Source organism: Anoplopoma fimbria, chromosome 3 (assembly GCF_027596085.1).
Source record: "Anoplopoma fimbria isolate UVic2021 breed Golden Eagle Sablefish chromosome 3, Afim_UVic_2022, whole genome shotgun sequence".
In the NCBI taxonomy this organism is placed as follows: domain Eukaryota; kingdom Metazoa; phylum Chordata; class Actinopteri; order Perciformes; family Anoplopomatidae; genus Anoplopoma; species Anoplopoma fimbria.
This window is the reverse complement of record NC_072451.1, coordinates 22453547-22592740: the sequence shown is the minus strand read 5'-3', so window position 1 is coordinate 22592740 and position 139194 is coordinate 22453547. Positions and strand designations below refer to the sequence as shown.

Below are 139194 nucleotides of genomic sequence, written 5' to 3'. Positions count from 1 at the left end.
TGGCTGTATCATAGACTGAGTATTTAATAATTCAAAGTACCCAAAATCATGTTTTCTGGGGCCTGGAGGTCCAACTTCCTCCCCTGAAGGAGATCAAACTCGTTGGATCTATATATATATATATATATTTTTTTTTACATCACCCAGACACAGTTGATCCAATTATGATTGTATTAATTGCACTTATAAAAGCTGATAGTGTAAACACATCACATGAGTGAGCAGGTTGACCTTCACTGTTAACAACAGTTGACCTCTTCACATGGAGCGCCCGGTGCATTGTGGGCCGCGTACTACAGGAAGCTGCCGCACCGGAATCTGAAGAATTCGAGGTGTTCGCCAAGTCTGCTGTTCATCGTCGGCTAGCCTCTCCCTGTCTCCATCTGTGCTAGGCTCTCTGCGGACGGACTGTAAGGTAACGCTCCGTGTTCCTCCAATCCGTCGCCAGGTCGTGTTTGCGCCACGTTAAAGTCACATCCTGCAGGAGCTACTCGGCTAGCGTCGTGAGCGGTTAACCCGGGCTAAGCTCGTCCTGCACGGCTTCAATGAGCCAGCTAGCCAGCGCTGTTAGCTCGGTGAAGAACTAGCTTTCATGCTCGTTTGCAAGAACAATAATTACCCCCAAAACTAGGTTGTTTTAATGGCAGAAGCACATTTCACACTAGCTGACTGTTTTATTTTATTACCGTCAACCAGTTCAGTCCCGTTCCAGTAACGGAAACGTGAAATGAGAGAAAGTAGTTTATGTGCTAAATCTATACAGGCAAAGCTTCTTGAATAAGCTTGGACACATGCATTTGTCTAATCAGCCGGTGCAAATACAACATTTTATAATGAGTCACTGTGATTTAATGTTATTTATATATATAATGGTCGTTTTCATCCGTGCAGTCTGAGGGCAGTGGGTGTGTTTCTGTGCTGAGTGTTTTAATATAACAAACTATACAACAACAACAACAACAACAACAACCAGCAGACAGTTGTTTAACATATGATGCCAGTTGGGATTACTATCATAATCATGGTTTAATCCTTAATCCTCATATCAACGTTTTAGTGGGTTGCAGCTGTAGTGCAGCTTTCTTAGCAGGAAAAGCATTTTTTTTTTTTTTTTTTTTTTTGTGGTGAGACTCAGCACTCTCACAAACCAGACTTCCTGTCTCAGGCCTGTACATATGTGCCTATATGAATTGCCTCCATTTCAGAAAAACGTCCATAGAGGCCAGAAGTGTTGCAAAATGTGAGTAAGTTTCTCAGTATGTGATAAAGCCTGTCTTTTCTCTCAGGTTTAACAAGGAGAAAAACAATGTCTCAGGCCGACAAAATGAAGGTGAGTCTCTGAACAGAAACCAGATATTCCATCTGAAAAGATAAAGTATGCAGTAAAACTTATGTGTTTTTGTTTTGTCATCATCATAAACATAAAGTCTGATGTCTTTTTAAAGCAGTCCAGCACTTTTTAAACTTATTTCAGTGGATCATTTTGTGCTTTCCCACTTTTTCAAATTGTGGTGTTGTTTAAAACACAAATATTACAGGCTAAATGGCTCACTCAGACATATGCTCAGTGTGCTGCTCGACATCCTTATGACTCATTTATGTCGCTTTATACGTGCTAAAAGGCCCAAAGGCAGAGCCACAGCACACTTCCTATCAGGCTTATCAGTCATTACCTTTGCTGAAAGGATGTGGAAGGGAGGGGTGATAAATCTGAGTGGCCAAAAATGAGCCAATGAAACAAGCTAAATTTACATTTTTGTATTTTATTTGACATTTTCACTGTGTGGCATTGCACCAGGGGTGGTTAAAAGCTGTACAGCTGGCCTACTTCTCGTTTGTGTGACTTGTGTAAGAAAGGGCTGTCTTTTGCAAATAGACTGCAGAGGAGTCACCGTAGGCCTCCTAAATATCCTGGCTGGTCGTGAACAGATGTTGCCTCAGTGCTTTTTACTCTAGCACTAATAATTGGCTGTCATGTTGTTCTTATGTTGATAGCCTAACCATGTTTAACTTAAACCTTATTTAGATCTGTGACAAAAATAGTTTTAACTGAAGTAGTATATGTAGTAGAAGTATGTGCGAAGCTAAGTTTTAATGTCACCATTACCAAATATTATTTTGAAAAAGATTCTGACTCTCCTGTTTTTACTCTGCTTTCTTTCTACAGCAGGGCCAATTCACCAACCCTGAGACCCCAGGGTATGTTGGATTTGCTAACCTGCCTAATCAGGTTCATCGCAAATCAGTAAAAAAAGGATTTGAGTTTACATTGATGGTTGTAGGTGAGTGTGTCTTCTCTGTTTTTCAAGCCTCTTTCTTGTTCTGTCCATTTTATTTTCTTGTCATCATGCCATGCTGCTTTTATTTAGTTTGGGAAATGATGGTGTATCTCAGTGACAGCAAGGTTAATGCTAGACAGCTAGAGTAAACATGGACATTTAAGGAACGTGTTTTGCTTTTTTAGCTTTTCTTTAGTTTGTTTTTGTGATTACATTTATGATGGGATCTTGGCCAATATACAGTTGTTGCTGTCATATTTTCTCTTTTTGTAAAGGCCTTTCTACAAAACAGTTTTACAACTCTTTAATCTCCATAGTAAATTTTGTTTGTATAATGAGAGTTAGCAAATAGTTTTGTCCTTGACCTAGTCCTCAGTAATGCATAGGTGTATTTTAGTGTGCATGAATGCTTTTGGTCTGTAGAAAATGGCAGATGTTTCATCAGTGTAGTTGCTCAGCTGGCGTCAGCGTCACTGTAAACTCTTGATGTGAACACTGTGACTGTGTGAACCTCCCTGCTTGTTGGTTATGGGGGAGGGTAGAAGCTCCTGTGAATGCTGCTCATCCTTTTGCTTTAAAATAAACCAGAGAGGAATGTAGCCAGTGGGCCTCGAGGGAGTGATTCACACAGTGGACAAGGCCTGCTGGTCCCTCCACTGCAAGAATACTCATTGAGTGCATATTTAACTTTTTGTGTGACTCAGGTTCTTCAATATATCAGTGATTTACAGTAGCTTTAAATAGCTGCAGATCTAATCCACAAACAGAAACAATATTTATTTATGAAAATTAGTCGTCTTCAGTATGCATCACATTTTATGCTTACCCTAAATAACAGGGACTTTATCCACTAAAACCCCTCTTCCACAAGCACCTGAAGCTGTAGTGTAAATAATGTTCATGTTGATTTAGATTTTCCATATAAGACATTCTGGCAAATTGGTGGTTTAGGGTGTAGTAAGGACTTCCGTAAATCTTTCGTCATGGCTCTGGTGGGAACCACAGTAGCTGCATTCCTGAGTAAACTACACAAGCTTAAGGTTGTTTATGCCTCATCATCTGTAACTCTGCAACCGTGAGACGTAAGGACATTGTTTGTTATTAGGGCTGTCCGTGACCAAGAAATGATTGGTAGAATAACACGACATACGGTTTTGTCAACTAATTGTTTAGTTGATTTAATTGACAGATCTGTTGAACTGGGTTTCTCCACAAATAATCACACAAAAGCACCACTTTAAATGTTGTGTTTACCAGAGATGTGTTCATACGTTTCTTGGAAATAAGTCATCCATCACGAAAAAAAGCATAAAAAAAACCTTCTAAATGACCCGTTGATCGATTAACCAACTAATCGAATAAGAGAGGGAATCCCTGCTCCTTAACTTTTGTTCACCGCTCTGTCTTAAGCAAAAGTTCTTGGGGTTTTTCCCAAACAGAAATTAGGCGTACTGCTAGACTAAAACAATGCTCAGTGGGTCTGCAAAAATCCATGTAAAGCTATTTTAGTCCAGTACAAGGCTTATTAGCCCTTGTCTTGGAATCAGACCAACGGCTGTCATTTAAAACTTTATCACACAAACTGTGAATGTTTAATTGTCCGTCCAACTGTCTTGTTTACAGTAGCCCAACACCTACTGTTGGTTTATGGTGCTAGTTTCAGAAACAACCAATTCAACAGTTTGTTTGATAGTGTTGTATACTTCATCCATAATCAAAAAAACATCAGCAGAGATTTAAAATCAGTTTCAAAGTCTTCAGTTTACAGTTTCTTCACTTCAGTGCAGATTCTTTTTTTAGAAAAGGAGTTGAGCTAAAAGAGGATATGAAGGTTTAGTTCTTGCTGCTAGTATTTGTGAAAGTGAAACTGTCCAGTAGACTTATTGACTTGTAGCACCTGAATGTTGCTCACTGATTGTGAAGTGAACATTTACACTTTCCAAAGCACTAAGGGTGCTTAATCAGACACTTGACACTGTTTTAGGAAAGATTAAATCTAAAGTCAGATGTAGTTTCACGCAGTTCCGGGTGGTGCTTGGCCTGCTGTGCGTCACAACCAGATGTCTTGTTTCCTGCAGCACATTGAGGATCTCCTTTGTTCTATTCATTGAAACTGAACTCTGTACTAGAAGAGGTTTGCACCAACAAGAACCTGACTTTCCTTTAGTCATTATTATTATTATTATCAATTGCTTAATATTTATTCACTGTGCTTGTCATTCTATTGTTGACTGCATGATGATGTTTCATTTTCCTCTGTTGTCAAAAGGTGAATCTGGACTTGGAAAGTCCACCCTGATCAACAGCCTGTTCCTCACTGACCTTTACCCTGAGAGAGTCATCCCTGGAGCAGCAGGTAGAACACACATGCACTTCAGGATTGACTTTGTGAAATCTGTATGTTTAAAGCATAATTGTTGACTGGCTTTGTCCTTGCATGTTGTTAAAGTTCTTCCCCTTTTTCTTTTCTAACAGAAAAAATAGAAAGGACTGTTCAGATCGAGGCGTCAACGGTAGAAATTGAGGAGCGAGGAGTGAAGCTCCGGCTCACTGTGGTAGACACGCCAGGATATGGAGACGCCATCAACAGCCAAGACTGGTATAAAATATTTTTAGGTCGTATGCATAAGATTAAACTACCCAGTGTCAGTTCTTGATCTTGAACAGTGATTAGACACTAACCTTGGACAGTTAAAAATAAATGTATGCTTTGGTCAAATATTTTAGTTCATAAGGAGAATCTGGGCTTTTTATTGAAGTATTTAGTGGGTGTCCTACCAGCATGGATGGATCTTTGTACGATACTGTGATATGTAGTGTTAAATGTGACATATCTTTCTCTGATTCAGTTTCAGCACCATTATCAGCTACATCGATGACCAGTTTGAGCGCTACCTCCATGACGAGAGCGGTCTAAATCGTAGACACATCGTTGACAATAGAGTTCACTGCTGCTTCTATTTTATTTCCCCGCTTGGCCATGGGTGAGTTCTGCAAAATATACTAGCATACTTACCTTTTTTTTTTTCCAGTTCCTAAAAGTTGCACTAACCATATTTTTTTTTATGCATTCTTCACTTTTTGCTTTTAATAAAAAATTGCTTGACATTTCTGTCTCTCTTTGACCCTGGTTCTGTCTATTTCCTGTCCTACCAGGCTGAAACCTCTGGATGTCCAGTTTATGAAGGCCATTCACAATAAGGTCAATGTGGTTCCTGTCATCGCCAAGGCAGACACACTCACCCTCAGAGAGAGGGAGAGGCTCAAGCGCAGGGTGAGGACAACAGAGTCACCCATTGTTCAGGATCTTTTCCGGTTCCTGAAACAATCAGTAGCTATCATGTGCTCATGGTCACTGCTTTACCCTCCTAGCACATTCAATTGCCGTTTGTACCTGAGGTACTATATTGAAACAGGGCTTTAGCTTAAATATTTAAAACCAAAAGGTAGATAAACCACAGTGAGACAGGAAAAGTGTCAAGGCAGACCAGTCAAGTGTCTTTTTGGTACGCAGAAATCTTGTCTTTTTGAATACATGAAGTCCTGATTAAAGTGGAAATAACAGGTTGTCATTAACAGTATGTAAAGGACAGAACGGATAACAAAAGGTAATAGTCCCTGTCTTTTTTGTTAGATTCTGGATGAGATCGATGAACATGGCATCAAGATTTACCACCTTCCTGATGCTGAGTCGGATGAGGATGAGGACTTCAAAGAGCAGACCAGGATCCTCAAGGTGAACTCTCCACTCCCTGACAAACTTTTCTTTACTGAATGAATATCAGCTGGGTTGTTTTTTTGTTTGTTCCTTTAACCACAGGAAGGAGTTTGTCATGGATAAAAGCAGTTAGCTCTATATCCACTAATAGAAATCCACTAGAGTCAAGCAATTACTCTAAGGATTTGTTTTAAGTGTCATAATTTTTTATGTTGGTGATTGAACCATGACAACAGACTTATAAACTACTCCTCTTTTCCAGGCTAGCATCCCATTTGCAGTGGTGGGATCCAACCAGCAGATTGAGGCCAAAGGGAAGAAAGTGAGGGGCCGCCTGTACCCTTGGGGGGTGGTGGAGGTGGAGAATCCTGAACACAACGATTTCCTCAAGCTGCGGATCATGCTGATGTGAGTGGTAGAAGAGGCTTAATTCTGTTGCTGTCCTTTTTCTTTAAATTTAAAAGTGATATTAAGAGTTAAACTGTGAATATTATAATATTGATGATAATCTGTTGTCCCTCAAAAGCTGTTGAAACTGTAGTTCTCAAAATGTCTGAGCAAGAGTATTTATTGGTTAATGACTTTTTAACAACCCCACAGAACCCACATGCAGGATCTACAGGAAGTGACCCAGGACCTTCACTACGAGAACTTCCGCTCGGACCGCCTTAAACGGGGTGGCAGGTTGTCCTCCCATGGTTACATTCTGCCTCTGTCTCCTGCGTACGTACTTGTCTGTCAGCTTGCTTCTCTGCACCTCCCCCACCTCAAACAAAAAAAAACCTTTGATTAGACACAAATAGTTAATACAATAGTGTTTTTAAAAACACAACAAAACCGAAAAAATGCCAGTCAGGCACATACACACAATGGACTCCACAGATGTTACAGTAATGAAACCGAGCCAAAACATCCAGAGCTGTGTAGATGGAAGTTGAGTTACTAGATTCAATTCTGTATAACGGGTCATGTACCAGATATTCTTCTGTGTCTGATTCATGCAGTATAATATTGTTGAACTAGTATCATTCTGTAGAAGCCTTTTGTAGCTCTAACTCATCATCATTTTGCATGTTCACTACATGTAGTGAGGCAGAAGTGAATTTAATGCTGTGGTCCGTAGTGGGTTGTGGTTTTACATGGCTAGTTGGTAGCTAAATGCCACGTGCAGTTTGAGTATCTGTAGAGGTCGTAAACAGGATTACTGTGTGTGTCATGTAACATAGTTCGAACGTATCATCATTTAACCCTCAACGTAGACCAGAAAGATTCTTTTAGACCTTCTTCTAAAGCCAACCCAGGATAAGGCAGTCGTTTCACTGTCATCACATTGCCTCGCCATCTGTCCAATGATGGAGGTGTTGGACTGTTGAGGTACCGTTTTTTTCCATTTGGGGGAGGTAACGCTGTTCCCCTGACTCTCGCACTTGCTACTTCTCTCTGGAATCTTCCTGCTTTCATCTCTTTGTAGATATTTGTTGTAGCTGCCCACTTTTCTCTAATGCAAAGAAAAGCTAACCCACTGATCCCTTCTTCACCTTCTCTATGTTGCTTTCGTCATGTTTGCCTAATGCTACGACTTAAAATGGTTCAACGTGCACTTTCAGGCATGCAGACATACACAAACTTCTCAGCTGACTCATCCACAATGCTTTATAAATCATCACACAAAGTGATTTTACGTTTATAACCTCTGACTTTGCATTCAACTTATTGATACTTTAGTTAATTGGCACACATTCCGCAGAAATTGAATCTGTAGCGTGTATTATCAAAAGTAACTAAAGTTGTGTTGATGCAGAAAGGGACCGGAGCCGGAGGAAATGAACAAGGATATGATCCTGCAGGAGAAGGAGGCTGAGGTAAGATATTTCGGATGCTACATCACTTCAGGCTTATAATAAAGAAAAACATTTTCATGGATAGTCCTTCCTGATTGTCTAGGTCTCGTGAAGGAATAGTTTTACATTTTGCGAAATACACTTATTTGCTCTCTTGCACTGAGATAGATGGAAGCAGGGGGGAGCTATTTCTGTGAGCTTTAGATGAGCTGGTTGGATTTTTTCATTTGTAATTGATTTAAAATTTTGGACAGAGCCAGGCCACACTTACCACCGGCTTGCTGTAGCTTCATATTTAGCATACTCTTAGCAAGATAGTGAATAACTGTATGTAACAAAATTGTTGAACTATCCCTTTAAAGATAATTTACTGTCCCACAAGTCACAATTTACAAACTTAAATCAATTAAACATTTATAAGAATTGTTTGTCTGTGTTTTAATCTTTTAATACCCATGTTAAACATGTTAAATGATTCATGTTCGGCAATGTGGGACCTATTGTTTCTGGTCAATTATTCATAACTGACAGACAGGTATTAATGATCATACATTAAGCAAGATGCCTCTTAATCTCAGCTGTCTAAGTGAATGTGCTTTGTTATAAGTGCAGGTGTTGTTGTTTCCCTGTCATACATGTTGATGTTCTGTATCACACAGTTGAGACGAATGCAGGAGATGATTGCCAAGATGCAGGCCCAGATGCAGAAGCATGGAGACGGAGAGGGAGACGGCCCCCATGTGTGAAGAGTCTATGGTAGGAGCAATGAAACACTCACTTCTCCAAGCTAGCTCACTCTACACTTTATTTCCTTAACAATGGGATGCCTAAGTTCCTGCATTTGTATCTCAAAAACCACAACGTGGAATCTGTAGATGCTGGTCTTCTGTGGGGCCAGGCTTGATTTTGGTTAATTTTTTTCTTTTCTCTTCCACTGTAGGTATTTGAGCCACTGCTCAAGTTTGACTAGAGAGACACGGAGGATAGCAGAGAACGCGTAATCAAGTTATTGACTTGTAGTCCTTGCCACTATTTTTATTCTAATCCTACATGGGATCTGGAAGTTTTTTGTTTTTGTTTTATACGTACAGTACAGTATATTCAAACAGTGTTACATTTATATATTTTCACACGGTTCTATTTCTTTTTATTTTATTTTGTTTCATTTTATTAAACTTTTGCCAGTTACTCAAATGAAGTCACGTGACCCATCTTTTAAAATGGTGGCATATATCTTTGATACAAACTATTACTTTTCCATTTTTATTTTTTTTTTGCTATTTAGAAAACCAAAGTACTGCTGCTTGTAGTTCTCAAACATCTCTCACAGCTTGTGCTAACTTTGCTTTGTGGAGGAGCAGCATTGGGAGAGTCAGCTAAACTGAAAACTAGTAGCAGAAGTAGCTTTTTCCACCATTGTTATGCCATTATCTTGATATTCTTTATGTGAAGAGAAAACATTATTTCATATTCCCTCTGGTTAAAAAATGACCACGCAAGCCTCCCAGTAAATAGGGTCCATTTGCTCAGTGTTAATCATATTACCCACCTCATCTGCATGCAACTCTCAGCCACGTCTGGTCAAATATTCAGGTGAATTTTCCCTCTAGTGCTGTGTTGGGATCAGCTTCTCCCTTTACTGTCAAAGACTTATCCATTAGTGCAGCTCTCAGATTAGTACCTTTAAGTAAAATGACATTCAAGTGTTGTTACGCTCTGCTTGAGTTCGATATGATCTAAATAAACTGTGACCCTTGACCTCTTAGTCTTCCTGCAGACCTGATAAATGAAGGAATTTCAAATGAGGTGCGATGCCTCTGTTTGGTGCTTTCAATCAATGAGAAGTAATTACTCCAGGTTTCCTCTGAAGTCGTGCCAGGGAGCATTAAATGTCTGTTTTATTTTTTGATGCAGTGAGATTTATGAGGTATAAACTTTTACCGGTCCCAACTGCTGAGTACTTTGTGGTTCCCATGACCACAGAGATTAAAGTGACCTAATGAGGTCACTAGCCAACATTTCCCTCACCAGCCAAGATGTGAGTTCTTGACATTCCTCTTTGTGCTGTTTTTATCCAATATTAAAGCACCAAATATTGTTCTTGATGCATATATTGTAATAAGTTTTATTAAACTTTATTAATCTCCTCTGTGATTTGAGTCTTTTTTAATTCTTTTTAATGTACCCTTCACCTTGTCTAGTTACATCAGGCGGAGTTTAAGCCTGATGCTTTTCTTTGTGTGTATTTCATTTCAATGAGATAAATTGCCTCTGACAGACGAAAACCACTATGAAGCTCGTTTGTTATTACAGTACAGAGTCAAAAGAGGTTGGTTACCCAAAACCCCAAGCAACCTTTTATTTTTTTTCAGAAAGGAGAAAATGTAAATGTTGATACATAATAGTTTAACAATTAACAAAGGAAATAGACATTCAAGAATTACATAAATATTATCATGAATTATTTCTATAGGTATATTGATAAATGCTCCAATACTGACCAGCACATTTCACAGTATATGTGCCCCTTCAGACTACAACATGTCTCAACAGATAAAAATGTGTGTATGTGAGCATCAAGCAGAGTAACACCAAACAGACATTTTCCATAGACTTTATTATAGTTTATTTTCTTCTCAATCTAACAGGTATACACAACGCTCTAAATGTCATGGCTTTTTTGTTTTAAATACTCTCCGCTCTTAAAGAAAAACTGTAAAAATATTTAATTATAACTAATTAAAAGATCTCTTGGGGAACAGGACTGGGAAGGGTGCAAAGATACGAGGGGGGTTGGGGGGTCTTCTGTGGTCCTTATCTGAGATGTTTGAAAGGTCCGGGAGACAGAAAAGGGAGCAGGGTTAAGTTACATCCAGCTGGGGTTTCACCGCGAAGACTGAGTGGTGTTACCATTTAAAGAAAACCTGGAAGAACAACATGAAATGGATTAATTGAAATAAATGGATGATAGTGAACATCCCAGCAAACGGTCATGGTTCTGTTGGTTCATCACCTGCACACTCTCTCCATCATGTGTGTGACAAGGCGGTCGGAGATGCCCGGACAGGACTCCTCGGCCAGGTTGAAGGCGTTTTCCAGCTCCTCAATGGCTCCTACGCCCCCGCCACTCGCCCGCCGCTTCTCCTTTAACTGGTGATAGTAAAAGAAATATGTTGTGTAATGGGAGACTTCAACCAAACTAAATGACTGTACAAAACCTAATTACAACTGTAATGTTGAAAGTTAAAAACATAAGCAGATATCAGTCAAGTTTGGTTGGCTCCTGTATGTATCGACTGAGCTACACGCTTCTTTGCTCTTTTCAGTTTTATTCTTATTAATATATTCTCCTTTAAAACAACTTGTATGTAGTATAAGTTCATGTATAATACCTGTATAGTGTGGTATTTTCTGAGAGAAGAATAGAGTTACTCAGGGACTAAATTAAGGGCTAAATTAGTGTTTAAATTGACATTTTTTCAACTTTGTCGTTGGCTCAAAAGTCAAAAAGTAAACGTTACCAAATGAAGATGTGTGTGAAAAATATCCAGTTTTATAGACAGGATTACCTTCGCTAGATTAAGGCCTGCTCTTGTTGTGCTGTTTTTTTTATATTTATAAATGTAACAGTTGGGCCTACCTCTCTGAAGATAGGTGTTACCAAAGCCGACAAGCATTGTGACTTGGGTTGCCTTTTCACCAAATCTCCTGACTGAGAAGAGGAAAAGGACGTTAGGGGGAAAAAAAGATAAAAAGCAATGACTGAGCCTGTGTGCTGTGTGTGTCTTACCTCTGAATCTGTGTGTGTGTAGCCCTTCTGTAACTTGTTCATAGAGCTGGGTCTGACTGTAGGGAAGGTCCACATGGGACTCGAATCCACATCACTATCAGCATCCCTGAAGGATAGAAGGAAAGACAAGAATAAAGGAAAGAGATATTTAAAAATTGTGAGGGGAACCAATATGACCCTACTTTCACAGAATAATTCATTCTGTTTCTATTGAGGACCATTTAAAAACATGTGTAACCGTTCCCTCTTTGTCACAAGCAAGTACAGCTGACAGAATTTTTTTAAATAGGCAACACAATAGTATTATTACTGATACTACTTGGTGGGTACCCAGTTCTTCTAGTAAATCCTACATTAAATCATCCTGAACGTCTCTAATACCTAAGTAATATAATAATGTGGCTGTGAATAGATCCTTTTGAAAATGTAAATTCTTAAGTGTACGAATGTGTGTTGGTAAGACTGACATATCTGAGTCGTCGGAGCTCGATTCCTCCCCGTGTCCCTCCGACTTCCAGCGGCGGTAGCGGTCAATCAGCTCCGTCAGATAGGCCGTCTTCTTGGTGTAGCGTGTGATGAATTTGTGCTTTAGGAGCTCTTTGGCTGTTGGCCTCTGTGCAGACAAATTAGAAAGACACTCAGTGACCGAATCTTAAAGAAGAATCAAAAAGGAATCAATTGTCTAGTTATAACGTGCTAAACGAAGCTTCAGTAAGGAGTCCACTGTCACTTTACTAAGATTTAACATTTTGTTGCATAACACCAGTGTGATTTGCATTGGGTTAGAATATTTGAGAAAACAAAGCAAAAATTATAATTCCTATTTGGGACAAGGCATGCTAATCCCATAATAAATATTTGGTTTGATAAATGATCGAAGTCTGCCGATAACATTTCAGATGTTTTTTAGCCACAAACAAACGTGTGATTCTGCTACAATGCAGATGGATGCAGGCAGGTTTTACTTACAAAACGAGGGTCTTTATTTAGACAAGCCTCCACAAACTCTTTGAAGGGCTTGCTGTAAGGTCCCTCAAGTGTGGGTGGTGTGTTCTTCGGGATGAGGAAAAGGACCCTCATGGGGTGTAAATCTGAGTTGGGAGGTTCCCCTTTAGCCAACTCAATCGCAGTGATTCCCAGAGACCAAATATCAGCCTGAGGGGGAGATTGGAGGGTTAGAAAGATGTGTTAACTTCACATACAGACACTGGAAAATATACTTCAAATACTAAAAAGATGTGAATATAACAATTCTTCCCATGCTGGAACTTCCATCTAGTGTCTACTAATCAGTGCCTCCACCAATAACAAAACATTATCCCCTAATGGGCTCGATGTTCCACCAAAGTGAAACATCTTTTCACCAAAAAGTGAGGGAAAAAAACAGGCAAACAAACCTAGAGAAAGCGTCACTCATAGCAGTAACACAGGGTGTCTCTTCTCCATCCCATAGACTTTGGCCTCACCTTGAAGTCGTACGCGGACTGTTTGATAACCTCTGGAGCCATCCAGAAAGGTGTGCCTACGAATGTGTTCCTCTTAATCTGGGTGTCTGTCAGCTGTCCGGCCACCCCAAAATCCGCCAGTTTCACCTCGCCTTGCTCCGACAAGAGCACATTGGCAGCTAGGAGAAAGAGACAGAAGAAGAAAGGCAGTCAAACTACAAGAACAAGTAATGCTAAAAAAAGAACCCAATCATGTTGCCAAGCATTTATAGAGTTTCGTTTTGAAATAATTATGAGTAATGACGTTTTTTAGCACCTTAATTTAGGCCAAATCCCACGTGATGAGAGAAGAAGAAATTTTGTCAAAATCTAAGCATTTCTGTATTTTGTTCATTACAGATGGATGGACAAAGGGAGAAAGGACACTTTTCAGTCTCTTCCCCAGTTTCACTGTGGACATAAACAGCTTCACAGACAGAATCCATGTAGATAATCAACCCAGTCTTCTTAATTATTAACCTTGCTGTCGTCATTTTTCCTGATTCTCTAATAATTCCCAAAATGTAAGAGCACAACATCAGCTGCAGAGAAGAGAAATGTAGCTCCTCACATACATTTAACACCTTCATTACATTGTAAGATTTCAACCTCACAGATGGTGTTGATACATTTCTGCAGCTTCAGAGCATATTTCAGTGTGTGGACTAATTCTGTCCAGCATCTGGTTTAGACTGGATATACATTTTGTTACCTGGCAGTTCCATCATCAAAGTATTTAAAAGCTTGAAATGAACTCTGTATTGTGAGTATGGTATCTGACTTTGTACCAGGACAACACAGTTAACTGATATGAATTCATATCTAAAAGATGCTAAATGAAAAAGAGCGACTTTAATTACCTTTGATATCTCTGTGGATCTTCCTTTCAGAGTGCAGATACTCCAGCCCCTTCAGTATTTCCCTCAATATAGTAGCAATGTAAGTCTCTTCCAGAGGCCCTGGACGGAGCTAAGAGGAGGAACAAATAAATCACAAAAAGGTGGAAGTTGGGAGAGAGCGCCAGAAACAGGTCAGGTTTGGTTTTGCCGATGTAAAAGTTGCCAATGTGTATCAAAGTTTGTAAGCTGTTTAAAAATATAGGTCTTCTTACGAGATCCAGAGCAGATCCTCCACCTAAATACTCCATGATAATCCACAGCTTGGTCCCCTGAGAGGAAAAAATTATATATTAAAAACATTGGAAGTTTAAGATTTAAAAATACTGCTCTTCCTTTGCCTGTTTGGCACTGTGTCTGTGACTGTAAGCATCTTCACGTAGATAACTTTAAATAATCTGTGTGTGTATCACTTCGTTATTTGCATTATAATCTCACCTTCAGGTATGATCCATAATACTTGGTAACAAAAGGGCTATCACACTGGCTCAGTACTGTGATCTCCTGTTGAATGTCTTCGATCTCGTCCTCTGCCTCCTCCAGGTCTATGATTTTAATCGCCACCACCTCCTTTGTGCGATTGTTGATTCCTTTGTAGACCTCTCCGAAGGAACCCTTCCCAATACGCTCCTGCTTGGTGAAGTACTCCTCGGGGTCCAACCGGGTATTCTGGTCCAGTGACATGATATCATTGAATTATTGAGAACATGCCATGATGACTGTAGAGGATAACTTGTGCGTATAGGAGTGTGTATGTGTGTGTTTGTCTTGCCAGGCACTTGAAAAGCACAAGGGTAAGCAACTTATTTCACATATGAATGCTCTTTTACAAAGGTTAATTAGATGTGACAGGAGGAGTTACATCTATCTGTGTGTCAGTAATGTTCCTGTGCACTGCTGAATTATAAAGATGATGGATGATTTACCCTTCTTATCTGTGTCGTTACTTATCTATTCAGTCACAGCCCATTTAATAACCTGGAATCTAGATCGAACTTTGTGCCAGTATGTAATTCAGAGGGCACGCCAATTAAAAGTATATTAGATTTCTCTCTCCATGACAGCAGGAAACGAGTTATGATTGGACTGAGTGGGAGAGGAGGCACTTGTATTTAAAATGGTTTGGTATGTACAGAATGTGAAGACTGCAAGTCAAAAACAAGTGAGACATTTAAGATTTTTGTGTATACTGTCAAGACATTTAGAGTTTGTAATTACATGTTTTTGTCAGTTAGTAGGTGGCTTTGGCATTGTTACACCTGATGCTGACAATGACAAGTATACGAATACAAATATATGAATTCATATGTGTGCACAGTAGTTCTGATGCTTGCATTGATGGCTTAGATGGCTTAGACCCCTACGCACCTATTCATGGAAAGCCTGACACAGTCATGGGGGTTCGCCTTGCCTTTGGACAAGAAGAAGGGAGGTGACAGTTTGTGAAAAGATGATTTCTGTACCTGGTTTTGCATGTCTCGAAGATGTGCCATTCCCTCTGCAGGTTGGACAGGACAGGGACAGCCAGAGCTCTCCCTTTCCGAGCTTAACAAATGGTCCTTTCGGGGTTTTTTTCCTCCCCTCTTAGCTGTCTAGGAAGCTAGCTAGGTGGCTAGCCAACTGGATAAACACCCAATCTGCTGGCTTTAACGGGGCTGTCACTCCGCGCTCTGTTTTCGGCCTCCAAGTCCACCGGAGGACTGAAGAGCCCGGCGAGACAACAACCTATTAACCGAGAGACTCCATTTATGTCTGCCGTGATGAGTAAGGAGATATAATGCTTCTGTCGTCTATTAATATTTAATTCATTTCAAGGAACGCTTAGCCTGTTGTTCATTTGAAGCTTGAGGAGGACAAAATAATGGCCCAGCCGGAGGGCGCATGCGCATTGGGTTTAAGGAAGAGGGAATTGTGGGAGCTGTATTTCTAAACTCTGTTAGGCTCAAATACCTGAAAACATCCTTCATGGAAATGCTGCCACAGACATTCGTGATTTAAATATATATACAGTAACAGTCAAAAGTTTGGACACACCTTCTCATTCAATGTTTTTTCTTTATTTTTATTTTTTCTACATTGTAGATTAACATTGAAGACATCCAAACTATGAAGGAACACATATGGAATTATGTGGTAAACAAACAAATGCTCAACAAACCAGAAAATGTTTTATATTTTATATTCTTCAAAGTAGTTGAATGAGAAGGTGTGTCCAAACTTTTGACTGGTACTGTATATATATATATAGATTTAGGTTCATATTTTATTATATAGAATGAGAAGGTGTGTCCATATATATATAAATATATTTATTTATATATATATATATATATATATATATATATAAATATATATTTATTTATTTATATATACATACAGTACCAGTCAAAAGTTTGGACACACCTTCTCATTCAATGGTTTTCTTTCTTTCTTTCTTTCTTTCTTTCTTTCTTTCTTTCTATATATATAAATATATATATATATATATATATATATTTTATTCTTCAAAGTATATATATATATATATATATATATATATATTTATTTATTTATTTATATATACATACAGTACCAGTCAAAAGTTTGGACACACCTTCTCATTCAATGGTTTTTCTTTCTTTCTTTCTTTCTTTCTTTCTTTCTTTCTTTCTTTCTTTCTTTCTTTCTTTCTTTCTTTCTTTCTTTTTTACATTGTAGATTAATATTGAAGACATCCAAACTATGAAGGAACACATATGGAATGATGTGGTAAACAAACAAATGCTCAACAAACCAGAATATGTTTTATATTTTAGATTCTTCAAAGTAGTTGAATGAGAAGGTGTGTCCAAACTTTTGACTGGTACTGTATAAAATAAACATATAGATTTAGGTTCATTGCAAAAGTGTCATGTGTCATATAAAATGTGTCAAAGTCTAGTTTTAATGCCCTTTAATTTCTCTCAATACTGTTCCTAACACTCTGTGAATATTTAAGGAACTAATTTGTGTTCAATCAAACCAAACCATAAAAAAACTTTACATAGGTTGTAAACAACCTATAATAACATTGATAAGCACATGTATGTACAATGCACAATGGATAATGCAAATGACTAGTGACCCATATACATTAGCTATATATTAGCTCTTGTGATGCACCAAACCAGTTTTGGATATGGGTATATTTTAATTGTAATCCTTTGCACTAGCCTAATAACTGCCCACTGCAGTGACTTTTGACCTCTGAAAAAAGCTTGACATTACACATATGCATGGACACGTCTGCTTTTTGAATGCACACCTACCAGAATACTGTGCATCATGCTGTTTCAACAAAGCCCAAAAACCTGGTGTACAGAAAAAAATGGATGAACTAATGGAATTGGCACCAACTGTACCTGGTAGAGATACAGTCACCATAATCACCCAAAATGCAAATGTTTGAACTTTAGCACAGGTTCAGATGCAAATATCTTTACTCTGGCACATTGATAATTAACAGGTAGTGAACCATGCGCATAGACATTGTTTGAACCGTGAAAAGGTGCTCCCGGGCGCTTCATTGCAGCCCACTGCTCCTCCGGGATGGGTCAAATGCAGAGAACCGAATTTCCCCATTGTGGGACTAATAAAGGCTTAATTATTATTATTATTAACGCCCCACAAACCATTAAGTGACAGGGAGCATTTGCACCTAAGCAATTTCTGTTACTGTAGGTCTTATTTTTATGTTGCATCTTTTTTTCAAGTTGCTTTTTGGTTAACTTTTTCATCTTTGTCAAAACATCATGTCAGACCTTCAAACACTGATAATTACAACATGCATTTCCCTCTGTGACCATATTTAACTTATTGAGTTATTCATAGAAATAGAAAGTCAGATTTGTGTATAAATGGATTTTACATGACGGAACTGTAATGATTCTCATTTTAAATGTTTTTAAAATGTTTATTGTCAAACTATGTGTTTGATTGTCAAACTATTCTCTCTGCAGGAAAGGAAATGTTGCACTGCCATTAGTCTGGTTATCATGAGTAAACTGAAATACAGCTGGAATAAACAATTATTATTATTCAAATCAAAATAATAGCTTTGTATGATTCTGTATTAATTAGGACAATTACATAAACACTGTAGGAGGGACAATCACTATCGAAACAACTCATTTGTGTGGGACAGTCGTGTACGCTTGTTTTCAGACATGGGACCGCCCGGTGCTGCGGCTCACTTAGGCTGACTGTGTGGATTATAAGCTCCGCCCCGGCCGGGACACGCTGGGTATTTTTTCTCCGTCCGGTGTTCACAAACACACCAGCCTGAAGCGGTGTGTCGGGTTTTACTCGTCGTCCGTTCCGGTTGACGCCGTTAATGACACAGAACGAACCGCGTTTTGACACATGACAGTTTGAACCTCGGTGCTAGAACCTTAACGGTGAGTACGGTCGTCATAGAAACTAAAGCCATGGTGACCAACGGTTGTGCCTGGTCTGTTCGAACAGCCAGTGCGCCGCTTAGCTAACATGTTGTGGTAAAGACAGCAGCTAATGCTAAACATACTAGTATCATTAGCCACATATTAGCCACATATTAGCTACATGTTAGCTACATGTTAGCTACATGCTAGATATGGCGTCTTGTGTGGACTTTCATTCAGTGACATTGGAGCCACAGCAGCTACACCTTATGTAATGTGTAATCATTTAATGCAACAGGACGTTGAATGTTACATTTAGGTAATATATGATGTATTAGATTTGGCTGATACTGGCTCATTTGGGTCCTACGGGACATGCCCTTTCCCTTGACACCTTGACTTCATCGTCTGTTGTGCTACACCCTCTTAATACTATTATGGCCACATGATGTTTATTGTTTCTTCTGCTCTTTTGTTGTTTGCATCTCAATCATTTGTATTGGTGTCTGTCTGGCGCTTTGATCAAATGTACCATACTAGTAAAGTTTGAGATGGCAAACAGATATGAGCTTGGGTGTGATTATTGTACATTTGACACTCCTGTCTCTGTGATTGCACCATCACTGAGGTGTATCTTAAATGCACTGCAGTCTTACCTTAAATGTGCTTTTAAGAGTTGTTCAATTTCCTTCCTTTTGATGTGTCTACAGATTGGATGAGTGGGCCATTCGCCTCCCCCTCTGCAGAGGCGGCTGAGATGAACCGCATCCATTATGAGTTGGAGTACATGGAGGGAATCAGCCAGCGCATGCGAATCCCTGAGACCCTCAAGGTGGCCTCAGAGAACCAGACAGGGTCTCTGTTACTTCAGTATCCCCTCCCCATACACACAACTCTGATGCAGGTGCCAGAGAGAATTATCGTAGCAGGTGAGGACAAGAAAATGAAAGGGTACCCGGTGGAAAATACCCTACACATACACCAAACATGTGCATGGAAATCTTGAATTGAGGTGCACTTAAGGGCAACACTCTGTTTAAAATGTTCAATAGGATGTGACCTTTTACCACCAACCTTTTTTATTTATCTGACACTCTCCTCCTCACTTCCTCCAAAGGTGATCATGGGGACTCTCAATTTTCTCGTCCACGAGACTTGGACCTGATCCAATCTGTCCCTCCCATGGATCTTCTGAGCATGAAGGCCCCCCCACGTATCCTCACTCTATCAGAGCAGCCACTGGACTACCTTGAGACTGAACAAACTGCCACTTCACAGAGCAATCCCGTCCATGTGGTAAGGTTAAATTCAAGATTTTCATTCTGTGTCCTTTATATTTCTCATCACAGTTAATTACATATTTTTAATTTTCTGAACTTGAGACTGATCCTTATAGTGGTGCCCTATTATACTATCATGCAAATTATAGAAAGAAAGCAGCCTGGACATAAAAACACAATGTCATAAAACATGGCACTTAACATCTACAATAATACTTTTGTTGTATCAGTCATTAGTTGCATCAGTAAGTTTGTTAATTAAAATATTATAGATGCAGTAACATCTTGAGTATGTATCAGATTAGGTTGGGAAAGGTAGAAGGCAGTGAAGTTAGAGCGGGAAACTGATGGTTTGAAGGTTATCTGGCAGAAAAAACAATATAATATTTAAGGTGGAAATTTCTTGAAATCATATAATGTGACTGTAAACTAGGCCGCTTTGAAAGGAAGCAAAAAATGTAATGTTAGGTTATATATTTTTTAGATTTTTGTGCTAGCTCTAAGCAGTGTCATTTTTTTTGTTATTCATAGGCCCACTTTCATGCTCGGTCTCGAAGGGAACGCAGTGCCAGTGAGCACGTATCTGGCCGCCACAGTGGTCAGATTGTCAGAGGCGATATAAGGTAAGCACACATCTACAACTGGTATATTTATTTCAACACTGCTTAACCGCTGCTAGATTTTCATTCATAATTTGTAATTTGTTATTCTTGTTTCACTCTTGGTTTGTTTAAAAAAAAATCTTATATCTTTACCGTTTCTCCCCACTTACCTCTCTGCCAGTGTAACCCCTTCCCCTTCTGCCCCCCCAGTCCGGTTGTGTCCCCCCCTTTGTTCTCCTGAGGATGCTAACATCAACCTGTTTACGGCTGTGGGGTTCCTGTCTTATATCCAGTCAACAACACGCCGGGCATACCAGCAGGTCCTCGAAGTGCTGGATGACAACCACCGAAGGTAATTACTACTTTCTTTGTCCCTCTATTTTTCTCAGAAGACCCTCTATTCACAAATGTATTCAGAACAAACAGCGGCTGATGGTTGTGTATTTCTAAGAAAATTCGTGAAATAAGGACATTTTATAGAAAAGAAGTACAATTTTTGTCACAGCATTGTTACCTTTAGGAAAACTTCCCAAGGTGGAGGTCTGTAATGGAGGAGGAAGGTATGGAGCTTAGGACTTTCTGAGGCAAGCAAGCAAAACAGCACAAAAAGTTCTTCATAAATTGCAAAAGGTAGTTAAGAGTTGCACATTAAAATTGTGATGGGATGATGTGTGATTCTCTTTGTCTGATCTAATTTTAAGATATGACTAAACAAGGTGACATTTTTCGGCCATTAATACTGTTACACAGACTCAACTTACATCATCATCAGGTTTTATTAGGGATGGCACATAAATGTGCAGAATTTCTTCCATTGAGTTTCTTCCATTGTCATTTAAAGCTGCAGTACTCATTTTAGCCACTTGAGGGAGCCTGAATATTCGTATTGTTCTGATAATTGTAGTGTACTCAGAATATGAAAGGCTAGGGACATTTTTTTTTTTTACTGATAAGAGGAAATGTGTTTTGGAAAAAGTTTTCTTTCAGGAAAGTTTATGTAGCTATGCAGACATTACCTGAGCTAGACTCATTTTGATTGAGTCTATTTATATATTAATCTCCACAGGACACACTTGGACCTGGCTCTGGATATAAACCCTGACGAGTCTGGCTTAATGGACGCCTCCTCGCTACGACGACAGGTAATATATCTCACACACCTTCATGCCCGCCTATGTCACTAACAGGTGATTCATGTGCTTCTCCACTGTTGTGAGTATTTACCAGCTGCGACAGCATGTGGCTGTTCACCATGTGAGTCTGTCTGTGTATAATCATGGCAAAATGTTTTCCTGGAGACACCTACTGTAGCAGGAGCTAACACAGAGACTCTTTTGAGTCCTTTGCTAGGTGTTTATATGTCTGTGGACACATTTTGTGAGATTCCATTGCCCCCACACTTTACACGTCTAGCCGAAAGTGGTGTTGTGGCTTGTGTGATCCCATCCGTCTCTAGTTTCTCACTTTTAGGTCTACAATTCACAACTGATATGGTACAGTGAAGGCGTGCTGACACAACAACCTTATGTATCCCTTATCAGGCTGCTTACAAAGGATGCTGGTCGAGAGGCAGGCAGCCAGTAATAAGATACATCTGGGAGTTTAGATACTCGGATATAAATAAACAAATACAAATACAAATGCATTACAAATACAAGTAATTATCATCATCTTACAACCATGAGCCAGTACGCAAGTACTCAAATATTTTTTTCTAACAGCATTGTTCAACGAAGACAGAAGGATACCTTCAGGTTCTTCATGATTATTGTTGATATGGTGGATAAGTCTGTTTATCTGACATCGTCTGGCACACCTTAAACTTAAATTGAAAACCGAATAGTGGTAATCCTATGTATATACTTGGGCAAATCTCACCCAGGCCCAGTACAAGTGGTGTTTTCACTTTTTTTTAAATGGAGGGAAAACTGTTTTTGTGGTCATTCAGATTGTGAAGTTGAATCGGCGTCTGCAGCTGCTGGAGGAAGAAAACAAAGAACGGTCCAAGCGAGAAGTGATCCTGTATTCTGCTACAGTGGCATTCTGGCTTATTAACACCTGGATCTGGCTCCGTCGCTAAGATTGTGCAAGACTGAGTCTCCCAAAACACTGGAAGCCAAAGCAATTCCTTGTTTAAAGTGCAACCATTAAAATACAGTATGATACTTCACTACATGTAAAGGCAACCACGGGAAACTACAAGAACTTTGGCAAATGTCCTCCACCACATCATCCTCTTTGTTTCTATTGCAAATTTTATATCTGGATTTCACTTGGAAAATTTCAAACATAGTGCTGTCAAGATAAGACCTGAGGCAGTAAAACATAACCACAGTTTTCAAAACTGAGCATTTACCTTTGTTTGGTAGATCTTTCATCTACAAAATTCACATTGGCTGGTATTCACACCTTTACATCTGACTACAAATGGGATTTGGTCGGGTAAAACACCAATAGAGCTAGAGGTAAAGCTAAAGTTGGCATATCTCACATTCAAAGATTCGTCTGTGTTTTTAATTCCTGTATAAACTGTAAAAACAACTATCAGGACAAAGCACAATTACATTTTTGCTGGATGTTTGCAAAATGTTGGCAACTACTTCGATGTGATGAGCTGAGTTTTGCCATGTTGAAGCAAAAACAAACTACAAGTTACCTTGTTTGGCTAAAACTAGCTTCAACACAGGTTTCTGTCTGAGAAATATAATGTGAACTCTGAATCACTGTCGAAGTTTCAGTCTGAAGTTTCTCCAACTATCAAATACTGCACTGATGTTCTCTCATGTTTAGGGAAAAAAATAAATGTGGTAAAAAGAATATGTATGGGCCAGTTTAAGTAGCAAGTGAGTGCCTCATATTAATCAGCAAGAATAAAAAAAAAAAACACTGATGATTTTTTGTGCAAAAATAACTGATTGCATCTATTTAATGCTTGTTGAATGCACAGCAACTACATATGTGACAGCGATGCCTACCATCATTCATCTTTGAGAGTAAACAAAATGTGTAAATGAGGAAACAAGGACTTACTTAAGCAACAAATGTTTTGGGAACCAAGTTATGCTTCAAACCTGACGTGTTGTCTGTTTTCAAATTGAGTTTCATCAGGTTTTTTCAAAAACAGTGTCAAAGTAAGAAGACTTAATCTAGAGATGCCATAACATTTACCCTGAATGTCCTTTGAGCGCTGCATCACCCAAAACATTTGTATAAAGTACTTGAATAGCCTATTGTTGTAAATGTTGTTGTCTGTTTACCACTTTGGCAGTGACTTGCCTATGGATTCTGTTATAAGCTTGATGAAATGTCAACAGAAATACTAAGTGTGGGTACTTAGGGTATTATCTGTGCCGTGATAATGTTTCCCCATGCTGTATCCACAGTTTAAATTCGTTATTCCAGAGAATTTGAATTTGTTTTCTACTAACCTGACATTTATCGACAAGACTAAAAGCATGTGGTTTTATTCATCATACAGTGTGATGTAAATCTTAGAGCTATTGTCTTTGTGATCATGTTAAATAGATGGCTATGTACATAAATTATTGCTGTCATTATTTTTCAATAATTAAACGAGTGTGTATTTCATGGAAGTCTATTTATCGCATAGACATCAACAAAATGTTGCAGTAACCATTTATTTGTTGTGGGACATATTACTTTAAAGCTGGAGTGTTTGACTTTTCTTGTAATATATGAATACATTCATTGTTTGTTAATAAATGATCTTTTCCTCCAGAAGCCCTGTTTCTGTACAATGCTGACCTCTACTGCTCTATTAGCTGGTGTGCAACAACACTGCGACACCAGGAATATGTTCCTGGGGTTTTAACCGGATATCATTGGAGAGAGATGTCGTTAAAGTAAATCACAAGTACATTTATATTACCAAAGATCCTCCACAAACGAAGATACATTCAGATCAAACTCCTCCTGCTTTTTCTTCTACCGGAAGTCTTCATAACAAAGAGGATCCGTGGAGCTGTCGACACAATGGGGATCACCAAGCTGGCCGATCTGATCCGCTCTGATGCTCCGGATGCTATTTCTCACAAGGACATCAGTGACTACACGGGTACACAGCTGATCCATCTATTTGTTCTACTACCACGATTTATTTATTTTTTTCATATCAAATTGCTAACAGCTAACGTTAGCACACAGTCAGCTGACTACTAGTTAGCTTCATTAGCACAACTTTACAACCATTAGACTACACAATAAAACCTCTAATGGAGTAATACTTCACTGAAACACAGTTACAATAGTAATGCTTCTTCCACCATTGCTAAAGTTTGAAAACTAATCAAAAATGTAGAAACCTGTAATAATATAATAACTGGTAACACTAACTGTTTACTACAATGTTTTACCTTTTTAAAGGAGTCTTATAAAAGGACACAAAGCCCAATGCATTACCTGTCAAGCTCTGATGATATAGTCACTGAGGCTTAAGATAAGGCTCATAATGATTTAATGTAGCTACAAACATTCAAATCTGCATTATTGCCAAAGCATTAATACTGCTGTTCAAAACATTTAATAAAGACAGAAGATCTTTTGAATACTTTTAATTTCTGCCATTTAAATGAAGTACGGTCACATTGTTTGCGTAGTTATGTAAAGGGATGAATGAATATAAATATTTTCCTCTGAAATAAAATGGAGAAAATGTGTAAGAACTGTACTTCAATATGTATTGTCAGTAATATTTGACCTCTGTGTGGACATAATAGGAATGCCATTTATGACAACATAAAAATTGTTTTATTACATGGTGCTGATGATGCTGGTGCTGTGTTACACCCCACAGGAAAAGTAATCGCACTGGACACCTCTGTTGTCGTGAACCAGTTCCGTGCTGCGACACCTTCACTAAGGTGAGCTCCTTCTGACCCATTCTGTCTTTTGGAATCTAGTGAGAAAATAGACATTTTTTTACACATGCTTCCTCTTTCTCCCACCAGCAAATCATATATATTGATTCCCCATTTCCATCCCAGTTCATTGAGTGTGAGAAACACCTTTAAATAGCAAGGCAGTACAATATGATAGCACTGCAGTAACTTAAACTCTCTTCGTCTTTTCGCTTTAAATACTCACACCACTGCTTTGGCTGTTCTTGACTTAATTTGTGCTTTTTGAATTTGCACTTTTTGGTTGTGTTGTATATCACTGCATTCTTTTTTCAAATGTTTCTAATATCTTTATCAACTAATTTCCCAAATTAGCAAAAATATTAGAAAAACCAACACAAACTACATCCATAAAGCTGAATCAAAACCTCTCCAAAACAGTCTTAGCAACAATTAAAAAGAATATGTTTAGCAATGTACTGGGATTTCTATCATTTGGCCAGTGTATTTGTGTATAATCTCCTTTATTTCTTCTCTGCAGCCCACTGACAGGTCTCTTCTTCCGCACGCTCACCTTCCTGGAACATGACATAAAGCCAGTCTTTGTGTTTGATGGGAAGCCTCCAGAGGAAAAGACAGCTGTGGTAAGTGACACCTTTGAGACTGTATCTTTGGACTCAACATGCCACTAAACACATCCTCCTGGTGTGTGTAAGACAGTCACTGCTCAGCGAGAGACTAATCTGGATGCTACCCTCGTGCTCAGAATGGCGGTAGAACTGCTCTCCTTACATGTGTTGTTTGGGGAAAATATCTAAAATGAGGAAGTGAATTCAATATGCCAGTGTGATATGATACAGGAAGCTAACACCTGTAGTGTAATACAGACCCATGCTGATCGAAGCTCCGTTTTTTCCTGCAGCTCCAGAAGCGAGCTGAGACCGCTGGTTGGAGGTCAGCCAACCTCACTGGCGCAGGTACATCAACACAAATCCAAGTTGTTAGTTATAGACTTCATAACATTCTTGAGAGATATACACTGGGAATATTTATTTGAACATCAAGTCCTCTAAAGTGAATATTGACTCTTGTGCTCCATGTAGCATCATCCCAGACCAAAGACTGTCTCCAGCTCCTGAAGCTTCTGGGTGTACCTGTCATCCAGGTAGGACATGCTGAATATATTTCTTCACATTCCTCTCACTGTCTCTGTCCTTGCTTCATTAACTTCATGCATTTTCATTTTTTATCTCCCTCTCTTTCTCCCTGTCTTGTGATTCAGGCTCCAGGGGATGCTGAAGCGCTGTGCGCCCAGCTGGTGAGAGAGGGGACTGTGGACGCTGTGGCGTCAGAGGACATGGACACACTGCCATTTGGAGCCAATATTCTCATTCGCCAGCTAAACGCCAAGAAGGACAGGTAAAAACTGTACAATTAATGTGTTACTTTAAGGATTGTACTGTAGTTGTCTTATGTTTTAATCCATTCCTTTGTCTAATTACCATTTTTGCTTATTTCATTAAATAGATATTTACTTTGTTAAAAGCCTTAGGCCTACATGTTTACTGTGGTTTGTGTATTAAAATAATTGAAAGAACACCAATCCCTTACTCTGTGTTTTTAACAGACTCAGAAGCTCATTCAGTCAGTGACTAAAGATGTCTCAGTGTTCCACTGAATGACTCAGAAAGTCTTTTGTTCTAGCAGTGGTCTTTTTTTTTTATGAACACTTTAAGATGTTTGTAGATGTAACATCTTTTCAGCTGTTGATAATGTTATCAAGCTCCTTGTGGTATTATCTATGAATTTTGTCTATTGTATGTTGTGTGTGTATGAGTTTATTCGGTGGCAAATTAATTTCCCCTTTTGGGTTTAAGATTTTTTTTAAATCTAATCTAATGGATTCATTGTGGCTTTTGAAACAAGGTGGTCTAACGTTATAAATCTCGTTATAAACTGAGTTTATGAATTTAGTAGTCAGACATCATCCTGTCAGCTTTAACTAATGTTAATGTATCAATGCCACTACGAGTGATTTCCTCATGTCACTTTATTTACAAAAATCCAATCTATGTCTTTTAGCTGAGGATGGACTGTGAGTTTTCTAAACTGATCTAATGTTGATCTATGCTCTTCATTGTCTTTTCTTCTTCACAGTGAAGTTGTTGAATATTCTTTAACCAAGCTGTTAGAGAAACTCAAAATGAATCAAGAGGAGGTGAGACTGAAACTTTCAAAGATGTCTTTGAAAGTATATAATAATAATACATATATCATAATTCATAATACCACTACACAGAAATATTACAAACAAGTCCTCCAACTTTCCCTCTTTTGCAATTTTCTCCCACCAGTTTGTTGACCTGTGCATTTTGTTGGGCTGCGACTACTGTGACAAGATAGCCGGTTTGGGTCCAAAGAGAGCTCTGGCATTGATCCAGAAGCACCATACTATTGAGAAAGTTGTTTTGGAGATCAACAGAAAGGTACCACATGGGAAACAGGTTGTCTTTGTTTTTCATTCTGCTTTCATTCTGCATCACACAAAATATCTGATAAAACACTAGTATCTGCTGCCTTCCAGACCTATCCTGTGCCACATTTCTGGAGGTACAAAGAAGCCCGTAAGATATTCTTGGATGCGCCACAAACAGAAGCTCCTGAACTCACCTGGACTGAGCCGGATGAAGAAGCCTTGGTTCGGCTCCTCTGTCACGTCAAATATGTTAAGTACGTACTTTTTGCTTAAGCCCAGCTTTTATTTCAAATGCTTCTTTGTCTCTTTTAAAGGCAGTTGTGACAAATATGTGTTGATTTGTTTTTAGGGAGGACAGAGTCCGTCATCGAATGGAGAAGTTCCGTCAGACGCGGGAAAGTAAGCGGGAGGAGAGGGAAAGGGAGAGGGCAGAAGGGCATAACAGGCAGACTTGCATAAAGGACTTCTTTAGAGTTACAAGGAAGAGGGAACAGGTGAGCTCAACATAACAATCACCTACAAACATATATCATTTAATTAGGGTATTTTAAAGCTCAGCAAATTTAATTCAGAACTTGATAAATTGAAGGAAAACTATTATGATTAAATGAACTTAAAACTATTCAAACTATCTTTGCCATGTTTGGATCAATCATGATTTCTTCTCTATCCAAGAAGTCTGTTATGACCTGAAAAAATAATCACTAGTCATTTTCAGTAGTTCAAAATGTGGTTTGTTAATGAGACTGAATAGCTGTCTTTCTTCCTCTAGCCCATGGAAGCTGCAGACCCTTTAATCAACAACAGGAAGAGACCAAAGTCAAAATAAGGCCGCCAACATCTCCCCCTTGCTGTCTGCACCATTCCACCATCCAAGTTTGAAGATTCTTTTCAACACTTTCTAAGATGTTTGCCTTTCCAGACATCTCAAACAATTAACAGACATTCCTGTGATCCAGATCTTGAATTTCTGAGGTTTCTTTTTAACATCATGCTTTATTTCTGTGCTGATGAGACGTTGAAACGTTGTGCATCCTCAACATCCATGTCAGTGACTATATTCCTTATATTTTGATTTTATCTTCCGTCACACAAATAATTGTTAATTTCAACAGTTTCAAAGGCTGCAGCTTTACATGTTGAATCATGGTTTTGTATTTGAAGAAAAGTCTGCTTTTCCAAGTGCTTTCTAGTCACCTCGTAATTTAGAAGAAGCGAAAACAGGCGTCTTGCAAGACTCTGACCTAAAGTCTTTGTCTCTGCATGGGGATCTGATCTTAGCGGCAGTGTCTGCAACAATGCAGTTTACTGAGCAGTTCTTCAGTGTATCCAGCATTTTCCTGCAAAGCTACCAAGACAAGCTGAGCAGGCGGTGGACGGCTATGAAAGAGAACAGTGTGATCACTGTTATTAAGTCCTTCCCCCACGCCAAAACTGGAGACAGGGGATGTCTCATCACTAGATATTCAATGAGCACCTGTTGTGGAAAGGGTGCCAAGGCAGGGACCAAAGACTTGAATTTTAAAACATGTACGTAAGTTAAAAAGAGATAGCGAGATGTTTAAAAACCATGTGAAGAAAAGTTTGTGTTTTGAAAATACTTACAGTACACTGTATGTTTCTCATTTTGTTTTTAAATGTAATGCTGTTGGCCATTTTTAATTTAAAATACTGTTGAAGTTGATTTGTTTGTTTGGTGTTTTTATGAAAAGTGTGAATGGGTGGTGTGTTGTTTTTATAGCACATAACATTTTTCAATATATTTCTTCTGACTTATTTCCTAACAACAAGTGTTACTTTTAATCAAAAATGACGAGGCATCATTCCTAACCAACAGATGGCGCTTGTGCCTGTAAAGCCGGTTTATTTCACACTTGTTTTTCGTGTAGAAGAAGTTTTTGTCAGTCGCCCAGCAGTCTCCCCGGCCAGAAGGTGTCTGGCCGCCGCCGCCGCACCCCGACTAGTCCGCCCTGAAGACACCCTCACTGTCCCGGGTCCCTCGACCAGACGTCCTCCTCCCCCCCCCCCAGGTGATACCAGAACCGCTATTCTTCGGCCATGGCGACGAACGCGAAGCGAAAGCAGGAGGAGACTCATCTCAAGATGCTCCGGGAGATGACGAGCCTGCCCGCGAATAGGAAATGCTTCGACTGCGACCAGCGCGGCCCGACCTATGTCAACATGACAGTGGGCTCCTTCGTCTGCACCACCTGCTCCGGGATCTTGTGAGTTTCTCTTCAGCCTAAATGATCATCTTTACTGATAACAGTGGTCACCACAGGCTGGGGACAGGACGTGGCGGCCGGTCGTGGGTTTGTCCGGGTCCACAGCTGCCTGGTCGGTTCCGTTAGCTTGTTAGCTAGCGTCGGAGCCGGGACAGGTAACCACGGCTCTGGGTCGGGTCGCGTAAACTACGGCTCTGGGTCGGGTTACTCCAGTGTGGTTACACATTAGGTTCCTTTAGTCAGGCAGTGAGGGATGGTTTCAGTGACGTGTTGTCACACCTCTAGATAAGCCTCACACATCCACAGGACCACCAGCAGCAGGGTGTGTCCCTCAACGTGGGAGGCTGAGAGAAGGAGTAGAGCAGTGGGTCGTTGTTGGCTGCTGACTGGTGAAAACTGCTTTGTGTTGACATCATAACCGAGATTTAGGCAATGAACCCCATTAACTTAACCCCATTGCCTTTTTAGTTACTGCAAAGGCAAACACGTCTGCTTATTTTGCTCTTACTGTGTTGGGTTTTTGCTTTAAGATAAAGTGTTGCAGTGCATTGTGCAGTATTTACCCTTTAATTGTGAGCTAGTTGTGTATTATGAAATAGTTGGCTAACTATGTAGAAATGACACTGATAAGACGATGCAGTGCGTGCTATTCTTTCCAGTTGAAAGAGTCTTTGTCCATATCCATTATTAAACTGTACAATAAAAGGAGAGTATCATGCCACTAAGGAAAAGTGAAATTGGTTAAATGACTATAACTTTTCAATGCATGGACAGTGCTGGTATCAGTTTTTAAAATTCAATACTTTTAGAAATACTTGACCAAATTGGACCTTTTTATGTTTTATTTTGCTTAATGAAATTGCAGTGGATTGATTGGAACAATCATTTGTACTATCCTTAGTTAGTCACAAACAGTGACTAACTAAGGATAGTACAAATGTAAACATAACATAATGACTTACACAAGTGTTCACTCTGTTGAAATCAGCTTCAGTTGAGGCACCTTTGGCAACAGTTTCAGCCTTGAGTCTATGTTGATGGGCCTGTATCAGCTTTGCACCTTTGGACACTGCAGTTTTCCTCCGTTCTTCTTCGCCAAACTTAATGCTCTGTCAAGTTGCCGTTAATAGCAATTTTAAAATCCTGCCATAAATTCTGGTTTGGATGGAGATCCAGACGCTGACTATGCCACACCGGCACATTAACATATTTGGTTTTCAGCCATTCCTGTTATAGATTGCTTCAGGTTTTCCTCCAGTCTGTGTCTTTTAATATCAGACTGAATTTTATCCTCAACCCCAACAAACCTTATAGGGCCTTCCAGCAGCATCCCCAGAGCATGATGCCGCCATCAGAGGCCTTCATGGTGCTGATGGTTGGATGTGTATTGGTGTCATCAGACCATAGAACCCACATCACATATGGCAAACACTAACCAAGGTGTGTAGTTATTGTTTCAACAGAGGTTTTATCTGCCAATCTGCCATAAAACTGGTGAAGCAACAGTTGTTGACTCCCGCGTGTCTCCCACCTTTGGAATAAAGCTCATCTGGACCCTCACATGTTGAGAACTGCACAGCGCAAGGCAAATTTAGAGCCATTTATTAAATATATTTTATGATTTACTTTACTAAACTGTAAAATCTTGTGACGGACTTGTTTAATGTCCTTTGTCTTCATGGTTTAGTTTTTGTGAGAAAACCGACCACGTAGCCGTTGTACCTTCCAGCTCCTTCAAATGTATTTAACATTATGTCTCTCTTTACACCTTGATTGACATGATTTTAATTAGGCTCATTATGTGATCTCCTAAAACAGGTTGTAATTTAATTCACTGTGATGCAATGTTTTTTAACAATGAAACTTGAATAAGTGTATTTGGGTTTATAGCTTTACTGAAACTAACACTAGAACTATGTATAGATGTGATTTGATCACTAATAACAATGAGCACAGTATCGGGCATTTGCAATTAGTTCTTGATCATTTCTAGTTCAATTTACAGTCAAGAATTAATGTGTGCCTTTTATGTTGATGTTGGGGAATTCATATTTACATGATATGGTCTTTAAAAATGTTTATCTAGCAGTAAATACCTACCTCTGATATTTAGTTGGTTTTCGTTTTAGAAATGTCTGTCAAATGTTTATTATAGCAGTCATTTTTCTAAGTACCAAACATACAGGACTCATACAAGAAAACAATACATCTGTGGTTAGGGTTGTTGTTTGCTCATCTCATGTCACATGAACAGCATCGGGGTTGCATCCTGCTCCTCTTGTTCTTAAGCTAACATATACCTCCTCCACCCACAGGCGAGGACTGAACCCCCGCACAGAGTGAAGTCAATCTCTATGACCACATTCACACATCAGGAAATTGAGTTTCTACAGAAACACAGTAATGAGGTATAATGCACAGTGCACACTTTATAACAAAGGAATCCGCACCATATTTCACATTGTTAAGTTATATATTTAAAGTCATTCTGGCTTTGATTCACAAGCATCTTGGCATTTTTCTGAACCCTGCATAGTCAACTTTATTGGCATTCCTCTCTCCCCACTTTTTTCCTCCCCTTTCTCGTCATCCCCTCCCCCTTCCCTTTACTTTCTCTCACCTCTCTCCCGGCTCTGCCACCACCCCCACCCCAATCCTCTCCTTACCTCCCTCTCTCCTCATTCCTCTGCCCCCCCTGTAGGTCTGTAAACACATCTGGTTGGGCCTCTATGACGACAGGACATTAGTTGTTCCAGATTTCCGAGAACCACAGAAAGTTAAAGAGTTCCTTCAAGAAAAATATGAAAAGAAAAGATGGTAAAATCAACTTATTGATTTTTTTTTTTGTTTGTTTGACATTTTTCGTTTTGAGTATAATCTGTTAAAGAATCACAAACCAATATTCATGACCAAGTTATTTCAGTTCTTCATCCTTTCTCCATTGTATAAATGGCTATGTGGTTAAATTGAGTAATACTTTATACCTATGTGCATACAGCCTTAATAAATGTAGCTGGGAGCTAGTAGTAAATGCTAGAGCGACTGCTAAAAAGTCAATGTCATGAGTTCTGCAGGTCGTTCAGTATAACTGGCAGTATTAGCTGTGATGCAAACAAAAAGAGTATTGGGAGTAAAGTGCTTCCTCTGTCAGAAAACATTTAGTTTAACCGTATGTTTCAGTTTGATAGCATGCTATTCATTGTCTAGGACCTTCTATTTCTAAATGTCACTTTCCTCTTTTACTGCAGTGTTGGTGGTACACAACACATTTTCTTTATGAAGGAAGGTCCCATTTGATTTATATATTTACCTTTTTTCCCCCAATCAGTTCAATCAAATGATTACCTACCTATTTGTTGTACTCATATAGTGCCCAGTTATAAAAGCTGTTTCTGTGATTTTGTTTGTTTTTAAATATCTCTACATCCGTGGTGGTGTTATTTCATGGATGCCTAGGTATGTCCCTCCAGACCAGGCAAGAGCAGTAGCAAGTGTCCAGGCCTCGGTGTCTGGCTCCTCAGCCAGCAGCACTGGTAGCACCCCAGAAGTCCAACCCCTCAAGACCCTGCAGCTCAACAAGACCCCACTGCGCCAGGTAACAGAGATGTACCCTGAGGCTATATTTGTCCATTAGATATACATCTATTATGTTTTATGGGATTTTTGTTGGAGAAAAGTTTTAACTCTCAATCTTTATTTCGGACACTGCCCAGTCACCGGGGATAGGTCGTTCTCAGGCTCATAGCGCTGCTCTGGAGAAGAAGTTTGACTTGCTCTCAGACCTGGGAGGAGACATCTTTGCTGCTCCATCCACTCAAACTTCCAGCTCCACCAACTTTGCCAACTTTGCACATTTTCCAAGCCAGTCAGGTAAGATAGTGTTCTCTCAAAAGTCCTATAAAGTCCAACATTTTATTCAGAAACTCAATACAGATTAATACAGATATTTATCACTGTTTAGTCTTTGGTTTGTCATCATCCCATGCATTGCCCTGCCATTGTTTTTTATTTCCACATTCATTGTATGTGTTCATTTTTCCTTGTGTATGGCTGCAGCACCTCAGGGTAATTCAGATACCAACTTTGCCAACTTTGAGGCATTTGGAAACACTGCCATTCCACCCCACCTGAGCACGTCCCCCCCTCACAGTCCTTTTCATCAGGTACCCCCCCTCCCCTCCATTATCTTTCCTCCACCGTAACCACACACACTCACCCTCATCTCAGTATATATTGTTTGATTTGTTAATTACTGTGTCCACTGGTCAAGCCTTTTCTGTATTCAACAGTCGGCTATTGATGCTTAGAACATGTGCTGGTCATCACTACTGTTGAAACTTGAAGGAAGCACATTTCTCTAGGATAAGTTTTTTGTTTTTTTAAACAAATTCTCAGTTCTTATACATGCTAAGTTGTTAGTGATGTTGGGCACACACTAGTACATCTTTTCAATTGCTCACGCTTTTCCCTGAATCATTTAGTTAATTATTTGTCTCAGTGTGTGTGTTTGTGTAGGAGCGTGCATGTGACACTTGAATCTTTGAGTCTTTTTAATTTTCTCCAAATGTTGTTGAAAGGGGGAGGTGTGCCAATCCCATCAATGTCTAGTGCCGTCCCTGCCCAGTCCAACCATAGAGAGGATCGCTATGCTGCTCTGGCTGAGTTGGACATCGAGCTCAGCTCCTCTGTTACCACAGGCAGCAATGTGCCAGGGTGAGAGACGGGCAGACAAACAAACACACAAACACACACAGTAATATTGTACTAGCACGGCTGATACATTTCCAATGGAAACCGTTAATTTCCTACAACGTGCACCTTGAAAGCCTGGAAAATTCAGTTTGAATAAATCCATGATTTTTAATTAATTCACCGTGTAGCTGTGTTGTTGAATAATGTACCTCACATGGTGAACGGATGTAGTTGATCACGTGTACACCAGGAGAATGCGTCTGTAGTTACTCTTGCAAAATGTTTACAATATCAGTGAATCAGTTTTAAAGGTTAATTTCTGCCTGTCATGGGTGATGCAAGTGTTAAACGGACGTAAAAACATTTATTCTTCTATTTCTTGACAGGAACTTATTTGGACCAGTGCTAGGTTCATCGCCAGCCCAGAATCCACCTGTGTTACCCAGCATGCAGCCTGGCTTTGGAGGTGGTTATAGTTGTTACTACTACAGTGGTGCATACAGAATGAAAATGTATTTTCAGAGATTTGTACATTTTTATACATAGCTTGAAGACTCATTTAGTAAATTCCTCCTGCATTTCATCTAGCCGTCCCATCCACAAATCCCTTTGTTGCTGCAGCTGTTGCCCCGGAGATGGCCACCAACCCTTTCCAGGCAAATGGCAGAGCTCCAGCTGCAGGTGTGTGTGCATTTAAAGTTGAGTGTATTTAATTAGGCACATTTTTAATTTAGACATTTATGTTACTGTGATGTAACCCAGTTACATTGCCAAGTAGCCTTGTGGTTTGCCAAAGAATCTAGAATTTACTCCCCCTTGTGTGTGTGTGTGTGTGTGTGTGTGTGTGTGTGTGTGTGTGTGTGTGTGTGTGTGTGTGTGTGTGTGTGTGTGTGTGTGTGTGTGTGTGTGTGTGTGTGTGTGGTGGGTGTGTGTGTGTGTGTGTGCATTTGTGTACACACATACTGCGTGTGTCTCATAGCCTCGTTTGGCACTGGCTCTATGAGCATGCCCGCCGGCTTTGGGAATGCGTCTTCCTACTGCCTCCCGACCAGTTTCAGCGGAAACTTCCAGCAGCAATTCCCTGGCCAGCCTCCCATCCCTTACTCTCAACCTGGGGCCTACCACCCTCAGTCCAATGGTTAGTGGCCTCCCACATGCCTTTGTTCTCTTGTCTTGCCTGTGCAGTACCTGTCAGTGATGTAGACCACATGCAGCATCATGAATTTTATGTTATTTCAATCTACATGATGGTCCATCTGCATTGGAAATTGTGTTGCTGTTGCCAATTCAAAGTAGGACTTGTCAGTGGCAGCTACTGCACAGTGATAAAAAGGTTGCATTTAGGGTACAAAGCTTTAGGGTTCTACTCTGTACAGAGCTGTGGACAAGAACCGCAATCAACAAATCTGACAAAAGGCTCTATTTACACCTGAATGCAATCTGATACGCTAGGCTTAGCTCTCTTTTTTTTCCTCTTACAGTTTTAGTCCCTTAGAGCTTTTAAAAATGAACTCTCATAATTAAGTTATCTTTACTGCCTGCCCTTTATAGCCTGTTTATACAACGGTTGCAATAAAATATTATCATTACACATTGCTTAACTGCTGGAGAGAGCACACTCAACCTGTAAATCCCTTTCTGTGAATCACCCTTAGGCCCTGCATTCCCAGTCTACGGTCAGAACAAGCCGTCCATGACGCCCTTTGGGCAGCCCATGGGTGGCCCTGGCATGTCCAATAACCCATTCATGGTGAGCATGCATTGCCTTTTGTTTCCCCTGCTTTTCGGGTTAAAGAAGGAAATAAAGGATGTACTGTGTGGGGCTTTATCAGTCTAAGAAAACAACTGTACTGATGATTTCACTGAAAACATTGCTATTTATAAAATTTATTTTGAAATGATAATTTTATTTACAATGTTTTCAGTTTGTGTGTTGAATCTCATCCCCTCTCTTATTTCAGGCTGGAGCCCCAGCCGGGTCATTCCCTTCAGGGGGTTCAACCAACCCTTTCCTGTAGCACAACTCCCAGTCTTTGTCACCAGAGGGCAGCATGCAGCACATATTCAACGCATACATTCTGTCATGCAGTTAGTGGCAGTGCATTGTTTTTTAAGAAAAACTTACATTTTTGTTTTTTTCACACAAAAAAGTTTACAACACTATGAAGGAGAACAAAGGACTATGTTGAAGACTAAGGGACTGTTATGGGGAAAATGTACTGTTTGGACTATATACAATACATTTTATGCTTTTATGTTATTTGTTTATGACTGTAGGCTCTGTGCATATCATTATTTGTAATCACAATTAAGTACATGTTATGTATAACAAAGACTGAGTGAACAAAGGTGAGTATACACACACCTTGTGGAAAAAAACCAACTACAAACTATCCAAGTAGGTACGGGCGTAGACTTTGAGAATATTCTCTGGTTGCAATCAAATCCATGATCTCTGGTTAGAACAACCATGATGATGCAGGTATTTCATTTTCAAAAGGGATTTATTTTGGTTATTTTAGCATAATTGTGCTTTTGCTGGAACTAATGTGCAAAAATGTCCTTTATTAACCTACAAGTTGCCTATAACCCAAAACAACCCAACCCGTGTATGGTTAAATTAGAGTAATATCCCAAGCAGTATGTTGGGATACAGCATTGATCCTGGACTATTAGACATCCTTTTATTATTATTATTATTATTATTGCCAATATCTGTGAAATTGTGGAAAAAAGGGTTGGGGCTTTTTTTATTTGAAACTAGGGCTAGCTCCTTGAATATGTAGCCAGCATAGATTTCTGATTTGTTTAGCCCACCACCTAAAGAGACAAGCATGTCTACCAGAGCACAAATGGAGGAAAGAGGCAGGAAGCGCAGGATTTAGGATGAGTATTTCTATGTCCTGTTACCCCTCCTAATCTATAAATATTGTTAAATATACTTTAAGTGACCTCTATTCTGCTTTTATATTTACACTATGTTTTAAGGAATATGGTAAAGACAAAAGGAAAGACTGTTAGGAAAGCTTTAGGGTTGAAGGTGTGACCTAAATTGGTTTGCGTCAAAATAAGTGAAGTACTTATTCTCATGGTTGTGGGGGACTTGTCCTCTTGACATGTTATGAAAGTTTTACCAGATCCTGCCTAGACAAATAAATGTACAACATTTTAAACAAAGGATTTATGCAGGTTAACCACCGCTTCACCTGACTTGATCTTAACTAAGGTGTTGGAAGTATCAGAATTCAAGCTTATAAAATAGATATCTGCACACTTAGATCTATGCAGAGTACACTTTAAAGAGTATAAAGGGTCTCTTCAAACTAAAAATGTATCCAATGTTAATTATGTTGTATTCACTACACTCCCTTGACATCTGTCTTCCTATTTGCTTTTTTATTAACAAGCTTATGGATTGAAAAAAAATGAAATTCGGATCTTCTTTCAGTTTGCTTTAAATTAAGGCAAGGAAAAAGAACAGATTCATTTAGGGATTGTTACATTACAGGAGCAGCCTGGTACTGAACCAGTGTCTTATTTGTGCCACCAATGACTAACAATGAATTTGACAATGTGTTTCTTGTCTTTACAAGAATAGGTAAGTAAATGTGTACATATATAAATATATGTATAAATAAATTAAAAGATTTTTAACTACAATCTTGACTTTGTGTTTCAATGCCCTTTTTGATAATTCAACCAGAGAGGATATTAAATGCACTTTGTTGCCAGTTTATTAGAAGATAAGATAAGATAAGATAAGATAAGATAATCCTTTATTAGTCCTGCAGCGGGGAAAGTTGCAGACTTACAACAGCAGAGAGTAAAGTGCACACAAGAGACATAATAGAAGAAGACAAGCTAAAAAATGAAAAATAAAATAATTATAAATTATTAAAAAAATATTATTATTATAAATAAGCAATAAAAAAAACAGTAGAAAAAACAACTAAACTGATAAGTGTTACAAATATTGTGTCCATTTAACGTCTGTCACTGACGTCATAAACCTGTCGTAAAGGTGCGGTTTTACTGCAACGTCTGCTCCGAACGCAGGAGCGCCGTTGCCATGACAACAACGACACACTTTTGACATGGCGTCCTTTCTAACAGACCCGTTGTTTGAATCGTCCGCACGGGGTCCTCCACCCAATAAGAACTTTTATCATTTCGCTGTCACCAAGTCAAATGTAAGTGTTGATCCTGTCATTCGTTACTGTGGGTAGAAACTAAAAGTGTTTATGTCTAATGAGCAGGTCATTGATGTGAATACACGTCGTCCCTGCCCTTGTGACGTCACTTGGTCCTCTGAACGCTCTTCCAGGTGATCTGGAGATGGTGGAAGATATCTCCTCGAGCTGTGGACAGGTACTCCAAGCCCGGGGAGCTGAAGGAGCCTCACCAGGACTTCTTGGATGACACTACGCTGCAGAGTAAGGACTTCATATTCAGAACACATCACAAGAGTTGTAGCACTGTATTTATTACTCCTTACCTGGAGGGTAACAGGTGTAAGTGAAGGCTGAATTCCATTTAGCTGCTTCAGTTTCAGGGTCCTGGTAATGTGCACGCTGATGGCTCTCTGTCAAACTTTCATGGTTTGGAAAAGGGAATATCAGTGAGTTTTGCTTCTAATTTATCACATGTGGTATGCGAGTCACGAACAGTTGAGTAAACCTTATTACAATGCAGATATTTTGACTTTTCATATTAATATGATATGAAAATGTTGTGTTTGTGTGGCTCCTCATGAATATATGGCAAGTGTAATTAAAACAGAAACCACTCACTGTTATTGAGTCCACTCTAAAATATTAGCTGGCTCCTACATACTGGCTTTGTGCCAGTAATATTCACAGGTTTTAGTCTGTTTTTATCAGTTGCTTACATACTTTGGCTTTTACAAGCCCTGGTCACATATAGCATATTTTTTAGCATGCTCTGTCAACAGTAGACCTGTACAGAAATGAATTACATAGTGCTTCAGATATTTATCACTTTATATTCAGATTGTGTCTTGTGAATATTGTATGTTAGGACAAATGGAATGCATGAATATGGATGACAGGTAAATTAATGAGCTTCTTCCCAGGTGAGGTCAGTATGGTTTTCGGTCAACGGATCTTGCAGTTCACCAAGGCTTTGTGCCAAGGCCATTATGATTACCTGGAGCACCTGTCTGACACCTTGCTTCTGCGGATAATATATAATCTAGAACTAGAGGATGTGGGTCAGCTTGGACGAACGTCGCACAGGTTCAGAAAGGTGAGTTCCAGGGAGATGCTTAAAAAAAAAAGTATCCTGAGATAAGAAACATTAACTCTGTTATTTAAGATTGTATTATTGTTCTGATAAATTGTAAATTATATCAATGCAATAAAAATCAACTATTATGTTAACTGTTGTATTACTTATACTAATCCCTTCTGCTCCTCAGCTATGTGGGTCGGAGGAGTTTTGGGAGCAGGCAGTGCAGCGGCGCTGCAACACAGTGTCGGCTGAGGTTGCATCACTAGCGCTTGATGTGGGTTGGCGCAGCATCTTCTTCACCAGTAAGCTACAGCTGCAGAAGTTGATCAGCCGCAGGAGGCTAAAGGCTGAGAAACATCAAGAAGGACAGGTCTCTGACCCAGATACAAAGGCAGAGGAATCTCCTGATGAAAGCTCAGGGACGGACCAGACATCCGGTTCTGAGGAGGAAACTCACCTTGGCATTATACCAGATCTTTGCCTTGGCACTGATCCTGGTACTCTCTTTGACACCAGCTCCTGCTGTGATAATGGTCCTAACCCTGAATCAGAAGCTGGCTCTGATTCTAATGTGCCTGTGCCGTGCCAACAGTTTGAGGACATAAAGATCTGTGTGGTGGATACGCAGTAGTAGAGGAGACTGCCGTGCAGAGCCAGACAAGAGCATGAGTTCATTATTTTGTCAAATGTTGCGGGAGCCCTGTGTTTCAGGCTTTCTGTTAGATTGATAAGCCATTTATACTCATACCTCATCCTAAAAGAGTTGGGTATTGATTTTTTGAAAAATATGATCTTTTTTTGGTCAAATGTAAAAAAACAGTATGTTTGATATGGTTATTGAGCTGTCAGTCCTTTACATGATATTTGTGGACTTTTTCATTAGTATATCCATTGTGCCATGACCTTTGTGACTTGGAATGATTGTTAATAGTTAACAATAATTAATTGTTTGTTGTATATACAAGTTGTTGTATACAATATTGTACGATGTAATATTTAATATACAATATGCAATTCTGCTGGCTGCAGCTTGTCATTAATGAGCTAGTTCTCAGGAAAACCTCAGTAACTGCCACTTTACGATTAGACTCAACTTTACTTGAGAGGACATAAACATTCTCATTTATTTATGTTATAATGCGCTTAAATTGGGTGACTAAATACCGGATCATTGTATATAGCAGACTTCTCAAATAACATGATCCTGATTCAAAGCTATTCAGGAACAGTTTTTTATTGATAAGGAGTCAAATCCTTACTTGTTCCTCATTTCTTAGCAACTATTCAAGATTGTGTTTTGGTTATTAGTAAGTTTGAAATTTAACTTTTTTATACTATCTATTTTTAAAAAGGTCAAATGATCAGTAACAGTTACATCATGATCTGGATTCTGAGAGGACACAGATACTGTGTGAGTTTGATAGGATTAAAAGTAAAGCGCACACAAAAAAAAACACAGTCCACTAGGGGGCACAAGCTGCCAGTGCTAATGGTCCATCCTGTGCTCAGATCATATTGACATCATCACTGTCTGCCACCTGTGCTACTGGCCTTCACTGTATCTACTTAAAGGGACATTTCACCAATACTTCTGATTCTATGCACTCTGCTGGTGACTGCTTTCAGCTCAGCATTGTGTCCAGAGTGCATGTCTGGAGATTATTAAAGTACTTTGTTTACCTCTGAAAAATATTTCCAGCTAGGGTGCAGTTCACTGCCCTTTTTAAAAATAGCTTGGCTATTCCGCCTAGAAGCCATCTTCCATTGTATCTTGCCACATCCAAGCTTTCAGGGAGGCCAATCGTTAAAATCAAACCCTCTAGCTGTTCCCTCTGAATTCACTGGGTCGAGCCATCCTCAGCACCTGAACTGCTTTGCTCTAATTTGGGCAAACAACAGTCAGTCAGTCTCCCTCTCTATGAGAAGCAGTCCTATTGGGAAGACCTTTTCATCTGTCAATAACTGCTGCCTCCCCCCTGTACAACTCCAGAGGCCTCTTCAAAATTCAAATTGTAATAAGCCCCTAGGCCCAGGCCAGCCCTTTATATGGCTCAGTTGTGAGATTTAACATGGGCATAAGCTCCACTCTCAGGCAATATTTATGCAGCATAATCATTTATATATTTATTGGCTTCAGTTTTATTTTTATATATATATATATTTCATTTCATATTCATATCATATATCACCCACCGTAAATCTCAGTGCTGTCCTTGGAATACTCTCTGCTACTTGCCTCTTTTTATGGAGAGCTTGAGAAAAGCCATAATAGGATGGAGCCGACCACGTAAAGACCACGTAGTAAACCATGTGGGAGATGGGATGAGTATGCTCTGCCCATCTTAACCTTTACTTCCTCCTCAGGCGGGGCTAATCCTCACAAGGTGAAAGGAACAGGCTGCTCAAAGAGAAAACATTTAAAGCAGAATAGAGAAGAGGAGACATAGAAATTCTTCTTATGTATGTATATGTACTCTTTTACTCTCCCTTGCCACCACTGTATCACTTAATCCCATAGTGTGTGTTATACAGTTTGTTTAGGCGGGTGCCAAACACATTTCCTGAAGGTTTTCACTAATTTGTGACGGGCCCTCAATGTCAGTTACACGGCTCAGCAGGGATCCCACAGAGTCACGTGGGAGCTCTCGTCTTACCACTCTCTTCTCTCCCTGACCTGGTAAAAGATGAAACCTTTGACCTATTTTCATCCACTCAGAAGGCTTAAGTGATTTACTGACACTATGATCTATTTAAAACATGATTTGCATTTGATATTCATGGCTGGTCACTTTAACTGTCAAGGTGCCTCTTTCTCCATAAAATTTGGCATCTTGAATAATAGTTTGGTGAAATATTAGTAAATAAGATGTAAATTGAAAATCAACATTTCACTGAGGAAACTGTGATCTGTTTTCATTGATTGCTGTGATTTACAAATACATTGACCCACTTCCACACCGATTGTTCTGTGCGGATGTATTTCTGGCCTTGAGTCAAAAGGTCTGGTGCTCTCTGACGCCAAGCAAAGCCCTTGATCTTTTGCAGCGCACTGACAGCTTGAGACCATTTGAGAAAGGATTAGCTAATAGTATCCAAGGTATATCGCCAAGTTCAAACCAAGTGCCAATTCATCATATTGCATGTGTAAAAATTAAGACCACTTGACCACAAGTGGGTTTTTTTTACGAAGTGTTTCATCCGTAAAATGCAAATATTTTCTTTTCTTTTATATATATATATTTATACTTTTTTTGTATACTATATAAAAATATACATATATGCTGTTTAGTAGCAGAATTATATCAAGATTGATGTAGAAAGCTGGCTTTCCTCTACTATGTGTATCACTGGTATCAGGTGTATGACAGGTCCTTGGTTTGACCTCAGTTCTGTCTCATGATTGATGTCATACTCCTCAGGCTTTTTATGAACCAACTAGATAGAAGCTCTGGTGTCACATTTATGGGATCCTCTGAGTCATTGTGTTAACTATTGATTTTAGCAACCAGTGCTGTTACCTGGCATTTAAAATACGTGTGCAAAAAGAATAGGTCTTACTGTATCCGTGTCTTTTGGTTAATTTGTGCTGTTGTTCATTTGCTGAACAAGTCAGAATATTTGTACATGATGCAGGAGACAACAGCTATTGTTGTTTTATACTCACTAAGCACTGCATCAGTTATTTGATCAATTGTGTTATTTGATCAATGCCAGTAACTGCACCCGGCTGAGCTAATTTCATTTAGTTATTTTCGTTATTATGATGCACTTTTCACATGTTATACACTTTCAACATAAAACTTGTACTTCAAATGTAAGCTACAACTGAAATAACATAAAAACGAATGTAAAAGGAACAGGTAGAAGAAAACATCTTATATTACCTGCCCCCTTCTCTAAGCAAATAATAAAAATGGTCTACCACATATGGGTTGCCGATGCTTTTAAAAACCTTTTGTGTATGTGTGTGCATGCACACATCAAAACACACACACATACACAAGAAATGACAAAAGACTCAACACAAATGTTACTAGTCAAGATCAAATCATTCAATTATTTGCTCTATATAGATTATCTGAACAAGATTTAAAATGACTCCCCAGATAATTCAACTCCACACACCTAAATAGACACCTGATTTAATGTAATATGTGCATCCTGAATTTTAAAATCTATCCATGCACATTATCTATTAAAAAAATAAATCAAGACATAAATGCATTATTGCAATATCAGAAACTTATAGCAGAGAACCCCACCCGCCACATATACGTTTAATTTGCTCTAATCCACATGTCTATTAAACAACGACTCATTGTGAAATGACTCAGTTCAATGATGTGTAAAATGGTATTTTGGAATACATTATAACTATGACCTTACAAATTACAACATCTTGCAAATATCTAAGAACATGTACTCTTTTAGTAGGCCCATCCTCAACCATCTATATGCATTTAAATAAGTATTTACTCACAGTTCACTCTATAGTGATGGCCTTTACATTGCATGTATTTTTTGTTTAACAGTACAAAGTAGATATCCTAAAGTGGTGGCCACTGATGATTGAGGTTAAATGATGAGAATGAAACAGTAGACAGATTAGGAGTAAGCTCTCTGAAGTACCTGCCCTGTTGAGACTGGGAGGTGGAATGAGAAGAAGATAAGGAGGCCATATCGTAGGCCCACGGTTTACCATAGTGACTTCAGTGAAAGAATAAAATCAATATTCTGCTCAATATTTAAAAAACAATCATATTATGTATTCGTATGCTGCAATATCTTATGTAAATGCCCAACCAAGCAGTACTATGTTCCTTCCAACGTTCTTTGGTAGAGCCTTTGACAGTTGTTTAAGTTGTCTTGCTCTTTCCACAACATTTTCTGCTTCTTTTTGAGTCTTTTGCTTTGTCTCACCATCACATATACAGTCAAAGAACATATCGGACCACTGTTAGAGACTACTGAACACCGTGAACAAATATAGAGGGCTACAAAGCCTCTTAGGACATAGCCCGCTTACGATTCCCTTTCCGTGCACAGCCTCCTTGAATAGTCCACACAAAGATCCTTAAGCCAAAATCCCTCCCTGGTATTTAATTCTAAATGAGTAATTACTGGGTGTGTCAGTGTGTCTTAGGTTTGCAGGTAGGCTGGGGGAAGAAGCTCATTTGCAAGCTGGCTCTGGAGCTTATTGCACTCTCACACAGACGCACACATTCTGAAAGACGCTGAGGGTATCCGTGGGGAGCCACTGAAGAGCCCAGTCACTTAGGGGGGGACAGACCACATACAGCCGCCAAGATGTGTGACATGGGGGGACTGGATAACCTGGTGGCAAACACTGCCTACCTAAAAGCCCAGGGTGGTGATGACAAGGAGATGAAAAAGCGACGCCGCAGCTTGGCTCTCCCCAAGCCTGATCAGTGTGCTGCAGTACGAGCTACCCTTGAGAAGGACTTTACGATGCTCTGTGAAAGGCAGCCTATTGGCAAAAAGTTTTTCCGTGAGTTCCTGACAAATAACGCTGAGTTTAAGCTTGCTGCTGATTTCCTTGATGAGCTCTATGACTGGGATCTGGCTGAAGGTGCAACAAAAGAGAAGGCACGGAAAAACCTCATGAGCAAGTATTGCAAGGCTGACTCTAAGACCTTCCTGTCCTTTCTTACTGGGGAGCCTCTTGAAAAGTGCAAGACTGTGACAGATGCCACCTTTGAAGAGGTGATGAAAAGCAGTGTCCAGGATGGTGTAAGAGAATTTCTGAAAAACAAACCCTTCACAGATTATCAGGCCAGCCCATACTTTGATAAATTCCTCCAGTGGAAAGAGTATGAGAAACAGACCATCACTGACAAATACTTCTATGAGTTCAGGACTCTTGGCAAAGGAGGCTTTGGAGAGGTAAGCATGCAAATGCATCTACATATAATTTCATAAAGTCTGTTGGAATATGTGTGTAGGCAAATAATTTATCTTTTAACGCTGATTTTAGAGATGGTGTTATCAGTTTCGAAAATATCTATTTCCAACATATTTTGTTTAATATATGTAAAAAAGTGAGATAAATTACAAAAAGAGATAATATGTATTCAACATATTTTGGAATTGTAATGATGTTGCCACAGTAGAGTATTATGGTGCAGCGTCAGTGATTTTTCAATCTTAGGAAGATGTTGATAGAACTGGCATCATTCAAATACTGATCATTGGAAGCTTTTATTGTTTAATTGAGATCAATATCTCTTTCTCATTTCAGATATGAAGATGACAGTAGAACATATAAAAAATAACAACTAAGAATATGAAATCATTCAGCTGAAAATTGTTTCACGTTTGTCTGTTTCAAGACAAACTGCTATGTAAATATATGATCCAGCAGTGATTAAATTGTAGGGATAGAGAACAGCAGTATGACTTATTTCATAATAATAATTAAAAAGATTAGAGGTTGATAAGAAATGTCTTTAGAAAATCAGAGGCACATAGTTATCTCATCATGATGGCACATACAGAGGATCCATAATCGACTCCTGAGGAACCCCTTTTCTGAGTCAAGCTCTTAGCAGCAAGCCTGACCATACATCCCAAAATAAGATAAATAATAATAAATAAATAATAAATACTATTCTAAAAATGTAGAAAGCAGTTTTGATGTCAAAAATTATTAGTTATATTTTTAACTTATATTGTTTGACAAACGACAGTGAAGTTGCTACTATAACCAAGTGTGAAAGTTTTGCTGTGACTTTAAAATACTGTTTCTTATAAATCAGTACATACAGTTAATACAAGTTAATCAGACACTTTACTTGACGTCAAAGAGTTTTGATTCTGGATATACATTTTTTAACTGCTAATTTGACTTTCTTAGCATTACAATGCAGTGGATAAACCTGATCCTCTGCCTACAGCGAGTGAATGATACCAGAATGAAATGTTTAAATTAATAAATGTATTTAAGTCAGTGACATAGGTAGAAATTAGGGCGCCAAGACACAGCTGGCAAGGGTCAAGCATGGTTGACTTCTTGAATCAATTTCCATGACTTTATTCATACCAGTGATCTTAGTATTACGAGGCAGTATTTCTGATAATATCATTGTCTTGATTACCATTTCCCCAAAGGGGGCTTTCGTTCCTATTACACTTTCAACATGAGGACAAGCAACAGTCTGATTTGAGTCTTTTGATCAATGAGTGCTACCAGTCGATTAGATACCAGTAGACCATGATTAGTGTCTGAGGAGAATGGTTATTTAAAAAGTCCTAATTTTTAACAAATAATCTTTCTCCAGGTGTGCGCCGTTCAGGTGAAGAACACAGGCCAGATGTATGCCTGCAAGAAGCTGTGTAAAAAGCGACTGAAGAAAAAGGGCGGTGAAAAGATGGCCCTTTTGGAGAAGAAGATCTTGGAGAAGGTTAACAGCCTGTTTCTGGTCAACTTGGGCTACGCTTATGACACCAAGACCCATCTGTGCCTTGTCATGACCCTGATGAATGGAGGAGACCTCAGGTACCACATTTACAATATCGGCTACGATGGCAAGGGTGCGGACAAAGGCATTGAGATGACGCGCATCATCCACTACACGGCGCAGATCACCACGGGCATTATGCACCTGCACGAAATGAATATTGTGTACCGTGACATGAAGCCGGAGAACGTGTTGCTGGATAGCCAAGGCCAGTGCCGACTTTCAGATTTGGGTCTGGCCATAGAGCTTGTTCCTGAGAAGAATGTCACTCAGATGGTGAGTAGATTTACACTCAACAGTGATATTCTGGTTGAAAAGGCCATATTTAGTTAGGAAAGAAAATCACTAAGTACACCAAGTTGCACTCTCAAAGCTATTAGGATGCTGTTAACATGATAGGGCCTAGCTTGATGATGTCAGCAGTTAAAAGATTTTACATGATGGTGAAAGATGTCAACCCTAAAGGGCCATTTCATCTATTATTCAAAGTCTCTGAAGTTGCATACACCAAAGACAAGGGTTCTCCCCCGATTATGTACCTGATCTTTAAATCAACAAAAGTTTAGTTAAGTCATCTTCTACATGGTTGACGTTTATGACCACACATAGGCTACTTACACACAAACCGCAACAGAAAAATCATACAAAGGAACAGAGAGCACTGGATGATGGTTGATCTGCATCTCGACCCTGTTTGTGTTCGCTTATCTGATGATGAGGTTGGAGCTTAAAACTGAACTCTGGCTTGGACAGGCTGTCCATCTCGGTGGGGTTTTTACTTTAAATCCGGACAGGGATTAAAGATTGCTTAAAGATCTGTGCAATGAGTCTTTGAATCCATTATGTAACTCAATTGATCCTTTAGCAGATTATAGCCTTGCCATTTATAGGCCACCATTTTGTGTAGGGGCTATGTGGGAACCTTGGAGGTCCAGTGCTTGTTAAAGTAGCAGTAAATGTGAGAAGGTTTCCCCCTGCAACTTATTTATGTGGATAGTTGCCTCAGGTGTGCTGCATTTTCTTCCCATGATACTTTACGAAGCCTGTAGCCTATAAGTACTCTTCTTGCCTCGAGGAAGAGTAACATAGATATCATGTCATCAATGAGTTTAGTTTGATGTCACGAGTTGTCAGTGGCAGAACATCATTATGGCCTGTTGGGTTAGTTACTGAACTTTGAAAATGAGTCAGGTGCTAACAAAAATTGTATTTCGGGGAATGACTAGCACACCACAAGCTTATAAATTACTGATAGAAGAATCCAAGAATGACCCGCTGAACACATTCTTTATTAAATATCTTTTCTTCCATTGTTGTCTCATAAAACATACAGTACTTTACACCTCACCTGCACTAACGCGTGGATGACCTGAAAAAAAGATGAAAATATACCAACAGGGTTTCGACGGGACTTACTTGTGGTAGCAAAGAGTAAGCTCTCGGCTCCATGAAAGTCCAGTAAGCTCATTATCCAATACTCTGATGCTCCTCAACCAGCCAAAGTGACTGGGCTAACCTCAGGCAAGGCTGGCTTTGGTCCCCTAATCTTCTTAGTGGGCATTACACAAGTCTGTCCCTGATGAGATTGACAGATCCAGGTAAAAACCTATGCTGAATAATGTATATATTTAGACATGTTGGTTTGCAAACAAGTTTTAACTGGGCTGAAAAACTTGTCCTGATCCTAGGATCCCATGATTAATCCAACTAAGGTTGATTAATCCAACTAAGGTTGGATTAATCATGGTGCTAATTATGTAACCTTAATGATCACACAAATAATTTTGCGTGCAGGTCCATACATTTCAGATGAACAGAACTAATTACAAAAATCCACCAGGAAAAGTTGAAAATGATGCAGGAGTTTAATAGATTTGCATGTTAGGTAACATGTAAGTAAGTATTAGGATGTAAAAGTTTTGCATGCAAACCTGCTTAAGACTGGTCAATAAAGTTCTGGTATTATGCCTTCACTAACTAGTCAGATGGGTCAAGTCTTGTGACACTTTATTAAGTAAGGGACGGATCTTGAAATACCATGTATGTTTAGTGATCACAATCTGTCAAATAGAAGTTGTAAGAGCTTGAATATGCTGCAGTGTCCGATGCCGACAGTCCTCATAATACCAATACAACACTTAGCCTGTAACCTATGGATCTCCTAAAAATGATTTATGCAACAGGGTTTCCTCAGGACTTACTAGCAGTAGTAATGAATGAGCTTTAGGCTCTATGCCAGTTTGTGGTGTCATTGCATTCATTATACATTAGAGGCACGGCTATGTGTTGTTTGGCTCTTACGTATTTTTGCTGGTGGCTATAGCATCCACAAATGGCCAGTCTTTATATAAGAGGCTGGACAATTTGAACAACAACTGGTCAGTGTGCAGACACACATGACTCTTGACAGGTAGTAGGCTTAGCATTAGGATTAAGGCTTCAGGTGAGGTCATAGAGGGAGGGAAGGTTAGGAAGAGAGGGAGAGGTGAAAGTGACACCAAGGGAGACAGAAAGAGAAGACTAGAGTAAAGCTTTAGTAACCCAGTCAATTGACCTGTGTTACACTTGTCAATGGTGATGTATAAAGGCCATGTCTCCCAGTTTTAAAGTTCATCTTTACCAATCTGTACTTTCAAGGGACCGCTCTCTCTGTTCTCTGTGTCCTTTCAGGAACAGGGTTATGAACTATTTGCCATTCACATCACTATACTATCATCATTGCTTAATTATATAAGAGTCGACATCTCATATACAACACAATATGCTTTCTAACAAGTAAAATGTATTAAAACAATTAACAGAAGAACCTCATAATGAATGTCCCAACCCCCTCCTCCAGGCTGGTACTGGAGCATACATGGCCCCTGAGCTCCTGACCAAAACCCCGTACAGGACATCAGTGGACTGGTGGGCTCTGGGCTGCAGTATCTACGAGATGGTGGCTGGCTACACACCTTTCAAAGGCCCTGAGAGCAAGAAGGAGAAGGTGGAGAAGGAGGAGGTGCAGCGCCGCATTCAAAACGAGGAACCAAAGTGGGAGCACAAGTGCTTTGATGCTCCCACCAAGGACGTCATCCAGCAGTTCCTCAAGAAGAAAATCGAGGAGCGCCTGGGCATGAAGTAAGTGGTTCTTCTGCTCTTTAAATCTATAAGTAAGCCATGTGCTGTTTGTGTGTTTGTGTGTGGCTGTACAAAGTGGCTTAGGGAATCTGCATTTCCGCAACATAGTGTGTCAATTTCTGTGTCAATTGTATATTCTTCAAAATCACGTCAAAATATGAAATCAGTTCCCCACAATTTTTTTTAATTCGGAAGATATTAATTGGCATTCTGGTGCAATCAAGAAAATTGAGATTGTAATAACAAGCTTGCTAAGAATGAGCTGGTTGAGTAAAGCTGAGAAAACTTTAACTGTCACCAAAAGGTTGCATGAACCTGTGCAGCCACTTTTTTTTCGTGTTTCATTAAGACTTACATTGCCGTTTCGAAATTATAATTTTGCCCCCTCTTTAGGAACAACATGGAGGATCCCAGGAAACATGAGTGGTTCAAGTCAATCAACTTCCCCCGTCTGGAGGCCGGGCTGGTGGATCCTCCATGGGTCCCCAAGCCCAACGTTGTCTACGCCAAGGACACTGACGACATCGCAGAGTTCTCAGAGATCAAGGGCATTGAATTTGATGCCAATGACAATAAATTCTTCAAGGAGTTTAGCACAGGTGCTGTGCCTATCCAGTGGCAGCAAGAGATGATTGAGACTGGACTGTTTGAGGAGCTCAATGATCCCAACAGGAAAGAGGGCGGAGGAGATCCCGATGACGATAAAAAGTCTGGCACGTGTATATTGCTGTGAGATGTCACACGTTTGATATAATTTACCAGTAATAACACTCAATAAAATAGTTTGTTTTCTCAGTAAGATGCACACCAATATTGATGTAAAAGATGCAGTATGAGCGTCTTTGTTGAGAAAGATGTAGCGTTCGTCTCTTTTAAGGATGCTCAAGGAGATGCACTGCTTTCGCGGCACGGTTCGGTAAAATATGGAGGATGTGATGATGTATTTTGAACATCATTTCTCTGGTTCACAGCTTCTCATGCAAATATCTAATGATGTAGACTTGCAACTATGTTGACTGCTAGTAGTCATTTTTACAACCTTTTCACTAAGGAGAGTAGTGTTAGATTAGCAAGTTAAAGGCCTTTGTGCCATAAATACTATTGTTAGAGTCTGAATCCAAACTGTATGAGAAATAACATTTTTTTAATAGTGTTTGCAGTAGAATTACCCTCTGAAGTAATGCTGTTGCATTAAATCCTAAGCTTTAAACGAATTGGAACAAACGTGTAAAAATATTTAAGTATCTTCTAGTGGATAATGTAAAATTGACAGCATTTTGTAGCACTCCCCCACCCTCCTATGCGCTTTATTAATGCCACCATGCAGTCACACTGTTTCTTCAGTGAAACATGCTTTTTAAGCACGTGTCAGTTTTAGTGTTAAAAATTATATTTTGTGATCTAAACCTCTTAATTAAGGATAATTACTGCATTTACATCCAGTTGGTTACTTTCTGACCAACATTTCAGTTTTATAAAAACTATAAAAAGTAATTGTATGTATTGTATATAAAAATAAATAAATCTATTTATCTATGCACAGAGAGAAAGGCAAATATCTAAGGCATCTAGAATTAAGGATGTATTTGAAAGAGCATGATACTGAACACCTCTTCACTGAGTCCCTCTACTGTTGGTGCTATGAGGCTCCACTGAGTGAGACTGTTTAGCCCTGGGATGCCGAGCGAAAGATGAGCTCAGAAACAGCAGTTAATTGCTGCATATGAAGGAGGAAAATTTAGAGGAGACAATAAGTTCCTGTACCAGGAATGTGCAGGTTGTCATGTCCACGGCCCTGAAACACTGTGATACTTTTGGGCGCTTTTCTTAGTTTAAAATGAGTGTGAATCACTCAAACTAGACGGATCCTGGAAAAGAGTCCACTCTTGTGGTCATTAAGATGAGTATATATGAGACTTGGGTTAGTTCAAAAGAAATTGTAATTATTGTTTACTTGTCTCAGGGTAATTATTTGCTTTAAATTTTTAAATTTCCAGATTTTGAGAGTTGAGTTTTTACAGTTATGTTAATAAGATAAATATATATATATATATATATGATCCATGTACTTGTAAATATAACTTGAGAGGAATTGCTGCTAGAGTATTGTCAGATGTAAAGCAATCTCAAATCATTGAATAAATTAAAATATATGACTTTTACAATGCGTCTCCTCCGTTATTATAAATATCTATGTTTGTCTGAATTTGTTGTAGACTTTAGGCTTAGCAGTGTCAGAGAATGCCCACGATTGTGACATGTTACTCATGTACTATGTACTCATGTTACTCTCTGTGCTTTATATAACAACAGAGAAAGTCCTGCTAAGGGCTCTAGAGTAAAACCCAAAAATATCAACTGCATTAATCCCCTTCAGGATGCTGACTACAGCAAGGCTGTGCTGCAGGACGCTGCAAATGGGCAAGTTCAACTCTTAGCTGATAAGGCGATAACCAGCGTTATCCTTGCGCCTTCTTTGCTTAAATCAGCTTCTAATCCCCGAAGCATCTCAATGTTACTACCAAATGACGGGTCTGAGCAGAAAGTAGAGCTACCCTGAGGAGCTGAGAAACATTATCGCACCACATTTTGACATTTTATTTAAAAAAAATAAAAAACAATTCTAAAAATCAGCCAATTGCTTGTGAGTGCTGAAAAGTGAGACAATTACTATTTATTTTTATTCGAGCAAATCTTTGCAAGAATAAAAATAGTGGAAAACAACTACAAATACATAAACAGATATACTACGAGAGATCTTTCTAGGTCATATTTTTAAGTTCCTAGTAGTTCCAACATTCCAACATTTATTTTTTATAAATTCTATACATTTTCTATAAATATGAATTCATTTCCTCGGCCATAAGTCCAAGAAATAGACAGATACAAATATCTGTTTGGTATTTTCTTTTTCAATACTTGTTTACAGTGTTCCAACTCAAGGACAGACACTAAGGTGGATTTGTGCTGCAGTTTAACCCTGAGATTGTATATCACATGTAGCAGGCCTTTGGGTAAAGAGATGCTGTTGACAGTGAAGGACAGAGCTGCTGCTGCTGCTGCCTCTTGGTGCTGTGGGAGCTGATGGATGGAGGTGCTGTGTAATGACAACAGACAGGTGTGAAACTGACCTGATCTGTTCAGACTTCTACAGCCATTGCAGTCGCTGTGGGAATAGATACAGGTACAACCATTCACTTGATGGTTACATCGCTGTGGGAATGAGATACAGGGCCCCCAACACAACCATTCACAAGGACCAATTATGATGGTTACATGCACCATGACACATCTAGGAACCATGTGTGATTATATGTTAGGCTGTCACTTTATACATGGTCTATCATAATTGATGAAAAGGAAAACGACACATCTAGGAACCAAAGGCTCACTTACCTGGTCTAGATGAAAAGGAAAACGAATCTACCCACTAAGCTCATTTCCCAGTGACTGTCACCTGACCTAGTGGAAACCAGTGACACGTTTAATCATGTGGATCAGTCGCCACTTATTTGTGGAGTCAGAAAAAGCGCAAAATGCAGAAAGGGGAGTGGTTAAATGCCTCACTAACCTCCTCTGTGTCTCTGCTGCTGCCCAGCACCATGTTGGAGCCACGCTTTCACTAACATCTTGCTCTGCCTGTGTTCTCTCTTGCTCCCTCTTGTGGCTACAGATACTAGTGCATTGAAATAGCAGCAATAAAGTATTTGCTATTTCCAGATATTAGAGTAATGATTACCTGAGCAGTAAAGGAAGCTCTACCTCCAAGTGTGTTGTAATCCGAGTTTCTCTGTGATTTATTTACACAGCTTGGCCACATTGTTGCCTGGTCCAAAGATTGGGCGTTTACTGGGGATGATACAGGAGCTCGGTTAAAACTCCTATTGACACGCATATGCATTGTGAGTAGATTATAAAAATGTTGTGAATCGACAGGATCAGGTGCATCGGTTAAAATCAGGTATGCTTAGACATGCTTAGAGTAAAAACATTACCTATTACATATGTATTTGATATAAGTACATGATTTAAGAGATAAGATAATCCTTTATTATTCCCGCAGCGGGGAAATTTGCAAATATAGTGAACTAACAGGATAATTAAGTTGATATAAGTCATTTCATTTGAACTACATTAAATAGATACGAAGTACAAACAGTGTCCTTCATTCATGTTGTCCAGGAAGGGAGGAGGAAGAGGGAAAATGGAAGAGACCAAGCAACAGATTGTGCGTCAGTGTATTGGTCTTCACATTCACAGAGCTGTATTGTATGTTAATACTATATCTAATTACACAAGGCCATTTTATGATCTCGGTAAAATAACTGGTATTAGGGGAAACTGATTAATGCTGGCATGCTGTTGGACTTTAAAAGCAGTGTTTGGCAGAGGCATATTTTGATTTGTGGCAGTGGCCGTTTTTTTATTCAGGTTCTTTTGACTGTTGGGCTGGTTTTGTCACACAGACCTGGCTACCCTGTCGTGCCAGCTGCGTATGCCCATAAGTGCGTATTACAGCATGTGCGTGTGCTTCACTAGCTAGCGCATGGCCACCTCTTGGTGCTACATGCAGCGTCACAACCGACCAAGTCACAGCAGCAGCTCCCAGCCTCTGGTCCCCCTCAGGTCAATTATGAAAGCTCTGTCACTGTTGCTGTTGTTTGAGAGTAATTTGGAGGCAATAGATATGTTACATACAAGGAACATTCAGTACATTTTAAGGATTAAAACAATGTCTAGATAGGGCCACATGTCATATTCCAGATGTCCATGAGTTGTTAGAAGTTAAAGAGAAGAGTTTTGATTTATTTTTTACTGCCCCATTAATCATCTCATGATCTCCACACAGATGCATCTTGAGACCCTTTTTTAGGGGGCATTTCTGTATTCTTTACTCAAGCAAAGGAGCTTTATATTGATTCCACCAATGACAAAAGCTACAAATAAAAAAATCACAAGGATTTTTCTTTTTTTCTTCAAAATCACTTTTATTCCACAATTTATTTCATCAGGTCTTAAGGCACCCTGAAGAGATGTTACAAGTTGGTCTTTCAAATGAGGGTTCCTTTTAAGACTGTGTAAACATAGCTTTGAATAAGATAATTTCCTGTAAATCTTTGCTTAAATTATTTCTTTACAGTGCACAGACATTGTGTTTTGTGACAAAAATACAGTGTGAATTAAGTAAATATGGTAGGTAGTGAATATATACATTGAAGAGTAATAGATTGGCAGACAATCAGATCAACAGGCTGAAGAAGAGAGAAAACTAACAAACAATCTTTGAGACCCAGATAGATATACAGATCACGTAAAGATATACAGTACATAGTTACAGTGACGTTTTTATTTTTGTAACGCTTTCCCAGCTCCTTTTCACCTTAAAAGCATTTTTTTTACACTGTACCTTCTTGTGTGCGTGTGTGTGTTGCCTCAGCCACCATCACTACGCAGCACCCCGCGAGGTGGAGCGGGACAACTTGTCTAGTCTTGGAGGGCTCACCCACATGTTGGCTATTGCAGTGAAGAGGTGAGTAAACAGGAAGACGGGAGGACAGACAGACGGACATGCAGACAGACGGCACAAGACTGGGTTGTGGCTACGTAGACCACAACACGAATATCTATCAATAATTCCCTAAATATGATAAGGATCACAATGTATTTATATGTAGAAAGGGATTTTGTAATTGGCATTTCATATACAGGGATACAGTGGCTATACTTGATTATCAAGGTACGTTCCTATGAAGTCTTTGTGATGTGATGTGATGGAAATGTTCTACTTTCTCAATTATACTATACAGCAAGATAAAAATCCTCTCAACACCAGCGAAAATACAGTCGTTCACACAGTTTGGAGAGATGAAAACAACACTCACTTCCTGACAGCAGAAAGATCTATAAAACATAAAAAAAAAAGTTGCATCAGCAATTTCACAACAGCTCCAAATGGCTTGGTTGCAATGGCTAAAAGTTATCTAATCACATCAACACTTAAAAATAATAATAATAATAATAAACTGAGTGAAGAATGAACAGTGCAACTGGTGAATGAAAGAATGGATGGGGTCAGGAGCAGAGCCTGTGTCTTTGATCTTTGAGGAGATCGTGAAGGAAAGAAGGGTCAAAAATGTCAGCAAAGCAACAATCAATATCTGTATCTAACTGGCTCTCCTATCTACATCTACCTTTGGGCCACCTCCCAAAATGCTGTCTTTGTGACATATTTGACACTCCCTTCCTTTCGTAAAATTTTAAACATAAATCCTTAGCAAACGTGGCAGCATCTGCGTCTGGTTTCCTTTTACCGGCTGTCTTCTCTTTTACTCGACCACCTTAATCCTGAAGGTAACACGACCCAGGAACTTATCCCTTTCGTCGTTGTTGCGGAGGTCAGAGCCCTCCACCCTGCACTCCACCGCCAGCTCCTTGTTGTAGTCGTCCTTGGTGAGCAGCAGCTTCACAGCCACCAGGGGCTGAACGTAGCTCTCCTGCATCAGGAAAGAGACGGCCGTCTGTCAATAACACATCGAGGTGAGGATGTTAGCGGACTTGATCTGACTGGGGATAAGTACTTACATGGGCTTTCTTGCCGTAGTAGGGGAAGTACATCTTATCAATGCGCCCCTCACTGGGGAAATACTGCATTTGAATTGGGCTTTCTCTCTGCACAGAAGAACATGTGTTAGTCAATGCAAAGTATGCATTAAATTAAATGCAGGACATTATGGTAAATGAATAGCAAATGAGACATTTTTCCAAGATCACGAGACAGGACTTGAAAAAAAGGAAAAGCAATGGCCCTCTGTTAGTGAGGAGATTTAAATGAAGTAGAAAACGTGTAGTGCTCTGCGTTAATCTGCAGAAGGACATATGTGGCTGAAAATTGCGCCTATTAGATTAAGATGACAGGGAAATGGCACTAGGATGGGTTTAGAGGCACCTGCGTAATGACTTGTTACATAATAAAAATGTGTTAACACCCCTACTGGCCTTATCCTGATAATTTACATATTATCTTACCCTAAAGCCGTCAGTGACAGCATGCAGAAAGAAATCGGACACAAAACAACAAAAAGAAGGAAAAAATGAAAGATCAACAGAAAGAAAATATTGACACCGTTATGGTCATCAGGGATTCTTTAAATGAACGAAGTGAATTAAAAGAATACACATACAAACAACTACAACATGTAGAGTATAGTGTGGAAAACGTGTTTACTTTTACTGTGCAGTTGATGTAGGGATCCCCACGAGGCTTCAGGCCAATTATCTGTGAGGTGAGGGAAACAGGAGAGGTTGAGACTGTTGAAAGGCTGCCAAATGTCAAATTAGAAATGAATCAAATAAATCATTTTGGGAACTGTCAGCAGGCAAGTAAACAAATGGAGATTAGAAGCTGTGGGAAGGAATTAAAGGTTAAAAGACAGAGATGAAAAGACAACATTTTTAATTTCTAAAGAAAAATAACATTTCAGTGATTTTCAGGTCACTGTAAATGAGTTACCCTGTTCATTTTCAGCAGCACACAGGGTTTTCCCTCAGAATATCCAAAGCTGGTGTCAGAGAGGCCGGAGCAGAGACTCAGGAAGCCCCTCTTGAAGCGGCAAGCTTTCTTTGTCATGTCCTCTGTGTCGTCCTGCATAAAATACTCTCCTCGGGTGCAATCTTCATTACTCTCCTGCTGTGAATCGTTATAATCTGAGAGAGAGAGAGAGAGATGAACAGAGATATATTCAAGTTAATGGAATGAATGATTAGAAAAAGATCCGGGAGAAATGGAGTGGAATTTCCTTTATTTCATCCAGCTTTCAATCTGTTTTAATATTAATTTCTTAGTGTATCAATGGGAAGTGCACTTACTTTGCAGAAAGGAATCCAGGTGCTTGACATAATCTGCATACTTTAGGGGGTCAGATCTGTTGAACGACATATCCAGAGCATTTGGACGAATCACCAACCCTGCAACCGGGACATAAAGTAAACAAACATGGAGTAAAGTAGTAAATTATCCCCGGCAGGAGAAACAAATGCACAGCCTTTATCGGGGTTTGTCTCGAGTTACAGCTGGACTGAAAGCATTCTCTGATCCAAACAAGCTCCACTGCTGATATCACACAGGAAGAGACTTCAAAATAGAACAATACAAAAAGCAGCTGCAATGAAGCCCATTATTGTGACAGCATCTCATTGGTGCAGGTATGAATAATGAATGCCCCCAAAAAGCAATGCTGCCAGTTACAGTAGCTAAAAGCCCCGGTCCTCATTTGTGCTTTTTCCTGTTTGGTGAGAGAACACATACCTGGAAACGGAACACGGTCCTGGTACTTGGGCACATAGTCATCCAGAGTGAGCAGCAGCACCCACATGGTCAGGGCGAACATGCCAGCCAGGAAACAGTAGAAAACCAGGTAGAACAACAGGATGAGGGCTGGAGAAAGGTAGAGGAACAGAAATAGAAAAGAAAGGAGACATAAAGACAGAGGGGTCATGTATAATTAACTACAAGCTTGATGATCTCGGGCAACATTCTGATTTCCTTCATCTATGGGCTGAAGAAATTGTCATTTGAGTGTTCAATCCCTTTGAGAGAAACCATTTTGGATCAAGGGGGAAATGCTACTTGCTGCTAACAAATCTGAGGCCATTTTTTCACTGGAGACCCCTCATTTTCAAATTACTCAAGATGCTGCAGTGCTGAAAGCATCTGAAGCCTCATTTATGCAGAATGCGGGGCGCAGAAAAGAAGCCACAGTTATGGAAACATCTGACTCAAAATGGTTCACCACCATCCAGCTTGCACAGCACGGATGCCCTCTAAGTTGACCAAAAAAAAAAGGGGGAAAAAAATGGATGGAGCCCTCAGCTTCCTGTTGTACATCCCCCCTTTCTCTCATTCCTCTCCAACAGTATCCCACAATGCACCTGCCTAGTGCTTGAAAAGGAGAGAAAGAGAAGAGAGGGAATCCCATTTGACCTTGACAGGCATGCTAATGTGGGCGGCCATGCAACTGCAATGGAGCATCCCACTGCACAGCAGCACAGGGGCCCAGGCAGCCTGACAGCCCGCACTAGCCTATAGGAGCTGGCTGCTGGAGGGAGGGTGGCATGTTACTCCCTCACTCACTCACTGGAAATAACTGGGGAATCATTACATAAAATATATCAGCGATGGATAGGGCTCATGAATGCTGTGGCACACTCTGCAGATATGATTAGGTAATGGGGGAGCGGGGGGTTTGCCCAACTGGGGTCTGCACTGTGAATACAATTTCTCTGTTAATGCTATTAATGCAGATGATAAAATATTTAAACCCCTCCCCCCAACAACAAAAATCCTCTGCTGTTATGATTGAATTGATCATCACCTGGGTTGATCATTTGTGAGAGACTGGTGAACCCCTATGATAGCATCACTGGTGAGCCTCTTGTTACAGGCTTCTCCTTTACACCTTCATGTAGGCCTATGATAATCCAACACCTATGAGGCAGTCATTTTTAATTAATCCATACACATATATATATATATATATATATATATATATATATATATATATATAGTAGGCTATGTAATCAGGAGACACGCATCTTTAATGCTTTGAAGTGGGAAGAAGGAAACACCATATAAGGTTAAAGCCACTAATTGGCTGCTGTGTGACGGGGATCTTACCCCAGCTGCTGGCCGTGCGACCCAGCACCTCCCCGGTCCTCGGGTTGTAGAAGGAGTCCTTCCAGCTGGACGCGTTCTCCTTGTTGGGGGCCGGTTTATCCTCAGTGCTCGCCATGGTGATACTTCGTTATGGTCCAAAAATGAGCGGTAACCTTTTCCTTAAAACAAAAAATGCAGAAAAAAGAAGGGGAGAGGGCGATGCAATGAGGAGAAGAAGCCGGCGAGGCGGCGGAGAGAGGAGTGGGCGGGAGAGAGAGAGAGAGAGAGAGAGAGAGAGAGAGAGATACTCTGCTGGAAGAAGAAAAAAAAAGGAGAAGGGGAAGGAAAGGAAAGAGAAAAATCTGTGACGTCTACACAAGCCCCGCCGTGGCAGTGCGACCAGATGGATGTACATTGGCTGATGACGGAGAGACGCACACATTATAAATAGAGCTCACTCACACTATCTTTCTTAGATTATGGTGGCTTCATGCGTTTGGGAAAATACATATTTATTTGCATAAAGTGACAGGCTTTTGGGGATCCTTCAGTAAGAAGGTCGCCTTCTATGGTTATACAATAATGTGACATGTCATACTGATTTATCACAGTTCTTCTGAGCACCAGTGGTACACGTTGAGTCACCAAACCCAGAGACAGTCCTGTAGGCTGCAAGAGTGTTTCCACAGCAAAGGATGCACTGAATCAGTTTAGAAAGCTCTGGTTTAGTGCACACACACACACACACACACACACACACACACACACACACACACACACACACACACTTATATGTGCATTTGTGTGTGTTTAGAATACTATATATATATATATATATATATATATATATATATATATATATATGCCTGTGATCAGCATACTTGAAGCCCATGAGGATGCCATTTGTGACTGACTGGTTGAGCATAGATATTTGGAGCATTTGCCAACCCTTGTTGCTATGGCAATTTAGCACTACTGAAATGTGTGTGTGCGCCTGCAAGAGCGAATGAGTGAAAGAGAGAAAGAGAGGGAGAGAGAGAGAGAGAGTAGAGATTGCATGTCTGTAAACAGAGAGATGTGTCACAGTTAACAGAACATTTTATTCTAGGGAGTAAGGCAACGATGCTATCTTATTACATCATTGTTTTGTATGCATGTTTATTAAATAAGCTTCAACTGCACAAAAAATACATTTGATCATACGTATATGCTAGTCTCTGCTTTGCCAGTCCATACACATGGTGCAGGTTTGCGCCAATGACTGGAATGAAGTGAACCTAGAGAGAAGGAGTTAGGGGCTTAGGCAGCAGGCGGAAGGAGACTGAGACACTGACAGAAAAAAAGTAAGAAGAAAGCTTAACTTCCAACCCGGGTCCCCGTGCGAACAATCCCAGTGTCTCACAGAGACTGAGGAAAGAGAAGAGGGAGTTATATAATGACCCTTGATGCAGGGTTCAGCTCGTATGGGGGAGGGGGACAGGCGAAGTGGTCGCATTGCATCCAGTTCCTGCTGTCAGATTGAATTTGTTGCAAGGCAGAGTCCACTACAACTCATACAATGCGGTACCAAGCTCATAACCAGCGCACACACACACGCACACATACACACACACTTAACTGATTAGTGTGAGAGCCAGCAGCACTGATTCATGGGCTGGTCCTGTCTGTCTAACTCACTCTATCACATTTTTCTCTGCGAAGACTTCCCACTGCGAGCCAAACCCACGGGCAAGAAACTGCCCATGTTTGAGTGAGAAAAGCTGAGATTGACACGAGACTAGAGGAAGTGTTTGGAATGCAGGAAGGGGGTGGGGGGGTTCGATGCAGAAAGGCTATACAGTATGGATCTGTGTGATGTACACAAAACCTCTGCTCTTCCTCCTAGGGGACAAGCACACAATCCTCCCATTGTTTAGGAAAACCCCCTTTTCTGTGCACTCAATTAGCGCCCCCTTCACCATACCAGCACCATGAGCAGGAAAACACACCCCATTTGTTCTCAGTCACTCCATCCGCAAGCTACCATAGCAACCCTCACAGTGAGGTTGGTCACATCAATGGGAAGCCTTCCCTGCACTCATCCGACAGCCTGTGTTTCTGATGATTCCCCGGGGACAAGACAACAGCATTTCCCCAGAGTCCGTGTGGAGGTAAAACCCCAGCTGTGCCTCTGTTCACTCACCATGTCGGTGACCTTTTGTATCTAAGAGGCACTCAAATCACCACAACAGCTGCTGATCATTTATGTTTTTTAATACTAACTCTTCAACATTGTACAAAGTACTTGATATTTTTCATGCATTTTTTTGTAACAAAATGTATGATCACACAAAGGTATCATTTGTTATGTCCCAGCAGATCGGGGACGACGTCTGCCATTCAACAACTGAAGTACAAGTGTTAGAAATGGAATGTCAATTCAATCTGAAGTGTTAATTTTTGCATTATGCATAGTGTCATGTTGCATAAAAAAACCTTTAAAAAACGAAGAAATAAAGATATAACAGTTTTGGGAAAGGCAAAAACATTTAACAATACCTAGCAAGTAGAATAGATCTAGAATAAGATTCAGAGTTTACATTTTCTTAGTAATTTGTTAGCATTTTATTGTAATATGATTAGAATTTGTTACTTTGTCATCACAGTTCATCAGGTCATGTAAAAGACATGAGTCAAAACATTATCATATGACATAAACATGGCTGTAGACCATGGAACAATTCAATTAACACAAACTTATCACTGAAACAAGGACTACAAATCATCGATTTACAAGAAATACATGTTTTTATGTGTGCTTATTCTGTTTTATGTCAGTGCAGTACATAATTATATCCCTGATCAACTTAACAACAGATCATGCGCCATAGCAAAATTTGAAATGTGCGTGTAAGGGGACACAAACTATACGGCAGCTATTACAGCAAAGCTAAATCTTCAAATCCCCACATGGCTTAACAAATCCCTCTGACAATCAATTAAACAAACACACGTTTCCCATTTATTTCCAATAGAGATGTGAGACAAGCCGCAAGAAGCGTTTCTGACAACAAGGTTGTAAAATACTAAAATTCAGTAGGATTCCCTTACCCAGAACAAAGCAGCTACTATTGGTTTAAGTTCCAGTTACATTTAAACAATATCATCACATTTAATAATTGTACTTCATTTGAGGACATGTGTTGTGTAACCTGCAGCTAGAATCTTTTATTATAAAAATGAAGCTGCTCTAGATTTCCAAAAGGCAACATGTGTGACTGGAAAGGATTAACATTTCTTTGCAATAACAAAGAGAAAATACTGTTAAAACAAGAAGAAACAACTATGTTAGACAAATACTTACCTTTTTTAAAAACTTGAAAATCTGCTTCCTATTTAGAGCCGTTTAACTTTTTTTTCGTCACAGTGGATCAGTTAAGGAAATCAATGATTTCAACCATTAATATCATATTGCATATGGTTGCTATGGCGGTTCATAAATGAAACAGCTGCGAAGCCATTTACTAGCGCCCCCATGTGGGAACATGTACAAATATGATCCCAGCTGGATGAAGTACTGTTTTAAGAAGAGGCACCAGTGGCTCGAGATGTGGAATGAATGAAGGATGAGGTTGGCATATAAAAATCAAGTAAAGGTATTCTGTATGTGGACAACAATTTAAGACTGTGAAGGTTGCTGAAGGCGCACAACAAGTACGCATCACCAAATCATTTAGGTATCATTTCTATGTATCATTTAAGATTTACTCTTAAGTAAGCTTAGAGAGACAGCTCATATTTGTTCTTTCTTAAAACAGTGAATTTGTATAAAAAGGACTAAACACTCATGTCTCTGTTGGACCTAGGATCTCCCTGTGTGGGCATCCGGTGTCACGGCTTGTACCAATTCATGGAGCGCCGTAGAGCTCTCTCCCAGCTCTGGAGGACAGGGGTGTATTCCCGACTTGGGCTGCAAGCACTGCCCTTGCGTGCTGCTTGGGGCAAAAACGTATTTCCGTTGCTCTGCAGTTTCTTTAGCTCTTCCCTGGTCCTCCAGAAGCCTGCAGTGACAGTGGAGAATAGAAGAAGACTTATGTAAACAACATTAACACAAACCCTTTACAATGACCCACATATCACACAAGAAGTCCTATACATTCAGACTGTGGCACTGTGAGTGATGATAATCAGTCAATGCCCACAAACACAGTGCTCATCAATTTCTGAAAGTGGTGCAGATTTTTGTTTACATATCAATCAACACTTTTGGCCACTGATCCACTAAGAACTAATGTTTGTCACATGATTCACATTATTATTCAGTCATCAGCACCACCTGCTTCTGGCCTGTTATAAAACAACAAGAACAAATTCATCCACTGTGTTTTTGATTTAGCACTGACTAATGTATAACAATCTAATTACATAATGTGAATAATTAAATGGAAAACAGGTTACATAACAAAGAGCATAATTTCAGTTGGCTTATTCTGTCAGTGCCAGGAATAAAAATAGGGCTTTTGATCATAACTTTTCAATGCAACTCAATGTCATGACCAAGCGTTGTGATATTTTTAGAGGAATACAAAGAACCATATTGAAAGTAAGGAGTAACATTGAAGTGTCTAACTGCTTAACAGAGCTGCTTCTCTTAGTCTTTGTGCTGAGCAGCCTCTCTAAGACACACAACTTCACACTGCTGGCAGTAATAACCTTAAAAAACTGCCGAAATTAAAATGTTTAGAATTTGAAAAACATACAGGGTATAATGTGCGTTTCATGGGCAAGTTATTGTCTGCGTACCTATTCCAAGTCCAGCGACAAAAGCAGCCCCTAAACACGACATTTCGAAGTGTTGGGGTCTGGCTATCTTTCTGCCAAACAGGTCTGCAGTCAGCTGCATGACAAAGTTGTTGGAGGAAACACCGCCATCCACCCTGAGACAGAAAGAAAGAAAGATGAGTGCACTCAATTACACTGCAATTCACTTAACTGTAACAGTATCAGAGAAATATCCACCCGTAATGCATTGCCAATAAAAGCTGAACTGCATAAGTAGAGGCTGGGTACACAAGAGTCCACTCTGTTATGTCCAATTTGCTGGCTGAAATATTACATATTGCACTGTAAGATGGAATATCAAAGTGTTGTGAGGCTGACTACGGGAGCTCAATGCCTATGTTGAATCTTTCTGCAACCAGCTAACATCAGAAACATCAAATGAGGAAAACTGCACCTGATCTTTGTGATGGGAATGCGAGTTTCTCTCAGCATTGTCTCATATAGCTGCTTGTTCCTGCAAAGAACAAGAGGGGTACAACGAGACAATATCAGTTGGCATGAAGGAGAAAAGGTTGAAACAGCAACACTCTCTCTTCAAAATGACTCACCTGAAGGCGACAGACTCCAGAATGGCTCGGACCAGATGACTTTTAGTGGTAGAAGGTTTTAGGCCCATGAGGGAGGCACAAGCTTTGGGATCATTCAGAGGAGCCTATGGATAAATAAAGTATATACACAACCAGTCAAATGTCCATAAGTGAAAACCAGACCTGGTAAAATAATGTATCAAAGGGCCTGTAAGTGAAACTCAACAGCTTTTGGTCAGCAAGAGAGCAGCTATACTATTCTACATGGATACTATATGTAGGTTGTGATAATACAATCATTAGAAAACAGTAGATATTGTATTCACATGCATGTAAACTCCAAAACATTCATAGCACACACTTACAAAGCCCAGTTCACAATGGAGGCCAGAGAAAAAAAGAGACACATAACCATGTTACACAGACAGAAAATAAAAAAGTAAATCCATGCCTGTATTGGTTATATGTGCTAAATTATAAAAGAAAACAGATTTTTCTTTGACACAGATGGACTGACATGGTACACATTTACCTGCAGGCCACTGAAGGAAGGAACAAAACACACTCCGTCTGAGTTGCTGACACTGTAAGCCATGTCGCTGGTCTCCTGGACGTCAGAGAAGAGCTCTGAAATAACACACAGGTTTCACACACGGCCTCCTAATCTGTCCGTCGCTAATTTATTCAGTTTAAAAAATGTCTTTAACATAGTCAGCTTTCACTGGTCCCAGCATTGTAATTTTGATATAACCTTATGAAGCCCCTTCCTGCCAGCCACAGTTTCTTGTAAATAATCCATCCATTCCATTTTCCGTAACCTGCTTATCCAGTTAAGGGTCGCAGGGGTGCTGGAGCCGATCTCAGCTGTCAACGGGCGAAGGCAGGGTACACCCTGGACAGGTCGCCAGTCTATCGCAGGGCTGACATATAGAGACAAACAACCATTCACACTCACATCCACACCTACGGGCAATTTAGAGTCTTCAATGCACCTAAGCTGCATGTCTTTGGACTGTGGGAGGAAGCCGGAGAACCCGGAGAGAACCCACGCTGACATGGGGAGAACATGCAAACTCCACACAGAAGGTTGTCCAGCCCGGGAATTGAACCCGTGCTAACCACTACACCACCGTGCAGCTTTGTAAATAATATGAAAAATAAATAATCATCAGCGCTATTCCGTACTACTCTTTGCTCACCGAGCTCCTGCGCCCATTTGATTGCAGTGCCAGTGTCCGCTGCATTGCCCTCTGCCAGATACACCACCTCTAAGCCAACCTTCCAACCGACCACAGGATACAGACCTAGAGAGAAGAAACACTGGCTTGTAATGTGCCTCTATGGACAAATCTGCATAGAATAATCTTATCATGTGGGTATTTTGCTTTACCTGCTACGGACGTATGCGGTTTGCTCCCAGTGTTGATGCTCATGAAGGTGCCTGTTCCCATTGTGATCTTGACATCACCAACATCAAAGCAGCACTCTCCAAACATAGCTGCCTGCTGGTCTGCCATCTATGGCAAAGGGACAGAGGGAGTCAGTTTTATGTTGTAAAAAAAACCCTAAACACATTTAGTCTTATTTGAGCAACACCTGAAATGTCAAAAACAAAGACGGAGTGTAATAAAGGGCAATCCAAGTTTGACAAGAGGAAGACCCTGATCAATAACTTATTATTCAAAGCAGGGAATATCTCCACTAAGAATTCTACTAACTGTTATGTTATCTTCTAGTCAAACATGCTTTGCTGATGACTAACTAAATAACTTGGCTCGGTGACATCAACTTGGACACGATGGCATAAATAGAATCAAAAGGTTGCAACCAATATGATTAGTCATAATCACACAGATAACAGAGTGTGTGATGCCACAGACCTTGACAACTCACCACTGACATGATGGGAATGGACACTCCGAAGATGGACGGGTCTGTGGAACCAAAGTTATGGCTGGTGCATCATGAGGGAGAGACCAGAGACAATGCATCATGTCACAATCATTCAAAATGATTACAAATAACATATCACACCAAGAAATGCTGATAATACGCATGAGTGATTTTCTTTTTTTTAACATTACATTACATTACAGTCATTTAGCAGACGCTTTTATCCAAAGCGACTTACAGGAAGTGTATTCAACATAGGTATTCAAGAGAACTACTAGTCACCAGAAGTCATAAGTGCATCTCCTTTCTTAAACAAGCATCTTAAAGCATAAACCAGAGCAAAAGTATAGTGCAGAGGCAAATTACTACGAAAACAATAATTGCAACAGACTAATACGAATACAATAAGTGCTACAAACTACTACGAATAGGATAAGTGCAGTAAACGAATACGAATTCAATAAGTGCAGCGAACTGATACGAATACAGTGAGTGCAACAACTACAGTAAGTGCTACGAGGAAGGCTCAGGGTAGTACTTCATGAAGAGGTGAGTTTTCAGCCTGCGCCTAAAGATGGGCAGCGACTCTGCTGTCCTGACGTCAGTGGGGAGTTCATTCCACCACTGAGGGGCCAGGACAGAAAAAAGCTGTGACCGGGTGGATCGGCCGCAGGGACCTCTGAGCGACGGGGCAACCAGTCGCCCCGAGGCAGCAGAGCGAAGTGGTCGGGCGGGGGTGTAGGGCTTGACCAAGGCCTGGAGATAGGAAGGAGCTGTTCCTTTCACTGCCCTGTAGGCTAGCACCAGAGTCTGTAACTGGATGCGAGCTCTTACAGGGAGCCAGTGTAGAGAACGGAGAAGGACAAGACCAGCTGGGTTTACATTCTAATTTTTTTTGCTTGTGACCACTTAAACACAAAGCAATATGAATTGTTGTGAGCAGTTCAACTGAAGAATGATTTAAATGAGGTAAAAGTTTAAAGTATTTCCGAGAAAAAGACAAGAAAACAGGCCAAAAACAAACATTATCTTTTGTAGCAAAAGTTTTTTTCTTATTTCCTACCGTAGTAAATATCTTGCAAGTAAATATCTTACCGTTGCGAGTTATAGTAAATATCTCGCAACCAGGGCCGCTGACAGGTTTGGCTGGGCCCGGGACAAAATTCTCTCAATGGGCCCCCCCCAAAAAAAAAACACACACATCTCACTGGTAGCCTCTATCTCACTGGTAGCCTGTTCTTCCTCTCTCTCATCCTGTTTGGTAGCCTGTTCTTCTTCTCTCTCATCCTGTTTGGTAGCCTGTTCTTCTTCTCTCTCATCCTCTCTAGCCTCTCCTATAAAGGTGAACATATTTCGATAAAAAGGGCTATATCTAAATTAACAGGGGTCAAAATGAACCATTTAAAAAAGAACAAATTGAAAACCCCTTAATTTGACGATTTAACACAGAAAAGAATAGACTGATCAACTTGGCTAACTCTATCCCAAAGACTACAAAAGTTTAAAAATCTAAGGTTTTTTTTTTTGTTCCCAAAATTGTCAAACGCCGAAACACAACCACAGAATTCCCTTGTGCAGCTCCCAAACACATGACGTCGGGATGACAAGCCCATTTATTACGGATAAACCAAAAGGATTATTTACAACTTTAATTGGATAGGCTATGGATATGGACTGAGTGAAGTTATGGCTTTCAGAATCATACCACAATAAAACTCACGCTATTGTATTCACTTAGAGCTCATTAACTGCACATTTCATCGACCATTTTTCACTTGACCAAGGGGAATCATGTCAAGGGTACTTTTATTTATCGCCAGACCCGCGTTTATGTCCGCTGAACTTCCAGAGAATGTTTGGGGAACAAGGCGGAGCCCATTCATCTGGCGAGTTTCAAGTTAACGGCAATCAGAAACTAAGTTACAGGCTACCCCAAAACGTCACGTTTATAACCCATTCGTTACATCCAACTCTATCTAAATGGCAATTTCACATGTTGCCATGCCACTGGCTTATTTTAAACCATGAGCCGCGTTACACTGGCTGTAATTCAGCTGACTGGGAATGATTCTCAAATCAATTCAGCCTGATTGGAGTGCGCAGCGCGTGCCTGCCTGAAACATTTGATTTGGACATGGGCCTATTTGCGGGGTAATGTGCATATTCTAAGATTCAATTAGATATAGGCGTATGAAACACAGTGTAATAAAGCCGTTGTGGTTATCAAATTATTCAATGCCCCCTGTCTGTCTGATATTGATCTCCGTGTGACTTGCTCATGTGGTGCTGCGCTAATATGTTTGACACGCCGCCTGTGCCTGTGTTACTTGACGACGGGGCTGGAAAAAGTTGGCCGTGTCTTACCTGGCTGTGCTGCACAGCTGCCTTTACTGGTACCTGCAGCATCACCTGAGTCTTTTCTGAAATATTTATAAAGAGATCCCCTCAGGCTTTCGGCTTCTTCCTCTCTTTTTCGCCTTTCTTTTTTTTTCAGGGCTCCTGACTTGTGCATGTTGAATCAACTCGCGCACTGACCACTAATGGAATGATGTCGTCTTTTTTCTTCTCCAAAGACCAAACCATTTTGGCATAGGGGTGATAGGGGGTTATTGGCCGTTTTTTCAAGGGCAATGAAGGCAAACAATCTAGGAGTCATTAATTGAATGCAAATAAAGCACTTTTCTTCTCTAAATCAACACATTTTGAAGTATACATACAATAATTAATCCCAACTTCATGGGGGTCCAGTTATGGGCCCCCCCCATTCCAGGGCCAGTCCAGGGCCCGGGACAACGTACCCGTTTGTCCCCCCCTGTCGGCGGGCCTGCTCGCAACCCTTAACGGATTCACTTGTGTGAATCCCGACCCCCAGATTTGGAACCACTGATTTAAATGCAGGTTGGTAATGTGCTTGGAAACATTTTGTTATATTTGTTGAAACTACATTACATTACATTACATTACATTACATTACATTACAGTCATTTAGCAGACGCTTTTATCCAAAGCGACTTACAGGAAGTGTATTCAACATAGGTATTCAAGAGAACTACTAGTCACCAGAAGTCATAAGTGCATCTCATTACATTCTGACAGCAATCGATGAATCAAATGCTCTGACAAAAAATAAGAAAATAATCCATTATCTGTGGCTGTAGCAGGACTGTAATAGGCTTATCCAATCATTCCAGTCAGTCCAACTGTAATGATGGACAGGAAACCTGCCTGTCTACCAACTTGCCTGCCTTCCTGTGCGTATTCTGCCCGTGCACTCACTGCACATCCCAGGAGTCTTCCACAAGCTGTTAGCTTGACAGCTACTCTACCAACAATAGCCATGTTTGTTGTTTAGGTTCATTATGAATTATCAGTGTTAAAAATGATAACTTTGGGGGGAGTGGCTTTGGAGGGAGGCCTGACAGGATTTCATTGGAAGAGTTTGCAACATTGGGCTGTTTTTTTTGGTTGGATGGTTTTTATATTAGCATACTCTTGATAGTTTCTTAATATTACCAAGCCTAACAATAATAATAACTGCAATCAAATGTTTGCATTAATATTAAAATACTTTTACTGGCTAAGGCATGATTCAAGTGGAGGAAATGGTATACTCACTCTGTATTTTCTACTTTGGGGAGAATAGAGGGAGGCAGAGACACAAGAAAGCTGAGAAAGCTACTCCAGCACATCTGTGAAAAAAGTCACATGATAAAAACAGCCTCACACCAAAAAAAAAGGACATTAAAGGTAAATAAATATGACATACAGACCTGATAAGTATCAAAAAGCCCCGTTGAACTTGCATTCGAGTAGTCTGTGGCATGGACCTGACCTAAAACAGATTCAGTGACACAAATGAATATTTTACAAAATCCCTTTCCAAAATGTTAAAAAGGAACCTTGTATGAACCTCCCGGTCATTTTTCATTGGCTCCTCTCCCACAGGGGTTAGCTAAAACATTTCAGCCAAATCAGTGATGCAACAGGATTGGAAACACAAAGAACATTCTGTTGAGGTCTTAAAATCCTGTTAGACAATGTGAAATTCCAATGGACAAATTATATATTACTGTACTGATCTCAAATTACATTATGCTCATAGGGAGACTGCGTTCACACGAGCTTCACATTAAAAATAATACACCCACCTTTCGTGAGTTTAAACAGGAGCCAGGTGTCTATTGTTCCAAAGCAGCAGTTGCCTTCAGCTACAGCTTGACGAACCTGTAAGAAGAAAGAAACATGATGCGGCTGTAATCAGAAGTAAACTAGTAAGGATTGTGTTGATAATATGATACAGCGTCTCCTTGTTTGCTGTACCTACATGCTTTGTTTTTTTGATAATTAACCCTTGAACACCCACAGCCAGGGAGGCCTGCTCTAGGTGTGAGTTTCTGTCTTTTAACTGGTTTAAACACACACACACACACACACACACACACACACACACACACACACACACACACACACACACACACACACACACACACACACACACCTGGTTGTAGTGCGTAATTGCCCAGACGAGCCGGAAGGTGACATGTTGAGTGGAGAAGACAATAAGACTTGCTGCAAGCGACCGCTTCTGCCTGGTCAGAAAGTAGAGTACCTTCATCGCGCCATGAACTGCCTGTAGTTGTCATAAAAACAATCAAAGCCATATTGAATGAAGGGACTTCATATTTAGCAATGATCCAATGGTTTCTCGTTGTCAAACTTTTTTTTTTTTTTTTTTTTTTTTACAAAGGTTGCATTAAAATAATTCAGAAGTTTTAGTAAATCATCTCTTGTCTCTTAAATTCCAAACGTATTCACTAAAAGTACAAGACAGAGATGCAGAAGCAGTAAAAAGACTCACTTTCATCGTGCAGGAACTGTTCCAGGACTTCACCAGGTCTGCAGCCCTCTGATCCTGCCAACTGATGAAGTTATGGAAAGGAACCCCAGTTTTCCTGTCAAAGTGGAAGAGAGTTAGTAAAATGAACCAGATGAGCCTTTGTGGAAGCTAAATATATGAAGGGAGGTTAAAATGTGTGCTACACAAGTTCTACAAGTCTGTAAGACAATGTTTTTAGGTCATATTACCTGTCCCATGTTGTGAAAGTGCCTCTTTGTGTGGAGATGCCAATTGCGTCTATCTGACGCATTTGTACTCCTGCATCTATATCATGAGCCATGTGCACACACATTAAAATGGATATGGTGAGAAACAGGACGAGATTCTGAAATAGGACTTAACACATTGGGTTTATTATTTGCTTTTTAAGGACAGAGAGTGTCAAGTGTAAATCAATGTTTTACAGAGGTTATTAAACCGAGGATACTGCTGGTTTTAATAACTTTCTTAGAGCCAAACAGAGTTCAACAGACTTTCAAATCAATAAGTCAAAAACAAATCAATTCCATTTTATTTATATAAAAAAATACTTGTATGTTGCCCCTTTTTTAGGATGTTAAACTAATTATTATTAGGTACTGTACGTCAGCCGAGATTTTAACTTGGTTTTTGGCAATTTTTTAAAGGGTGCAGTTGTTAACATGTCCAATCACTCACATCCCTAAAACTCCTTGGTATTGTTGAAGCAACAGGGAATAGTGCAACTGTACCTTGCACAGCTCCTTTGATCACACTGATAAACCCTTCCCATATTGCATCTGGGTCCATCTCCACATATCCTACTTCTGGATACAAGGGAAAAACCTGGATAAAGTATTATCAGAAACAAGAAACATAAATATCAGCCTCAAAATAATCTAGTTTTTGTGAATGTTGCATAAAGAGATAGATGAAAGTGGGTGATGTACTTGAGAAAAGTAAAGCCAAATGGACAGCGAGAGGGTGAAGAATACCTTGGTGGTGCACGATCCTCGGACATTTGCCTCCTTGTCGTAGACGTGACATCTGATTGTTGTTGTCCCAACGTCCACTGACAAAATGAAGCTTTCCTTCTTGAAATCGTACCTCTTACTTCCCATTGTAGAAACGTATGTCCTACTATTCCTCAAATCAGTCCCACAACCTCCATGGTCAGCTCCTATTGGTATTGTTTACAGCCTGAATGGATGGTCTGACCCCATACCTTATCTGCATCGGGTGAGATGTCGTGCTGAAACTGCAACGTGATCTTTGGACTGCAGATCCTTCATACAGTTCCAGTTCTACCTGTTTGGGTCAGGTTCTTCATTTACATGTGAACAACAATTATAGAGAAGCTAGGTTGACAATGGAAATCTTAGATCTCAGGCTCCCTTCAACAATTCTCATTGAATTGTTATAAAGGAATGGTAACATAATACAGCCCGTACCTTACAGTGTAATTACCCTTTACTTACTGTGAAAGTCCCCTTTACTTACAGTGCACTATTGTTATATGAATCACTACATACAAACTCTTACTAGTTCCTACAGATACTTAAATGTAGTTACAGTGGAACAAGGGAGTAATAATTGGGAATTTAAGAGGTGAGAACAAATAAAATATACTGTTAGTATTTTTAAAGTACTGAAAACCTATGGGTATTTTAGAGGAAAGAAGAAATAAACCCATACCCAAGAGATTTGTCATGCCTATGTCTTCTACTTCAAGTTCGGAAGGCACACATGGTCATCCAAGGACGAGAGACTATAAGACAGTATTGCAAATACAAAGTAACAACAAGGTTGATGCTGTTCTCTTCTTCTTAACAATTACTTACACTGTAAGATTGGGGAAGCGTATCCTTTATGATGTGGCCTTGTAATAACAATACTGTATGACGTATTTCGTCATTGGATCAAGTTTAGCTGTTTATTATTACTCGTAGAGCTCGCTTAACTGGTTGTTGACCAACTCTAGAGTCGTGTTAAGCTAACCGGCTACTTGGCTAACTAACCCTCTGATTAATTGGGCTTTTTTCTCTCTTAACATTATGTCCCCTACAACGCAAATATTTACCATCAATGTGCTCATAGCAGTAAAGTCCATGCACTGAACTGTCGCTCTGCTCAGGGGAGATTCCGAAAGTTGCTTTTTGGAGAATCGCGTAAAACTGATATTCCTGTCGGCACCCGTAGTAGAGACCCACGCATGCGCACTGAGATAAAACTCGTCTCACGCAGATGTTTTCAGCTCAACACACGTGTATTTAGCGGCTACCACGCTTGCGTATTTCGGTGTGGTAAAACAAACTATGGCGAAGACAAACGTAAGCATTACACTACTTCACTTTATACTAACCGGGCTCCAACGTGTATTGAGCTAATTTTCTCCACGCTAAACATCGTGTTATCGCACTATTAAGCTAACAAAACTATTAAGCTAACACGTTTTTAAGTGGGTACATAGCCACAGTCACGATATTACATTTAACTCTAAAGTTAGGCTGTACCGTTTGGTCGACCAATTGTGACGTTAGTTTACATAAGCCTTTACAAGTTTTCAAATAGTTACCGATGGATAATAAAATATGTTTACTGGTTTAAGCCAGACGAGTGTGAGGAATTGAATATGTAAAGGTTTAGACTTTTTGGAAGACATCCCTTTGGGCTCTCGAAAATGGTTATTGTCACATTACATTACTTTAAGGCATAGTGTTAATGTAATCTTAAAAACTAATTGACAAATGAATCAGTATTGGAAGTTTTTGGTTGCAGGCTTTAGCACGAGAACACACAGGCTCACTGTTTGATTATTGTGTTTGTGTCTTTTTCAGGCTACAAGAAGTAGTAAAAGACAGAGCAGCTCTTCAGGTGAGCTCATAGTTGGAACAAAGGAGGATGCTCCTAAAGAGGAGCAAGATGAACAAGGTACTGTATAAGGCAAATGCATTACACCAGATGTCTGATTAAAATTCTGAGCTGTGCCAGTAACAAAGCTGCGTCTTTAGACCATCAGATGGACACTGTCATTGAAGTAAAAGGACGTGCAGTCACTGCGTCTGTATCCTTGGACAAGAAGAACAAGGAAGGAGAAGTTGATGATCAGGAAAAGGGAACCAATGCAAGTGATCAGATGATGGACAGTGGTAAGGATGTTTACAACAATCATAAGTTAGTATTGCATAATTCCTTTTTTTTCACCAAAAAGGAATATTAGTCCTCCACTGAAAAATATTAATAATTACTTTTGCAGGCGTAATGTTGGTCTTTATGATTTTAATCTTAAAGATCTTACTCACTCTTCAGGTCAAAAAGAAACGCTCGCCCTCTTTAGGCTTCAATTGAGGCTGCAAAATTGGGTTTCCCTGTCTTTAAATCAAATCATGACTGTTTTTGCCAGAAAAAGAAACTCAGATCATCTCTTCAGCTGATGCAGTCGACTCCAAAGAGAACACTACCATAGAGAGTGCAGAGATGAAGGAGGAGATGCCGGAATCTGGAGGTAATGCAAAAACAACACCACACAAATGTGTCCGAGTGAGACTCAGAGTGTTGTCAGTAATGTAGCTTCCTCTTCAGAATCTCAGATGGACATTGTCGCTGGAAGTACAGCCACAGTAGCTGTAACATGGGAGAAGAATGAGGAGGGAGAGAGCGAGGGTGTTAAAAAGGAAACCAATGGAGGTGAACAGATGAAAGAGACACCAGGTAAGGATGGTTCAAAGAGTTAGTGGTCAATGGTAAAACAGCAGCTTCAAGTAAAAGTTCTTACAGTCTTTGTTCTCTTCTTTTCACTTTACTCACAAAAAATAAAACGTATTTAAAATCTGAAACTCTGAACATGTATTAAATCTGCAGTATGTGTTGTTTCTATCAATGTTTTACCAACATATACTCAGGAAATGTATCTTTCATTTTAGGGCTGGGTGATAAATCTAATTTTATTTTCAATTACAATTTTGGCTTCAAACAATTATGAAAACCAGATAATCAAGATAAAGGGTGAGGTGTCTCACATTTTTTATTGTAATATGTGAGGCACTATTTATTTTATTTTTATGAAACTAAATTCAGGAAGAATTCGTATGATATCTTGAAGTTGTAAAAAAATATATATATATTGTACAACAGAGTCTTAATAACTGATGTGGAGTACCAAAAAAGTGTGGAGAGACTTGAAATTGGGAACACTGTTTGCCATTTGAACTCACTTTAGTTAGTTGTGATATTGTTTTCACATTTGTTTTATTTTGTTGCAGTAAAAGGGAAACGCAAGGCAAGCTCTTCTGTTGAGGCCTCCCCGTCAAAGAAAACTAAGCTCCTCAACGATGGTATGAACTCAGAATAAGACACACTGCTAAATACTTGATCCTGTAAGATGCCTTATACTCTTGTCCTCACACATTTCTGTCTTATTTCGTTGTAGGATACTGTCTTTATGTTGGCAACCTGAACAACTCCAAAACATTTGATGAAGTGAAAGATTCATTAGCAAATTACTTCACGACACAAAGTCTCCTGGTTCAAGACATCAGATTAGACCGGTCCAAGTGAGTATGCTGTTTAACTTTTTTTACTGTCTGTTCCATTTGGGCTGGAAACCCTCTAGTAGGTGAAATAGATATTGTTTGTCTCATCTTCATATATTGCAGCTACTTTAAATACGTAATACATTCTTACGTAATGTTTTGCTTTTGTAGAAAACATGCATTTGTAGATTTGGCCTCAGAGATGGACCTGACCAAAGGTTTGACGTTAAACGGAGAAATGATGCATGATAAGCCAATGAAGATCGCCAAAGCAAAGGTCAAAAGTCAGGAGAAGGTGCAGACTCCAGCAAAGGACAAAAAAGGTAACTCCACTAAATATAATTGTTTTGTCACACATCTAATTTACATTTCACTTTCTTTTTTTCATTAAATGCCAAAATAATGGATATATGACGTAATGATCTGGGAATGTAAAACAATGAATATAAATTAATGTAAAACATTATATTATTGTCCAAGGAAGGTGATGGTGATTAAATGTCTAACTTGAGTATTGTGCTGTGTTTAGCGGCCAAAGACGACAGATGTTTGTTTCTGAAGAACGTCCCGTACGACGCAACGAAAAAAGACATCCTGAAAATCTTCCAAAATGCCGTCAACGTTAGGTTTCCTGACGGGACTGAAGGCCCAACGAAAGGGTGAGAGAATAAAAAAAACTTTGATATGGTCCACTTCCTCACTATACAATGGTGTGCAAAAAGATTAAATTAATTTAAAAGTATTATATTTAGTAATGCAATAGTTATGATAATCTTAAATAAAAACAATGCATTTATTGGATATTTGTAATCCATACTGAATGAAATGTCCTTATTTTTCAACAGCGTTGCCTTTGTCGAGTTTAAAAATAAAGCTACTGCTCAGAAAGTATGGCAACAAAAACAAGGAGTCGAGATTCAGGGCCGGCTTTTGATTGTGGACTGTGTCGGAAAAACAAATGTGTCTAAAGTCATCAAAGCTAAGGACGACAAAGAAGACACAAAAGGTAAATCACTGAACATTTAGAAATGTACTGTCCATAGAGGACCTGATACTGTAGCTATTAAATTGTTCTCTTAAAAAATCTCTACATCAATTATTTAAATCTGGATTTAGCAATTAACCTGTGCTTACAAAATATCTCTCTTCTGTCTCACAGCTGGAGTTCCTCCAAATAACACCTTATTTGTGAGCCATTTGCCATACAATATTAATGAAAAAAACCTTGAGAAAGTCTTTCAGACAGCTGTTGGTATCAGTGTACCTAAATCTGAAGGCAAATCAAAGGGGTAAGAACATAAACACTGGTCTTTCTTTTTATCCAATGATGAGTATTTAAATATTCTAAAGAAACATCTGTAATCCTCTGCAGGTTTGCGTTTGTCACGTTTGCAGCTGTGGAAGATGCTGAAAAGGCTTTGCAGTCATCCCAAAACATGAAAATCTCCAAAAAGGCTATCAGAGCACAATTCTGCAAAATGCAAGAAAAATCTGAGTTGGAAAATGGTATGTTGGGTTGTTCACATCATAATGTTCATGTAGGTCCAATATTCAATGGCAAAACATACCTTTCAAGTGTTTTTAGCGTCTTTTTTTTAATTCATGAGTTTTAAAAACGTGCGTTTCTCTTTAGTCCAACCAAAAACACTGGTAGTGATGGGCCTCGCCGAGAAGACGACTGCAGAGACTCTTAAAAGCGCCTTTGAAGGGGCTTTAAGTGCCAGAGTCACTGTAGATAAAGAGACAGGAGTTTCAAAAAGGTGGGTAGCCTAAAGTCATCTTTTTTTTTTTTTTTTTTTGGTCATGATTGTAATATTTGTTTAATGCCTTACACCGACTTGTTTTATGTTACATGTTTCTCAGGTTTGGCTTTGTGGACTTTGAGAGTGAAGACAAATGCAAAGCTGTCAAAGTGGCCATGGAGGACTGTGAGATAGATGGCAGCAAAGTGACTGTGGCTTATGCAAAAGCCAACAGTGTAGAAGCTCCTCTGACACCTGGTGGACAGCCTGCAGGTCAGGGGGCGGGCAAAAAAAGGAAACGCAAAAAGAGAAAAGGTAACTTGATTTTAACAGGTGAATCAAAGTCGAAGTGTTGTATTTTCACCAATTTCAGTGCCAGTTTCCTTTTTTATTTTTATATTAACAATAAATTAAAGGTCTACTAGTAATGTGAACATGTTTGCTTTTATTGGTGAATACACAGTTATCAACCTTTCATTTAGACGGAGGGTTTTAGCATCTATCAGCTCCTTTTTGTTTTTGGGGCATTTAACTTGGCTGTTTTAGTTTAATCTCTACGCTCTCATCCTCAACTCTGCTCTGATCTCAAGATCAGCAGGAAACTGTTCTGATAAAACATTTTTCCTTCTGCCCAGAATTAATTAACATGGAATACAGACACCGTTAACAAATAGCTAACATTGTGGAGTATTTAAAGTGTTTACAGTCTGTTGCGCTGCCCATATGTGGCCTAAACTATATGTAAATTCAGCCTTAATAAATGCACCCCCACCTTTTTTTTTTTTTTTTTTTTTTTGGCATCCTTACAGAGGTTGTGTCTTGGTATTTCTTTATTTTACATTTGTGTAGGTTCCATAAATGACACGGGTCGATTACTCGAAGCCTTGAGTTTACTGTCTTTATATTGGTTCTTGACTGGTTTGGTTTGCTGGTTTTTGATTAAAAGTAAAACTTAATATTTGTATTCATTCCAGGTAAGAAACCTGGAGCTGGAACACCCCAGGATGCTGTTAAAGAAGTGGAAAATAAAGCCTGACTTGCTTGGCAAAAGTTATCGTATAGATATTTGTCTCTTTTAAATGTTCAACAACCTGAAAGCATGCATGAACTTCATGCATGACTCTTTGAGTTCAATTAAATGTGAAACGTGGTGAAAATGTGCACGGTTTTGTTAGTCCTACCTGATGGAAGGACATGCGACATCTTGTTATTTAAGCTGTAATATTTTGTACCTTAAAACCTTTTTAATGTCATAACTATTTTGAAAACATGAAAGATCCCTGAATTGTTATCACATTATTTAGTTTTGTCATGTAAAAAGTTGATAAAGATAAAATCCTAATGTGAAGACAAATACATTTTGAAACCAAACCTCCGTTGTCTCTTGAGTTTTGTTTTAACATCTGTGAAGAAGACCCAGAAGGTTTCCCCAAGGGACTTACTGATATCTTACAGTCACCAACTCTTTCTTCACTGCCACTGACCTGAATCAACATCTAAACATGCCATATTCTCCAACCACATTTCTAAATGCTGCATTTATTGCGTGAAAACGAGACCCGGAGATGTGCTCAGCACTCTCCACTGCTCCTTGCACACGTCTCTTGTTTTCTCCGATTTGTTGCAAGTCGCAGAAATCCACCCAAACACGGTGTCCTGCAGTGACCTCACATCCTGTTTTCCCCGACTTCCTTCTGAATGGACCGGTTTGGGACTGTCCGATCTCGGCGCAGCGTGGATCCGTGTTGTGTAGACGCGTGTCTTCACAAACGGTAGATCCACAGTGTTGCACGACTGCAGAGGACAACCTTCTGATGCAACGTCACATGCGTTTATAGAGAAGAGTCCTAGGTAAGTTAATGCAATGGTGCTTATTTACACGATGTTTGTATTGGCCTCTGTCTCATGAGAAGATTAAGATAAAGTGTCAAAGCTCAACAGCAGTTTGCGGAACAGTTATTTGACTGTGTAACAAGTGGTTGAGACTGCGACTGAAAATGGCTCCTCATTCATTATCTGCTGCTGATACAGTGTGGAAATGTTTGTTTTCCACTCTGATAGGAAACGTCTGACTTGAGGTTTCATATACAACGTGTTGCTACCAGAGAAACTGCACAAGTTTCTATAAAAAAATATCCACCTTATTTGACTTAATGTGTTACAACTTTTATTGTGCTTGCTTAAAAGATTTGACACTGCAAAGTGTCATATAGGTGTGAAATCTCTACAAATCTAATTTAAGTACTGTAAACATAAACCATTGATGGCAGAACTTCTTGCTCTCTGAAGACTGTAGGTGTGCTAAAGTTGAGTCCATGCAGATATGTTTGCACATCTGGAATTTCTTATGTAAACTTACAGTTATGGCAAGTTGCAATAGGGATCTGAAATCTGGACTCTGCTTTTGCTGCTCTAAAACTGCAACATGGTTGTTTTGAGGCCAGCCCCGTGTAGCTTTGGCTCTATGTTTGGGGTCTTTGTCCGGCTAGAAAATAAATCTTATCCAAAGTCCTTGTTGGCCTGCAGACAGCATCTGGGTTTCAAACAGGATTTCTGATTATATTTGCTTGTTTATTTTACTGTTTTACCTCCGGTCTTCCATGACCTACAACAGAAAAAGAATCATCACTGCATGATGCTGCCATAACCAGCCTTGATATTGGAGAAGGTGCTCATGATTTAAGATATAGAAAAAGTTCAGCTCCTTACAGTTTTTGATTTTTTTTATAGCCGATGTAGTGTGTGTCTTACGTTTGTACCTAATCTGGATCAATTTGTTTGCTTTTAAAACATATTAAAATAAGATGTTTTCTGGGGATTAAGAGGCAAAAATCTTAATCCAAAGGATTAATATTACAAGAAATGTTTGCTTCACAACAACCTCATAAATGAATGTGTTTATTGACAGGTCAGGTCCAATAGGCTGTGAGTCACTATTATTGAACACAAAAGTGTGTGCATGGTACAAAGGTTTCAGAGAATTACAGCCTTTCCTGCACTTGGTAATTAAAAATATGCAACAACAAGTTGACAGGTTAGTGTGCTGTGAGGCTCAGTTTAAAATCCTACAGATGGGACATGTTAATGGACTAGCCAAAACAAGGCTGTACTTCAATCTCTATCCAGCTAATGCTCGATAAACAATTAAAAAAACACAATAAAGGTAGCTTTTAGGCTTTGAACACAGTGTCTGTTTATGTTTAGTAAGGATGTTACTTGAAAGAGATATGTGTCTCTCCTTTAGTTAACTTATTATTTACCAAGTATATAATGGAAATGATGTTTCCATTATATACTAGTGATTCATTCACTACATATATACTATATGTAGTGAATGAATCACTGACTTCATTTCCTTGTTTGGGCTTTTTTGTTTGTTTCAGAAGTCATAAAACTGAATCTATTTATGCCCTTGGCTGAGATTGATCTTGCAACATGTTTGCTGACCAGACAGAGTCAAAGACTTCTATGATAAGAAAGCTTCAGCGAGTAAAACTGTTGGAAATAAAGTAAATAAAGTGATCGCTCTTTTTTTCCTTTGCAGTTGTTGCACTTCTGACACCATGAAGACGAGAGAGGTGAACATTATAAACCAGGGTCTGGAAGATGAGATGGTAAATATCACTTCTCATTTTTACATTGCTTTCCCTGTCAACATTGTCTTTTCTATTGAATCATCAAATAACAACGTTTTTATATTTTAAAAGAAAATTTGGTGTGTGATTTTAAGTTAGTTTGGGAAATAGAGGGTGTCAATCAAATGATAACAATTAGAGATTTGTAGCATTTTGCCTTTTTAAAGGATATAAGTCATTTGTAAATGTATCAGTAAAGATTGAAATGAAGTAGGATTAAATTGATTTGAATTGACGGCCACTGAAATCAAGTAATTTGGAGATCTTGGTAACTTCACAAGTCAAAATAGAGGGGAAAACAGCGAGCTTCACTCTCCCAGGTTGACAAAATCCACCAATCAGGTGCTCTTAAACTCCCTTTTTTTTGTAGTGGGTATTATAGCTTCAGTTAATGCAAGGCCTAGCTGGCTGGTTCCAGTATTTATGCTAAGCAAGCTAACAAGTCGTGGCTTAAGCCATATAATTAGCATACAGACATGAGAGTATCAGTGTGTTTCCTTGATAACATGTTCCTTCATTACAATGAACAATGACACTTGATCTTATTAGTTCAAACCCACATGTGACGTCCTGTTACTGTTACTATTCACCAAATCACCAATAGTCCCCAACAAATAAATGAGTATTTGCTCATGTATGACTAACGTCTGCTGATAACTACATTGCCCAGCTGTTAAAGGAAATAGTCAAGCTTTTTTAAAATAAACAACAACCAAAAAACCTTATGTGAGTGACCTTAAAACAATATTGGCCTTTTTCATATAAGATATTATGCCATGTCACAGTAGGAAAAGCACAGATGCAAATAATGAAATGAATGATGGCTGAATTCCACTAGATGCTTCCTGTCAATGTGCATGCTGGCTCACTGTCAGACTGTCAGTGCTTACTGGGACTCTAGAGTAGAACAGATCGTTGATAATATTTTGTATTATTATTAACATTTGCTTGCTTTTCCTACTCTAACAAGTCAAAATGTCTGCTATTAAAAAGGTCTGTTGAGAAAAATGGCCAATAACATTAGCTGTTTTTCCATTCACATATTTTTGTGCACATTTTGAAGTACTGCATCAGAAAAGCTCTATTGAATTGTCAATATCAAAAAAAAGTTTACGCTTGCTTGAACTTTTTTTTTCTTTATCGGAAAAGTCTTGATGCGCTAGGTTTGCAACCTCTACTTCTCCAACTGTTCCCTGGCAGATTACAGTCATGCATAGTCTATAGCGCCAACTACTGTAGCCCAGCTTATAGCTCCAAACCAGTTGATGGAAATGTGCCTAATTCGCATTTCTTATTTTGCAACATTGAAAAAGTTTCCTTAAAATTCTCTTGACAATTAAATGGAAACATGGCCACTGTTGGTTTTTGGACTTGTCATGGGTTTTTTGTTGTCATTAAGAAAAACACAGAAACGAACCATAATTATTTTAAGATTGTATTTAATTGTCCCACTTCACAAGCCACAGAGCTGTGTAATCGTCCCACTCTGATAACATGAGTGTTTGGCCGTGCAGGAGGTGTGGGGCTACCAGCCCTGTCTGTGGAAGAGGATCCTGGTGGGTGTGGGTGCTGTGTTCTCCGGGGGTCTCCTGCTGCTGCTGCTCTACTGGCTGCCCGAGTGGGGCGTTAAGGGCACCTGCACACACACTTCGCTGAGGGACGCACACACACTGCTGCTCAGAACCACGGTAGAAAAATGGCAGAACTTTTTTGTAAATAAGGCTATGGCTGTGTTCCCCTGCAAACAAGAACATGTATTTACTTATTTGCTTTATATGTGGGTGAATCCACTTCTTCCTTCAAAGAATTGTGCGTACGCTCTCGTGCTGCTGCTCATAAATCATTCTGACACGTGTTACATTCTTTGACACACACTGAATTACACCACACATTATAAATTCAGCGTGAATTTTTTTTTATTCTTTATATTGCTAAACAGGATGAGTTCAAGCAGTGGTTTCGAGCCAAAATACATGTGATGTCAGCTCTGGGAAAGAAACCCTTTGACAGCCTGGATCTGCAGTCCACGGACCAACTGCCGAACGGAGACGCAGACCACGGCATCAGCGCCGTGTGTGAGGAGCATCATGGGAAATTTAGACAACCTTTTCAGGTGCCTCAGTGGAAAATGTTTTTTGCTTTTCATCATTTTTTGCTCATCTGATGCTAATTCCATATTTATATTCAGTGATCTGAGTAACTGATTGATTATAAAGACGTACATTTAAGTTTTTGTGTCCTGATCACTAATTGGCTGGTTTTGAAGTATGTTTGTAAAGCTATTACACAGTTAATATATGACCATCCCTTTCTCCCTCTTAGATCCACTACTTCACCCACCACAGCACTAAATACTACTGGAGTGATGTGATACAGAACTTTGAATTGTACAAGTAAGAGTCCAGATGAAAAGAGAAAAGTGCTTGTATTTCAAAATAGTTTGAAAATCCTTGCTAAATAAACCAAATGTCTGGTATTGAATAGTTGGTACAGATTGCATAATTTGTGTGTTGTCTGTTGCTCTGCCCAGTAGAAATGAATGTGTGTGACTTTTCTAGAGGCTTGGAGGATGTGAAGGTGAGCTGTGCAAGCATCCACTCTGACCACAGCCCTGGACTTTCTAAAACACTGCAGGACTACAGGTACACACAGATTTGATCTTTTCTTACAGATTGTTCTCTCATCTCATATATTTATTTAAATATTTCATTTTTCTTATTAACTATAGAACAAGCATTCGAATATAAACTTCCCCGAAGGCATGTGACCATGTTAAAGTTACAAACTGCTTCAAATTCCTTTTTTTCTATTAGGAGGTTGTTTTTCGGGGAGAATGAGATTGCTGTAAGAGTGCCGTCTCTATTCAAGCTTCTCATAAAGGAAGTGAGTTCAGAGCTCTTTAATATCACATCTGGCAACTCTTTTAGTATACTAACACCATCAATGCTAATCTTTTACGTGTTTCTTTCTCTTCCTCCTTCAGGTCTTGAATCCCTTCTACATCTTCCAGCTCTTCAGTGTCATTCTGTGGAGTGCCGAGGACTACTACTATTATGCTACAGCGATAGTTTTTATGTCTGTGATTTCAATAGCTACCTCACTGTACACTATTAAAAAGGTGAGTCATACAGCAAAACTGTTTTTGTAGGAAATCCACATAATAATCTTTTCCAGAGAAGTCTGTATTCAGCATCCTGTGGTTCTCCAGTAGTCTTCCATGATACTGTGTGTCTCTTATTCCAGCAATATGTCATGCTGCATGACATGGTGGCAACACACAGTGTGGTCCGTGTTTCAGTGCGCAGAGGAAGTAAAGGCATGTTACACTTTCTGGCTATTATTTTATGTAGTATTGTATTAAAGTCCTATTATTAGTCTGTAATACATTAATAACATTATTGAGATCTATTAGCATCCCTATGATTTGCTGCAGCGAGAGTGTGTCTCATTTCCACTGCTCACGGTCTTAACGTTGTTCCTAGATATTGAACAGGCCATGTCGACAGATCTTGTGCCCGGTGATGTCATCATTATGCCAGCAAATGGGATGATCATGCCCTGCGACGCTGTGCTCATACATGGGACCTGCATTGTAAACGAGAGCATGTTGACAGGTCGTATATCCTTATACTCATACTATCACACACACGCACACACACACAAAAATCTTAATACAAAGTTTACTTGTTAGCTTTTCCTGGAGCGTTTCACTGCATCTCAAGGTCTTCATCAGCAGACTCAGTTCAACGTCTTGGGAAAAGCTAGCAAATGGACTTTGAGTTAAGATTTTTATTTTTGTCAAACTGCTGTTTCCAAGGTTCATCTTAACTGTCTTATTTTTGTTAAGTTTTATCATTTAGACACACAAGACAGAAATGGCCTTCATTTTTAATGTCTTGACAAAATTGATTTAGCACTAATCTTGAAATATTATGTTGCTCAGCTTGTACTATTGGTACTACTGGTACAGCCAGCTAATGTGTTTTAGTACTTTCACTAATGCTACTAACGGTGTTTTAGTCAAGACCACCTTAAACCCAGACCTAAGTCACAATTTGGAATATTCAAACTAGAGGCACTTTCACCTCTTTATTGCCATATATACTGTGTGTATGTATGTATGTATGTATGTATGTATGTATGTATGTATGTATGTATGTATGTATGTATGTATGTATGTATGTATGTATGTATGTGAGAAATATCTTGTTGAAATAATCAAAAGGCATTGCAGAGGGTGAATTATGTAATGTGTGGGAATATACCTTTGTTGTCAATGAGCAATCACAGTTATGATGCTAAAAAAAATATCAACCAATGCAAAGGTAATTTAGCGACATCCCCACATTTGTGGTCTACAAATAAAATGTAGAGTTATAGAGACAAAACAAAGTAAAGAGGAGGTAGATTCCGTGATGAGACTGAAAAAGACCTTCAGAATGTGGCCTTGAGACCTACTCGAGAATTACTGTCCCAAATAATAATCCAAAAATGGTAACTTTGTTATAAAATCTCTAGTGGTCTATCTCTCTGTGCCTGCCAAATGTAAGCCACCCACACACAGAATAAATAGCACATTAGTTCTTTCAATTTAACCCAAACTATGAAAACTTTGGTTCATTAATTATTTGAATTGCGCACAAATTTACAGCTTTTGTGTCTGTTTTAAGGGGTTTTATTAAATTTTAATCCTCCGTCCATCTTCAGGAGAGAGCGTGCCAGTTACCAAGACAAGTCTGGCCAGTTCAGGTGAGGAGGCGGCCAGGAGCTTCAATATGGAGGAGCATAAGAGACACACCCTGTTCTGTGGTACCCACGTCATCCAGACGCGCTTCTACGCTGGAGAGCTGGTGGAGGCTGTTGTAGTCAGAACAGGTGAGACGGAGGAAAAAACTGATTGGCTCGCAACCTTAATTATGGAAATAGCCTTGATAATTGAGCTTCTTCTGTAGCGTACAGACTGATCGCCCTCAGGGTTGAGCATATTCAGCCTCTGCAAGTGATTACTAGAAGATTAAAATAATCAAATGTCTTTATTTGTGTTGCCACAGGCTTCAGTACAGAGAAAGGCCAACTTGTGCGCTCCATCCTGCACCCTAAACCCACAGACTTCAAGCTGTACCGCGACGCTTACCTTTTCTTGTTGTGTCTGGTGGGGGTGGCAGCCATCGGCTTCATCTACACCATCATCCTCAGTATCATGAACAAGGTAACCTGTTCTTCTAGGACATGAGAGGAGAAGCTCACATGCAAATGTTTCATTTAGGACGCTGTATCTCAAAGAGAGTTTAGGATTCTATCATCCTATAGAAATTCTTCTTTGTCAGTCATTGATGGCTCCTCATCGTTCTCATCAAGGTTCCAGCTAAAACCATCATCATTGAATCTCTGGACATCATCACCATCACCGTGCCCCCCGCTTTACCGGCAGCCATGACAGCCGGTATCGTCTATGCGCAGCGTCGTCTGAAGCGCGTGGGCATCTTTTGCATCAGTCCACAGAGGATCAACATGTGTGGTCAGCTGAACCTGGTTTGCTTTGACAAGGTAGACTTAACCTTCCAACCTTACATAGACTGAATAAAGTCCTGATTTAGAATGCATGAAAATTAGTAATGAGGCATCCAAACCCACTTCCAGTTCAAGTACAAGTACAGGGAGAATGACTTCATGGTTTTACGACCGTTAAAATCACAAATTAAGATGAGTCATGATGTCTTGAGGCAGTGCTGTAGTTGCACATTGATTCCATTTGGCCACTACACCAAGCATAATGCTTCTTAAATGATGTGATGGGATGGTATTGATTTACTTGGACAGCATCTTAATCTATACTGTGACCTTGAAATATCTATAAATAAACTTCCTATAGCTTGAAACATTCCTTTCATTATATCACATTGAGTGAGCATGGAGATACATTTGATACTGTTGGTGCAAAAATAACAATCAAAGTAGAGCTGTGTGATGATTCATTCTGCAACATTCATTCTGGCAAACAATTAATCGTTTGTTACTTTTTAAGTGAAATGTGAATATTTGTCTTTTGGTTTTGCACTGTTGGTAACATTAAACAAGCAAATTGTCAGCTTGGTCTTTTTCAGCAAACAGATTAATTCATATACTGAAAATAATAATTAGTTGCTGCCTTAAATCAAAGGTGGGTTTGTGATAATGCAGATGGACCAAAACACTTCCACAGCTGTAATTACATGCTGCCTGAAAGTGTCTTTTAACTAAATATTTTGTACTTTTTAGATAGAACCGCAGCAGTCCGTCCTAAACCAGAAGCCAAGTGTTACAGTCAGACAGTTTATTTTAAGAAGCTCCCAGTTGTTTTAATTCTTATGTTACATTTTTGTATATATTATACATTAAGAAAAGAGATTAAGAAAATGTATTTAATTATTTGACTTTATGATTTAAACATAAGGCAAAATAAATGTCTTTACCTCTGAGAATTGAGGCTTAATAGCATTGATTTCCTACTCTGAGGCGTTAATACAGTTTGTGTTTGTGCATTAAATGTCTGTATGTTTTCCTTCAGACTGGTACTCTGACAGAAGATGGTTTGGACCTGTGGGGTGTTCAGACAGCTGAAGATGGCGGGTAAAAGAGAGTCTCTTGTATTCGTTGTCTTTTTGCAAAAACATCTGTATTATTATAGTTTTTCTAAGAGTAACCACAAAACAGAGGATAATCACAAATCCAGAGGCATTCATTCATAATAATAAATCCAGCTGGATGAATTTTGACTTTAGTATTCTGACACATCATTTGTATGAAAAAGCACTCAAGCTGGTTGGGCACTGTGAGACAATATAAACGTATCAACAGATTTAAACCGTCGTAACATCCCTGTTTTACTCAGTTCATCGTGGGGTATTTTGCTAATCAATTAGCATAACTGTTTAATGGCCGTATTGGTTTTCTATATCATTTTTTGTGTGAATGTGATGATTTGTCAGATATTTAACTTGCTAAATTCAAAGGAAAATTTATACTTCTGTATGCCTGTTTTATCTATGAAGTGTTCCACAGTTGAGGCCTAATACAAATACAAAACTTTTTTTTTAATACAGTATTATCCTTCTCTCCTCCCTTCATATTACAGCTTTTCTCCCCCAGAGGCTGATGCAGCTAAAGAAAGTCTGGTTAACACTGAATTTGTGGCCTGCATGGCTAGCTGCCACTCACTGACCAAGATCGAGGGCGAGCTCTCCGGAGACCCTTTAGACCTCAAGATGTTCAGCGCTACAGGCTGGGTGAGCAAATCTTTTCAATGTTTACACCCAACTTGCTTCGTCACTGGCACCACAACTAGCTTGGACACCGGTGTGTCCATGAATTATGCAGCACCATGCTCATCGCGTTGGCAGAGAAAGCTTTTCTTAGCTAAAGTGATTACAGTCTGGTACCATGGATACTTCAGCATGAACAGCAGAAAATGCCTCTTTCAAAAGGAAACAGGGACTGAGGTTAGACCAAGTGTAAAGGAGTCTACGAGCTCAACATGTTATTAAGATATCATATGATCTCATCTTTGTTTATTTCTGTTAGATACTAGAGGAGCCAACAGAGGAAGAGACTGCACTCCACAATCCCATAATGCCCACAGTGGTGCGACCTCCAAAGCACTCCCTCCCTGAAGCCAACCAGAACAATCCACTGACTCACAACATGGTACAATAACCATCCATGTCATTATTTTGTGATCAGTGTATTTTTCTATGGCTGAAAAGATAGTTATAGTCGTCTGAACTTAAATTACAATACTATTAAATCTGTCTTTTTTTCCCCAGGAACTGTCTGAAATATCAGTAAGTTGTCCTTTTTTCATTAAAACTTCATAACTCTTACAGCAAATAGGTTGACATTTTGGAAAATACCCTTTTTTACTTTCTTGCCGAAAGTAAGATGAAAAGATTGATACTAATGTTTTTATATTAAATATGAAGCTACTGCCAGCGGCTAGTTAGCTTAGCTTAACTTCTAGACTGGAAACAGGGACTCACTAATTAACACCTTATGTCATGTTCAGTCAATCTGTAAGTGTAAAAACTGTAAATTGTGGTTTTATGGGGGGATTACATGCACACCTTTCTCGGTTAGGAGCATTGATTTGCTGTTGTTGCCTGGCAACCTCACAGTGATGACATGACTCCAGGTGTTAGTGGACAGATGTTTTGATGGTTCTGCAGAGCCAAGCTAGCTTATTCTCCTTGTTTGAAGCCTTTATGCTAAGCTAAGCAAAGAATCACTTTTTTTCTATATTTAATGTACAGACTTGAGAGGACGGTCTTCTTATCTAACCCTCGGCCATTTGCTTTATGCTGAAGGTGAAATAAAAAACTGATTTGAAGTTGTTTTTGCACAGAGCATGTATACAACGTGTCTTTTCCTCCTCAGTCCTGTGAGATCGGTATTGTGCGTCAGTTCCCGTTCTCCTCGACCCTACAGAGGATGAGTGTGGTGGTCAGAAGGCTCGGAGAAAAACACATGAACGCTTACTTGAAAGGAGCTCCGGAGGTTGTGGCCAGCCTCTGCAAACAGCACACAGGTTTGACACTCCCCCTGTATGTTAAATGTTTGGGTGGATATTTCCTTCCTTTATTTGGCATCGGTATGAAGATACACAAAGTAACTGACAATAAATAATAAAAAGTATTTCAGTGTCTGGATTCGACCCTTATATCTCTTCCACATACGGCACTCGTCTAACTAAAACCAGACTGACGTGGCTCTGTCCCTCTCTTCAGTCCCACAGAGCTTCACAGAGACTCTGGAGACCTACACCAGGCAGGGTTTCAGGGTTATTGCCCTGGCACATCGACAGCTGGAGTCCAAACTCTCCTGGCACAAAGTCCAGAGCCTCAGCAGGTACACATCCCTCCACAGATAACACTGTGCATGTAGCTACTGGCAGAGACCCGAAAACACTTATCCCCACTAATAACTGGACAAACATAGATCAAGTGACATAATGTCCAAATATTTAAAATATGAGGAAATGTCAGAATTAAACTGCAAGCTGTTTGCTGGACTCACAATTTTGCAAGCACAACAACCTGCGGGGAGGAATCCTTCGTTGAAGAATCAATAAAAACCCACCAACCTTAACCATATAATAATGCAATGCAGCTACATATGGCACAGTTTATGTTAAAGGGCGTAACTGTATAATATTAATGAGCTGATTGCTAGATAAGAAGCCCTTGTGACCATTTCAATGAAAGCAACACATTCATTTCTGATTGTGGATGTTTTAAATCATTCTGCTAAATGTAGGAAATATTAAACTTAAATAGAAAGACAAGAAAGGTAAGCAGAAAGGCAGGATTTATTGACTTGAAACATGAATTTTGTCATTATTAGTGAATAATTATTGTTAATGATATTTGTTGCTTTTAGGGACCTGATAGAAACCAACATGGAGTTCCTTGGTTTGATCATCATGCAGAACAAAATAAAAGAGGAGACTGCTGGGGTTTTACGTGAATTACGGCAAGCTAACATCCGCACTTTGATGGTCACAGGTAAATCAGTTTAGAGACTTTATTCACACTTGTTATAATGTTATGTCATCATTGCATCAGAAGCTGATATGTAAAGGACATCATTTTGAATTTCAACATCAGTACGTTCTCTTATTTCCCCCTTTTTTTCTCTCTTTTATCCTCTGTTAGGTGACAACATGTTGACAGCAATATCTGTGGCTCTAGATTGTGGTATGATCCGTGCACATGAGAAGGTCATTATTGCAGATGCTGCGCCTCCTAAGGATTTCCACCCTGCTAGTATCACATGGCATTACACTGAAAACCCAGCTCAGACAAATAAGGACAATCAGGTGAGAAGAAAAAGCCTCAGAGCCACTGAGTGATGAATAAATAAGTATATATCAAAACACAAAAAACAATACTGTAGGTAGCCTATTCATTGTAGAGAATATTTGTACTACCTATCTTTGTTAGAATATGGTAGTCAAAACTGCTCCAAAAGAAATTTGAGCTGATCATGATAGGCTTTTGTTTTTATTCCCCCTGACCCGTCGACAGCCGTTGCTGCGTTATCTGTACGCCTGCTCTATTCTTGTGAATAGAGCAGTTCTCTTGAAGGGAAATAGCTCTTATTTGGCACAAATGTCAACTTGCACTCAAAGATGAACTAATTCGATTTTGGTAGTCAAAGGTCACTATAGGCTAACAAAGCGCAATAATTCATATGCTTATTATTTGAACTGGGCCTCAAGTTCAAATGTTGTCAAATGTCTGAACAAGCTGAATTAAAGGAATACACACTGCAGACACAAATGCTTTGTGTCCTTCATTATTACAGAGCCTGTTACATGCATTTACACTCTTATCAATAGCCCAGCAACTGCATGTATATCAGTCAGATAAGAGCACAGAAAGGATGACTTCCACAAGTCATGCAAGAAAATACAGTTTGGTAGTTTTCTGGTGTTCTATTGATAATAACTCACCGTTTCTCCCTCAGACGGTGGAGATAAAACTGGAGGATGGGGTGTATGACAATAGAGTTACTCAGCAGGAACAAAGCTATCACTTTGCTGTGACTGGCAGAGCCTTTGCTGTCATCACTGAGCACTTCCCTCAACTCGTCCAAAAGGTACAGGTTCATCTTCAGACACATACACACGTTCAGATATTTTGTATTAGGTTAACATCAGGGGCAGTTTTCGTTTATGTCTTACAACACTTGTATCATGACGGAAAACCGAAGTCCAATTCCTTCTATGCCTAAGCATACTTGGCAATATATATATTTAATCAGTCTGATTCTGATGTGGTTTGGACTGTGCTGTAATTCTATGTCTCTCCACACGGCGGCGCTGCAAGCTCGTGCTGAGAGCCACTGTGTTTGCTCGTATGGCTCCAGACCAGAAGACGCAGCTGGTGGAAGTCATGCAGAGCATTGAGTGAGTCTCTCATTTGTTTGTGGCTTCATTTGTAATCTGTTGATGAGCTTTTAATCTGTTGATGGTCATGTGATTATAAAGATTCATCTCCAAGTCAAATGTATAACTTTCCCCCACTGTTCTGCTTCCAGCTACACTGTTGGGATGTGTGGCGATGGTGCAAATGACTGTGGAGTAAGTATGGATTATTTTTATTTCATATGCACAAATCACAACATATCAATATACTTTATCCCTTCTCTTATAAGACTCATGACAGCTTTGTAAACATGCTTACATGCCAGTGTCTTTTTGGCTGTCAGTATCTGCAGAAAAATTTACGTAACACTTGAGACTTTGTAAAAAACAAGTGAGTGTGAGTGGTGGAAGGGCTCATTTACCAAAAAATCCATACCTACATATATCCATACCTAATATAATGTAATGTTTCTTATTTAAGCCTTGTATTTCAAAGTTACTAGTATGATACAAGTAAGTTGTTTCTAAAATGTAAAATATTTCCACCTGAAATGTAGTAAAAGTCTAAAAAATGTAAATACACAACTAAAGGTGTGTCACATAGAAACTTCCACCTCTTCTTATTGGTAATATTTTAATGAAAATTGATACCAATTAAGATAACTCTCTGTCTCAGGCTTTGAAGAGAGCTCACAGTGGGATCTCTCTGTCTGAGCTGGAGGCCTCTGTTGCTTCACCCTTCACCTCCACCACCCCAAACATCTCCTGTGTCCCCAACCTTATCAGGTAGCAACTCAATCCTGATGGAAAATCATCCAGAATATGACATTTCAGGAATACACTTGAAAATGAACAAAATGTTTGACACATGTTTTAAAACATCGTTACATCAGTTCTGTCAGTCACCACCAGTGATGTAATGATAAATAAACAGGGTTCACAGTTACACTCATACACTCACAATTCATTGGTTTGATAGTGGCGAAATTCTTTGTTATTCTGATGGAATAAAATGAACATTCTCAGTTTTACTTAAACATTTTGATGCCAACTGTGAGAACTGGCCTTTTAAACCTTTTCTATTAATTCTGTTTATCTCTAAATGTCTTGCCTTCATAAGGGAGGGCCGAGCTGCCCTCATAACATCATTCTGCGTGTTCAAGTTCATGGCTCTCTACAGCATCATCCAGTACCTCAGTGTCACCTTGCTCTACTCGGTAAACACATTGTATTGATTTACCATGAACAAAATGTGTAACATTTTTAAGAACAAAATAACTTTTTTGTTACAATATTTTTTCCATCATTGAGAATGATATGTTTTATGTTTCCAGCTGCATAACTCATGGTGTTTATTCATGTTCTTGGTGTTTTGAACTTGAAGAGGCAAAAGCAACATGTTTTTTTACAAGTTATTGAAGGTCCTGCATTTTTTAGCGTGCATGGTTAGTGCCATTGAGTTACAAACACTTGTACGGTTTCCACATGATATACAGAAGGTTCATTATGGGCAGGATAATGGAAAGGGAAGGCTGTCAGGAAAATACATTGACTTTGATGTAAATGAGATTTACATTACAGCTTTAAAGTCAGTAAGTTTGAATCGTTGTAGATCCATTCTTGTGACTGTTTATCTCCTGATATTGTAGATTCTCAGTAACTTGGGAGACTTCCAGTTCCTCTTCATTGACATCGCCATCATTCTCATCATTGCCTTCACAAGTGAGCAGCATGAAAAAAAATGCTTTTAATCAATGTTTGAAGGAGTTAAACAAAAAGCAATCAAATATTTTAACTTAACAGTATTATCACTCAGTAACTTCTGTTTTCAGTGAGTCTGAACCCGGCATGGAAGGAGCTGGTGTGGCACCGCCCGCCGTCCAGTCTGATCTCCGGCCGGCTGCTCTGCTCAGTTCTGACCCAGATCCTCACCTGCATGGTCTTCCAGGTCCTGGCTTTCCTCTTAGTACGACAGCAGAGCTGGTATGAGACATGGACCCCTCAGTCAGAGTGAGTAACATGCGTGAAAAAGTAGCTGATGAATCACTAAATCCCTTGTTGGTAAATATATGTAAATGCTACTATATTCAGTCTTTTGTCTCGGCCTTCTGTCCAGCTTTTAAATAAATGGTTACATATTATCCTCACTGCACATTTCAAACTGGTTCCAATCTATTTTGGCTGCAACAAAAACGTCCCCAAAAAATACAAAAATATATTCAAAATAATGAGGTGAAACCAACTGACAATTCAGTCTGATTGTCAGTCTTTGTTGACTTAGTTGTTAATCGTCTGTCTGGTTGGTTAACTTGGCTAATGAAAATAATTTGGTAAAGGCAAGCAAAAAAATAATACATTGGTTGTATATCCAATTTGGTTTTTACTATTCTGACTTGTCTACTGCCTTGTTTTTTATTATATAGTAGAAATTATGGTTATATACAGCAACAGATTGTATGTGAGGTAAGCTAGTCAGTGGACAAACAAGAAAAACATGAGTACAGAAAGCAGAAAAAGTCTGACATCTTTTTCTTATTTCTTCCTCATTTATGAATGCAGAACTTTCCAGAGCTCTGCATTAACTATCTGCTTCTCTCCTCCTTTAGCGCCTGTAATGTTTCCCGCTCCAGTCTCTCTCTCAGCCGAAATGTAACGAGCCCCCACGACCACAAAAACATCAAGAACTACGAGAACACCACCCTCTTCTACGTCTCCTGCTTCCAGTATTTAGCAGTAGCCATCATTTTCTCTAAAGGAAAGCCCTTCAGACAGCCGAGCTACAAGAACTGTAAGACTTATTTTGTTCTGTCATAGCGATGATTGATTGTCAGAGTGATGTGTATGGAAAGAGAATATAATCAGCAAAGAAGGTTTAGTATTTTATCCAATGCTGAAAAAGCATCACAATTAGAATAGAAGAGGTGTGATTAGAATTTATAAAGATTATAAGGATATTGTGCTTTCAATAGAAAGCTGATTGAAAAGTGAATGTAATTCATATAGACCTTACCTTTTAAATTAAATTTTCCAAATTATAATTAATTTGATAAATGTATCCATTCCTGTTTTAAAACCCATTTATTGGTCACTCCAATATGGGTATGACAAACAAATGTTTTACAATCCCTACTGGATTGAATCACTTATGTGTGATGTACTTGCAAGTTGAAAATAACCATTTAAGCTTGCATCACTGAATTTTTTTGATCAGGGCCGTTCATGCTGTCCTGCATTGGTCTGTATACTTTTGTCCTCTTCATCATGCTCTATCCTGTTCCTGCCATCGACAGCTTCCTGGAGGTAAACTTTTTCTAAATTTTTTGTTTTGTTTTTGTTGCACTGCCTGCTCTAAAAGATACAATTTATGTCCCGGATGTAGATTTGAACAGAAGAAAAGTAGAAAAAGTTTTGAAAGTGTGATGGTGTAACAGTGGCTGCTGTGGAGTTGCATGACGTTGATGGTGTGTGTGGTTTTGCATTCAGTGCTCTCTTCCTGCTGCTCTGCCTCCACTCAGATCGTGTGTGTTCCCCATGACTGGCGCGTTACACTGGTCATCATTATCGTAGTGAATGCGGCTGTGTCTTTCATGCTGGAGGTATGCTTTAGAGATACACACCACGCAAGCTCTCTGTGACTGATCTCCTCTTTTAATTACAATACTGTGACTTGCATGCATTGATTTTTTTCCCTGCCTAATGACTGAAATCAATGAATCATGTTTTTTTTGTTTTTTAAAGTTTCCTTTGAGTTATTTCTCTGTGCGTTTCTCTGTGGCTGTAACCCAATCTTTATGACCAGCATCTTCTCAAGTTCCCACTGAAATCTCCCATAGATTTTGATCCTTGACATCATCTGGCGGAGGCTAGTTTTCAGATGCAATCAGGGCGTAAATCGCCCCACAGAGCCCCTCTCTGCTGACACACCTCAGGTTGGGAAGCTTTTGACCTCACTATTGTTTTGTCTGGTTTCACTTTATTGAAAGATTTCTCAACATTAACTTTTAACTCTCTAATTCTCTTGCTTAATTTTTTCCTCTGATGACCTGTTATATGCTGTTACATGGTGTTTAAATAATCAAAAACTAAATCTAATAAAACTGAATATTAAATGTTATTCGATCGCTCATCTTTTGGTCTACTACATTTCATTTGGTATTTGTGGCAAGAATAAATTTCGGCGGACCTCATGAATCAATAAGTGGTCTTCTCAGGAATGTTTAACACCTTGTTTCCTCAGTAGTGCATAAACTAGTTATTGCAAGAAAATGATTAATATAGCAAAGCTCTTGATAATAATGCAATAAGCAGTGTTACACTTAAAATTGTTAACCAATCCCAATATTACCTGCACGTAAAAGAAAGTTCTGTGAATCATCTTGCAATGTAAATAAAATCTAAACACATTTGGTGCTTTGGTTACAAAACTGCTTGAGGAGACTCACTCATGCATTCAGGAGAGATAATGTAAAGACATGCATATTGCTGACTCGCTGCCTAGTTTCTCATACCATATTTGTTCCCAGGAGGCCAATGATCGCTGGGCCTCGTCGTTCCTCTCCTGGTTGTTCTGTCGGAGAAACAAGCCCCCGAGGGTGCGCTACATGAACCTGGCCCTGGAGCTGCAGGACGACGCAGACTGGCCTCCCAGACCCTCCACTGTCACCTACGCCAGCGATCTACAATCCCACATCACTGCCCCCCTCTGACAACAACGAGACTAACAAGCAAACTACTGCACAGACTAAACCTAAAACTTTAGCTTGAGTTGAGTTCAGAGATGTGACAAATGCTCAGATGATGTGTGAGACGTGGAACCGGCTGGATGCCAGCGACCTATCCAGGAGCCTCATAAAGGTGAGGCCTCCTATTGCAACGAATGACCGACACTGTGAGCTGCTCATACATAAAGTTCTCTTTTGTTTTGATTAACCTCGTGAGAATAGACAAACACTATGCACCCATCCAACTGCTGAAACTGGAGCCAGAGGCTTTTGTTAAAGGAATAGTCCAACACTCAAATATGGACTGCTTTTTCGCTCTCTTGTTAAGAAGACTGATAAGAGAGTGATCTCAATTCTCAGCCAGAAAACTAACTCAAATGTACCAGTGACATACAAAATGCAACAACAACACTTAACATTGAGGATGATGTATAAGTGTCCTACAAGTCTCTTAATTGTTACCAGCCGTAATGGCAACACAAGGTATTTTTTTCGCCTTGTGTGTGTGTCATCATGGCAAAATGATTTCCTGGAGACACCGGGGCTGCGGTTGAGAAGTCCTTTTTGCTTAGGAAGGTTTCTAATTGTGTGAAATGACTCGGAAGTATAAAATTGGCCGCCATGATAAGAGCTGTTCAAACTCTCTAAATGCTAAGGAAAGTTGCTTCAATGCTTCCTTTCTCAGCTCCTTTAGTATAGGATACACTGGACCATCCTTTACCAACGGATAGAAGATAATGCCACCCTACAATTCTTTGTGGCGGCAACATTTAAAGTGACGCACCATTTGAAAACAAACGATATGCCTAGCTTGCACAGGTTTAACAATTATTTTTGATACAGTCCTACACTAATGGGATTATTGTTGATGAATATGAATGGACAGTGACAACTATTTGTTTTCTTTTTATATGTATTTATATACTTTAACAAATAAGTAACAAAATAATACAAGAACTGAAAATAAAATAAACAGTAAATATAGCAAACTGTCAATAATCTAATTTGTAAATTTAAAAAACAAGCTAGGCCTATAATAAATTATTAAACTGTTAAAAATCAAAATATAGCTCTACGGTTGAATCTACATTATTGCACAATGGACATATTGATATGTAACAGTTTCATTGATATTGCACAAGTGAATTGTCAGTTTCTACTGGAAACAGTGTTGATTGAGTGAAGCAGCCTGTCACAGAACGAGCCCTTCATATAGCCTGCATGCTATGTGAAGCGCTTTCTGTCGTCTGTCTTCGTTGTTGCTTCACCATTGCAGACCCACGTCAGTGTCATCCGCCGTTGCATCAGCATTATGTAGTTTAGTAAAAGGAGAGTCGCATTCTTTAAGCGTTATTCAATTCAGTTTATTTTGTATAGCCCAGAATCACAAATTACAAATTTGCCTCAGTGTCATCCGTCCTTTGCATCAGCATTATGTAGTTTAGTAAAAGGAGAGTCGCATTCTTTAAGCGTTATGATTGTCTTTTCCTAAATCCTTACGAAATCTCCTTCAGATCTGTCCTTGACCCCATGACGTTTTCCATCGAGGTCAAGGAATAATGGTTAGGAATAGACTTTAGGAGTTAACTCTTTGACTTTTCGACCGTAGCCCTACTGCACAGAGGCGGTTTGGAGAACTTTTCCAGTTGAATATATTTCTGTCTGTGGACAGATTTTGTCAACATGATGCCGTCACAACCGTTCAACAAGCAGTAATGAAACTTTACAGGTGTGTAGTTGAGATCAAAATGAAGGTCGAGTTCAAAGATGGGTAGGTGGGTAAGAAGTGTGGAAGGGCCCCCCACTTTACGCCCCTGGCCTGATTTGGCGTTGTTGCTGCTGTGATCCCAGCACAACATGGTCTCTAGTTTTAAACATTTTGTGACCCAATACAATATTTGAAATATCTGAACCATGTGAGGTTCATTTTTTGTCCACATATCAGAAACATCATACAGATCCAGTATTCAGCTTCTGTTTTGCTCGTCAGGTCCATTTAAGGCCTAAAAGCACTGGATGAGTCTTTCTGCTTCACTGAAAATAAAAACATACAGTCTTCCAATATCATTAGCTGCTGCTAAAATCTAAAAGTTGTATAACAGTGTTAAGTCATGGATTTAAAGAAACGTGAGACAATTATGCCTTTTCGCAATTTTATGAACATAACTGGTACTGTTGTATTCCTAAGACAATAAACATTCCACTGCTGCATTTCTGTCTTAGAGTGGTTTTGGTTGAAATTCTTCCTGTGGAAGAGAGAAGCAGAAATTTCTGTGTCCCTTTTTTAAAATTGTATTGCCTCTGACACCGTGTGTGTGTGTGTGTGTGTGTGTGTGTGTGTGTGTGTGTGTGTGTGTGTGTGTGTGTGTGTGTGTGTGTGTGTGTGTGTGTGTGTGTGTGTGTGTGTGTGTGTGTGTGTGTGTGGTCGTGTGAAAGAGAGATCAAGAGAGTGTGTTAGTTAATAAGAGAATCAAAACCATTTCTGTGTCCGTTGATTGAATTATAAAATCTTTATGCTCTTTTCTTCAAAATACGACTTTCCTTGTTTCAAGGAGAAATAATTACAGCCACTAACATCAGTAAGGTACTGTATATGACTAATAATGTTTTGATTAACTAAAGCAATATAATTAATGAAAATGAATGAATGAGACACTTGCTGCTGTGACAATTTTTTAACAGTTCATTTTAACGTTTGATTTTTATATATTTTTCTGTAACTGTTTACAGCTGTTGTATACATATTTTTCTAATGAAATAAATGTGAAGAAATATGAGAATTAGTCACCTAAATTTCCTCTTTATTACGGTAAGAAATTACATTAAATAAGGGAATATGTTTTAGAAAATTGTAATACAGTCTTTGTACTTATTTTCTTATTTCAACAAAATGTTTCTCTGTCTGGCAACAAATATCCCTGTGTTTGCTCTGCAGAACTCCCATTACATTTCCCAATAAATCTGTATATTAAGCCACTCTTGCGTGCTTCGTGGGGGGCTGACCTTGGTCACACTTTTTCAGCCAAGACTTACTGATCAATTATGGGCTTTCCCAGCCTCCTCGCTGCCTGGCATATGGGTGCTTAAAGGCGCGAGAGTGGAGGAGAAAGAGGGGTATCATTTCATGTGGAGATCAGGGCCTATAGGCAGTGAATGGGTGGATTTAAGGGGGACGGTGAATAAGGGACGGGGGTCCTCGCTTGTACCAAAAAGAAAAGAATCTCCCACAGATCAGGGAAGAGCCTTTTTGGGAATATTCATGATGAGGATGAGGAGGCATCATGAATTCATGTGTGTCTCCCTGACTTGCTCGGATCATCTTTTCAGTAAACACTGGTGTGCGCAGAGCCGGGATGTCTTGCTTTCGATCCCTGTTTGCGATGTAGTTTGGTGGAAAGTGTTGCCTCTCCACAAAGCAATATGGGTTTTTGTGTACTCTGAGCTGTATTCCTTTTGTATCGGTAGAGCAACAGATGGAGAGTGGTGGAGACACATAAAGAAGCTAAAACACACAGCCTTTCTTCCTCACAGCCAGCTACTTGCTCTAAAAGATTTTCTCAAGCTTGCGCTCAGACATGTTCTGTTTCAAACATTTTGGACTTCATCTCCTTTCTCTTTCACCCATACATTTTTTTGTCTGAGTTGTGTACTTTGGGCCTATGCCTAGTCTTTGTTTCTCTCACTAACAAGAGTCCCCGCCAATTGATCTGGACTGCTTGGAATAAATTGAAGAGTAACAGCCACTGTTACACACTTTTGTGCAGCAAAAGTTATAACTTCAGGTGCTTTCTCAATGTGTCTGTTGACAAACACATTCTTTCACTTATTCTTCCTAAAGTGTAGGAGCAGATGTTAACCTGCTGCAGCTTCTCCGAAGTAGTTGGACACTCATAAGGTCCCCGTCTTGATTTATAGTCGAGACACAAGGCCAACCTGATGCTCACTTACGGTTGGCCTCATTTTTACAGATGACACAAAGGCAACCACGTTTGGTAAAAGGTCTGTGACCTACCAGACGGTCACAAAGGCCTTCTCCTCCCTCCTGTCCCGTAAGCATGGGCTCCTTCTCCGGCCCTTCATGGCGTCCCTGTCCCCCTTCCTTTATCAGTCCTTCCAGGCCTGAATGGGCTCTGTGGTTGGTCAATAAATTCAGTGATTCAGGGGGTGGACAGATGCAGCCGTGTTAACGTTTGTTCACAGGCTTGTTGGAGGGACGGGCCCCACCCTGCAGCTCTTTGTCCCCTGTGGTCCCTCAACAGGTTAGAAGTCAATGGAGGGCCTTGTGTGGAGGTGGCAGGGGCATGGATGGAGCCGCCTCTCACATGGCGTTCACACAGGGGGAGGACCGGCCCGGATCACTGTGACACTTGTTAGCGTGGGGCCACACAGCATTGCTGGGTTGCCTCGCTCGCTCTCCCTCGAGGGCCCGTGCGGTATTCAGCACTTTAAACAAACTAATGGTTGAGGCTGCTGGGTTGCGTGAGTGTAAGACGAGCTACACTGGAGTGACCACACTGAAAAGAAGTGCACAAGTGTATCTTACAATCTCAGTTTACAGATCACACTCGCAATAGAAATGAGGTCAGGCCTTCATTTGGCCCACAATCTGTAGTTTAAATTTAAACTAGAATAGCATTTATGCACTTTTGTGGCCCCTGAACGTCTCACACGGTTGCTGAGTTATAGTCTGTTTCTCAGACTCGGCTGGGCCAAATCATGGGAACAGCCACACTGGGAGAAAAGAGACACAGAGAGCCATAGACGGAACAACACACAAACAGAGGAGGGCTTTAGGCGACAGAGAGCCGCGGACAGAAAAAGGCGCACGGAGACTGAAGAGGGACTTAGAGCCATGACTGAAGCCTAACTGTCATGAGAAGATGAGAGTTGCCATGGCCACCCAGGAGCCACCCAGCAAGCATGTGAGCAGGGGAGGCTCGGGGGCCTGGGCCCGGGTTCGGTGGATCACATGCACTAACCAGGGATTATGTGCATAAGTGATGAGCACTAAGCCGGCAGGTGAAGAAGGGAGGCCCTGGGACAAGGAGCGCTCCATCCCTCAGGACAGCTCCCCCTGCAAAGAGCAGCGGACTTTTTCCCAAGTGAGGCTGATCTCCCGTGTGAAGGGGACTCAGCCAGAGGTCCTCGAGTGCTGAAAGGGCATCCCCCAGGCTGCTTTCACAGTGTAAGTGGCCAAAACGCTGGTCTTGTGAGTCATCTTGAGTGGCAAGAATGGGCCATCTTCACATTCATAAATCCTAATGCAAACACACTCATGGATATGGACTAAGCTTGGATCAGGATAAGCACCCCATGGCAGTGCAGCAGCAGGGCTCCCGTTGAAGCTTTTAGGCTCGGTGCTGGTATAAAACAACCAATTCTACGGTCTTTTATCCATCAGAAAGAAAAAAAAATGATCTAATTTAAGTAGTAACTAAGTTAACTTAACAGTAAATTTATGGACAAGAGCTTCACTTTAAGCCGGGATCAACAGGTTGTTTTGACGCAAGGAATCAATGCTCATAATATCCATGGCCTTACAGGAATGTGTTTGAACCTTGATGGCACAAAGAAATCACATTCCCATGGTCCACAGAGAAAAAAATACACAGTTAACCAACCTCCCCCCAACACCTTTTCAAGGCGATAGTATCCCTGAACATATTAACATGTAAATACACTTAGATACTTTGACAATGCACTGAAATGCATATAATCTACATGCTAACTAGTCTTTTAAAGACTTCTCCACCGCTGAATGTGGTTTGGGAACACTTTCATGTCTGGGTTTTAAAAATTAAATGTGAGGCCTCTCTTAGAATCTCAAAAAGCGTTTTTCAATTTGATGAGGGATAAGGCGATGACTGGTTTCCCTTTTCAAAGGGGGAGACCCAGAGTTCAATAAGACTTCAGTCTCATTGCCTTTGCCTCCAAGTTGAACATCTAAATGCTGGCATCTTTTAAAGAAAGAACCCACCACGTTAGGTGACAGATGGCAGGTTGTTATGCTGAAATACCAGTTGCTATGGTCCCCTTTTCCTCCGCAGCTTCCCTTGCCATAGCTAGGCATCCTCTCTGCTGGTGTACTGACTTGGAATAAGCTGACTTGAAACTACTCAGGTTGTTGTTGACAAACATGAGCCTAGATGAGTCTCCTAATCTCCCGCTCCTTTATCCGCTCTTTATTGCCGTATAAACAGGGCTGAATGCGCTAAAAAAAACTAAACCTCTGTTTTCAGCCTTCTCTTATCTCACGCAGGGTTTAATCTAACGCCCTCTACCCTTTTTACATCTCTGCCTTCGCTAAATACGACCATATTTTCGATTCAGCACGTCGCCATGACAACCAGTTATTTCCCATCCTTGAGCCCCCCCTTCGGCTCCTCTTCTCCATTGAAACTGCTACCTCCCCCTTCCCCTTCTTTTTTTTTTTGTCCAAATAAAACAAAGCTCGGAGTGAATGCGCTCTGAGGTAGGTAAATGTATTCAGTGACATCAGCCAGGACGAGTCTATTCTGCCGGATTCCTGTACCACTTGTTTCCAGCCTTGTCTGGGGGCCGGACACTCTGTTGGCCCCATTGTCCCACGTGTATTCCACACAGGCCCGCAATTAATGGAGGCCTTGTCTAAGGCTTCTGGAGCAGAAACTGCTGTTGGGGAGGGGGACAAAAGGCAGGCAGAGCCGGGGGGCTGGGAGTTGCTATGGGAGGGCCCCCCTTCCCTCTTTAAGGGGGAATTCAAAGGGAGAAGAAGGGACGGAGAGCGAGCGGAGCGCTGGATGAGATGTTTAAGTGATCCCCTCTGTCTGTGCCCTCCCCTCCTGGCCCGAGATGTTTTCATGCCAGCAGTTGAAAGGGAAACCTTCGCATTATTTGATGATGAGGATGGTCATTTCACTGCCCACATGGCGGTGGTGGCGTGGTGGAGGAGAAAGCATGCAGGGGCCACAGCTTTTAGACCAGGTGAAGATCAACAGAAGGGTGGCAACTATGTAGAGACTGACTAGAGGTGGAACATATTTTATCTACCCTTTTTATTTACATTTTTTTCAAATTTTACCTTGCAATCTGTGAAGTTGGTCTCCACTACATCAGAAGTAATTCCCAGGTATAAAAGCTCATTTTATCATTAACAGAATATTGGGGCATGAAGAAATCTGCTCAAGCTCTGTTTGCAGATAATTCAGCTATCCTGTTACCTAATAGGGATAAAAAAAATATATATAATATTAGTTAAATAGAATAAGGATTTGGCTATCGGAGAATAGGCTTCTTTTTTGTGTGTCTATCTTGTTTTTATCAAAGTTTAAGGAAAGACTCTGACCTGGATATTTAAATAAAAACCAAAAAGGATTTATGTCTTCCTGCTCCTGTTTCCCTCAACTTGTGGTTATCAGTCACATGCTAGACCTTGATAGCTTCATCACCCTTCCTTTGCTCCCCGGAGCCTCCCACTCCAGGGTTCCCACACTGATACACATCAGGGCTACGCTATAAACTTCATGTCCACACCACCATCCGCACAATAAAGGGGTTGTTTGTGGCAGAGCAGCAGGCTCACTGAAAAACAGGACTGATAGGATGTAATTTATTGTTGTGTGGCCTCTTCTCCAGAAACCCTGTCATCTGCTGGGAGCAGAACCTCGGGCTATTTCAAAGGAGCATCTTGTTAAAACATCCAGTTAGAAGATTAACTTTATGAGAGCAGTTGGCCAGAGATAAAAACAGCATAACTTTTCTCACTACATGTTACCTCCTCTTTTCCTACTAAAAGCTTCACTTTGCACATTCAATAAGCTATTTAGTTTTGTGTCTTGTGAGTTTAACCTCAATAACAACAAGTAAAACACTGTCTTTATGTTCTATTATCAACGAGAGAAACAGTTCTTGTATCCCGAATGAGTTATTTAAGCAAAGAAAACAACACTTATTAACACTTATCCTTTTACTAATTTTATCTTTTGATTTATAACAGATAAAACCCATTTCAACTGGAAGTTTAACTTGATTTAATTTAACTTCATTTGATATTGACTCAGGTCAAGAAGCCAGTGGGGCTTGAAGTTGTCACTCTCACACAGAGAAGAAACTGTGGATGCAAACACTGACCTGGCTTTTGGGGTCATTTCACCTCTGAGGATTTAGGCGCTTTAAGGAGAGAGTTTAAACTCTATCAGGGAGGATAGAGGCATCCGATGATAAACCTGGAGAGACAGAGATGTCTGTCAATAAACATATCTGTGAAACATGCAGCACATGTTCTGTTTTTATATTCAAATCTCACACTACTACAGGTAACAATTATTTTATAGTAAATGTATTTATTCTTTTAAAAGCAATCAATGAGTTTAAAATCAAAATGAAACATTTTAAAATCAGCAAGTAGGAAGATAAAAGATAAGACTTGCTTCATAACATCTTTCTATAAATTCAGGGTAAAGCAACTGCATGCAGTATTTGTTTTTTTAAATTCCACAATCTTACAAATGTACAGAGAGCAGCCAAATTGAAGTTTTTTTTCCCTTCTCTCTCAACAAATTCAGTGTTTTTGAATGTGGTTTTTTTAATATAAATTTGAATGATGATGAAAAAAAGAAGAATCATTTTCTATATATGTATTTATTAGCCATTAAATAATAATAATAATAATTAAATGGGTTTATTAGTGAAATTAGTCTGGCAAAAGAGAAAGAATCAACATGAAAATTTAAAGTAAGTGTTTTATGTGCAAAAATACTGGTTATGAAAAGAAACTGTTATGATTTTGAAAAAAGAAAAGCTGCTCATGAGTGTATGTGGGGCAAATCTGGAGGCTGTTTTTGTAAAGTAACTAGTGTTGAAAAAAGAACGTTTAAAGTATAAAATCAGAGTTGAAATGGTGCCACAAAAAACAACTTCACAAAACAAATGCGGTCCCCTAAAAGATTTTGGATGTAAACACTTCTGATTTTCTTTTAATACATAACTAACTTAATTCTTGTTATTATCAGTCTTCAGATGGTTTGAAGTATCTGTTTATGTTTTCTGCCCTCGACCTGTGATAACAGACGAGGTGTCAGAGTTCACGGCAGGGAGAGGACGGTTAAGTGTCAGAGATTTTCTACTTCACCAGTCATCAGGCCTGCAGTGTGTCAGAGGATGAGGTCTTCACCTCAAAGTCTAAAGCACTCAATGACCCCTGAAAAGTGTGTCTGTGTGTGAATGTGTTAAAAGAGAGATACACACAGGAAAAAAATAAAATGAAATCCCGAAGTCCCGTTGCAAAAGCTGCAGTTTAATGCAATTGTTTATGAATCACCATATCCATCAAAGTTTTTTGGGACATGTGGTCGGCATATTATTTAAAAATTCAGTCAACTCTCATGAACTTTAATAAGTAAAAGTGACAGAAAATACCCATGGAACAGCTTCTGTCTTTGTTTATTTTGAAAATAAATATGCCAACTGATAAAGAATTTGTTGAGTGTAGTTTTGAGTAAAAAAGTAAAAAAATGTTTCAATATTTAACTGTTAGTACTAATAGGTAACCAATGATTTACTTTATAAATACTGATCTTGTCCATCACAGGGTATACTAGCCTACAGTGACCTGTGTGTTGAATTAGTCTGAAGGCCAAAACATCAAAGCAAGGCATTCTGAAATAATATGAAGCTAAAACCAGTACGTTCTATCTATATTTGACAAAATCAAATGTAAAAATGTATGCTTTAACAAACGTATAATTAGAACAGATTAAACCACCAAATCGACTAATGTATTTAACATTGATTACAGTTTAATGTGTTATCGCAGCTGCTAAGAAACGTTTATCTTTATTTATATCCAAGCAAAAAAAAAGTTGTGCAAACAAACATATTTGTTTCAGCTAAGGCGTTATGAACAGATTAAATAATTCATTAATAATTATTAATTCAGACGCTCATTTGTGCCCACTGCCATCAGACTGTATAACAACAGCGGAGACCACAGTCTGTCAACATGCTGACCAGCCCCCCCCCCCCGTGGATATACATGTACATTTTTATTCCTGTTCTATCTTTATTTTGTTGTATAGTATGTGTATTTATTGTCTGTGTCTGTGTAGTTGTATAGTATGTGTATTTATTGTCTGTGTAGTTGTATAGTATGTGTATTTATTGTCTGTGTAGTTGTATAGTATGTGTATTTATTGTCTGTGTAGTTGTATAGTATGTGTATTTATTGTCTGTGTAGCTGTATAGTATGTGTATTTATTGTCTGTGTAGTTGTATAGTATGTGTATTTATTGTCTGTAGTTGTATAGTATGTGTATTTATTGTCTGTGTAGTTGTATAGTATGTGTATTTATTGTCTGTGTAGTTGTATAGTATGTGTATTTATTGTCTGTGTAGTTGTATAGTATGTGTATTTATTGTCTGTGTAGTTGTATAGTATGTGTATTTATTGTCTGTGTAGTTGTATAGTATGTGTATTTATTGTCTGTGTAGTTGTATAGTATGTGTATTTATTGTCTGTGTAGTTGTATAGTATGTGTATTTATTGTCTGTGTAGTTGTATAGTATGTGTATTTATTGTCTGTGTCTGTGTAGTTGTATAGTATGTATTTATTGTCTGTGTCTGTGTAGTTGTATAGTATGTGTATTTATTGTCTGTGTAGTTGTATAGTATGTGTATTTATTGTCTGTGTAGTTGTATAGTATGTGTATTTATTGTCTGTGTAGTTGTATAGTATGTGTATTTATTGTCTGTGTAGTTGTATAGTATGTGTATTTATTGTCTGTGTAGTTGTATAGTATGTGTATTTATTGTCTGTGTAGTTGTATAGTATGTGTATTTATTGTCTGTGTCTGTGTAGTTGTATAGTATGTGTATTTATTGTCTGTGTCTGTGTAGTTGTATAGTATGTGTATTTATTGTCTGTGTAGTTGTATAGTATGTGTATTTATTGTCAGTGTAGTTGTATAGTATGTGTATTTATTGTCTGTGTAGTTGTATAGTATGTGTATTTATTGTCTGTGTAGTTGTATAGTATGTGTATTTATTGTCTGTGTAGTTGTATAGTTTGTGTATTTATTGTCTGTGTCTGTGTAGTTGTATAGTATGTGTATTTATTGTCTGTGTAGTTGTATAGTATGTGTATTTATTGTCTGTGTAGTTGTATAGTATGTGTATTTATTGTCTGTGTAGTTGTATAGTATGTGTATTTATTGTCTGTGTAGTTGTATAGTATGTGTATTTATTGTCTGTGTAGTTGTATAGTATGTGTATTTATTGTCTGTGTAGTTGTATAGTATGTATGTATTTATTGTCTGTGTAGTTGTATAGTATGTGTATTTATTGTCTGTGTAGTTGTATAGTATGTGTATTTATTGTCTGTGTAGTTGTATAGTATGTGTATTTATTGTCTGTGTAGTTGTATAATATGTGTATTTATTGTCTGTGTAGTTGTATAGTATGTGTATTTATTGTCTGTGTAGTTGTATAGTATGTGTATTTATTGTCTGTGTAGTTGTATAGTATGTGTATTTATTGTCTGTGTAGTTGTATAGTATGTGTATTTATTGTCTGTGTAGTTGTATAGTATGTGTATTTATTGTCTGTGTAGTTGTATAGTATGTGTATTTATTGTCTGTGTAGTTGTATAGTATGTGTATTTATTGTCTGTGTAGTTGTATAGTATGTGTATTTATTGTCTGTGTAGTTGTATAGTATGTGTATTTATTGTCTGTGTCTGTGTAGTTGAGCTGCTGCAACACTTGAATTTCCCCCATGGGGATCAATAAAGGAATATAATAATAATAATAATAAATCCATATTTGTAACATTGACATGGAGTAAACGCACCTGACTGGCAGCAGGAGAAGCGCTTTGGGCCTCTCAGCATCCTGACAGGGAGCCAATGGGAGCCCCTTGTCGCTCATTGGACAGAATGATGAAACCTGGGGGGAACTCTCACACGAGCCGCTCGCGTGCAGGCTCACGGGCTCTATAAATAAACCCCAGGCGATGGGAACAGGAGTGGACTGTGTGGAAACAGAAGTCACTTGTGACATTTGTCATCAGTGAGCTGGTGTGTGGTGTCAGAGGAGAGAGAGGGACGCACTGCACGGGACTGAGCTTCTTTTTTTTTTTTAATTATTGCTGCACATCATTTGTGTTTTATGATCAAATATTTGTTTTGGACAAGTTTTTATTTGTAAACCTGAAGATGCCAGCCGGTACTTTAGAGAGGACGTCTCCCACCGCCGCAAGTGAGGACTGCAAACCCGAAAAACCCCGGAGTGTCACAGAGAACAGAAAGGTAGGAAAACAGCTAAATATACGTCTGTTTCACATCTATTGTTTTATTTTCGAACTGTCATATGAACTGTTTTTTTTTCCTTTTATTTCAAGTCCTCCAAACCAATCATGGAGAAGCGGAGACGTGCTCGCATCAATGAGAGTCTGGGCCAGCTGAAGACTCTCATCCTGGTCGCACTCAAGAAAGATGTAAGGATCTCAACACTAAAAAAAATATTTATTCCAAATTTAAAAATTGATTGAAATAAGGAACAAAATTAAGCATTTAATGGTCTCTTTCGTCCGTTTAGAGCTCCAGACACTCCAAACTGGAGAAAGCGGATATCCTTGAGATGACTGTGAAGCACCTCAGGAACTTGCAGCGACTTCAGATGACCGGTATGATTGACCATGTTGATGTGCTCGCAGTAATTCTTGGATGTCTAAGTTTAGATGGTAAACACATTGCCAGGGTCTCCAAGATGTATTGCTCACACACAGCAGGTGTGCTTGCCCTTGAGACCTGATTTCACAAAGCCCCAACTGAATGAAGACAATTTTTTGAGCCAATTTGCCAATTATTTCATGATATTCATTTTATTCCAGTATCTATCTATCTAATTTGTAATAATTTGTATTTTCCAGCTGCTGTGAACACAGACCCATCCGTCCTGGGTAAATACAGAGCCGGGTTCAGCGAGTGTGTGGGAGAGGTCACCCGTTTCCTCTCCACATGCGAAGGGGTGAACACAGACGTGAGGACTCGTCTTCTCAGCCACCTGGCATCCTGCGTGACCCAAATCAACGCTGTGAACTTCTACACACCTCACCCAGGTGCCTTGGGACTCGGACAGACAGGTGCACAGATTCAAGCTGCCTCTGCTCCACAGATGCCTTGCAAAAGTGGCTCATCAATGCACGCTTCCCCCGAAGCGATGAAGGTGTTCGGGGGCTTCCAGGTGGTGCCAACAGCGGATGGACAGTTTGCTTTTCTTGTTCCCAGCGCATCTCTCGTGCCTCTTGGGGCACAAAACAGCCATCACATGTCACCTGTTGCGCCTCGGGTCACCTTAGACTCTGTGTGGAGACCATGGTAGGAAATCAGCTCAACTGATTTCTTTTGGGGAAAAGGACTATCACACGCTAAAACATATTTTTGTACATTTTGTAAATGTTTTTGAAAACCTACTTGAGAGGGATGTTTACACACATTTGTGTTTTTTATAAGGACATTAGGAAATATTCATGTCCTCTTGCTTGTTGTTATTTTCCCTGTTTTTGATATGACACCTTTGCCTTAAGCAATTCAGGAAATCCCTTGAAAAGCTCTGGAAAAGCACTGTATTTTTTGAGATTAATAAAATATTTCTATGATTCAATACTTGCTGCTATGGCTTCTTTGTCATCTATCCTTCCTAAAAAAAACATCAGGTTGTCAAGCTGATGTGAATTAATTTAGAGGCAGGTGAGCCTGTGCTACTTTAAAAAAAAAATATATATATATAGGTTACACTTTACCTTTATCTCAAAGTTGTAGAAATCGTTTAATTAATCCTTCAATTAACATCCTGTGTACAGCAACCGTTTAATTATAGTGCCCCCCCCTCATGGGTGCCTGGTCAACACCTTACCATCCCCTTTGAAGTGAAAGTGAAACCTGCTTTCTGGTTGAAACTAAACACCTCTCTAATGAGGTGAGGAAACTGATAGGTGGTGACAAGAGGTGCTCTTTTAGCGCTGGGAGGAGGCTGCTCAGGGTCTGATGCATGCAGGTCTATCTGAGCTCCTGCCAGATTGCAAATCATGCTGAAATAGATTAGGGAATGATCGTAAAGCTAGAGACGGGGCTAAATGAAGACAAGACTAAATCAATTCCTGGGAATACTCAAGGATTAAATGAATGTTGTTACTTTTTGAGGCATCTCCCCTGCATTATCTGCCACTAGAAGAGTGATAATTGTTATTTATAGAACGATTCAACTATTGATAAAGCTGACAGGGAATCTGATTTAAGGGTATAAGTGTGTGCGTGCACACTAGCTTATCAGCAGCAGCCCTGCAGAGCCGGTCCAATCATTGTCCATTTAGTGGACAGTTGAAGAGCTGACAGTCCCAGCGTGTGTCCTGAGCGTGGTGCTCACACAGCGGAGCACAAGCAGAGCGTGACCAGAGGTCACAGGTGCCCCTCATTCACACTCCAAAGACAACGCAGCTCCAACAGCATGTTGCCCTAAATCTGAAAACAGACCATGCAGCACGTCACCAGAAGACAGGGCCTCCCTTTGACAGCATCAAAAGGTGGCATCTCCAGAGGCAAACACACACAATCCATGACCATTGGGTTGTTCCTGATTTAAAATTCAGGGAATTTAAGGGTCTAACACAAGTAAATGCAATATTGTGAAACAGGTGCACAATATTCTGCACTCATGAGTAAATATTATAAATATGTGCCAAGGAGCAAATATTAAAAATAGAAATCTGCATATCAACATTAGGAGCCATGTAAATGTGAATCAAATCATCAATCGGGCACTCTAACAGTTGTTAAAACTCCTCACTTTGTGCAAATGATACAGTCAATTAAGTTTACATCTCTGTTTTGGCACAGCTGTGAGAAGACTGGCAGTAAGGAGGACTTAAAGACAAAAATAAGAGCTCCCCCTCCTATCAGAGTGTCCTTTGAGAAGACCCTGAACACAAAAACAAAGACGGGCCCCTCAGTGGCTCAATGGCTCCTCTCTTTGTGAGCCTCTCCATCTTCATAAAGGGCCTTCCCCTTGTTTATCCAGGAAGAGGTTTAATGGCAGTCGGGGGGGGGGGGACCATGCTGTCACTTTCACCGTGCTAAAGAAGGCTTATTGTTGCTCGCTCTCAAAGGCACTGGTCTTAAAGGATTTTTGAGAACTCCTCAGGACCAGGCTGTTCAGATAAGAGGAGCAGTGAAGTGCTGACACGTCGAACCTTTCCATACCTATATATGATGAAGAACCTGGAGTGGTTTTGATGGTGGAGCTTCAATAGATGACATTCGCTCTTGAAGATATGTGCGCTGTTTACCGGTGGTGGTCACCTCCTTCCATCTTTTCTCTAATTGATTCTTATCCCCTCTCCCTGCCCCTCCCTTATCAAAACCCCAGTTTGATGCAGTATTTTCCCAAACGTTGTAACACAAAGAATAGTTCACATGAAGCAGGGTTTGCTGTCTGCTCCATGATTGATGGCCTCCCCTCACAAACAAAGTGACAACAGTGACAGGTTCCCTGCCTGTAGAGATGGTCACCCCCTGACACTCACCGGAAACCCTCACTGCCACCGCCTCTGTGGGTGAATTGGGGGTAGTATTGTTCTTAGGGTTGTTATGGTGTTTGATGGGGGTGGAAGTAGTCAGCAGTGATTCACATCAAGGCTAACGAATAGATTATGCAGTCGATATCAATAGTGAATGAACAATGCTCTTTGTCCCTTCACTCCAATTCATCCCTTTTGATTTAGCTGGTTGTTTTTGAAAAACTCAACAACATACTGGTGGAAGTGTAGCTTCCGGGGGGAATTTAGTATCAGTGTTACACAATAAGTGGAAAATTTATCACTTTGGACCTACACAGAGTGATGATGGTGTGGCTATAAAAAACAAGTAACTATGGGTCTACATCACAAGTCATCACATCTTCAAAAGAGATGTTGTGTTGAATGTTTGGGTGTGGGGGTCTTGTTTTCTTTAGACTGGGATCATTGTGAATAGGTTATTGATGTTTGGTAGTATCATCATCTTCATAGTATAGATTTGATCCGTGATAGATTAGGTAGCGTCATCTAGTGGATAATAGGGTTAGGGTTATATTAGGTAATATTGCTGGTGGTGATGTAGAAGGGGGCTTCTGAGGTGTGGTATTCCAACTATGCTGACACAGTGGTAAAATAGTTATTAGCTTCAGGTCTATTGAATAATCACAACGGTTTAGAGTAGACATACATGATTTTGATAACTTAATTGGAATTTTTTGAAATAGTAATATGTCATCTGCGTAAAGGCGGATTTTATTTGTTGTGATGCCGGTGATTCTGTTATTTCTACGTATTGTCTTGGCTAATGGTTTAATAATTGGGTTGAATAGTGTTGGTGAGAATGGACATGTTTTATGTATTATTTGAGGAATGTCTGCCTTTGATAAATCCTGTCTGATCTGGATGAATAAGAGATAATATGATTGATTTGATTTGAGTGTTGATACGTTGCTAATGATTCTGTAATCTGAGTTAATTAATGATAGGGGCGACAGCTTGCGTAAAGGGTTTGGTCGTTTTTTGGCTTAAGTTGCACTGAAAACAGTGCTGTATTTATACGTTATGGGATGGGTTTTGATCATTTTATCTCGTCTACCATTTTAGAGAATAAAGGTAAAAGTGTTGGCCTGAAGTGAATATAGAATTTAGCTGGAAACCATCGATCCAGAGGCTTTATGGTTTGACTTTATTTTTGAGTGTGTTTTCATATTCTATTGATGTTAGTACAGTGTCCAAGATGTCAGACTGATGTCCCTTGAGTGTGATGAAATAAATAATAATGAATAAATATATATATATATATATATATATATATACTCACCTATTTCTTCTTCATTTTTACATAATTTATAGTTGTATGTTTTGTAGATATTATTTATGGTTTGTGGGTCCTTGCTGATGTTCCCTGATGAGTCTTTAATTATTGATATGATTGATTTTTCTTTATTGCATTTGAGATGGTTTGCATGGTCTGCCAGATCTATTTTTATGTTCAAAGCCCTTTGAACATGAACTGGTTTTTTTGTTATTCATTTTGTCAAGTTGAAATTTGCTTTCTTGATTCTCTTTCTTAATTTTTTCAATGGGGTTGGCTGAATAGGCATTGTGTAATTTTTTGTTTTCCTGTATTTGTCTTTCTTTTTCTAATGTGAGGAGTAATGGATGGTTTTACCTCTACATTCTGCTTTTGACATTTTCCAAAGTAGTGTAGCTGAGGTATTTGGTGAGTCATTTGAATCATGGTATGTCTACTCTTTCTGATGTGATTTTGTATTAAAGTCACTTCCGTGTATGAAAGTTGATATCGAAAAGAAGTTATCGAATAATGTAAATTCATCTGTGTTTGGACCATTTATAGCCAATGGTTATACAGTTAGATTGGGCAAGAAATGCTCAGTTTTAGGATTGGGGTTAGTTACTTTATAGAGGGTTTATAAGTTGTAACTAATAGTTTTATAAATGTATAATAAATCATTTATCTATGCCTTATAGATCAGAACAAAGAAATTGGCAGATAACTTTTACTTTTAGGTTGCTAGTTTATAAGAATCTCTTTGGCTGGTGTTTATTGTGCTCTTATAAAATAACTTCAACCCCTTTACAACTTACCTTTGGAAAAAAGCTGCAGCATGTGGGCCAAAATTCATTGTTTCAGATGGTGGTTCTAAAGAGCATTGGATAGGATGCCCAGTTTTGACACTTAACTTTAGAATTTAAACAAGCCAAGGCTGTTTTCTTTAAACATGGTACCAGGACATGACAAGCTTTGGACCCGATGGTACTGTATTCATGGTATGTTAAATTAATGATGTTTAACAGGGGCTTTTGCTAAACCATAATTTGTGAAGAGCACTCAAGCGTCATTTCAGTATTTTGTTCCATGTGAAACAATAGCCTCTTCAGAGATTACTTCTGCTGCTGGCAGTTAGAGTGCGGGGGGTATTTTTTCAATTGTTTTGCGGCAACAAACTGCTAGGTTTGGCAGCGACCCTTCAATACGGGCTGCATGCATGCATAATAAAACATCTCTATCCAGGGAGCTGGAAACAAAACAAGTATAGGCGTATAAGAGCAGGGTCCGCAGGGCCATAGTTCCTGATTCATCGTCCATAATTGTAATGAGATGATAAGGAGCTTATAACCTCTTGTTGTCCTCCAATAAGGATGGACAAGACAAAAGCCAGCGTATCATGCAAAAGATTACCATTCTGGTAACACCTCTGCGTCCACTTAACACCCACATCAGGTCAGCTGTTCTTAATTTGGTCAGCAACACCAATTTGGCCTCCACCCAGGGGCCTGGGTGCACTGAGGGGTAAATATTGACCCTTGTTTGTAGGCAAGGCTCACATTTTGAGTGTGGAAAATGGTCTATTTGTATCCTTGAGATGTTTAGGTCATCGTGTCATGGAGGATGTGTATCACAATCTCATAGGCTGAGAGAGAGAATCTAATAGACACCTGCCCTCATAATAGCGACTGGTGATGGTTATCATTTCACGGATGACTGAGCTCATATAAGAGAAGCTGAAACCTCTCCAAAACAATGAGCATCGTAATCTAAGTAGAGATAAATGTTCCATTAATGTCTATTCTCTTGAGACATAGGCACTGTGTTTTTAATACAGCATTATATTAACGATAATATTGATGATACTTCTGAAATTAGTTTACATTTTCAGATCAAAAACTCTCCTCTTGAATTCTTGCCCCTAGCACTGAGTTTGCGATGACCTCTACTCTATGTCCCGTGGACTCTGCCCAGCCCTTGCCACCTCCCTCCCCACAGGCCGGTCTAAACTCTGTGGGAACCACCCCCCCCCTCCCCAGTGCTTTGTGGGGTTTTTTGGGACATTGTGCGTCTCACCAGATAATGTCTCCTCCCCTCTGTTTCTTTCCTCTCCCATCTGAAAAGGTGCTATGTGCAGCGTGGTGTCCGGCACTAACTGCCCACTAAGCAGTACAGAGAGATGGGATCAATCCATGGGGGTTCAGTGCTGCTTTTCATCGTGACTCAGGACGGCACTCAGACCCTGCTGCTGTGGGTTTGCCAGGCAATGAGAGTAATTGGCAGTGATGGATGCTGACAGGTGTTCTGGTTTTGAAGATAACTCTATTAACCTTAAAATCTATGCTGTACCTAACAGTGGTTTAATCTTCACAATTATGTTTTACGACCAGTCGTTGCTCAAACCCACTGACCTTAAGTTTAAATTTTACTGGCAATGCCAAATAAAATAAAAAAAGCGAAATATATCAACCACAATTTTGGCTAAATAAGTATAAAATATGTAAACTGTGCAGCCAAAAACATGGCACTTTGGTTTTGAATATATATTGAATATTATGTAATTTAAGATACAGAATATCCTGAATGCAATATTATTATAAATTCCAGAAAAGTTTTTCTCAAAGCTTAAACCTGCATTAGTTTGTTTTTGACCGGTAAGGTGTTAGCACAACAAGTTGTAAACACAACATTGACATATAATCACCTTGTAAAGTTGATATGGCTTACGTGTAAGCTACTCATATATAGCCAATCAGGGACCAACGTTGGAATTCATGTGGAATCAATGTTTTGGTTGACCTGATAAATGTAAGTACAAGAGTCAGTCTCCCACCAACATTTAAGAAAAAATTCTGGCTGAAGCAGCTAAATGCTACACTTTGTTGACTAGCTAGTTGCTGACCTTGTCTGACTGCCGTTTGGTGCTGGGCAGGTGGGGTACAGTGAGTTTGTCAGAGCTTTTTAAACCATTTTTTTTATTGGATGCAGCTGCCAGCTATGCCTTAAAACAAAATTGACAATGTCAATGATGAGAGTGAACCAAAAGAGTAAAGTTGTGGATCATTAAAGCCAAACAAAGAGTAAGCAAAGCCAAAATGCTAAGGAGAGCTGAGGGAAACTGTTTTGTGAGCTGATAATTCTTTGTGTAATTACCATCAATATTTTGTTGAGGAGAATGTGGTTTGTTTAGACTGTCACACTATTCTTTTCTTTTTTAAGATGTTCTATATTATCTAAATAAACCCCGGCACCCTCACTAAATAAAGATATGCATTTAAATGTTAAATGTTCTGTTTAAACCATAGTTTTGCTCAAGTGTGGATTATCTCCAATTTCATGCCTTCACTCCAAACTTTGGAAGTAAGACAGCCACCTCTTTTTGTCATGTGAATTGTGATGTCATTCACCTCGGACCGGGGACCCAATCGACCCCCTGGCCTTTGACCCTTATTAACCCCGGGTTAAAGTGCTGTATTCAAGGTGTAGCCATCTGTGTGCCTTGCTGTGTCGAGGCTTCCCTCCTCCCTCGCTCTTTATCATCCCTCCCAGTGTTCAGGAGCAGTGGAGTGGTCAGAGGGTCTCGATCAACTTTTGAAACTCCAAGATGACAGGATCGTTTACGTCTTCAATCCTGTAAAAAAAAAAACAAGTACAATTTTCAGTATCTTGTACAATTCCATTTTATACTACATAAGATATTGTACATTTTACCGCACTACACATGTAAGACTACTATGATTACGTACAAAAAGTATGTTGAACTCATTTGATGTAATGCTATAAGTTAAACTATCCAACAACGGTATATACAATAGTTAAAATAAGTTCACCTTGATCAACAAAATTAAAATGCTGCTTACACATTATTGCATCAGTAATTATAATCCAATCACGTAATATATAATTATATGTATACTAATCACACCAAAGACAAGAGCTATTCCACTTCTACTTTTAAGTTAATCTTGCTGATGGTACTTCCGCCCTTTTCCTCAAATAACATTTTGACTTGAATTCAAGTATTTTTACATTGCTGAAAGAAAACCTTTAGTTAAAGGAGATATCATGATTTTTTTCCAGGTTCTTATTTCTATTCAGGGCTTCTACCAGAACAAATTTACATGCTTTATGTTAAAAAAACACATAATATTTGTCTTACTGTCGGCCTTAATATACCTGTATTCACCCTCCGTCTGAAAACGTTCAGTTTTAGCACCTGTCTCCTTGATTGGTAACAGTTTTGGGTCTTCTGCATCTGCATTGTTGCTGTCTTCACAGTGTCTCTGCAGTCAGAGACTTACTGTGTGGGTCAACCATCGATCCATAAAAAGAAGTAAATACAGAGCTGGAGGCAAAGCAAAAAGAGTTTGAGAAAAATAATCGCAGTAAAAAAACAAGATAAAATGACCTGGATCTTCCGTCAATCTTCAATATCCATGGAGCCAATTGAGCAAGCACATTAACATTGCCTTCAATCTCCCCTCCAAGCCCTCGGTCCAGCCTTGTTATCAGGATCATTCACATGAACAGAGGAAGGTAAATAACTCAGTGCATTTGCAACTTTTAGGATAAATATGGCCTACCCAAGTGTTTCTACTGGAAAGTTGATTCACCTAAAAAATGAATTTGCCCCTGATTTACAGAACATTTCTTTCTCAATGAAAGTCTTTGGGTAAAAGTATTTCTGAGGCCCCATGACTTCACGTGATGGACCTCGAAATGTTATTCCACCATTTGGCCACTATGTAAAAGTTGCTTTAAAGCCCACTGCTCTTCCTTGTTTAAAGGCAGAGTTCCTGAATATGGGCTGTGTGCATTTCTCCGTGGATTTAACGTCCTGATACATTCTTTATATAGCACATAGACCTGCTTTATGATGAAAGAAGACATGGAAATCTCACTTTCTACAACATGGGATCTTTAGGTGAAGGATCTGAATACTTCCTCCGACATTGCCTTGAGGACAGACTATGTTTCCTGCCTTTTGTGTGTTTTAAATGTTTTTCAAATCAAACAAATCATTTTATGAAGCAAATAATCCATTTTATTGACCTTTTACATTGGCAGCTCTTCCAAAACATTCCTAAATATTTGGGACTGATTATTGTTCAGTTTGGCAATGCCAGTGTGCATATACAGAGATCAGGAAGCATATAATGAGATTCAACATGTTAGCAGATGGTTGTTCAAAGTTCCTTTTAGCAGGGATCTTTAAAAGCGTGGGTTGAACTTTGAACTTTACAAGAAAAGGGTTCATCCACCCCTCTTATCATTCAGCAGCTTGCATATCAGGTGGTGAGTCAGAGGTTTATTTACAGTATTGACAGTGACAGTCAGAACATATAGTGGGACTCTTTGTATGAAGAATGAATGGCAATGTATTTGCACAGAGAACAAAGTCTGAATAAGTAGAAAAACTATGGAAAAGGGATCTCGATTATTGTGTCATTGCTACATTGAGGCTCATTTTTCAAAATATGCTCCATAATGCTGCCGTCATCCTTCTGAAACTGTACCTTCACTGTCAATGGAGAGCATTTATCCACTTTACAATTGATAATTACAGTGTCACCGGCAGCTCGAAGGCTACAGCTCCTGAGATCAGGCATGTCATCTTTAGACACCGGACACACCAGCTGGTCCTTGTCGATGGAGACGACCGCCCGTCTTCTCAAAAAGCCGGGGCTCGCGCAGAGCATCCTGTCAAGCATCTCTATATCTCTGCCGTTTGTCAGCACCCAGTCGTGTAGATACGAAATGTGGCAGTCACATTTCCAGGGGTTCCCGTGCAGTCTCACTGTGTACTGGATGACAAAAGGGTCTAAAAAGCCCAGTGGGAGAGTTTCCAGCTTGTTGTCAGACAAGTAGATCTGCTGAATGAGAAGCTGGTCCTGAAACAGTTTACCGTCCACCCTGCTCAGGTTGTTCTTGTGAAGATGGATTGACTTGATGCTAAAAAGATCATGAAAGATCATTTCAGGCAGCAGGGAGAGATGGTTTTCAGACAGATCAAGATTCTCAAGGGCTGTAACATTTCTAAAAATGTCCTCAGGAAGGTCGGAGAGCTGGTTAGAGGACAAGATAAGGTCGGTAAGAGACGTCAAACTGCTTAGAGAGGACAGCTCAGTCAATCTGTTGCCCTTTAGATTCAGCTCCTTCAAATGTGTTGTCTCGAATCCAAACACTTTATCGCTGAAAATTGTAAGAAGATTTCCGCGGAGGTTCAGCACCTTCAGTTTGGTTAACATGGAGAAGATGCCATCAGGGAGTTCTGATACGTTATTACCCTCAAAGTGCAGCTCTATCAGCTGAGAAATATTGTGGAACATGTCAGATGTGAGATTGCTGATGAGGTTGTTGTTCATTCTCAGGATCTCCAGTCTTGCCAGACCAGAAAAGGTTTCCCTATTTACATCTTTAAGCATATTTTGGGACAAATCCAGGAAGCGCAGACTATGCAGGTTCAGGAGAAGGAATGTAGGCAGATCTGATATCATGTTGCCCTTCATCTGCAGCGTTTCGAGCTGTTTAACCGAATCAAACATGCCAGGAAGCACCGTCTTGAACCTGTTGAAGTTAAGCAACAGTTTAGTTAAGTTTCCCTGCTTCGAGAAAGTCCCCAAATATAAATGCTCCAGCCAGGGGTTCCCACTGATTTCCAGCTCCTGCAGCTCAGTCAGATGCTCAAAAGCCTGAGAGTGAATACTTCTTAGTGCATTATTCATGAAAATAAGCTTGGTGAGTTGGGGGCTCTCCTCTAAAGTGTGCTGGAACAGGTACGATACGGCTGATTTAATCACGATAAAGTCCTTGACCTCCCTGGACATGTTCTTGGGTAAAGATCCCATCCGTTCATCAGAACACAGTACTAGGACTGAAGTGAAACACTGGCAGTTGTATGGACAAGAGGTTTGTGGCTGTGTGTTGCCTATGTGACAGAGAAGCAGCACCAGGAACAGAATCGGGCCCAATTCTTTGTCCATTTTTCACTGTCAAAACATGGAGAAAGTTTCTATGAATTAACAGGAGACCAAAGTTGATGTTGCTTCGATATGAGAGCAGAATAAAGGTTAAACAGCTTTTTGTTCAAATAAGAGAAGAACAAGTATTTTTCTATTAAAACAATTGAAATCCAGCGTACCTTTGTGTTGTAGGGATCCCGTAGCATTGAAACAAATTTTACCGTCAATCCACAAGCCAGCTGACACAAAGTACAAACCACAAGTTTGAATTAGGCAAGACAAAAACCTTTGGTCAGTGGCCAGCTCCTGCCATGGTTTCATTTGCTCACAAAAAAAGGGGACAATCCTTTTGTCAGGCAAATCAACTCACAGAGCAGAAAATAGTTAACTTTTATTTGATTCTTTAATATTAATATACAACATAATGCAGTCTTCTTAGTGAGTCTTCTGACTTTTTTTATTAGTATTAGATTCAGCAGAAGTCTGTCAGAGATGTGTCACTATTTACCAAAACAAAGCTAATAGATACGAGGGGCATGTGCTGTCACGAGAAAAGTTATTCTTTCCAGGAATTCTTTTTGTCCATCAGAAAATAACTGCAACTACAACCAGTGCGACTCCTGCTTATAGATCTATTTACTGAACCTGGAAGTCTTTGAAGACCTAAATACATTAACAACACAGTACCAGAGAGGCATTAGTTGGAGTGCTTGACCATTTAAATTTATCCATGAAACATGTTTTTAAATGGCTTTTGAAAGCACATCCTCAGCTGTAGTGTAAATACAAAATGTGAATTGTGCTGTTTTAGTGTGTTTGAGTCCTGTGAGGTTTTCAGTCGTTGCAGGAGACCATCACCTCCACTAGGTGTCATCGTGCATCTCCTAACTTTGAAGTCACAGTTGATGACATTCCTGGATCCTCCCTCTCCTCTGGGATGTTCCCTGAGGATGCACAGGTATTCAACACTGTTTAGGGTCAGATCCACCACACCAAGCGTACGGAAAATACGTCAGGAAAAATTTGGAGCTTTTTATCTTTTTCCACTTTCATCAATCCAACAATGGCAAATTCAGGTATACAGCTTCTTGGGTTCACGTTGGCCTTCCTGGGCTTCATTGGTTCGATAGCATCCACAGTAATGGTGGAATGGAAAGCCTCGTCTTATGCAGGAGACAACATCATCACAGCTCAGTCGATGTTTGAAGGGCTTTGGAAGACCTGTGCATCACAGAGCACCGGTCAAGTTCAGTGTAAAGTGTACGATTCACTTCTACAACTACCAGGTAATGTTGTTTTACAGATCATATTTGCATTACACTGTACCACTGATCATATCATATAATAATGGAATTGGAATTATATATTTATAAAATGTCTCTATTTTAAAAGTTTAAGATTTGTGGGCCTGTATGCTGTAAAAGAGGAATGTGTTTGTGTCTCTGGTCATTGAAACGTTTCTAGAAATCTCCATGTTAGGTGGCTTGCATGCTGAGACATGTCAGTCAAATACCAGCAGCAGGCTGATACAAAAAAAAGCTTTTTCTTCTTTTAAATCAATTAAAAAGGGATACAAGTTATGGATTGTGTTGGATTTCAAATGTAAATGTAGCCTTTGTAAATGGATTTTTTTATTTCTGTATGATAAAAGCTTTAATTGTGCTTTATCAGATAGGAATGCTTTTTGTACACCTCAGTTGGATGTCATCTGCACTCCCCCCTGTTTTGAGCCCGTTAAAAACAAGAAGAACAAAGAGATCTTACAAACAGATTTCTTAAGCTTAGGATTTGTTTAAGCTTTTATTGAAGATAAAAGTAATCACTGATGAAAATGAATATTTATTTGAAGTAAGAATAGGGATGACCCAGGAGGAAATTAATACAATATAAGAAAGCTGGGAAATTGTTTGAACCCTGCTCAAATCTAGTGATGCTATGCCGTGTCTTTGTTTCCAGGGATTGTACAGGGAACACGAGGACTGATGCTTAGCTCCATCATGCTGAGCTTTATTTCTATCTTGGTGGAACTGGTGGGCATGAGGTGCACCACCTGTATGGCAGATCAACCGGAGCAGAAGGACAAAGTGGCTCTAGTTGGAGGAGTTATCTTCATTATCGCTGGTCAGACATGCACACACACTGCTTTAGCATCATCTGGCTTGTAGGAATAATTTTTGCCTAAAAGATGTTGCACCACACAACTGTGTGTTTTGGTTTGACCACTGTATTGCAAAAAATCTTTAACATGATTTGGCTTGTAGTGAATTTATGGGTACATAGAAATGTTGATACATGACAGATGACAAAGTCTTGCATGTTTTAACCTGCGACACTATAAAACGTTCTTCCGTTCATGGTTTTCAGGTCTGCTTGCTCTAGTGGGAACGTCTTGGTATGGCCATAGAATAGCCGCAGAGTTCTACGACCCATTCACTCCGACTAATTCCAGGTGAGGCTGTCCTTCTCTGCCCCTTCAGTCAGAAATTCACCCTAATTATTGGGTATCACTGTGTCTGTGTGTAATGACACAGAGGATGGACACTTGCCAACTTAACTGTCTTTTATTATACTGTTGTTCTCCTGCCAGTCCAAGTTAATCAGATAGTATCATACACTTGGGTTAATAGTTTGATATTTTCATTGTGTTTTTTTTTTTGCTTAAGTAAAAGTACTCATACACCTCTGTAAAAATTGATACAAGTGAAAGTCCTTCCCTCAAGATGTTTCTTAAGTAAAAGTACAAAAGCAATATCAGTAAAATGTACCTTAATTATCAAAAGCTGATTCACTTGCTGGGCAGTAACTATTTTTTATACTATTTGATACTTTAACTTAGCACGTCATATTTGGAAAATGGATCATATATCTTGTTTGTAAGATCTTATCTGCAAACTAACTGGTAATTATGTATCACATAAATGTAGTTAAGTAAAAAGTACAATATTTGCCATAGAAAAAAAGGAGTACAAGCATATAAAGCAGAATATAATTGGATTACCCAAATAAAGTAAGCTACAAGTACTTCAGAATTGTAACCTAGTTAAGTAAAGAACTTGACTATATATACATGGATAATTTCGAAAATACTTTGCAAATATGAAGCTACAACCAGCGATCCGGTTAGCTTAGCATTAAGACTGAAAAAAGGGGGAAACAGCTGGCCTAGAGTCGTTATAGTGAGGATGTCTTAAAACCATCAGAGAACCCAAGTAAAACCACAACATATCCTATTTACACTTTTTAGAAAGAACCAGGCTAGCTTTTCCCCCTGTTTCCAGTCTTTGTGCTAAGCTAGGCTAACTTGCTGCTGGCTGTAGCTTCATATTTAACATACAGACATGAGAGTGATATTAATCTTCTCAACTAACTCCCAGCAATAAAAACAAATAAGCAGATCAGCCAAAATTAAATTTTACTGCTGTAAATCAGATCCAGCCCAATTGAATATAATATATTCAGCTTGGATTCAGACTTGATGACTTGTAATGCCTGTCTTTTCCAAATTCAAGCATAAGTATCAGTGTGATTTGTTAATAATTCACAGATATGAATTCGGGAGTGCCCTGTTTGTTGGATGGGGAGCTGCCTGTCTCATCATCATAGGAGGGAGCTTCCTGTGCTGCAACTGCTCCAGCAAGGGCTCAGGGAAATCTCCCCGCTACCCAGCATCCAGCTCTGCAGGCCAGCCGGGCAGGGACTACGTCTAGGACAATCACTCCATCCAGCCTCCACGGAAGAACACGGCTTTGCAGGGAATTTTCTTATTTCATTCAGATTTCTATTTCTGTGTCTTAATGTTTTGCAATGTGTATATTTGCAGGTGTTATTTTTTGGTGTATGTTTATATTTGTTGGGATATACACCAAATACTTGGCATCCCTAAAGTACTGAAGGGAACTCACACAAATTAACAATAGCAATTAATATTTAAGAACAGCTTTAACCCATTCAATAGAAATCTGCTTAGTGTGTGACAGTTGTATTTTTGTTAATTGGTTTGTTTGGAATCTTGCCACTATTCTGTCAAATCATGTAAAATAAAATCTTCTTTGGTTTCGTAATAGTGAATGTTTTTTTTTAAAGCATTCAGGTTTCCACAAGTCAACCACAAGCCCACTCAGCCTGCTACATCTTTAAAACAGGTTTACAGATATTTTAAGGGAATTATGATTTCAAAAGTGTGTGTGTGTGTGTGTGTGTGTGTGTGTGTGTGTGTGTGTGTGTGTGTGTGTGTGTGTGTGTGTGTGTGTGTGTGTGTGTGTGTGTGTGTGTGTGTAAAGTAATAGCATATTATAGTATAGTACGTTGAAAGAAGTAATGAAAAGTCAGATTATAGTATGTCAAAAAAGTCAGAAAAAAGTCCTATTGTGAAAAAAGAAAAGAAATCATAGTATACTATGTCAAAAAAATTCATGGTGAAGTGTGTCAAAAAATGAAAAAGTCATAGTATAGTATGATGAAATAAATCATGAAAAGACATCGTTTAATATGTCGAGAAAGTCAAAGTATAGTGTGTCCAAAAAATAAAAAGTCATAGTAATATATGTTGAAAAAGGTAAAAAATTAAGTCAAACTATAATAATTTCAAATAAGTAAAAAAAACAAACATACTATAATATGTCAAAAAAAGTCATAGTATACTATGTCGAAAAAGGTAATGGTGAAATGTGTCAAAAAATGAAAAGTCATAGAATAGTGTGTTGAAAAGTAAAAAAAAGTCATACTATGGTATGATGAAATAAATCATAAAAATACATTGTTTAGTATGTCAATAAAAGTCATAGTATAGTATTATAAAAAGTCATCAAAAGGTCATGGTATAGTATTTTTTTTTTTTTATTATAGTATTGTATGTAAAAAAAGTAAACAAAAGTCATAGTATAGTATGTTGAAAATAATTAGAAAAAGACATTGTTTAGTATGTCGAGAAAAGTAATAGTAAAGAATGTTGAAAAAGGCCAAACATATTTGATAGTATAGCATGGCAAAAAAAGTTTTAAAAAAAAGTCATAGTATAGAATGTCACAAAAATTAATAGCATAATGTGTCAAAAAATGAAAAATCAATGAAAAGTATGTTGAAAAAGTAAAAAAAAGTCGAGGTGTATATTACCAAAATAGAAAAAAAAGACATAGCATCGTATGTTGAAAAAAGTCATAATATAGTATGCTGAAAAAGTAATCAGAGTCATAGTAAAGTATGTTGAAAAATGTAAATAAAATAGTCACAGTATAGTATGTCAAGTAAATAAAAGACATATAATAGTATGTTGAAAAAAAGTCATAGTATATAGTATGATGACAGAAATCATAAAAAGGCATCGTTTAGTATGTTGAAACTAATTAATAGTATAGAATGTCGAAAAACACAATTAAAAAGTGTCATTGTATAGTACGTCGAAAAAAGGTCATAGTATATTTACTGTGTCAAAAAATGAAAGAGTCATAGTATAGTATGTATAAAAAGGTAAAAAAAAAAAGTTAAAGTATATTAAGTAGAAAAGTAGAAAAAAAAGACAAAGTATTGTATGCCAGTGTAAGTCATAATATAGTATGATGAAAAAAAAAGTAATGAAAATATCATAGTATGGTATGTTGAAAAAAGTTTTAAAAAGGCCAAACTATAATATGTCTAAAAAAGAAAAGAAATTGTCAAACTATAATATGTCGAAAAAAGTAAAAGTATATATAGTATGTAAAAAAAATCATAGTAAAGTATGACAAAATAAATCATTAAAACAGAGGATAAAATGGCAAAAACGTAAAAAAAAAGTCATCATAGAGTATGTCACAAAAGGTCATAGTATAATTTGTAAAAAACGAAAAAGTCTTACGTATGTTGAAAAAGGAAGAAAAAAAGCCAAAGTATAAAACGTTCGAAAAAGAGAAATAAATAGACGTAGTGTAGTGTGAGGAAAAAGTCATAATATAGTATGTTGAAAAAAGTGGTGGAAAAGCAATTGTATAGTATGTTGAGAAAAGTAAGAAAAAGACATATACTATAGTAAGTCGGAAAAAGTCCAAATATAGTATGACAAAAGAAGTATTAAAACATTCACAGGAGGAAAAAAAGGCATGTGTGTTTGTGTTTGTCTGTTCAGCCTTCCGACTGACCTCATCATTCACTCCAGTTCTTTCTGTTGTATTGCTCCAGGCTAAATCATTTTACATCTCGTCCTCCATACGTCTTTATGAAGCAGATTCAAGGGGCAGGTTTGTCTGCAAATAAATTATTCCCCCCCAAAAAAAAACTTTTTGGAATGTGTTGAAAGGGAACCCAGAACTAAGTTATTATAAGCTGCTAAACCAAAAAAATGGTACAGGCAATAAGACTTGAGGCATTAGCAGGAGGAATGGTGAAACTCTGGGACTGAGTAGGACTTATGTGTGATCCTTTCCAGGTGCACGATCAGTTCTGCGCATGTGCGGGAGAGCCTGCCCAGTAGTACTGACAGGGGAAGGGAAGGAAATGCAAGATCGAGTGGTCGTGTTTTGCTCCTAGGGCGTGCAGTCTCTGCTGTTTTTATTACAACGTTATCTTTCTGCATATGCAAAGTGTATATTAAAAAAAATATTTAAAAAAAATGTAAAAAATAGGAACATGATAACAAAAGGTGTCATGTCTTATGTGAGACCTGAGTGGTCCTATGTGTATCAAAGTGGGTGCAAAAATGTGCCAGTGTGTGTGACTCCCAAAGTGATCCATTACATCCCTCCAATGCAATGGCCATGGTCCTCTATTAAGGAAGAAAATGACCAATTAATACATTGTCTGCCTATTTAAAGGCTAATGTTAATGAGAAACTCAAAAAATACTAGTGTACAATATACAGTCTGCAGAAAAGTGATAGCTCACAGGACTTGAGCGTTTGTCTAAAGTTCCAACCTAACCATTTAACATAACTTTAAAGGAAAATAAGGACTTAAGAGTGAGCATTTTTATGTTTAAGAGAATTAAATGAATAGAAAAGAATCGGTAAAACGTTTCTTAAAAAGAGAGTTTTCATTGTCCAACATGTGGCAGCGACTCCTGCAGAAATGTGTTGCCTCAGGGACGACAAAACTATCAAAGACAAAAGAGGCGTGGGAGCGGCTCCTGACAAGCATACCTCAAGCTACTAGCTCTTGTCCCAACGTGCCTTTTCACAGTGAAGGCATCAGAGTCTATGGAAACCTGCATCCCAAACAATTTATACTCATCTATGTTTAGTACCATAACTCCCACTGTGTGATTCTCTATATGGAAGAATGATGTACAATTTCAAAACCCCATCCAACCAGAATGCTTACAGCAAGACTGTATCTAGTGCTTTATCTAATGTATGAACACACAGTGTGCAGTGATTCTGCAGCAGAGAGCGCCATCATCTGGTAATCCTTGAGTCTGCTGCTCAAACTGCAGGGAGCTAAACTAATGAAAAATAACACAGAAAATGCAATTGTTTAAGTATTGTATGAAATGCTGGATGGCTGACAATAAAACAAAAAGATATGTTTCATTTTCTTATTCAAAAAGGAAAAACCACAAGACAACAGCCTACACAAAATACACAAATAAGTAGAGGGAGAAGGACAAGGGGGTGTCACACAAAACAGGTCCCTCTCTGGACTCACACCAGGTTTTGTTGCATTTACATCAGCATCTTAAAAGCCTGGACCATCAGGAAGATAACCCTCCATTACACATTCTTTGCAATACACTATTTTAAATTCAGTGTGAGTGTTAGAAAAATTGTACCTTTGACAAATTGGCTGTTTATGTCCCTCAATAATATTGACATTATTTAAAAATGCAAGCAGCACAAAAGATTGTACTCCTCAGAGACACAGATATTGCAAAATAAACTAATTTTGGAGCAAACAGAAAGAGGAAGTGGATAAGATTCAAAGGAAAACAAAACAAAGTATTTCTTTAAAAATAGTTTTTTTCATAGTAATTCATAGTAATTCATAATTCATGCATTAATGATATCTGAAGAAGTCATTCAGTCACGGTTTGAAGACATCAATTCCATAACTGACTCATCATTTTGTTAAGAATTCCTGTTATTTGGATCCTCTCATATTTTAGGGGTTAAAATGCTGACCATGAACTGCATTGTAAAGAAACGAAAATATATTTTTTGTTACATGCCTTTGCATGTTTTTTCAGTAACAACTTTTTCTGCGTTTTCTAAATTGATTTTGTTTTTGTTTTTTTACCAGCTGAATACAATAACGCTCCATTATCACATGAATGATTGTTCGATTTAGCTTCCTGAGAAGTCACAAAAAACACAAAATGAATCATGAAGACTCTTCTACTGAAGTGCAATGTCACAGCAGTCCTTTTCAAGTCCAACTTCCTGAATTGGGGAGAAAAATATGAGAAGCGAAAGTGGAATCAAAGTTCAGATCTTGCGGTTGTGGTGTGTTGATGGGAAGATGATCATTTATTCTTCCCCCTTTCTTCCAGGAACTAATCTGGGTTTATATTACTGTCAGTGACACTGCTTTGTCATTGTGATTATGTCAAAAGTACAGTTAAGGATATACTGACGGGACATATTAATAAAAGTAATCCATAAACAGCTAAATCTGGGTGAAAATAAAAGCCATGAAAGAAGAATCACAATATTTGAAATTACAAAAACATTAAGATATGATTCAAAGTGTAATGTTAAACAATGTTAGGCCTAAAAAGATGGTATCCTTAAAATCCAATAATGTTTCAGGGAATTGGAGATGAGAGAATAAAGTTTCTTCTTTTAACTTTAGACCAAAGTCCCAAATAAGTGCATTGTAAGAAATATTCTGTGTGAAAAGTGATCATGTGTGGCCACTAGAGGACAACAGAGTTGTGGATAATTTCCCCAAAACATGACAAACATGAGAGGTATACACATAAAAACAATGAACGACATCTTTTACTGTTAAACAAGGCTTAAAAAATGACAAATGGATAATGAGATATGAGGTTTATTCTGATATGTTTATATAACAATTATATTATTTAAACAATAAAAATGCACTTCTTTAACATCATTTTTACCTTAAATCAATTAATAAGGGAATCGTTTGATGGGAAATTCACTAAACAATGCAAGATCACAACTACCAAATATTTCCAAATCATCACCAAAAATATATGATTGGTAATTAACATAATTCATGGCTACTACTGGTTTGATAATAATCACAAAAGACACAAAGGAGGACAAACAGGAACTCAAATCTAGTGATCTTATAAGCACTGTGACTTTATAAAGTAAATGTTTAATTAGCACTCTTTGTAAAATAAACTATATATTTTGTATTCTTATTTTTACTATTTTTACCTACTCTGTTTACCATTTGACTTTTTTTCATGACACTATTTACACTTCTTTATGGCTCTGACTCTTGCTTTAGTTAACAATAATATCTTTAGAAGTGGTATAAAACCAATAAGGCTTTCTGTTGTTGCACTGTTGCAGTTCAGTGTAAAGTAGAGTCAGAGTAGCTTAAATATAAATGTTTGGGTTTCTTGGAGTTGTCTCGGCTGCTGATGTAGGTCAAAGGAGTGGAAGTACGCAAACGTTAAACCAGTGTCCTACAACATGTACTCAGATCTGACCTTTGTTCTTCGCACTTTATCCTCAGCCTGCTCGAGCAACAAATCTTAAATAAATTACCCAAATCCTATTTCCCCAAAGTAATCCACAGCACCAATCCTATTTATTTATTTTATTTCAGCAAATGATCCATAAAGTATGATGATATACTGCAAAAACGGTCATTGAGAGTGACATTTTTATAATATTTCTTAAACAACTGGACGCTCAAACTGATGAAGTGCATCGACAGAGCAGCACTTACAGTAACTCGAGGGCTTTCCCCCTCTTTAGCCCGGTATTGGATCTGGATGTGGACCAAACTCTAACTCAAACTGCTGTAATCAGCAGAGTGCAGCTGACAGACGTCATATAAAAATCATTGAACGGGTACAAATTCAAACAGAGAGGTAAACTGCTGCTGCTAAAATCATCGCTGTCTTCCAGTGTCATTTGTGGCCTCTTGAACATAACACAACTATCCTGAAAGTACAGAATGAGGAGATGTACTTGTCTTAAAATAGTGTATAAGCTACTGTCAACGCTAGGTACAGATCAGCTTTATCTCACAGTGCAGAAATCCAAACCTGAATAATTGGAGATGCTTAACTGACTAAAGTTACACTGACACTCCCTTAAGATAGATAATTACTGCTATATATAGAGCGTATATAGAAATAGCTCTGCCTGTTACCAGATAGGTAATAGCAGCGAAATAAAATAATCACATAACAGTCTTAAAAAAGGATATAGTGACTTCTTAAAGTGGTCATACAGACATGATGACGGTGGAAGAACTGTCCCTGAAATGTAATGACGTACCTTTTTCTTTGTTTGCTTGCATTACTGTTGTCCTCTAATTTTTCTATCTCTCTGAAAGATTGTGACCCTATCTTCATATATACAAAATATTTATGCTAAATTGTCTCATCTGTCTTCAAATTGCTGCATGAACAGTCTTTATATTCTAACATGCTGCACATTTATGGTTCAGGCTCTCTAAAATATATGTACAGAACCAAATGGATGTAAATGAACAATCATTTAGATCCATGTTTTTCCCTTTTTTCTGTTTTTATATAGCCATAGCAGGTGTTGAAGGTACCGCAGTAAATACACTCAAGTACTAAGGTACAATTTTGAGCTTACCATTTTTCTACGTGATAAATATCTTCTTTTGATATTTTATGAACATTTGGCCGATAATTCTTAAGAACTTGAACTAATAACATCCTTAATGCAGGACTTTTACTTGCAGCACAATAACGTCCCATACACACTGGTGTCTTTTTTTCCCTTGCGATTATTTTGCGCATCAATATATTTTTAGAGGTCATGCTCTTTCAGAAAGAGGTCGATTTCCCGAATGCAGGCATCAACCAATCACGTTGTGCGGATAAGACATGCGTATATTTCTTCTCGTTTAGGCCCTTAAAGCCCTTTAAAGGCCTTTAAAGGCCTTTAGATCGTATATTTCTTCTTTCACTTCCATATGGGATGATAATAAGTATGAAGTAAGAAACAACATACCTGCTGACTCACTTGTTATATTGATATATATTAACGATATATGAGTCCGACATCCCTGTGAAGGCCATGTGCATTTCCTGTTCTAATTGTTAGGTTTGTATTAAAATTGTACTTCATAGGAATAAAAGCACAAATTGAAATTCATTGAGAAGATGCACATAAAGGCATACTCACACTCACATTCACACACACACAAACACACACAGGCAGTGCAAACAACGATGCAGGCCAGATGATCCTTGAAGCTTATAATGAGATCAGATTGAGTTAAAGATTTTTCATTCAACATGGCAAGAAGAAATCTTTAATGTTTATGTGTCTGCGGTTGTGTGTAGCCGTGTATATGTGTGTGTGTGTGTGTGTGTGTGTGTGTGTGTGTGTGTGTGTGTGTGTGTGTGTGTGCATCATATCGACTTAATCGGCTCTCATTGCAAATCAAAGCAGTGCAGCTAGCAGCTCATTAACACTTATTCAAACTCCGCTGACCTCCTCCGACACCGGGATCACTTTCTGTACGAAACAGATGAGTGTCTCCATGGGAACCAGGGTCTCCTCCTCCATATTTGTCATGAGTAAACACAAGCAATGCTTTTGTATATCTCCAAAAATTCTACACCACATAGAACAGAGAGGGAGATGGATTATTCATTTTAATCAAATCTTATGTAGAGCATGTGGTAATACATAAGGACAGCTATAAGATAGTGAATAGACGATATGATTTAATAAAGTACAACTTCAACGGAGATACTAGCTTGCAATCTTATAACTTCCACCAGAAAGATACGACATGAATACAAAATATTCTCTGCAGCTGTGATACAATTATCTCTGTATTGAAGCTGGAAGAATAAAAAACAACCTACTCAGTAACAACAAATGTAAGGCCTATCCAGTTTACATTCCTATATCAGAGTAGAACATATAAACAAATCTTCACCGTTACAACCAGCAGACGACCCTCACTCGACTTTCCACTGCAAGATAAAGCCTTTTGCATTGTTCCCTCTCCTTGTATCTTAGATATATTTCCACATTCTCTCTTAGTCTAGCAGGTGCATATTTTGGATCCAGGTGTCTCCAAAATATCCAGAGCAGCATGACCAAGATGTGGACACAGGTGATTTAAACACATAGACATTGCCAGGCGTTGTTGCTCTGGCTCCCTGCCTCCTGCCATCTGAAGGAGAGAGGGAGCCAAATTAGTTAAAGACCCGTCACCTGCTTCCCTGAGTAAGGCCACAGTCTACGTCAAGCAACATGTTCAAAGTAGGCCAAAGGTGTCAAAATATACAGATTATGAGGCCATAGGATTCACCATAGTTTTCCCGAAAGGAAAAGACATCACAGGATTTCTTCTTCAATGCCCCCAAACTATGTGAAAATGCAACAGTTTTTATTTTTCACTGCTCTGTATTTAAATCAAGTTTGATTCAACTCTTTACAAATGTAAACAGTTAAAATGTTCTCAAAGACATGTAAGGGGAGAAATAAAAAGTGTAAATTGGCAATGTTCCCTTTTTGAGCAGGGGACCATGATGCAAGTATAATTGAAATTAAACATTTTTTACAACCAACATTATTTTTCCTGGTCTATTAAAAGCTTTTGTTTAAAGTTAACACTCCCTGCTATTAATCAATTTGATTCAAGTTTTTTGTTTTACTTTTAATTTTGCTTTGCTTTTCATGCAAACTGTGTAATGAATACAACTCTAGACATTGATATGTTAACATCCACATGTAGCATCTGGTATTTCTTAAACACTTACGTAAATATGCTGCTGCATGTGGTATCACATGAGCTCATATTTTGTCCTCAGAAAACCATTTAAATGTTTCTTCTTGAGCCTTGAACTAACACAACAAACCCTCCACGTGGCGGACACATGGTTCTGATCAGGAAACATAGAATGCCAGAAATTATATCTCTGTTCCAAACACACACAGACTTTACTACTCTTGTGAGCTGCCGGCATGCAGATTTAAAACAGTATTTTTTTGTTTTTGGTATTTTTTCAATTACAATACTGCTCTATCACATACATTTAAGTTCTAAATGAATTTAGTTTTTCTAAATGTCCCTAATTGTCCTCAGTATTGCTTGGCATGCAGGAAAAACATCCCCATTATGTTTCCATTTACTTTGGCTCAATAAACTTCTTCATTGGCTGATTTCAGATGGTGCTTTGCTGTGAGTTGAGTAATTTGATCTAATATAACAGGGGCAATAAGGCAAAGAGTGTTGCTCAGCCAAATGAAGCAATCTAACCAAGCAGCACCATGTTGTCAGTCCAAATGCAGCTTACTTCCATGGCAGTTACTGTTAGAGGTTCACAAGTTAAATATATTAGAATAGGTGGGTGAAAATCGTATATTTTAGCAACAGGCTGCAATTTTATTTACAGTAAACACAGACGGAATCCCACGTTTGACTGTGACTAAAAGTTAATAATCAATTTATTTCATGTCTACATGGAATAAAATCCATTCCTTTTAGCTCTCTGCTTCTATTTACATTTATCTGTGTCTCACTCCTGCTGCTCTGAACAACCACGTTTCCATCAGCAACGAGGAAAAGGTTTTCAGTATATTGATGTTTCCTTAGATACTAGAGGGGGTCTGGAGAGACAGGGACCACTGAGAACATGAGGAACTAACAGAGACTTTAAGTGAGTAAAAAACACTCAAAGCTCTTTGTGAAAGGTGCCTGGCAATTGGGTGTATTTGAGGAGGAGTGTTATGCCCTCACTCTGCCAACAGGGGGAGTTAGGAGTGACATGGATTATAAATGGAAATAGTCCATTTTCAAAATAGACAGAAAAATAAGAAATATCCAAATTATCAGTTGCAGTTCTCCTAAAAAATGCAAATGATTAGAATTATTTTTGTCTACATCAGTCATACAAAATTCATTCATTCATCCAATTAAGTTATTTGGTCTGAGGGGCAGACTAAACACTAAGATATAAGTTAACTCAGTAAGTCTCTTCATCACTGAAGGCCTATTTTTAGTTTAGTGCATGCCGGTATTAATTTAAATTTCATTATTCTCTCTATGGAAAATACACTTACTTTCATTTCTTATTTTTGGGAAACCACATATAAAAGATGCATCTTTAAAATACGCTCATTTTGTAAGTGCAGTCATTTTCCCCATAAAGGAATCACATTTTTTTTATTCAAGGAGTCTGAATCAAATCAATTTAGTCCTTTCAAAGCGCTGTATATCTTCCACTGGTTGAGTTTTAATTTTAACAGTGTGTGATGGGCTTTTACTCATTAATTAATTTGTCATTCTGCATTGAAATATGCAGGGACTGTTGAGACAAAAAGTTGAGGGTGATAGTTCATCATCAGTGGTACCATTATCTAACTGAACAGTGACCAGATTTGCTTCATATGATGAAATGTAAAGGTCTTTTTCATGGTCTACTGTCCTACATGGCAAACTCCCTGAAACATAATAACAACTAGACATATTAAACAGTAAATTCACCATAGCATTATATCACGTCAATGGTTTTGACTTTTTTATTTGCCCAGGGCTCTCCAAAGAGCAAGCCAAAGTCTCAAAGCACACTTGTTTTCATATCAGTGCAAAATAGCCTTTATAACACGTGTTATCATTCGTATCACTCTGAAAATCAAAGTACTTCTGCAAGTGGCGGGCGGCTGTGGCGTAGTGGAGAGCAAGGTAGTTCTCCAATCAGAGTATCGGTGGTTCGATACCCGGCTTCGGCAGTCGATGTGTCCTTGGGCAAGACACTTAACCCCAAGTTGCTCCCGAAGGCTTGCCATCGGTGTGGACTGGATGTTGCATGAATGTCAGTTAGAGTCTGATGGTGGCACCTTGCATGGTAGCCTGTCATCAGTGTGTGAATGATATGTAATATACTACTGATTGTAAGTCGCTTTGGATAAAAGCGTCTGCTAAATGACTGTAATGTAATGTAATGTAAGTAAAGAGTACTTTTTGTGTCTGTCTGTGGACAAATTTTGTGACTGCTATTGCGTCATCAGATGCAGTCATGCAATCACAAGGTCAACTCTGAAGATGGGTGTGGTTTGAGTAAGGGCGCTGAAAGCAGAGGAGTGGAAGGTGGGAGGGGGTCATTGTTCAAGCACATTGACAGTGACATTTTTAAATCTTTCCATTTACAAAAAACACAATTTTAAAATTTCTGCAGACTCACTTTGGTGCTTCGTCAGTTAAATATCCATGTTCTGGCCACTGAGAGATAATAAGGATGTTCCCTTATACAGATAATATGATTCAGCTTACATTCCATGTAAAATTCTAGAAACTACACATTAAAGCTAACATGAATGCGTAACGTGGCATAAGTAAGTGTATACATCAATCCCACTCAAGCGTCATGCATCAAAAAATGAATTATTGGTCGTCTGTGAAGGGGAAGGCTCTGACAAGGCTGCTGCTAATGAAAAGAAAATATAGACAGAACCGCATCTAGTGCAATTTGTTCTATAGAGTTCAAGATTAGAGCATCCAGATTCAAGCTGGACACAGTGTGTATGTAGTGTTCCTGTCCGTCTGATTCAATTTACAAAGAACATGTGAGTGTCACTCAGAGGACAGACAGAAAATTACAGGAAAATGACAACAGGAAGCTGTGAGTGCATTGCTGCTGTTATTTTAGTCTGAAATTGGCCAAAATGTACTATCTGTATCTGACGGTTTGATTAGACTCCATCCACCCACAGTTTGCCTTCAGGATACATTCACTTTACACTGTATGTCTCTTCATGGCAAGCACACAAACAAAACAGATGACAACTTAAAAAAAAAACATTTAACATTTTGGGAAATACTGTAATTTACTTTATTGTTCTTTTGTCTTTATTACTAGAGCACTTATGACATTTGACATGATACACTCATCAACATCAGAGAAGGAATTGTGGGGATTGGATTAATTAGTGGGAAGGAGACACCGAGACATTATCCAAACATGGCTGACCACCCAGCCAGACCTGCCTGACCAAACGACCACTAAAAGAAGGAGTCGAGAGGGAGGAAGGCGGAGATGCAAGCTAAGCTAATTCAGCTAGGACCTAAGCTGATGTCTGGTCGCAGGGAAATTAGAGCTAATCCAGCAATGGTAGGTCAGTGACTGTTCAGTGACACATCTTCGCAAAGACCTGGCTCCATCGTGGCGTCCTAAATCAAACTGTACTTGTTGGCCGGACCACAGGACAGAGCTCAGGACTCAGGTGGGACGAGAGGTGGGCTCTGTTTACATCAATGAAGCTTGTTGCTCAAACATAGTCAAAGTTTTTGGACAGTGTTTCCCTGATGTCAAATTATTAATCTCAACTCCAACTGCATTTTGTTGTGCAACCTTGTGTTGCATAATGAGAATAAATTGTCCTTGCGTCCTGCTAGGCACATTCATTTGCAGCTGGTTGTAGCTTCATAATTAGCATAAATAAATGAAAGTGTGTATTGAGCTTCTCATTTTACCATCAGCAAGAAAGCAAAATAAGTGTTTCCCAAAATGTCGGGTTTATCCTTTAATGTCCCTTCTTTGTGAGCACATGATTTTCCAAGTTTGTGTTGGTTATTGGTTGCTTCCTCTGTGTAGTGAAAAGGACAGGACGACCAGCAGGAGGGAGCTCGGGTAAACAGCAGGGTGTTCAGTCCCCAGCAACGATTATGGACCACAGAGAGCGTCGATTGCTGAGAACAATCTTGGCCTTCAAGCCACGGGTCACTAAGTGTTCATTTAAAAGTGATTCATCCTTCTATGAAAAAATCAAAGCGGCTGCTGCTCTGCTCTGCGGAGCCGGAGGAGATACCACATTAAAAGACCACACACATGCAGCCTGACACAGTGACTGGTCGGGGATTGCACTTGTGTAAATCAACACCCGCAACCATTTTGGGATACGAAGCCAACGGCTCACTTTGAGGGGAGATCTGGGAGCCTGTTGAGATGTGATGGTGTCAGTGAGACTCGACACCAACTCTCTACATACTAGAGCTCCTCTAACATCCAAATGCTGTCTGGATCTCTCTGTGGAAACAAACATACGTCATGGCTTTGTTTATGAATGCTCAAAATATGCTGATTAATCTGGTTTAATTAGTCATATTTACTTTGACTACTTTCTGAACCATAAAAATACTATTACTTCTACTACTAGTATGCAGTCAGGGGTGTTTTCTTTCAAATCTCACACCCAAGTCGTGTTGTTAATGGCAGTGTGAACCATAAAACTTATTTAGGAAATCTTTTCTCAGAAAAAAACTGGACCTGCATGTACATTTTTTCCCCCAAACACCTCATGTCTTTTAACTTTTTTTTACTTTCCTCACCCTATCTCTCACTCGTACATCTGCAGAGTAAATGCCAGTATAATACAAGTGTGTTCCAACCCATCAGTCAAATGAAGCAAGGCTATCTGTGACGGTTTCCATCCTCTCCTTTATTCTAGCAGATCAATCCACCCGGATCTCCTTTGGCCGAATGTAAACTTTGTGCGACCTGTTTGACCTGGAAAGAGACTATCAGCTCTCACAGGTCCCCAAATTAAGATTTTTGTGTACCTGTAGAAGTACGCAAGAGATTTAAAGACTGTATTTCATCCATACCTGTTGCAAAATTATATA

At 39.2% G+C, this 139194-nt stretch overlaps 14 protein-coding genes across 25 annotated transcripts; 10 read left to right on the top strand and 4 right to left on the bottom strand.

Annotated features, from left to right (window-relative positions):
- The first annotated feature begins 276 nt into the window (after window positions 1-276).
- Window positions 277-9985, top strand: septin2 (septin 2). 2 transcript variants are annotated; one of them, XM_054623678.1, is made up of 13 exons: window positions 277-415; window positions 1287-1330; window positions 2168-2282; window positions 4549-4635; window positions 4755-4878; window positions 5129-5263; window positions 5436-5553; window positions 5914-6015; window positions 6260-6405; window positions 6598-6681; window positions 7799-7859; window positions 8498-8594; window positions 8779-9985. In XM_054623678.1, the coding sequence occupies exons 2-12, from the start codon at window positions 1307-1309 to the stop codon at window positions 8582-8584; spliced, it is 1083 nt and encodes a 360-aa protein (XP_054479653.1). In that variant the 5' UTR covers window positions 277-415; window positions 1287-1306; the 3' UTR covers window positions 8585-8594; window positions 8779-9985. The 2 variants fall into 2 exon arrangements, with proteins under 2 accessions (XP_054479653.1, XP_054479645.1); XM_054623670.1 differs by having other exon boundaries at window positions 6598-6720.
- Window positions 9986-10452: 467 nt separating this feature from the next.
- Window positions 10453-15883, bottom strand: stk25b (serine/threonine kinase 25b). Its single transcript, XM_054626741.1, has 11 exons — window positions 15472-15883; window positions 14447-14677; window positions 14224-14280; window positions 13973-14081; window positions 13095-13252; window positions 12598-12783; window positions 12096-12241; window positions 11629-11734; window positions 11479-11550; window positions 10852-10988; window positions 10453-10762 (listed from the first exon to the last, which is right to left on the bottom strand). Exons 1-11 carry the CDS (start codon window positions 15499-15501, stop codon window positions 10723-10725), a joined length of 1272 nt encoding a protein of 423 aa, XP_054482716.1. The 5' UTR covers window positions 15502-15883; the 3' UTR covers window positions 10453-10722.
- Window positions 15884-18312: 2429 nt separating this feature from the next.
- On the top strand, window positions 18313-24015 carry LOC129088900 (mitochondrial fission factor homolog A-like). The gene is made up of 7 exons (XM_054596159.1): window positions 18313-18423; window positions 19116-19334; window positions 19523-19701; window positions 20217-20308; window positions 20469-20639; window positions 21354-21429; window positions 22236-24015. Exons 2-7 carry the CDS (start codon window positions 19121-19123, stop codon window positions 22365-22367), a joined length of 864 nt encoding a protein of 287 aa, XP_054452134.1. The 5' UTR covers window positions 18313-18423; window positions 19116-19120; the 3' UTR covers window positions 22368-24015.
- Window positions 24016-24086: 71 nt separating this feature from the next.
- Window positions 24087-29287, top strand: zgc:110269 (probable flap endonuclease 1 homolog). Of its 4 annotated transcripts, none has more exons than XM_054596459.1 (11): window positions 24087-24362; window positions 25101-25167; window positions 25685-25787; window positions 26066-26120; window positions 26247-26308; window positions 26426-26562; window positions 27301-27361; window positions 27498-27629; window positions 27728-27873; window positions 27969-28018; window positions 28392-29287. In XM_054596459.1, the coding sequence occupies exons 1-11, from the start codon at window positions 24281-24283 to the stop codon at window positions 28499-28501; spliced, it is 1005 nt and encodes a 334-aa protein (XP_054452434.1). In that variant the 5' UTR covers window positions 24087-24280; the 3' UTR covers window positions 28502-29287. The 4 variants fall into 4 exon arrangements, with proteins under 4 accessions (XP_054452434.1, XP_054452433.1, XP_054452436.1 ...); XM_054596458.1 differs by having other exon boundaries at window positions 27969-28113; XM_054596461.1 differs by having other exon boundaries at window positions 27711-27873.
- Window positions 29288-29550: 263 nt separating this feature from the next.
- On the top strand, window positions 29551-38188 carry agfg1b (ArfGAP with FG repeats 1b). The gene is given in 13 exon segments (XM_054596028.1): window positions 29551-29844; window positions 32165-32252; window positions 32546-32661; window positions 33301-33439; window positions 33558-33714; window positions 33901-33978; window positions 33981-34007; window positions 34422-34557; window positions 34923-35002; window positions 35125-35217; window positions 35516-35674; window positions 36192-36286; window positions 36498-38188. Coding segments are annotated over 13 exon segments (1392 nt in total). The 5' UTR covers window positions 29551-29677; the 3' UTR covers window positions 36555-38188.
- A 442-nt stretch (window positions 38189-38630) lies between these two features.
- Window positions 38631-40417, top strand: fbxo36b (F-box protein 36b). The gene is made up of 4 exons (XM_054596751.1): window positions 38631-38726; window positions 38861-38969; window positions 39629-39801; window positions 39974-40417. The coding sequence occupies exons 1-4, from the start codon at window positions 38631-38633 to the stop codon at window positions 40415-40417; spliced, it is 822 nt and encodes a 273-aa protein (XP_054452726.1).
- Window positions 40418-45093: 4676 nt separating this feature from the next.
- grk7a (G protein-coupled receptor kinase 7a) lies at window positions 45094-51117 on the top strand. The gene is made up of 4 exons (XM_054596273.1): window positions 45094-45690; window positions 47085-47540; window positions 50104-50384; window positions 50778-51117. The coding sequence occupies exons 1-4, from the start codon at window positions 45094-45096 to the stop codon at window positions 51115-51117; spliced, it is 1674 nt and encodes a 557-aa protein (XP_054452248.1).
- Window positions 51118-55381: 4264 nt separating this feature from the next.
- Window positions 55382-60319, bottom strand: atp1b3a (ATPase Na+/K+ transporting subunit beta 3a). The gene is made up of 7 exons (XM_054624969.1): window positions 60058-60319; window positions 58690-58818; window positions 58251-58349; window positions 57895-58088; window positions 57610-57660; window positions 56967-57053; window positions 55382-56878 (listed from the first exon to the last, which is right to left on the bottom strand). The coding sequence occupies exons 1-7, from the start codon at window positions 60170-60172 to the stop codon at window positions 56711-56713; spliced, it is 843 nt and encodes a 280-aa protein (XP_054480944.1). The 5' UTR covers window positions 60173-60319; the 3' UTR covers window positions 55382-56710.
- A 2974-nt stretch (window positions 60320-63293) lies between these two features.
- Window positions 63294-74291, bottom strand: gk5 (glycerol kinase 5). Of its 7 annotated transcripts, none has more exons than XM_054624942.1 (17): window positions 74213-74291; window positions 73128-73440; window positions 72885-72978; window positions 72363-72438; window positions 72136-72229; window positions 71776-71907; window positions 71426-71501; window positions 71048-71109; window positions 70893-70966; window positions 67278-67338; window positions 66775-66901; window positions 66584-66688; window positions 65917-66011; window positions 65406-65509; window positions 65252-65311; window positions 64819-64952; window positions 63294-64076 (listed from the first exon to the last, which is right to left on the bottom strand). In XM_054624942.1, exons 2-17 carry the CDS (start codon window positions 73251-73253, stop codon window positions 63907-63909), a joined length of 1590 nt encoding a protein of 529 aa, XP_054480917.1. In that variant the 5' UTR covers window positions 73254-73440; window positions 74213-74291; the 3' UTR covers window positions 63294-63906. The 7 variants fall into 7 exon arrangements, with proteins under 7 accessions (XP_054480917.1, XP_054480909.1, XP_054480902.1 ...); XM_054624934.1 differs by having other exon boundaries at window positions 73128-73456; window positions 74213-74257; XM_054624927.1 differs by lacking the exon at window positions 74213-74291 and adding an exon at window positions 73828-74168 and having other exon boundaries at window positions 73128-73456.
- A 59-nt stretch (window positions 74292-74350) lies between these two features.
- On the top strand, window positions 74351-79770 carry LOC129088984 (nucleolin-like). Its single transcript, XM_054596283.1, has 15 exons — window positions 74351-74462; window positions 74970-75063; window positions 75144-75281; window positions 75536-75637; window positions 75715-75843; window positions 76395-76466; window positions 76562-76685; window positions 76836-76987; window positions 77194-77323; window positions 77510-77670; window positions 77824-77953; window positions 78037-78170; window positions 78298-78424; window positions 78528-78721; window positions 79381-79770. Exons 1-15 carry the CDS (start codon window positions 74448-74450, stop codon window positions 79440-79442), a joined length of 1764 nt encoding a protein of 587 aa, XP_054452258.1. The 5' UTR covers window positions 74351-74447; the 3' UTR covers window positions 79443-79770.
- Window positions 79771-80095: 325 nt separating this feature from the next.
- Window positions 80096-98437, top strand: LOC129115720 (polyamine-transporting ATPase 13A3-like). 2 transcript variants are annotated; one of them, XM_054627016.1, is made up of 33 exons: window positions 80096-80257; window positions 81951-82020; window positions 83556-83729; window positions 83981-84154; window positions 84364-84434; window positions 84600-84683; window positions 84855-84924; window positions 85025-85159; window positions 85285-85357; window positions 85524-85655; window positions 86749-86916; window positions 87093-87250; window positions 87400-87588; window positions 88589-88650; window positions 89156-89306; window positions 89602-89724; window positions 89844-89861; window positions 90451-90601; window positions 90801-90921; window positions 91453-91577; window positions 91728-91891; window positions 92542-92673; window positions 92904-92983; window positions 93115-93157; window positions 93618-93727; window positions 94062-94158; window positions 94591-94663; window positions 94774-94951; window positions 95548-95729; window positions 96153-96241; window positions 96457-96537; window positions 96775-96870; window positions 97465-98437. In XM_054627016.1, the coding sequence occupies exons 2-33, from the start codon at window positions 81970-81972 to the stop codon at window positions 97645-97647; spliced, it is 3738 nt and encodes a 1245-aa protein (XP_054482991.1). In that variant the 5' UTR covers window positions 80096-80257; window positions 81951-81969; the 3' UTR covers window positions 97648-98437. The 2 variants fall into 2 exon arrangements, with proteins under 2 accessions (XP_054482991.1, XP_054482995.1); XM_054627020.1 differs by lacking the exon at window positions 96775-96870.
- An 11259-nt stretch (window positions 98438-109696) lies between these two features.
- LOC129089074 (transcription factor HES-1-like) lies at window positions 109697-111252 on the top strand. Its single transcript, XM_054596412.1, has 4 exons — window positions 109697-109943; window positions 110036-110131; window positions 110233-110320; window positions 110567-111252. The coding sequence occupies exons 1-4, from the start codon at window positions 109851-109853 to the stop codon at window positions 111016-111018; spliced, it is 729 nt and encodes a 242-aa protein (XP_054452387.1). The 5' UTR covers window positions 109697-109850; the 3' UTR covers window positions 111019-111252.
- Window positions 111253-119536: 8284 nt separating this feature from the next.
- Window positions 119537-121755, bottom strand: zgc:153913 (carboxypeptidase N subunit 2). The gene is made up of 2 exons (XM_054596450.1): window positions 121642-121755; window positions 119537-121489 (listed from the first exon to the last, which is right to left on the bottom strand). Exon 2 carries the CDS (start codon window positions 121481-121483, stop codon window positions 119918-119920), a length of 1566 nt encoding a protein of 521 aa, XP_054452425.1. The 5' UTR covers window positions 121484-121489; window positions 121642-121755; the 3' UTR covers window positions 119537-119917.
- A 770-nt stretch (window positions 121756-122525) lies between these two features.
- On the top strand, window positions 122526-125448 carry cldn1 (claudin 1). Its single transcript, XM_054596533.1, has 4 exons — window positions 122526-122748; window positions 123419-123583; window positions 123827-123911; window positions 125007-125448. The coding sequence occupies exons 1-4, from the start codon at window positions 122526-122528 to the stop codon at window positions 125167-125169; spliced, it is 636 nt and encodes a 211-aa protein (XP_054452508.1). The 3' UTR covers window positions 125170-125448.
- Window positions 125449-139194: the final 13746 nt, after the last annotated feature.

What these genes read in the sequence shown, in the direction of transcription:
- septin2 (XM_054623670.1), top strand. Translation starts at nt 1,307, where the DNA reads ATGTCTCAGGCCGACAAAATGAAG. An exon ending in GCCATCAACAGCCAAGACTG is followed by an intron (nt 4,879 to 5,128) that starts GTATAAAATATT and finishes TCTCTGATTCAG; the next exon opens with TTTCAGCACCATTATCAGCT. An exon ending in AAGCTGCGGATCATGCTGAT is followed by an intron (nt 6,406 to 6,597) that starts GTGAGTGGTAGA and finishes ACAACCCCACAG; the next exon opens with AACCCACATGCAGGATCTAC.
- stk25b (XM_054626741.1), bottom strand. Translation starts at nt 15,501, where the DNA reads ATGGCACATCTTCGAGACATGCAAAACCAG. An exon ending in GATCCACAGAGATATCAAAG is followed by an intron (nt 13,253 to 13,972) that starts GTAATTAAAGTC and finishes TCTTTCTCCTAG; the next exon opens with CTGCCAATGTGCTCTTGTCG. An exon ending in ATGATGGAGAGAGTGTGCAG is followed by an intron (nt 10,763 to 10,851) that starts GTGATGAACCAA and finishes TTGTTCTTCCAG; the next exon opens with GTTTTCTTTAAATGGTAACA.
- LOC129088900 (XM_054596159.1), top strand. Translation starts at nt 19,121, where the DNA reads ATGAGTGGGCCATTCGCCTCCCCCTCTGCAGAGGCGGCTGAGATGAAC. An exon ending in AGAGCAATCCCGTCCATGTG is followed by an intron (nt 19,702 to 20,216) that starts GTAAGGTTAAAT and finishes TGTTATTCATAG; the next exon opens with GCCCACTTTCATGCTCGGTC. An exon ending in ATTGTCAGAGGCGATATAAG is followed by an intron (nt 20,309 to 20,468) that starts GTAAGCACACAT and finishes CCTCTCTGCCAG; the next exon opens with TGTAACCCCTTCCCCTTCTG.
- zgc:110269 (XM_054596458.1), top strand. Translation starts at nt 24,281, where the DNA reads ATGGGGATCACCAAGCTGGCCGATCTGATCCGCTCTGATGCTCCGGAT. An exon ending in CAGAGGAAAAGACAGCTGTG is followed by an intron (nt 25,788 to 26,065) that starts GTAAGTGACACC and finishes TTTTTCCTGCAG; the next exon opens with CTCCAGAAGCGAGCTGAGAC. An exon ending in TCAAAATGAATCAAGAGGAG is followed by an intron (nt 27,362 to 27,497) that starts GTGAGACTGAAA and finishes TTCTCCCACCAG; the next exon opens with TTTGTTGACCTGTGCATTTT.
- fbxo36b (XM_054596751.1), top strand. Translation starts at nt 38,631, where the DNA reads ATGGCGTCCTTTCTAACAGACCCGTTGTTTGAATCGTCCGCACGGGGT. An exon ending in TCGCTGTCACCAAGTCAAAT is followed by an intron (nt 38,727 to 38,860) that starts GTAAGTGTTGAT and finishes ACGCTCTTCCAG; the next exon opens with GTGATCTGGAGATGGTGGAA. An exon ending in GGATGACACTACGCTGCAGA is followed by an intron (nt 38,970 to 39,628) that starts GTAAGGACTTCA and finishes GCTTCTTCCCAG; the next exon opens with GTGAGGTCAGTATGGTTTTC.
- grk7a (XM_054596273.1), top strand. Translation starts at nt 45,094, where the DNA reads ATGTGTGACATGGGGGGACTGGATAACCTGGTGGCAAACACTGCCTAC. An exon ending in AGAAGAATGTCACTCAGATG is followed by an intron (nt 47,541 to 50,103) that starts GTGAGTAGATTT and finishes CCCCTCCTCCAG; the next exon opens with GCTGGTACTGGAGCATACAT. An exon ending in GAGGAGCGCCTGGGCATGAA is followed by an intron (nt 50,385 to 50,777) that starts GTAAGTGGTTCT and finishes CCCCCTCTTTAG; the next exon opens with GAACAACATGGAGGATCCCA.
- atp1b3a (XM_054624969.1), bottom strand. Translation starts at nt 60,172, where the DNA reads ATGGCGAGCACTGAGGATAAACCGGCCCCCAACAAGGAGAACGCGTCC. An exon ending in TCGCACGGCCAGCAGCTGGG is followed by an intron (nt 58,819 to 60,057) that starts GTAAGATCCCCG and finishes ACCTTTCTCCAG; the next exon opens with CCCTCATCCTGTTGTTCTAC. An exon ending in GGACCGTGTTCCGTTTCCAG is followed by an intron (nt 58,350 to 58,689) that starts GTATGTGTTCTC and finishes TCCCGGTTGCAG; the next exon opens with GGTTGGTGATTCGTCCAAAT.
- gk5 (XM_054624942.1), bottom strand. Translation starts at nt 73,253, where the DNA reads ATGGGAAGTAAGAGGTACGATTTCAAGAAGGAAAGCTTCATTTTGTCA. An exon ending in CAATTACGCACTACAACCAG is followed by an intron (nt 71,502 to 71,775) that starts GTGTGTGTGTGT and finishes TTCTTCTTACAG; the next exon opens with GTTCGTCAAGCTGTAGCTGA. An exon ending in ACCGCATACGTCCGTAGCAG is followed by an intron (nt 66,689 to 66,774) that starts GTAAAGCAAAAT and finishes TCTTCTCTCTAG; the next exon opens with GTCTGTATCCTGTGGTCGGT.
- LOC129088984 (XM_054596283.1), top strand. An exon ending in AGAGGAGCAAGATGAACAAG is followed by an intron (nt 75,064 to 75,143) that starts GTACTGTATAAG and finishes CTGCGTCTTTAG; the next exon opens with ACCATCAGATGGACACTGTC. An exon ending in TCCAGCAAAGGACAAAAAAG is followed by an intron (nt 76,988 to 77,193) that starts GTAACTCCACTA and finishes TGCTGTGTTTAG; the next exon opens with CGGCCAAAGACGACAGATGT.
- LOC129115720 (XM_054627016.1), top strand. Translation starts at nt 81,970, where the DNA reads ATGAAGACGAGAGAGGTGAACATTATAAACCAGGGTCTGGAAGATGAG. An exon ending in ATGGTGCAAATGACTGTGGA is followed by an intron (nt 93,158 to 93,617) that starts GTAAGTATGGAT and finishes TCTCTGTCTCAG; the next exon opens with GCTTTGAAGAGAGCTCACAG. An exon ending in CTGTGTCTTTCATGCTGGAG is followed by an intron (nt 96,538 to 96,774) that starts GTATGCTTTAGA and finishes AATCTCCCATAG; the next exon opens with ATTTTGATCCTTGACATCAT.
- LOC129089074 (XM_054596412.1), top strand. Translation starts at nt 109,851, where the DNA reads ATGCCAGCCGGTACTTTAGAGAGGACGTCTCCCACCGCCGCAAGTGAG. An exon ending in GTGTCACAGAGAACAGAAAG is followed by an intron (nt 109,944 to 110,035) that starts GTAGGAAAACAG and finishes TTTTATTTCAAG; the next exon opens with TCCTCCAAACCAATCATGGA. An exon ending in TGGTCGCACTCAAGAAAGAT is followed by an intron (nt 110,132 to 110,232) that starts GTAAGGATCTCA and finishes TCGTCCGTTTAG; the next exon opens with AGCTCCAGACACTCCAAACT.
- zgc:153913 (XM_054596450.1), bottom strand. Translation starts at nt 121,483, where the DNA reads ATGGACAAAGAATTGGGCCCGATTCTGTTCCTGGTGCTGCTTCTCTGT.
- cldn1 (XM_054596533.1), top strand. Translation starts at nt 122,526, where the DNA reads ATGGCAAATTCAGGTATACAGCTTCTTGGGTTCACGTTGGCCTTCCTG. An exon ending in TTCACTTCTACAACTACCAG is followed by an intron (nt 122,749 to 123,418) that starts GTAATGTTGTTT and finishes CTTTGTTTCCAG; the next exon opens with GGATTGTACAGGGAACACGA. An exon ending in TTCACTCCGACTAATTCCAG is followed by an intron (nt 123,912 to 125,006) that starts GTGAGGCTGTCC and finishes AATAATTCACAG; the next exon opens with ATATGAATTCGGGAGTGCCC.